General features: G+C 44.8%; 1 protein-coding gene across 3 annotated transcripts; it reads left to right on the plus strand.

Moving 5' to 3' along the window:
- The first annotated feature begins 1,503 nt into the window (after nt 1-1,503).
- Nucleotides 1,504-119,670, plus strand: WTIP (WT1 interacting protein). 3 transcript variants are annotated; one of them, XR_016444117.1, is made up of 8 exons: nt 1,504-2,475; nt 45,401-45,502; nt 90,944-91,011; nt 104,978-105,040; nt 108,344-108,474; nt 109,351-109,469; nt 110,206-110,257; nt 112,038-112,107. XR_016444117.1 is itself a non-coding variant. In XM_090062266.1 (8 exons), the coding sequence occupies exons 1-8, from the start codon at nt 1,629-1,631 to the stop codon at nt 115,360-115,362; spliced, it is 1,485 nt and encodes a 494-aa protein (XP_089918392.1). In that variant the 5' UTR covers nt 1,509-1,628; the 3' UTR covers nt 115,363-119,670. The 3 variants fall into 3 exon arrangements, 2 of the variants coding, with proteins under 2 accessions (XP_089918393.1, XP_089918392.1); XM_090062266.1 differs by lacking the exon at nt 109,351-109,469 and adding an exon at nt 115,210-119,670 and having other exon boundaries at nt 1,509-2,475; nt 112,038-112,106; XM_090062267.1 differs by lacking the exons at nt 104,978-105,040; nt 108,344-108,474; nt 109,351-109,469; nt 110,206-110,257 and adding an exon at nt 115,210-119,670 and having other exon boundaries at nt 112,038-112,106.
- Nucleotides 119,671-144,179: the final 24,509 nt, after the last annotated feature.

A 144,179-nucleotide genomic window follows, 5' to 3' on the forward strand; every position in this document is an offset into this window, starting at 1 on the left:
TGCTATTTACAATATAAATACATTAATGTAGCTAAATTACTCATCTATAATTGATCAAGTACAAAATTCTGGGTTATTTTTGGTGGGTATCAGCCTTGGTTCAGGAACCAGCCCCCCCGCCCCATTTATTACATTGTTCCTATGGGAAAATCAGTTCCAAGTTATGATGTTTGGACTTAAGACGTGGCTGTGCGTGAACGATTGGTGCCCCCTGAGTTGGGGTGGGGGGGCACTTGCCTCCTCCCAGCGGCCAGTCAGCAAGCAAGGGGGTCTCCCTGCGGTTGGTTGCACTGACTCGGGGGGGGGGGGGTTCCCCTGCAGCTGATCACACCAACCAGGAAGTGCCAGTGGTGCACTGCTGCCACTTCCAGGTGGGCATGATCTGCCGCGGGGGAACACCCCCACCCCGCCAGATGGTGTGATCGGCTGCAGGGGGACAGCTTCTCCTGGAGCCCCGACTTCCCACCAGCGCTCTCGCCTGCCCGTCACCTAAGGGGAACACGGTCGAGAGCAAGTGTCAGGGGGTGCACCAGCGCTTTCAGGCGGTGTACGTGCACCCCCTACATGTCACCAGGCTGTCAGGAACCCGTTGTGCTGTAAATCTGAGGACTGCCTGTCAACAGAGTTTCTTTGGGGAGGGGGGGACAGACTCATGTTGAGTCAGAAATGGTTTTGGGCCCAAGGTGTCAGGTCTCCAGGTTGTAGCCATACTGGTCTAGAGAAAAAGGCAATCAGGACTCAAAGTAGAGCGGATACCTTTGACGAGACCAACAAGATTTTTGCAAAAAAAATTCTTAGAGAGTATACCATAGGATAACTGTGTATGAGACATCTGTGTTGGTGTAACTTGGTCCATTGTAGTTTTACTGCTGATTTTCTTAGGGTTATGCTATATCAGCTTGTGGGGGGAGTTCAGATGTGGGAGTGTATGTTGTGTGTCGACTTCCTGTTCATATAGATCGAAAGGTGGGTTACATAGGTGTAAATATGTCATGTCTCATGCCTGTGTTTCTGCTATGGTTACCTTTTATGAGTCCAAAAAGATCTTTGCAAAAAAAAAATGTCTCGGAGAGGATACCTTTGATGAGACCAACAAGATCTTTCTTTGCAAAGAAAATTCTTGAGAGAGGATACCTTTGATGAGACTGAGACGTTTTTTGCAAAAATCCTGTTGGTCTCATCAAAGGTATCCTCTTCGAGACATTTATTTTTTGCAAAGATCTTGTTGCAGAGGATACCTTTGATGAGACCAACACGAACTTTTCAAAAAAAAATTCTTTAAGAACTTTTTTTGGGGCAAAACTCTTGTCGGTCTCATGAGAGCTCCCGTCTCCCCCCCGCGTCCCGCCCGCCCGCAGCCCGAGGTGCTGCGTGCCCTCCCCCGCGGAGGCGGAAAGGCGCGGCGCCGGCGGGCGCAAGGTGCGAGCCGGGCGGGCGGGGCGGGCGCACGAGCGCATTCCGCGGGGCCGCAGCGCCGCGTGTCCTTCCTCGCATTCCTGCCCCGCGCGAAGGAGTCCGGCGGCGGACTCCTTTGGAGGGGAGCGCGGGGCGGCGGATTCCTCCGCGCGGCGCGGCGCCATGGAGTGATTTAAGGGCGGGCATGGCGCGGCGGCGGCGCTGAGGGGAGCATGGAGCGGGCCGAGGAGGAGGAGGAGGAGCTGGCGCTGCGCGCCCGGCGCCGCATGCAGGATCTGTCCCTGCACGAGGCGGGCGGTGAGGAGCCGCGGCGGGGCCGGCGGGGCGAGGAGCCCGGCGCCCGCTCCGAGGTGGCGCTGCCCTGCTACGGCGGCAAGCGCTACGAGCCCGCCAAGTACCGCAGCCCGCGGGCCAGCCTGGCCGACAAGCGCGGCAGCCCCCGCGCCAGCCTGGCGGCGCCGGGGCCCGAGCGCTACCCGAGCCCGCGGGCCAGCCTGGGCCCGCTCGACCTCAGCCCGCGCTCCAGCTACGCCAGCACGGCGGGCGACGCCAGCAAGCACTCCAGCCCGCGCGCCAGCCTGGCCGGCTCCGACGGCAGCAAGCCCAGCAGCAACCGCACGAGCGGCATCAGCCTGGGCTACGACCAGCGCCGCGCCAGCACGGCCAGCCAGCACTCGGGCTGCTCCGACTGCCGGCCCGGCGCCGCCGACCTGCCCGCCGCCGCGCTGGGCAGCCCGCGCTCCAGCATCTCCAGCCACAGCTCGCGCGGCTCCCTGGGCGCCTACCCCGAGCTGCAGCTGCCCTCGCCGCGCGCCTCGCTGCTGGGCCCCGACGAGGCGGGCGAGCCGCCGCCGCCGCCGGGGCTGCTGCTGCCCTCCTACGCCTGCAGCCCCGGTAAGGGCTCCGCCGCCGCCGCCGCCGCCGCGCCCCGCTTCAAGCTGCCCTTCCAGGTCACGCCGTCCCGGGAGAGCGGCCCCAGCCAGGCCGAGCGGCGGCTGGAGGCGCTGACGCTGGAGCTGGAGAAGGAGCTGGAGATGCACATGAAGAAGGAGTACTTCGGTGAGTGGAGCCCGGCCCGGCCCGGCCCCAGGGGTTACGGGGGGTCGCGTGTGGCTGGACGAGCTCCTACCTGAAGCTGGCCTTGCTGGGAGGCTTTGACCCTCGCTGACTTCCTGCCCTTTGACATCCTGACTTGATGGTTCTTCCCTTCCAGTCCTAATGTCTGTGAAATCTATCAGACGTACAAACAAACACAAAAACTAGAACTTGTGGTTCCGAAAATGATACCTTTTATGAGACCGACTGGGAAATGAAATTTAGGAAACTTTCAGGGGCCCCTGGAGTCGGGAGGCACCGGTCGCCCATGCCTGAGAGCTCCCTCCCCCTTCTGCCAGGGCTCCTTGCTGCCACCTCTCTGGCTTCTGGTGGCACTTCCCCCTCTGCTTAATGATGCTAGGTCTGAAAAATGTCACCTCTTTCCCCCCTTATTGTTCTGCCGTGATCCTCATCTGGGTTTGACTTGTGGTTTTGTTTTTTTTTTCTTTGGGGGGGGTCCCTCTCCTCTCCTTTCCTCTCCTCTGTTTGTCCCTTCTTCAGCAGTTTGTCATTTTGCCTTGGGTTTTGGCTGGCTGCTGTGCTCGGCATTGCAGAGGCACCTGTTTGTCCTTCGGTGGCTGTTTAATTGCCTTCCTTAGGTCTGTCAGAGTTTCCATTGTAAACTTTACGTTTCAGGGCATCCGAACTTATCAGTGTGCTTTGCTTTGGAGCTTCCCGCACAAGTTATCAGGTCAGCCGCAGGGATTTTATTCCCTGCAGATAGGGGCCAAACTGGTAAAGCTGTTCTTAGGTGCTGGGTTCAATACCATCTTTGTCCTGCTTCAACAGGAGAGGCTTCTCACACAAGCGTGGGGCATGATTGTTTCTGGCCTGCAAGGCCTGGCTTGGCTTTGCACAGCAGGCAAGTCTGACAGTTTTGATTTGTCCCTGGAAAGTGAGAAGTGATGATTGTGGGTGATGTGATGAGAGGAGCCATTCCTGCCATTGCAGAAGCCAAAGTGAGCTTGCTTTGCATATCTTCTCTTTTCCTTGCTCTCTTTGTTTCTATTTTATAGAACAATTAGGGCTCCTTGAAACAAATGAATGAATCTTCCAGTTACTCTGCAGCATAGATTAAGCCCATTTGGTATTTTTTTTAAATGAATGGAAATTGCCAAGACATTTGCATTTGAAAGGCAGCCACAGTGTGTGCAAATACTGCCCCATTCTCCACAGGTGCTGGGGCTCTGGCGCAGCCAGGCTGGTGCTGGGAGGAGAAGGGGGAGTTTGGGAACCCTTGTTGGCAACATGCATCCCTGCATCTACTGCTGATCTAAGTTCTGCTGTGAGGGCTCCCTGCTTACTTGGAAAGGAGGTAGGACAGGCAAGTGAATGCACTGATCTGCCTACTGGCCATTGTTCTCGGGGAACAGAGAAGCTTTGGAGGAAGGAGTTTCCCCTCTCCATGCCCAGGCTGGATGCTGTGGAGAGGGAGGCTTTATCTCTTAGTTCGGCACATTCTTTTAGCTGTTCTACATGTCCTGGAGAGTGGGGATCCATAATCTGTATTGCCTTAGAGGATTTAAAAAGACAAGACCCTGCATGCTTTGGGTAGTGTATTGACACACTCTAAAGCAGAGGAGTTGTTAGGAGTTGTTCATTCCTGCCCACAGAGGTGCCATTGCCCTGTGCAGTGGCACAGAGAGACAGGCTGCAGGGGGTGGGAGAGCATCCCAGAGCAGAAGCGAGGACCTAGGAAAGAAGCAGCAAGGACCTGGCTTGTGGAGCTGTTTTACCTGTTTGTAAATCGAATGCTTTTTTGAACTGAAGTGGGAAGTCGCGCGTGGGGGAAACAAGTCAGTGAGCAGCCTGAGCACTAAGAAGAACATGTGGAAGGCAGAGCTGGTTGAAAGAGCAGAGCGCTGTCCCCTGGATCCTCTACACTGTCCCCATAGCACATGGCCAGAGGTGGTGAGGGGCTACCACAGTCTAAATAAATAATAATTCTTAATCCTTGAAAATCCCTAGAAGCTGAATGATGCTATTAGTGAATGGGCTAGGTTGGGTAACATTTGTCTTAAATCTCAGTTGATTTCAGTGAAGTCTGAATGTTAAGATACAGTTGGAACAGAGGAACACAAAGGTGCCTTTTAAAAGAGGAGCCTTATGAGCCGTGGCCTGGGAGCGATTTGGAGAAGATGGGTGCTCCAGAGGGAGACCATAGTGGGGCAGGGGGAGAGGAGTGTGTGCTGATGAATGTATAGAATTGTGCTTATTGCAAGGGTCCCTAGGACCAGGTAGATCCAATGGCAACATGTTGAAACATGCCCTAACCATTAGAAGACCAGGCTTTGTCAAAGCAGCGGGAGAGTGTGCTGCTTCCGTTGCTTAGACAGGCAGGCGTAGAGCAAGTCCACAACAGTACTGCAGCAGTCCTTTGCTATTGCAATGCCACCCAGATGCCGCCGGTAACAAGGACAAACACCCTAAGGCTGAATCTGTTGTGGACAATACCAGCGTTCTGCCTGCTGCTTTTTTGGTTTTCAGTAAGTTGTACTGCTTTTAAGAGGGATTTCTGTGCTTGAGCCTGATGTTCGGAGTTGAACTCTACACGAGGTGAATAGTGGATTTTCCTGAGCAAGGATTTCTGGCTTGGGACCAGTGTGAGTGAAAAACAATAGAAGTAGGAGCTGCACATGGTTCAGAATGATGGGGTCAGAGCTGTTTGTTGCTAGATACAGAGACCACTTATGTAGGTACTTTTTAGATAGCCTTTGGAAGCCTTGGACAGCAGTTCCTGAAGCAATAAAAAGGCACTTCTGAAGTTGGGTAATAGCAAGGCCTGGCATATTTCCCTGTAACAAACTCGGTCCTGGCTGTCCACTCCCTTCCTACCTTAACCCTGTAAGGAGCCCTCTTAGCAGGTATCAGATGAATAGAGAGGCCTTCAAACACCTGTAATACTAGGCATGTGTTAACTTTTACAATTAGAAAAGGAAAGTAGACTAATCCTTATAGTCTTACCAAGTGCAGTGAACAGGGTAACTAGTTTAATGCTCCTTATCTGGATGGCCTAAGTATGAAGTACTTAATGTGTACCTTGGGATAAACGTACTAGTTCTCTCAACTGCAGTTCAAATTCAGTGCTTCTATACAGGGTGACATTTCATCAGAATAGCTGCAGTTATTTTTCCTTACAGGACCTTGCATCTACACACAACACCCCCCTCCCTTTTTTACTGCATTACTTGATATCTTAAGCCATAGTGAATCATCCTCCTTGGAAATGTGTGAATGCATCTCTGTTATGCTAGCAGTCCTTTCTCTGAGACCCTACAGTACATGGCATCTCACGTGGATCCATCTCTGTCTGTATACTCGTGTGCTCTCCACTGCACTGGATGCTGCCTCTGAAAGGACCACTCTGGAAGGCAGTATCAGATTAGTCCAGAGGCCTTTAAATGCCTGCTGTGCTTAAACATTTTCTAATTGCACAAGTACAGAATGAAAGTTGTCATCCTGATAGTACAGTAATAACCTTGACAGTAGAAACTGTTTCAATGCCAAGTTCATACCAGATGTTCCTCTTCACAGTCAGTGGGCACATCCCCATAAGTGTGCCCGTGCTTTCCCCAGGGATGGCTAGCAGCAGCACATAGTTGTGTCACTGCTAGCTGTCCCTAGGGAATGTACCTGCACACGCACTCTGGGTGGGGTAGGAGAGGCTGGGCCCAGCAGCCTTTCCCAGGGGCCTTCTCGGGCTGCAGCAGTGGTGAACCAGGCATGTGGAGCCTGACCAGGCTCCGGTTTCAAGTGGTGCATGGGTATCTAATTTTGCCTCTGAGCTGCAACTGTGCTGTGCAGAGAGCCTGTTCACATGCACCATGTGTATTTTGTGGCACCTCAAAAGCCTTTGCAATGTTGCAGAGTACATGTTCCTACTCATAGGGATGTATCCAGTCCATTTTCCCTTGGCATTCCTCACCTGCTCAACAACCTCCATAGATGTCACTTCCACTCCATGCCTCCACCCGTCAAAAAATATTCCATCTCCGGTCATTTTGGAGGAGACCCCTGTGAAGGAAACAATGTAAAATTGTTTTACCATCTTGAAGAGATGATGCTAGCTCCATGCTAAATTGGGAGTGGGGCAGGGAATATGGGAAAGCAACACTTATTGTTTGCTTGAAGCTTCAGAGTGGGACAGGTAGAACTTGTACTTTTGCTGATTCCCCTTGGCACTTGTAACACCAAGGTCCGTGCATACAAGGGCCTTATTGTCTACTGGCAACCTCAAAAGATAAGATAAACAAAAAAATAAAAGAAGCAAGAAAATGATCAAAGAATTAGTGACTGAATAGCAGCAAAAATCTCACAGGGGGAGGAGTATGGAGGAATGGTTTTCTGGAGTAGTCTCAAAGTCTTGACATGGAGAGCTAGGCCTCGGAAAGGGAGCATATGTCCTTGAAAGTGGTGCAAGGCAAATGCGACTATGGTAAATGACTGATGGAGCCCCTTGTGCTACCAGGATCAAACACAGGATACTTCCCTACCCTTCCACTCAAACTTCAGGGTCTCACCCTTCCACTATAGCATTTGACTGTGGTCTATCAATTAACTGAATTTCGGTCCATTCGCCAGCAACATAACCATGCTGGAGAACAACAACTTCCAGTGTTTTGCCTCTAGTACTTGGTGGATACTTGGTTCTCCAAGCGTGTCACAGTCCTGCAGGATTTGCAGGATATCCTGGTTTGTTTTGTTTGTTTGTTTGTTTAATTCAGCAGTGCTATTTGTTAATTATGTACCAAAAGTGCTGTTGACTTTACTGATAACAACTCCCTGAAAAGCATTATTAAGGGACCACTAACAAAATGGTTACTAAGAGAATAAGCAGACACGTTTCAGTCCTCTTCCGTGACTATACAACCACCCTCAGTCATCACCCTGCACCAACCTAACCTTGTGTTCTTGACTCTTTTTAGGACATTCTTCCCAGGCACCATTTTGGCTGCCGTAATGCATGACCACAGAAAATGTGTGCCATCCCTCATCATCTCTTCCCTTCCCTCCCCACTTCCACATAAACTGTAGGGTCTCTCCCTTGCTTTAGGCAAGCTGTCCAGATAGAGCGAACAGTTATTGCACCAAAGTGGCTCACGTGGAAATATGTCCAGTGTTTCCTCGAGGCCCCCTCACCTCCACTTCAGTCTTCTACCATGCATGCTCCACTATTATTCTACAGCTACTTGGTTAACTTCCTCCTTTCTCTTATTGAGATGTACAGTGAAGGGTTTCATATGCAGAAGATAAGTTGGGTCTCTCAATGACTCAAGAAGTCCTGATTCCATTAGGAATTCAATTTAATGTCTGTTGTGGCCCATGTAACAAAATTCCACTGCTTATTCTTGCAATCGGGCATGAATACTCTGGCATCAGGAACCTTTCTGCACTACCCCTAATAAATCAGGAGAACCTTCCATTTTGATCAGCCATATCCTAGAACACCAGGGTGAAATACTGCTTTCTGTTGATAAAGCCTTTGGCTTAAGCTCTAGGGATTCAGTTCTACTAGTAAGGTGACCATACATCCCAGATTAGCTGGAACAGTACTGGATTGCGGAAGCCTGTCCCAGCTGGCCATTGAGAAAATGAGTATCCCGGAAATGTGGGCGCATAATCTAGAGGGGAGGTGGAGCAGCTTGATGTGCCAGGCAGGCACTGCTGCCCGCTTACCCAGTGTACCATGCCACCCTGCCCTTGCCTTTGCTTCCAGCAGTGCTGCTTACTGCCCCCCCCTCCCCCCCAAGTGTACTGGATTTCTTCTTTGTGGTTGGCATATCCATTTGTCCCTGCACATTTTGGGACCCTGTCTCTACAAAGCCATGTACCTCTTAAGCATTGTCAAGCCTAGTGACAGGATTTTAGTGTCGTCATAATAGGATCACAGACCTCCATGACAACAGCCCCAAGAGTTGATCTGCTAGTACCAAACTGGCTAGTGCTTGTTGACTAGCACTGATTAAGCATGGTGAACTTCTTGTGGGTAGCAGTCACACTTCTCCGTGCTGAAGTGAACTCCTGTGTAGGTGGCGTTCTCCTGCAGCTTTGGACTCGGGCTCAGCGCACGTCTCCAAGAAGCTGCCTTCTGCATGGTGAGGGTCTACAGTCCCTGTGAGTGTTCCTAGTTCTACATCACCATCCTGCCCCATGGGTCATTGCTCATTAACCAAGGTCAGAACTAGGGTGAAGTTACTCCACATCATGCTCCTTGTCCTCCCTCACCTGTAACCATAATGCTGACAAATTAGCTCTCTCCAGCAGCATGACTGTCCGTGCATATGCATCTTCTGGTTTGTACTGTTTACCTTCACTATTGTGTACAGGGGAGCGTCCTTTATGCAGCCTGACAGCAGGTCAAAATGGCACTGCCAAAATGTGGATAAGTTGTCAGACACCAAATGAGGAATCATAGGAGTTTGTTAGTTTGATTCTGGCTCCCAGAACTCTTGCAGGTTTTGGCAGGCATCCCACAATACCCCATAAGAAAAATCCTTGAACATAGAGCTGAGCAGTGGAACCTCATACCGTGGGCTCTCTGCCCAGAATACCGTGCAAGTCATTCAAACAAGCAGGGAGCTGTGTGGATGCAGTGATAAACAAGGAAAGTACCTTAAGCCGGCATAACAAAGCAGTGTGTGCGCGTTTCAGTTTGACATAGTTAATTCACAGCGTTTACAGCAGGCATACTAATCTGATATAATGTCCCCGTCTAGACAAGTCCTAACACTTTTGCGTTCTTTTATTGTCCGTGTAGCGGAAACCTGTACACCAGTGCCATCTAATATATTGTGATGTCTTATAATAACAGGTATGTGTTACAGCAGTAAGTTTTAACAAACATCTATCTTCTTCCACCAATGGACTAGATGGAGCCTGTCAGCTAGTCTACAGTATCATTAAGGAGTTTATGTGATAATATAGAAAGAGCCAGGGAAAATCTATGAAGCTGTCAAATGCACTAGATTTCATAGACGTTAGGGCTGGAAGGGACCTCGAAGATCATCGAGTCCAGCCCCCTACCCCAGGGGCAGGAAGTCAGCTAGGGTCAAATGACCCCAGCAAGATAAGCATCCAAGTGTTTCTTGAATGGGTCCAGAGTAGGTGCCTGTACTACATCTGGAGGGAGTCTGTTCCAGGTCCTGGAGTCTCAGACAGTAAAGACATTTTTTCTTATGTCCAGCCTAAAATGGTCTTGTAGGCGTTTATGATGTTGATCCTTGTTTTTCCTTGGGGTGCTCTGGTGAACAGATGTTCTCCCAGATCCTGATGTACAGCCCTTGTGTACTTGTAGGCAGCCACCAAGTCCCCCCTGAGCCTGCACTTTTCCAGACTGAAGAGTGCCATGGCTCTCAGCCTCTCTTCGTAAGGCCTTTCTCTTGCCCTCTGATCATGCGTGTGGCTCTTCTCTGGACTCTGTCAAACTTCTCGACATCCTTCTTGAATTGCAGAGACCAGAACTGGATGTAGTACTCCAGCTGCGGCCTTACCAAGGCCGAGTACAATGAGAGGATGGCATCCTGAGACTTACTTGAGAAGCATCCATAGATGCAAGCCAGGGTTTTGTTTGCTTTACCAGCTGCAACATCACATTGGTGGCTCATGTTCATCACGTGGTCAGTCATGACCCCAAAGTCTCTTTCAGCAGTGGTGCTAGCAAGCACTGCTGAGCCTATAAGTATGTTGCGGGGGGGTTTTCCCCCATGGTGGAGTACCTTGCATTTATCTGTATTGAACATCATCAGCTGTGTGTCGGCCCACTTACTAAACTTATCTAAGTCAGCCTGGATCACTAGCCTGTCCTCAGGTATGGATGCTATGTCCCAAGGTTTAGCGTCATTAATGAACTTGGCCAGTGGGATTCTGACACCAGTGACCACATAGTTGATAAAGAAGTTGAAGAGGATCTGATCCAAGGACAGAGCCTTGGGGGATGCTACTAGTCACGGAGCGCCATAATAACTCGCTGCTATTGACCCCACTACTCTTTGGGTCCAACCTCAAAGCCAGTTTCCCAGCCATCAGACTGTGTGGTGTAGCCAAGGCCACAGTTGTCCAATTTTTTTCATGAGGAGGTCATGGGACACCAGATCAAAGGCTTTTTTTTAAAGTCCAGGTATATGACTTCAATCTCTTCTCCCTTGTCCAGGTGATATGTCAGCTGGTCATAGAAGGAGATGAGATTGATCAGGCAAGACCTACCTAAGACCAACCCGTGCTGGTTATTCCTCAGGATGTTGCTCTCAGCCAGCTTATCCAGAAGGGTCTCCTTGATAATTTTCTTGAGAATCTTACCAGGGATTGAGGTCAAGCTGATTGGCCTGTAATTCCCGGGATCTACTTTCCGCCCTTTCTTGAAGGCGGGTACCACATTGGCCTTTTCCCAGTCTTCAGGTACTTCACATGAGCACCACAAATTTTTGAATATTTTTGTCAATGGTTGGGCAATGACATCTGCCAGCTCCTTGAGTACCCTAGGGTGTAATTTGTCAGGACCAGCTGACTTGAAGGTGTCCAGCCTCTCAAGGTGATTCTTTACTAAATCAATACCGATGCTGAGTATAAATACACCCTCACCCTGGCAGTCCTGTGTCTTGCTAGGCAGGGCGGTCCCATTTGACTGAAAGACTCTATGATATTTACTTTGTATGTTCTGATAGATTTTAAATGGAATATACATGATAGATTTTAGTATTGGAATGCATTTGAAACTTAAATGATACCAATTTTATTTTTATATTTTTTAGGGCCTGGGGCAATACTTGTATGTGCAGAGTTTTGTGCTTGCAGTCAGAAACTGTATGGACCCAAGATGGGGTCAGGTTGAGACCATAGTGATAATCAGGGTCCAGATGTTGTTACCTGTTTCTTTCGGATGCTGTTTCAGTAAAACTTGGGAAATAAGCCTGCCGGTGGGTGAAGTGGGGGCAATGCTCTTGGTGCCTGAGGCAGTTTTTCCTTGTGCTAGAATGTTGCTCTGCAGGCTTTGATTTCCTGAAGCTTTATCCATAAAATATTATACCTCTCCTGTTCCCATCAACAAAGGAGGATAACACTTGCTACATTTTAATTGCCTTTTAGAGATGAGCCATTCTGTATATTCTGGGATTATTCCTTAATTAATCTGTCCAGGGCATGAAAAATTCATTCATCCTTGATGGGTAGGTTTCTGGGTGAGTTCTGTTAGCTTCTACAGCATCTACGCATTGCTTTTAAAAAGGGTTTCCAGCCCTCACACTTAATAAAGAATCTTTTAAGTAGATATACCTGTGGAGAGTTGCAGTGCCAGTGGATTCCTCATGGATTTGCAACAGGCTGAATTCTTCTTGCTGCTCCTGTTGGTATGCCTGTGCTGTCACTGAAAGGGACTAGAATCTGGTCCGTTGTACAAATCTATGGGTTAGGAAAGCTTCCAGCAGCACCCTCTGAGACCCTGAAGCTGTTTGTGGAAGGCCCCAAAGGGAGCATGGTAGAAGGAGAGAGCCTGGGATGGGAATGACTGAAGGGCTGCCTTAGAAGAGAAAGGGGGTAAATGAAGGGAGCGAGAAATAGGACAGAAGTAAACTGATGAAAAGAAGCAGAGCAATGTAATGCGGGGAAAAAGAGAGGAAGGGCTAAGGGGGAGAGAAGCTGAAGAGAATGGATGTTGAAAACAACACAGAAGAGAAAGGAGGTAAAACGGAGTCAGCTGTGGGATGTTGCTGCAGAAGAGCAGACCTTATTCTGGGCCAGCTGGAGGACTGTTTCCAGTTTTGACATCCTGCTCTAATAAAGATGTAGGCAAAGTGGAAAGTTGCCACAGAAGAGCAAGAAAGTAAGAGGCTTAGGAAATATAACCTAGATCAAAGGCATTGGGTTTATGTTTTAAAAAAAAAAAAAAAAAAAATGGAATGAGGGAGATTATGATACCTGTCTTCCAGTATGTAAAAGATGGTTCTTGCGTTGAAGGTGTATCAGTTGTTTTCCATGTTGTAGTGGGGAAAGACAGGCATAACTCAGGTTAATGTATGGCAGGCTGTCCAACAGTGCAGGGAGGGAGGGCGGGCATATCTCATGCCACAGACCTCCAGGTTGCAAACTCCATGAGTGCCCCCACCCAGGGTCCTTCCCTGCAGCCCCACTCTCCATCCAGCACCCTCCTGCTGCCTGGCACCAGGAGCAAGGATAGGAAGCAGAAGTGAGAGGAGTGGGTAGGGAGAGCCTGGAGATCCCAGCCACCTTCCCTGGTGGTGCAGAGTGCAGCCAGCTAGGAGCATTTAACCCTTTGTGGACTGATGTGGCCTATGAGCATTGAAATTTTGGTTGGGCACTAGGGAAACCTTTCTAAGTCTTGGGAAAGAATTACTAAACCAAGCTCCTTATGGAGGTGGTGGATTCTCCTTTGTCGGAGGTTTTTAAGAACATGTTGGACAAACATTGGCAGGGACACTGGATATGCTTGATCTTGTTTCTGAGTAGGGGAAGCCGTGGCTCTCAGCCTTGCTAGACTCTAGCCATCCCTTGTTAGACTAAAGGCATCATTTGGATAATGCCAGTTCTTAGCTTACCCCTTTTTTGATTAAAGAAACTTAATAGAGCAGTTTTTTCCTATTACAGGAAACTCAGAAAGATCACAACAGGGCAGAATGTTTTTAACACTGGACTCCTATTTGAAGTCTCTGGGTTTGTCTTGTAAATCACGTTTGCACACCTAACAGTGATGGCATTGTATTGCACCCTGCTGTGGCACCATGGTTGAGAAACATTGGGATTTAAGAGTATTATCATCAATGAAGGATGTTCTTTTAATTGCAGGGAGCTTAGCGCTGTCAGGGAATAGAAGGCCACATGACAAGTATTTTTCGTCCAGCAAAGTGGGTGTTGGGTGAATCTTTCAGCCCCTGGTATATTTCTATGAACTTACTTGGTAGTGACTAAATCCCAGCAAGGTGTTACTGAGACGAGATGGTCCTGTGGGAAGCGCTGAAGCAAGATGCTGGAGACTTGTGCCATCTCTTGAACCCTGCTACTGCCTTTCTGTGTGATCTTGGGAAAGTCATTTCTGTTGCCATAATTCCCTATCTACTTTCCAAGACCATGGGGGCACTCGCTATGCTGGTGTTTATGAAACACTCTGAGACTGCAGGGATAAACACCCTAGAAAAGCTATACAAAAAGTGTTTTGTTTTCTTTAAGCCATGTGCATACTGGTGTGAAAGCATAACTGGTTTGGGAATGGACTCAGTGCCTGCACACCCTGCTCCATGACACCAGCCAGATTCAATCTGTTGGTCAGTAAGTCATTAAAATCATGCTAGAGTCAGAACTCTGTTTGAGCTCAGTGCTTTTATTCCACTCCCCCGAGGTCTCCTTTTACTAACTTCCAGTCTATTTCTCTATACTTGGAGTATGCATTGTGCAGATACTGAGAGTGACAATCACTTCTGTACCAGTTGTGCATTTTACCAGTGCTCATGTGGATACGGTTCTGATCTTGTGATTGGCTCAGTATGATGGACTGGGACTAGCATTTTATGAACATGCAGGCTACCATGCTGCAGTCAGTCTTGGTTTAGTTCTTGGAACTTACAGCCACCCTCCACTATGACCTGACAATTACTGTGGTTTCAAAAATTTACCAGCATACATGCCTCTATGAACATTAAAGCTGATTATTCTTATTATTTTTTATTTATTTTTTAAGCCACAGGCTGATGCAGGCCATATGGCAACGGAGTGAGAAGATGAGCTATATCATTCTGTATATCTGAAATAGAGACTGTCCTCTGCTTGTTGGACTGCCCAGGCTTACAGATGTTGAAGAACAGTCCATGCTTCAGAGTGCTGTGGTCTGAAGCATGTTAAGCTTTCGGTCATTGGTAATCCTTGAGCCACAAGGTCTTTTCTGTCAAACACCGAGCAGTTTGAGGCTGGTTTATTCCTAGGATGCAATCTCAAGTTTGAAACTAGGTTATATTATATTCCTACAGACAAAGCCAGTGAAATTCCCAGCAGTCATTTCAGACTCCTTAAAAGCCAGCAGAAATTCCCCTCTCAAAGGCTCAAGAAAACATCCCCCAGTGTGACTCAGAGGGAAGAATTATGTTCCATGTGACTTGAGCTCCTATTGCATAGCCTGAGGCCTGGCCCTCATAGATTCATAGGGGTGCATTGCCCACTATGGTGTTACATCACCCATGAGAGATCATGCTGAAGTAAGTAATTTTTGGACTATTTTGTCAGGACTAGGTAGGACTAGCCCTCAGCCAGAGTGTCGCCATCATATATGGGCTGTTTCATGAGACCAAATCTAATGCCGAATGATGGGAAATCTTTAAATGGTACGTTTCAGAAACAAAAGCTAATGCTTATAAATGCTCCACCTTAAAAATACAGTTTGCCCCCTCATTGGTTCCATGAGAGCAGGTAACATACAGGCCCTACATCCAATCTGTGCTTCTATCATTAATGCCAGGCAGATAAATCCTAGGAAACAAACAGCCATATTGATTTCAAATGCCATTTAAAAAAATCAAGGTAGCCAAATAATACAGGTTTGGCTGGGAAAGATGTATTCATGTTCAAGTTTCTAGCAGGGTTGTGCAAAACAATGGAAAGAAAATAAAATTGTGATAGCAATGAGCCAAAATATAGGGGGGGGTTTTATGAGTAAAGAGTGTGCTCTATGCTTGGTATAGTGCATTGTATATTCCAAAAGGCACGAAAGGGCAGAACTTGACAAGGTTGTTTTGTTTGGTGTTGTTTTTTTTTTTTAGCTGCATCAAAGGTACTACCTTATTTTTCTTCCCCCTTCCTTGCCTTCCCTGGAAGAATGCAACCAGGGTGCGTCCTTCACGAAGCACTGCAGCATGGTGTATAAGTTGTGTTCATTTCCTAGGAAATGTATACTGTTGTTTCTGTACTGGGGCAAGGTTCTGGCTGTTTTAGAGGGTCACCCTTGCCTGTGAATTCATGCTGTTTCACAGAATAGTGGGCTGCTTTACCATGCACTTTGTATTCCCAGGCTGCCTGCTCTTTTCTTCCAGAGAAAGTTGTTAGCATTCCTTTAGCTCATGTTCTCGCATTCCACGTCTGAGGAGAATGCAGGATGGCTCTACCAGAGAAGATTTTTTTTTTTTTTTAAATAAACTGTAGTTATATTCTTTCAGAGCACATATGTTTTGTTTTATAGCGTTTAATGATGCAACAATTCTGCCTTCTGAATTAGATGGGTCCAATACAGTTTCTTAATTTGTGGCCTAAGAAAAAAGATGCTCTTTAAACTGATATGGTGCTGTGTTTGACTCATCCCGGATGTGGAGAAAACACGTATGTACCTTTATGATGAGAATGGATAATAAATTATACAGTGCAAAATTGAAACAACATAAAAGAAAGAGTTGCCAAACATTTTGGTGGATTTAAGGTTTATGAGCCACTTAAAAAGATGCTTGCTGTTCATTTAAGAGCAATGCACTTAACTGCCTGAAATGTTCAAGTTCTGACAGGAAATTGATACCTAAGACCTGTGTGATGTGGCATGTCTTGAAAGTATTCCAAGGGCGTGATCAGCTCCTGTTAAGTAGGTAGCAAAAATCCTGTTAACTTCACTGGGAGTAGGATCTTGAATGTGGCAAACAGACCTCTGTGAGGATTAGGCTTTTAAAGGGATTTGCATAGTGCCCATCTCATCAAATGTGTGAGCAACCCAAACGTTATACAAAGCAAATTTCGTATTTTGGCCAGAAGAGGTTGTACAGTCACCCCGTCTGGGAGACGGAAACAATACCGTGCCGTTTGCCTTACTATTGGAAATAAACAGCACAGTTCAGAATCAGAATTTTCAGGATCATTTAAGAGCAGGAAAATATGGAAAGATGTTTCATTGTAGTCTAACAATGAATATATCTGAGAAGTCTGCAATCCATTTGTAGTCTATTCATTAAGAGAGTAAGAAGCTTAAAATTAAATATAATACTAGCTGTGAATTATACATTCACCTATATTAGTAATGTATATTTTCTCCAAAATCCCCTGGACACATTTTCTTATGGCTGTTTTTATCCTTTATTTCTAGCCATGGCTATTTTGTTGTGTTGTCTACCTATTTGTCTTCTAAATCTTTGTTTTTCTCTTATAAGAAAAAATCCGTCTTTCTGTTTGATTTTTGCAGTGGAATCATGCAGCCAGATTTTCATTTTGAGCTCTAGAATAAAAGTACATTTTTGTGTTCATACCTTTGCACCCAGGATGGACATTGGATATAAAAAAATATTAGGCGTTGTTTGGAAATAATAATTGCAGCATGGGTGGAGAAGAGTTCTGGGGTGAACACCCACTCTCTTTTAATATTAAATTCTCTTGGTGTCTGTTTATACCCATCAGCAGATGTTCTTACTGCAGCACACATTGTCCTTTTCTGTTAACCTGAGCCTAGTTTGTTTTTAAGTCTGATCGACACAACTTGGCAGTGTCTTGCTGATCAGAGGGACTGTGGGACACCCACATAATAGAGCATTCATTGCTGTAATGATTTGCAGAAGAGCAAGTACTGCATCTCTTCCTACTAGAAAATTTTACTTCTGCTGAAACCCAATCCCATACTTCTTTGGAATGATTCTGTCAAATCACTAATGTCACAAGTTATGTGCTCCAGCAACTTTTAGAAAAGGCCTCTATGACTCATCAGAAAAAAAATCCATCAGTGTGGTTTCAGTTAGCATTCAACCGAGAACTACTGTATTTATTTTTATTCTTAAAGACCCTCAACTTGATAAATCTCTCTTGGGTATCTGAAACATTTTCTGTAATGAATTATGGATGCGGGTAGAAGCAAGTTATCTCATTAGTTTTTGTCAGCCTTGAGCACCAAACCAGTGGCTACAAACACATGAACAAGTACCATTTCTTTGATTGCTGTGATCAGTGATATTTTTTTATCCATAGAGTTGGAGCAAAATTATGAAACGGGGTCTAGGTCTGGGGAGGACTTAGGATCACGACATCCTAGAAAAGGGCTAGAAGGGACCTCATGATGGCATTGGCGTCGGTGAGAACCCCTGATCAAGGCAAGATCATCCCTGAATAGACCATCCCAGCCAAGTCTATCCAACCTGCTCTTGAAAATTTCCAAGGATGAAGATTCTATAATTTATTTAGGGAGCCTGGTCCAGTACTTGATCACCCTCCGTCAGAAAGTTCCTCCTCATCTCCAACCTATATTTCCCCTAGTTATACCACTGTCTACATTTGGTTGGTGAATTTTTCATATTGAACACCACAAAAATTCTCCTTTAATACGCTTAGTAGAAAAAAGACAGCAAAATAAAGAAAGCAAAAATATTCATTTTTTGGAAGGCTTTACAGTGATTTGATTCATAAGGATCATGTTTCTTGTAGTCTGAAGACCCAGTGATCTCTCCAAACCCGAGGATTACCTACCCAGCCTTTCAATCTAGAGCTGTTGTTTGAACCTTTTCCTTTGTGACAAAGCACAGCACTCTGACACCACTAGTAAAGGAAGGCTTGTGGGCTAAGGGTTTGACTGCGAAGGTACTGCAGTGTACTCTTCCCCATCATTATTGCATGACCTGTGAGACAATGTACTTGGGCTTTGGAATTGGGAAACATTTTGACATTTATCTTGCTGGGATCCTTTGACCCTAGCTGACTTCCTGCCCCGTGGGCAGGTTGCTAGACCCAATGATCTTAGGAGGTCCCTTCCAGCCCTAATGTCTATGAAATCACTGTACCTGTTGTGGATTTTGGTCTCCAGTACCAAAAGGAGCAGCAGTAAGTAGCAAGGGGAGGCCTGAACTCTGAGTAGCCATAACACTGTGCCAGACAACTTTTGGGTTGGATTTTAGTACAAGAGCAATTACGTCTGTGAATGCTCAGTAATTTGAGACCTACTGGCATATAAAGAAAATCTGTGCATGCACGTACACTGCATTTCTGTATGCAAAGCTAGTCCTCCCATATACAGAACCTCAGTTTCAAGCATGCACCTGGGGTTTCCACATGCAGATGGAAGGGAAGGTAGATGGAGTGTTTGCATATAGTGCTGTCTCATCTGCAAATTTGGGTCAAAGTGTTTATTCTTGAAGGCTTCCAGGACATGCAGTGATATTGTTTTTTGCCAACTGAAGTGTATTTTGCAGCCTTGTCAGTGTTTTGGAAATAGGGACCTTTGAGGAGAAAAATAGGGCCTATGGGTAAAATTCTACACTTATTTTATACCGGTGAAGTCAATGTAGTTACATTTATGTAGCTAAGAGCAAAATTAGACCCAGCACCTCTTAAGTCACGTTTAGATCGAGGTCTCTGTAAAGAAGGTATTTCAGGAAAACACTAAGTAAAAAAAACAAAACAAAACATGGATTGTCCCTGCTGAACTGGGGCAGTAGGGATTTATGCTGGTATCTTGGACCTTTGCACAGGAAAGTTGGTAGAAACCTTGCCCTTGACTTCAGTGGTATGTATTTTTGCTCCTGTTGTGGAATTCCTACTGCAATCCCTTTACATAGTAGTAAATTTCCTCCCTGTATATGTAATTAGAAAAGAGCAAACACGACAAACTGATTTAGAGGAGCTGAGTAATATGTTGTAGACTCTCTTATTGTCTTTGGATCCTGCTCAGAGAAACGCCACTTGCTTCTCTTGACCATTTGCTCATTAGTTGCTGCTTACTAGCTTTGCCATTGACTTTGACAGGACTAGGGTTAGACCCCCTGTTTATACCACACCTGTCTGATCTGATCTGATTCTTGTTTTTTTTTTCCCCCCCCTGCCAAAGTGAATACCAGTTTTTAACAAATGGATTCAAATGTAAAGAAGCAAAAGCATGTGCAAATCTACCGAGCTGCATACAACTGCTGCTTTATTCCAGCAGGCAGTCAGGAAGAGCCACACTTGACTGAATATTGATAAATCTGCTGCTTTCAGAAAATGTTTATCCTTGAGCTGTTGCAGTTGACATGTTGTTAACCTTTTGCGGGTTGTGCAATCCTCAGGTGTAGCGTGGGGAAGTAGCTAATTGCTGGGACGCTAAGGAGGAGTTTTAATGACTGTTAAACACTCCTGTAACTTTTTTGCCAGGCAGTTATATGAAAATTCACTGTAATTGGTGTGCTGCCTGGTCGTTAATCAGAGCCATGCTTTCCAGATTTAAACACTTGATAGAAAACAGTGCTATACAACAGTCAAGTGTATTTATGTTCCAAATTTGGAACTGGTCTGAGGAAAAAAAATGCTCATTTCTACAGTATGTGCAAGTACACATTGGTTAATATTCTTAGAAGGTGAAGTGTGTTTGTTGTATCTAGTCTTAATAGAAAATAACGAAGTTCTCAGTTTCAGCGCTGTAAATCAGGAAAAACTTTCAGGTAAATCAGTGGACTTACTAGTGTATCGCCAGTAAAACTAGTATAAGATGAGGATCAGGTATAATATATTTGACTTTAGTGGCCTGTCTGGGGAAAAAAACTCCTGAAAAGTTTGATTTTTTTTTTTAGTGACTTTGAATTGTGGTACAGCAGACTTCGTGCTGCATTGTACTGGGTCAAGAACAGGGGTTGGCAACCCCTGGCACATGTGCCAAGCATGGCACGCAAGGCCATTTTGCTTGGCATGCCACGGCTCTGAGAAGCTGCTGCCAGCGACGGAGCCTGGGCTGCTCCCAGTAGGGCTTGTAGTGTCCCAGCTGCCTGCTGGGAGCAGCCTGGGCTCCCGGCTGGCAGCAGCTACCCAGAGCAGGGGCTGGCTGCAGCCCCTGGGGGGGTTCAAACAGCTGTGTTGGGCTCCGAAGCCCTGGCATCAGCTCTGTACCAGTGCATGCACCCGTGTGTCAGAGCAGGCAGTGAGGAAGGGGCCTGAGGCAGTGCAGCCCCGCTATCTCCCCTGCTCCCAGCACAGAGCTGGTGACTGGGCTCCAGAGCCCACCACAGCTGTTTGTAGCCAGCCTGGGCTCTGGGCAGCTGCTGCAGGCAGGCTGCAAACAGCTGTGCTGGGCTCCACAGCTCTGGCATCAGCTCCATGCTGGCGGCGACTGCACGCACACCTCGAGGCTGGGCTGCTCCCAGCAGGCAGCTGGGATGCTGCAAGCCCTGCTGGGAGCATCCTGGGCTCCAACAGCTACCCATAGCTGGGGTAGCTGCTGACAGCAACAGAGCCTGGGCTGGGGGGCAGGGGTTTTGGGTGGGGGGCAAGGAGCAGCAGGGCTGGGGGAAGGGGCTTTGGGTGGGGGGCTAGGGGCACAAGCAGGGCATCCTGCCATGTACCCCCTACCCTCATTTTTTTTTTTTCTGGCATGCCAGCACTCCTGCATCTTCCAAGGTAGGTATTGCAGTGTTTTTCAGCACTTCAGCCAAAAAACATTGCCTACCCCTGCTCTAGAATACACTCAGTATAGCAGAGGACTGTTCATAATTCTTAATGAAAAGTGTCACAAGATATCAAACATAATATAATTATTTTAAGTAGATAATCAGTTGTCTTCTATGATTTTACACAAAGCAGGTAAGGATCACTGTCAAAATGAACAGGCCCAGAACTCAAACTAATCTAAAAGAATATTGAAATAATCCTGATGGAGGTGCAGTCAGTAAAAAATGCCGGATACTTCATTGGATCTGTGATGTGCAAGCTGGTTTCTTTGCAGTCACAGTCAGTATACCCATCCATACCAAAAGTAGTGTCACCCAGCCAGCTTGCTTCACGATGAGCAGGGAGTTTTACTGGGATGTGTTAGGAACTTGCAAGTAGTTAATACATTTTTAAAATGTATTGGTTAATATGCTTAAAAAGTTTTTAAGAGAAAGGGAGGAGAGTGTCTGTTTCACAGCCCAGAAGCATGACAAGCCTCAGTTTTGTTCTTGTTTTAATGGCCAGATAATATTTCATATTGGCATGTCCATGTGCTCCTCAGGACTGTTCAGAAATAACGGGGAACATGTGATAGACTAGACATTTTTCATGCTCTGTATGCTTCTCCATTCCTCCTCTGCAGGAACTAGCTGTGTGTGGGAGAGAATCCATCCTTGTTTATAGTCATTGGCCTCTCGGCTGCGATGGCCAACATGCGCATTGTGGTGATGTGAACGTCAGAGGTTACAAATTAACGTTACACAATTCAGTCACCAACCAGTAACAGCTTGGAGGAATGAGCCTGCATTCTGCTTGTACCCCCAAATCGCAGTGATGATACTTCAGAAGAAGTGTTGGGTGAGCAAGAAATGCGGAATTGGGACTAGGCATTTCAACCAAGGGTTTAAACCGTGAGGAAAAGTTATTGAGAACCATCCCATCTTCTATCGTATAGAAGTTAAGTTACGTTACTCTGCTGGGAAGAAAGTAACATTTTCCTCTCGGTCAGGGCAGCTTCCCTTTAACGGGTGGAGCATCGAGCAGTATATTTTCATCTGGGCACATTTTTATTTTGCCCAGTCATCTCAGAAACATTTTTCTATAATCCGAACACCGCCTCTGTATTTTACTGGATGATATATGATGTGTTTTTGCAGCAGCACTTCAGGAAATTGTAGTTTTACTGTGGACATTTTGAAGTGCTGGATACAAATTTCGTGTAAGTGAAGCTAAAAATAAGGTCCCAGATCAGAGATTAAGATTTTGAAAAAGGAGAGAAATCAACAATTAAGCAATTATGATATGTTTAATGGCAACACAGATGTTCATATTAATCATATTTAGGAAGGTTCCCACTTTGCTCTATGGTCTGTTTAACAGGCTAGATCCTATTCTGTTAGAAAATAAAATCTATATGTAATGCCAACTAAAAAAACCCTTGGTTTGAAAATATTTGATATGTTAAAACTGCTCCTCCCGATTCTTCAGAGTCACTTTCTTAGGCCATTGATGCTAGTTTGAGAGATTTCTGGATTAATCTGGGATAATTTTTTCTTACTTTTTATTAAACAGCAAGAAATCGGGGACTTAAGTAAAGCGTCCTCCAGATTCTTTCATCTTCTATTCTGCCTTACCTGTATACTGTTTTGGTGTCTGGTACATACCTTCCTACATGTATCCACTATGGATCAGTTGTATAAAGGTTCAGGTACCAAGCTCCAGGTATAAAGTCTGAAATGGTTCAAATATAAAGTCTCTGTGCGTCAAGTAAAAGCATTGCAAAGATCTGTCTAAGAAATTGGTATCTTGGCAGATAAACATATTAATTTCCTAAATGTTACTGCATAAATAACAAAGAACAGATTGATATACTATAAACAAGAATTCAAATGCATTAATAAGTTCTTCTGACTTCTCTGCTGATGCGGAGCTGGCTTTCAGTGTTCAGTTTCCCACTCATTCCTCTTTCACCGGAGATCAGTCTATAGATGGGGCATTTGAATCCTAAGAAGATTCTCCATTCAGAAATCCAGTATCCCCCTGATTCACGGGTGCTCCCTTTTTAGTGGATTTTCATGTAGTGCAGACTGAGTCCTTTGCCAGTGTAAATTAGCATGCTACAGCTCCATGGTGATTTAAGTTGCAGAAGAGACGTGCAAACACCTGCTTTTCCCTCATGTCCTCCCTGGGGTCTTTTTGGTCACTAACTTTTCACTAAAGATGTGGCGGTGGGGGCAGGGGTCACATACATACTTTCTAGCTTGTCAGCTGAGCTTATTGCACCCATCAGGAACTCTGCACATTCCCCGCTGGATCGGGATTCCCTGGAGTCCCAGCCCTTGCTAAATCCGAGGGCTTTACCATGCCAAATGCATAGGGGCTCACTTTGCTTGGCCAGCAGACAGAATTGCTGAAGGCACTGTTTGTTTCTGAAGTGTTAGGAGAGAATGATGAATATGAACAGTCAGGGAATGCTGCAGTGTGAGGAATATATTGACCAGACTGAAAAAACTCAACAGGGTGGTTTGGCACCACCCACTGAAACCTCTAAACATGTCATTGCCTGATTCAGAAAGAAAAAATCCAGAACTTGGCATATCAAGTGCTGTTTGGGGCTCTTGGATTTGCTGGCATCACTGGGCAGGGCAGGGTAAGCCCGGGTCATTCCTTGCTGCTGCCTTTTTTCTTTTTTTTTTTTGTTAACCATCCACTCAAGCTTTTATGGAAGAGGTGCAGGCCTGGTGGGGGGTGGCCTTGGTGGTCAGGGGAGTTAGTGCAGCTCTGAGGTTTCAGAGGCCACATTCCCTTCCCACTCCTGCCATGTGTGGGGGGAGCAATCTGTCCTGCCAGACCACAACTGCATCAGACAATTTGGTCGGTTAGGCGTGGGGTGGGAACAGGGGGTTACCACGCTCTCCTTTAAAAGAGCCCTTTCAGAATATGCCAACCATGTTATATTTTGAGAAAAATCCTAAAGCCAAGCCCTAAGACTTTTCCCAACCTCAGCTGCATTCCTTAAGGGACCTCAGTTGGTGAGGAACTGGGTTAGAAAGAGGTGATCTCCAGAGACTAATTTACATTTGTTCACAAAGAAAATACTTTGAAGATGCCCTGAATCACAGGTTAGTCCCTCTGCCAGCCATGCATGTGCACAGCTTCCCTTCCCTGTAGTCTCTCCTTAACATGCTGCAGAGTCGTCACTTTGCTTCCTCATTGGGGCCGTGATGGGAATGAAGCAAGCAGGGGGAGGCAGGGAGGGTAATGACATTACAACAATCTGTCTGTACCAATGGCTCCAAACTCAGGCCCGATCAACTTTTCCTAGGGTCACCCCAGCCTGGGCTGTTTCCATCTAGTTTATTGCTATGGCTTATGGGGAAAAAAATGGATTCTGCATTTGAAACCCTTAAGGCCAAATCCTGAAGTCCTTACTTAGGCAGAATTTCCATTGAACTGACTAGGAATCTTGCCCAATTAAAGACTGATTTGGCCTGTGTACCAATACATTGGGGAAGGGGGTTAGACCTGATGATCTGTTTAGGTCCCTTCCAACCCTAAGCACTATGATACATCAATACTGCATCAGAGAAGCGGGGGATTTTAGCATTAAACAGGAAAGAGAGCTTGTTCTGTGTCCTGACAGAGTGCTGCACTAATTAAAAGTACTTCACCTAGAGCCTTTTCATCTCCTAGCTTGGTAGATGAACATAACAGACCCGTGGGTAAGTGAGTGAATGTCCCGATTATGTGGCTGTGGAGGAACTGAAAGCCTCCAGTCAGCCCCAGAACAGAAGAGGAGTTAAAAGACTCTTCTGCTCAGCCCTGCGGGTTTCACTTTTCTCTCACTAATTTCTTCTTGTGCCCCTGTATCAGTGACCCTGGCAAAAACTGAGCCAAATCCTGTCCCGAGGCACCTGAATCAATGGGAGCAGCACTACTGCAACTGACCACAGCATCTGGCGCAGGGCCGGGAATGAGCAGGGTGCATCAAAACTAGATTGGACCTGGATCCACAAATATGTCGGGAGTGGGTGGCCAAAACCATTGAGGCACACTCTGCAGATTCTTGACTGCCTCCCCCTGTCTACATCACATGGGTTCTTCACTCTGCACAAACAGAGATGTTCTGTGCTCCCTCCCACGCATTCTTGCCTTCCTAGCCTCTCTCTTCTCCAGCTCCCTCAGGCAGGTCAGGATCCTCAGCTGGTATAAACTGGCATAGTTCCATCCAAGTCCATCGAGTGATTTTACTTCCCACCAGCTGAAGATGGGAACAGTAATTCTTTAAGCATTCTCTCCTGCACCGGATGAGGATTGCTTTTTTGAATATTTCCAGGTAGGTATTTTTCTTTATCATCACTTGTTCCACTTTTGTCTTGTGCTTTCCACTCAGGCAACTGTAGTGCAGGTTTCCATATTCACTGATCTACAGAAACCCTCCTAGGACATATGTCCCCCCTTATGCAAATTAGGTAGGTGCACTGTTTCCTAAGGTTGCACCTAATTTTCTTGCAACTCATTTAATGCTAGGCAAGGCAAAGCCCACAACAGTATAGTGAACAATTCTTCAGAAACCTTTGCGTAGGCACATTTCCAAGAATATCTAAGTTATGTGTCCACCTCTGACTGGGTTGGCTCTCAAGGGTGTGAGACGTGTTTAGGGTATTTTTAACTTAGTCTTCTGGATCAATCTGTGAAATTAAAAGTTGATCAGAATCAGACTCAAGCTGAGCAAAGAGATCTGAGCAGGGTCTAAAGGATCTGAGGAGGAAGCAGCCTTCACAGTAGCATATAAATATTGTCTTGGCATCACTTGTTTGTGTAGATCTTGTCATGTCAGGAGATCTATAGCTGGTACAAGGCCCACCGAAAACACATGTGGACAGAATGAAGCATCAGATTATCTGAAATTGACTGAGCCAGACCTACAGTATTATTTGGTGGGTGAATACTTCAAAGTACTCCTCATCCCTGTTACTCAGCCTCACCTGTTTGTATTTGTGGCAATTTTCCTTCACCATCTCCAGTCCACTAACACAGGAGTGTCAAGCTCACCTGGGCCCTTTGGCTGAGTCCAGACTGCAGAGCACCTTCCAGGCCACATCCAACTTGTGGAGCATGAGTGCTGCTGCACTGACCACCACAGCAGCAGTGTGGGGTTCAGAGGCAGTGGATGCTCAGGATCCAGCTGGATCAGGGGATGTGCAGGGTCCCGTGGCAATGGGAGCATGGGCAGTGCAGGATTCGGCAGGGATGGGACATTGCTTGGTCCTATGATGGTGGACGCACAGGTAATATGGGGTCCAGTGGAGGCGGTACGAGGTGCAGTGGTAGGACCGCAGAGTCTACTGTGGACACGGGGCTTAACAGGGGTGAGGATGTACAGGGTCCAGTGGGGGCGGAGGTGGCAGGATTGTGGGATCCAGCCATACCCAATGGGGCTAAAGTGACCAACTTTTGGTGCCCTCTGGTAGCATGCTGGCTCAGATAGAGAGGCTGCATAGGCTGAATCTAGCCCACTGAACCATAAGTGTCCCCACTGCACTAAGAACTTCATAGCTGAGGTTTTTGTTCTGGTTTTCCTATAACAATCTGCTGCTTTTGCCTTTGGGGACCATCATGGTACAAGTGCTGCATCCAGCCCCTTTCAGAAACTTTTTTGGTGGGCGGGGAACTGCATGCTACCTTGTTCTCAGTTTGAAGTTTGTCAACAATACTCAGTTAAAGGTGCAGCTTAAACAATTGCTGTCATGTAGTTTAGGCTCCACACTCTCTTTTACCGGTGTATATTTAAAAAAAGGGGTTGTGCAGTCTAATCCAAATTCCAGTGAAGCCAAGAATAGTCTTTCCTCCAGCCTAAATGGGCTTTGGATCAGGTCCAGGTCTTGACGATTACAGCACCAGGAGTCTGAGAACCAGGAATCCTGGCTCTTATTTCTTTTCTGTGCCATTATTCTGTGACTGGGGTTGGTCACTTGCAGTTCCCCATCAATGAAGTGAAGATTATGATAGAAGCTAGAAACATAGGTGCTCTGACAGCAAGTGCTGTAGAAACACCTCTAATATAAACTGTATCTACCCAAGTTGATATATTAGAGCCCCCCACCCCCCTAAGGAAGGTTCTAGTGAGCGTAAAGTCCTGGTTAATGACTACTAACAGCTCCATAGTGGAATAACCTAAGCTCATCTTGGTTACAGAATGAGTTTTCTGACCTATCACTTCATCCAGTAACATTGCTTCTATGGAACAAACAAAAATAAAATAATGGCCATCTCCTGACAGTGTTTAATGAACCCACAAACAGATTGTTTATTGCATTTTTCAGGACATGCAGTTTGAAACTCCACTAAGGATTTGGGTTGGGAGAACAGTAGAAGCATTGTCTCCAGATCTAAATTGGAATATATCATCTCCAAGGTCAGAAGTAACAGCTTTTGTCATAAATGACCTCATGTACACTTTCATGCCATGGCTCAGGGCTGGGACATTCATGCTGAGATTACAAAAAAGAAAAAAAAGTGAGGTTTAGATTCTGCTTCAGATCTGAATTGGCAGTGTAAGTATATGCTGGGTTCTGCACTGTGCGGGTGATCCTAAACAGAAATTAAGCTACTTTGTATTTAGGGCGTATCTTTTTCTCCAGGAGATCCCAAAATGCGTTCTGTGCTTGTCAGCACAGGCCCTCTGGAAGTCTTTACATGCACTCTGGAGGTGGGGTGGGGGGAAGGTGCTTTAATTAAAGCTGCTCATGGGAACTGCTCTTATTAAAGTGCCTGCAGTGTCTCACATATTCAGTATCCTGCATTTCAAAATGGTAGCAGGAGTGCTATAACTAAAGCTTGTTTGACAAGACACCCAGGCTGCTGCAACACGCTGTTTAGTAATTGCAGCAGGCATCCAAGGACAATGGATAGAGCTTAATGTGGACTGTGGGGAAGGAGAAACTTCAACAAAGGACCTACCCCAGCTCTTCTGAAGCATGTCCTGGGATTTGAAATGTCCTCCAGGAATCTCTGTTCAGGGCCTAAGCTGAAGGACTTTTCTCACTCTTAGTGCATGGATCTCAATCAATATGATGTAGCAGGTATAGGACCAAATTGTCTATGCCAGGATTTGAACCTGCTGTTGAAGAACCCAACTGTTTCATAGGTGTGACTCAAACTACCTAGCTACACTTGATAGAGATAGGCAGTACACCTTTTTATTTGAGTTTGTACCTGGAGAAGTTGGGGCATGGGATGCATTCAGCAGGAAGTAGTCAGCAATACGGTGCTGACTAGTCATCAGCCAGACCAGCAACAACTACTTCTCGACTGTTGCTTGGATGGTGAAAGTTTGGTGTTCTACTAGACACCAGCAAACTGGGATCTACCCTTTCTGCTGATCAATTAGGTTTTTTTTTATCCTGCCTGAAGAGATCTCTCTCTGTCTCCATGTAGGATCCTAGACAATCGGAGATGACTGCGTGCTTGGTACTAGACTGAAATAGCCTCTAAGTTAATGGGAATCAAACAATGATCTGCTGTGTAAAATGGACAAACAGCTTCTTCCCAGAAAGGGCAGTATCTTCAATATCACACACCCTAAAGGAGAAAAGAAGGGAGGACGTGTAGGCACAGATTCAGTAAACTCTCTGTATGTTACTTTTAACTGGTACAGAAACAAGACAGCACTGTTTTCTTTATCGACTCAGCAAAAGCTTCCTTTATTTCCATTGATATCATTATGGAAGAGACAAGTCACATAGAGGCAACTGCTCTCATAATTACCGTAACAAAATCACCAAGTCTTCCAAAAGGCTTAAGCAGAGCACTCTCTGTTAGAAAGGAAAGAAGGGGCATTTGCACATGTATGTCAGAGCAGAGCAAATGAGTGTAAAGTGTCAAAAATGACATTATTTGAAATTGATGGAAATATCATATGTAGTTTGGGCTGTAGTGACTTACATGATTAGGACCAAAATCCTAACTGAGTGCTATATGTGATGATTGTGATTATTTAGATTAACTTTTTACTTTGGTGAATTTCTTCTGGTTTAAGGTTTCAGGTCTTCCGTTTACCACGAAATAAGTGTAGTTTAGGCTAACATCCCACCCTCTGCCCACTTGGAGTCCATATCTGGGGAGTGAGAGGATCCAATGTCCATCTCCATTTCCAGGTGGTCCTTGGCCTGCCTCTGCTGACTGTGCTCACAGGGGTTCCAGAAGTTGTTGGCTGTGGTCATTTGGTTATTTCACTACTAAGAAATGAGCTGATAGCACTGATCTGACCTCCCAGAGGAGTTTGAGAGGAATGGAGGTCAACATCACCACCAAACAAGTTCTTCATCACAAATCCTACAGTCTTCCCACCTACCACACCATCAGTGGGCCTTGCTGAATAGGTTCCAGACAGGGCAAGGTCCGTGCACAGTCAGCCTCCACCACGGGGGTCTTTGCAACAACCCATACCGTAGCCATGGCAAAACGCACACCATGGAGCACATTGTTGCTGACTAAGTTCAGTGGTTGCAGGAACTGAACCTGGCCACTGAGGATGCTATCACATAGCTTGGTGATTTACACACGCGCTGATGTGACTGCTACCCTGAGATGGATATGAATCAGTGACTTAATAATTGCATTGTCCACTTAAACTTCACCTTTCATATACAACTTTCAACTGGTTCTATACAGGTGGCTGAATACTATAACTTCTCTTTTGAATGTAGAGACACTGAGGTGGAAGGGGTTCTCTCTCCTTATCAGTCCTCTGTATTCCTTTATTTTAATTTTTTTTTAAAAAGCAGAGAAACAGTTTTCATACTGTTCCCTCTTTTTCAAGGATTTTGCCTGCTGTTGAGAATTGCACTGAAATGCAAAGTTCAAAGGGTGATGTAAAATGGAATGAATTCTCCTTTTAGCTGCTATGAACAGTGACCCTTCATATTGATGAAGTGTTGACTCTGTAATGGTAGTAGGATTATGCATTTGTGTTATTTTTTTTCCCCAAGCCCTCTAAGTCGTAAGTTAACTAACATTTCACTACTCTGCGTAACTTTTCAAAACAGCAAAGGGTAATTTTAGCAAAAAATGAATGAAATCACATCCGTTTGGAGGAGCTATTCACTAGAACCAGCCAAATGGAAGGCTATCTTTCTAGTTACTCTTTTCTGGTCCTCTCACTCTTTCCCTAGTTTTGCAATTTTGAGTTTGCTTTTTGTTGTTTCCAGAAATGGCTTAAATAAATAACAGTTTCCTCCACTCTGTATAAACAGTATTTTTGAAAAAGCCCTGCTACAGTTTTAGCTCCTTTGCTTTCCTTTCCACTGCAGTGGGTGGGTCTGAGGAATTAGTCACCAAAGTGGACAACCTCTGGTCTGGCTACTTGATGGTTCATCTCTAGGTTACCAGTGTGGAGTCTAAGTCCCAGAATTCAGCTGGACAGTAGGCTTCTTTATCCCTTGTCAGTAAGAGCAGAGCAACCAAGAACAGAGGGTCAGTGGAGACGCAGCCCACTGACTTCTAGATTTGATCCTTGAAGATCACTGGGAAGGTGCATTGGCAACTGTGCTACAAGACAGCTGATGTGCTGTTTGTATGTTTGATGTCTGCTTTGTGGAGAAAGAACATCAGTCCTTTTGTGGCTTGCTAGTCCAGCATAAGTCCTACATTCAATTAAAAGACTGTTTATTTCTAAAGAGAAATCCTTTCTCCCCTATAGCAGATAGGCATCAGTGTTAGCTGTGAAATCCACAGCTAACACTTTTTTCTTTCACTGTTTCTCTCCCTGTGCCAAACTGTTTGTTCATGACACATTCTTTAATAGGAACAACTTAGCACTTGTGATGAAGGCTTGAAGGTTGCAGAAGTTACTGGCCAAGGTTTTGGCTACAGACACAACTGGTCATTTTCAAAGCTGGACCCAGATGCATTACATGCAGTGTCTCCTCATTCACAAGTCTCCCGCACATAATCCAGTGGCCCATGTATGTTGGCTCCCCATCCAACTCTGATCCAGGAAGGGTACAGGTCTTTACAGCTTGATCTAGTGTGCCTATACAGTTGTCTCTTCATGCTAATTTGAGATTTTGGTGGCACAGTAGGCAGTGGTGCATTCTTTGCACACAACTTTGTGTCTGGGGATTTGCCAGCATTTTGCACACACTTTGCTCTCACTGTGCCCTGGTGTAAGTCGCAACACTGTGTGGAAGGCAAGAGAAAATCAAGGTACCAAACCCTTGATCATGGGAGTTTTTGTTGAAAGCAAGGAGACTCAGCCTTCCCTTGGAGGCTGACCAGTGCTTCCAGCCAGAGCTGACTCAGCAAGCAAGAAAGAACCAAAGCAGAATCTGTCTCCCTCCACAGCAATGCAGAACATCAGGCTGTCCCCCTAGTGAGACTTTTATCATGAGCACCAGGCTGATATAAAGAAACAACAAATGCAGCTTATCTTTCTTGGGTCTCACTTAAACAACCACAGCAGCAACAGTGAAACACATGGGAATCAGCCTGAGTTTATGGAAGCCGTTTCCATTCTTCGGAAACTCGCTGTGTATGGTTTTTTGTAGAGCTGGACCCGTAGGAAGGAAATGATCCAGTGCGTATAGCAATTTATGTTATTGTTTCTCAAGAGAAAAAAGAAAAATTAGTATATCCTGTTTACTTATTGCTAGTGCTATATTTGACTAATATCCCATGGGCTTTCCTCTTGCTAGATCAGGGTAGGGTTTTTTATGGTCTGATCCAAAAAATGTCTTCAATTCTACTTAAGCCAATGGGATAGAAAGAGACTCAGCACCCAAGTAGTGCTGGGCATCTTGCAGGATTGGGCCATAAAACTTCAGAAAAGATGGTTTCATTTACAGTAAGGAGTCCCGAAGTTCAGGGGGGAAATGGGGTTTTTATCAGGGCATTTCTTTTAGAAGGAAAATTTTTTGGGAGCTGTACTTGGCAGGACTCAGTATTGACAAAGTGACTCCCTGAAATTGTGCTGCAAGAAGAAATTCAGTATTTCTTGTGTTCATCCTCACAGCCTTTACACATCAGCCAGAGCCCGTTAGGTTCTTTGAAGTTCCTTGGTACTTCATGCATTGTTTTTTCTTGTCTATCATACATATGTACAAACTTTATATAAACTTACCCTATTTACATTTCTGTAAATTTTAAAAAAGCCCACACATAAAACTGCAGAGTATTGGCAAGCCACTGAGTCTAGCACCTTTGCAGTGTAGGTGTCAGAATTACATGCCAGCTGTAGATATGTAACTCTCGAGTAGTAGTTAGGGAACGAGCTGTTTAATTTATAACCAAAAATGGTTACGTAAGACATGCCTTTTTCAGAATGTCATGCTCATTCTGGAAATAGACCATTATCTAAGAAAATAGAAAAGTGCACCTGGAAACTTTTAGGCTAGCCTCCTGGTTTAATCATGAACCCATTTAAAAATATGTCAAGTAAGGCAGCTGTAATAGATGACCTTTTCTGCCACATATTAAAATGATGACTCATGCACAAAATGACATAGGAGCATAATGAAACATCTCCTCAGCTTGAAGACTGTGAGGTTGATATTCTTGGATCTCTGACTTGCCTTGTAGTTCAAAACCCCTGACACTGTATCAGTTGATTTTTAGTACTTGTGTATCTTTTTCCTATCTGTTGTTTCACAGATTTCCTACACTGTGAAAAGTGAATGCATCTTTCTTTACCTTTTACCCCTGAAAGGTTTAGCTGGCTGTTCTTTGGCGAGTCTGTGCTCCATTTTCCAACAACCCCTTTTGAGAGGAAAATCGAGCACTTTGTGCTTGAAAGCTTGTCTAAAATCTCTCATAACCATGCAGTTGTCCCATAAAAGATCACCACCCAAAAATATCCTAGCCTTTTGCAGTTAATATTTAGTCATTAGTAATTGAGCTCAGCAGCTACAAAGAACCTGACAAACAGAAGTTGCTTAGTACTCACCCCAGCACCAGCGGGGCAGGGATCAGGATTCCAGTTTTCTGTTTGGCGACCTCGTGGCACAAAGAAGTTAAGTTTGCTTGCGATTACCAGGGGAATCAGTGTCAGGAAGAGGACTGGAATGTGGTACCTAGCTCAGCCCTGTGGCGCGACTGCTGCACCGCTCATATGGACTTAATCTGTGCTGCCTTCCTTGCATGTACTCTTACAAGGGAGTAGTTACAGTAAGAAAACTGGGCCACATTTTCAGCAAACTTCCTTAAATTTGCTTATATAGCAAAGGTTTTCTGCCTGCAAAATAGATAGGCTTACAAAATTGGCAGGAATATTGTAAAACTCTGCACTCCTAGAAGGGTCTAAAACACATGTTGAGTCAAGAAATTCAGAATGAATGCTTTTAATCTCCTCTGTATTTCTCACTGTTCACCTTGCTTAGTGAAGCAGAAAGCAGGATCATAAACTGCCTCAGCCAGAGACAGCCATGTAAGTTAGATGTAGAAAGGACAAATTCTGCCCTCAGTCTTGCCTCTATACCTCTGTATGTCTGCAGGATCCTAAGTAAGGAGTAGCCTTGGATCCTAAATGAGGAGTAGTCTTAACTCTCAGCTCCTGTTACTGCAAATCGCCACAGGTTGTGCAGATTGAAAACCCTGGAAGGCATTATGGTGTCTGTATTAATTAAAACATTATTAGGCAAGCTTGGTTTTACTCTTTTGTTTATCTGTTGGTGCCTTTAGAGTCTGAAACTTTGGGAAAGCCCTCTCCATGGAGATCAGCACATTCTCATTTCTTTTGCTGCATTGTTTGTATTTGAATTTGGAGAATGGGCAAAAAGAAGCTGCCATCCCCAAAATGTTGTGTGGTCACAGCTGGGCCATCTGCCCGCTCCTCCCCTCATGCATCTACTTTGCACATCTGCTCAGGACAGAACTGTGCAGTGAAGTCATGCAGGCATATATTGTCATTATCACCTGTGCTATTGTGGCATGACATGGCACTGATGTAAGGGTAACTCCAAGTCTTTCTGTGGTAAGGCTTGCAGCACAAAGATGCTTAAGGAATAATAAAGAGGAGAGCGGATTCTCTCTAAAGCATGACTCTCCTTCCTTCAAACCAGCATGAGTCTTCATGCTTTTATTATTCTCACCCAAAGGCCTTTTTCATTCACAGCATCGCAAGAGTCACTGCTGCAGCAGTCCAAATGCCTGCTGACTGTGGGAGTGAGCTCTAACCCCAAACTCTGATCTATGCAAGGCAACTCAAAGGACTGCAGATCAAGGACTGGACCCCCAAAAGAAATTACTTTCTCCAGGTGCTGTGCCACTTCATGAGTCATATCAGAGCTGCCTTACCAGGACCAAGAAGTGAAAAACTGAATGAATGTTTATCAGTATTAAACTGTGGGGCCATATCAGAAGAGGGTTAGAAGTTCTGAGGTCACTTCTAAGTTGGATAACTTTTTCAGATTCTCAGACATCATCTTTACCAGATCTAGACTTGAAATCACGTGTCCTGAAGAAGCACTGAGTGGTATAAAACAAGTTGGTCAGGCTTCAAGTGCAGGTGAGATAGGTGTCCATCAACTCTAGCAACAAGTTAGGGAGGGCAAAAGAAGCCCCAAATTTCATAGATTGTAAGTCCAGAAGGGACCTTGGAAGATCCTCGGGTCCAGCCCCCTGCACCAAGCAGGAAGCATAGCTGGGGGTCAGGTGACCCCAGCAAGGTGACTGTCTAGTCTCCTCTTGAAGATTTCCAGGGTAGGTGATTTGCACCACCTCTGGAGGGAGCTTATTCCACAGTCTGGACACCCTGATTGTGAAGAAGTTTTTCCTAATGTTGAGCCTGAATCAGTCTTCCACAAGTTTGTGGCTGAAGAGTCCCAGATCCCTCAGCCTTTCCTCATATGGCTTGCCATGTAAGGCTCCGATCGTACGGGTGGCTCTTCTTTGGACTCTCTCAAGCTTGTCCATGTCCTTGTTGAAGTGCGGTGCCCAGAACTGGACGCAGTATTCCAGCTGCAGACTCGCCAGTGCTAAGTAAAGCTGAAGAATCACCTCCTTGGTTTTGCTGGAGATGCATTGATTGGTACATGCCAGAGTATTATTTGCCCTGCTGGCTACAGCATTGCACTGCTGGTTCATATTCATACTGTGGTCTATTATTACCCCAGGTCCATTTCATTCATGGTGCCAATCAATTTTCAAATGACATATTTACAGTTTGTCATCAATAAATTGTTTGCTGTTCAACTTAGCGGTGCTGATGCTGTCAGCCAATGGCAGATGATACTTTTTTTGGATGAGCCAGTTCAAACTTGCTGTTTAGAAGTTTCTAGATTAGCTTGAATTCATGTATGTGTGTAATTAACTAGTGGTATAATAGTGTAAATCATTATGGCTGGAACTGAAAGTGATAGAGACCTCCTTTCATCAAAGTCTCTTTAGGGAGCTCAATATCATACAAGCAAAGCTGAAAAAAACCAGTGATGCAAAACAGTCAGTGACTAAGATTTCTGAAATTTAACTGGTTCACTTCCAGCTAGTCCATCGGAATCTGCTAGTTTTGAATGTTCACACCAACTAAGTGTCAATAGTCCTACTTTTGAAAATAATTTTGGCAATAAAAGTTTACTTTCGTCTCATAGTTCTGATGGGTCTTACAGAAAAGACCATGTGTAGTTGTGACTGTGCCTTCAGGCAGTAATTTGATGCAAATGTGTCAAGTTATTCATGGAATATAGAGAAATTTGAGGAGGAAACTGACCATGAATTGATGCAAGCACATTTGTAAGGCTTTTTCTTTGGATTACAGTGGAAGAAATTTTTAGCTTTCCATTTTTCACACCAGCCTTCAGACAAAAATGTGTAAATCAAGATTGTTTTTTCTACTCCTGTTCAGTGGTTGAAAAAATTATACTAATTACCCTAGCGAGAAATAAGAAATTGGCAGATCATCTGAGCACCTATCATATGTGGAGAAATTAAACTGAAGCAAGGTTGTACAATTGATAAAGAAAACTAGCACTAAATTAATTATCTGATAGAACATTGGCAAGCTCTTTGAGAAGGTCCTTTTGATCTAATCAGCCTCTGTGGGATAGAAAGCATTCCTTTACAGGGATCAGCAGACAAGCTCTATTCATCCTGCAATGGGAAATGTTTTAAATTCATGGTGTTTCTTGGGAAATCTGACCGTGTGATGAAAGAACATCTCTGACGTATTACCACAATGAAAATTCATGACTGCTTGCTACCTGGGCAAAAATATTCAGAAATGAAAATGGTTCAAGATCTTGGGCATGTGGTCAAGAATGGAATTATCTTTGCTATGAAAGTTGCCAAGTATTATTCTGTTATCCTGAACTTCACCAAAGACAGTTAGTAGGCAAGTGGAGATGACAATGATTTGTTAGATTTGTTTCTTCAGAAGAAGCAAGAGAAGGCAGCATTAAAATCAAAGAACATTTTGTTGGATTTTGGAATGTGACAGATTCCAGTGACGCTGGAGTGACCGGAGAGCTCCTTGAACAGCTATGAGAAATTAATCTCACTCAGTGATTTGAACAATGGGTCAAATATAAAAGGCAAAAAAAGGCAGAGTTAAGAAAATCATTTGGGAATTTAGCCCAGGACTGATTTTTGTCCCCTGTATTACATTTTTTTTTTTTAATCTCAGGCTCATTGTTTTTGTACATTGAAGCTGTGATCTTACATGATTCTGTGCATTTATATCAGTGGTGTCCAACCTTTTGGCCCCATAGGCCAGATGACTGGTGCTGGGCAGTCCATGGGCTGGATCCAGTCTGGGCCCAATCCGGTGCACTGAGGTGGCCCAATGTATAGCCCCAGCTCTATGCACCAGATCAGGCACTGGCCTCCCACCCCAATTTGGGCCCCAGCCCTGCGTGCCTGATGGTGCCCTGCCCCCAGATCATACCCAAACCCTGGCCCCACCTGCAGATCCATGTTGTCTGGTCTGCAGGGCTTGGAAATGTGATGAGGGAGTGGTAGCAGTGATGGGGAAGAGCCCCTTGGGTTGGATGACATGGGCCAGATTTGGTTGACACAGGTTGAGCACCACCAGTTGATACCCTTTTGCAGCCTTACCAGAGTGCTGAGAAGCAGTGCAGCAATATATGGCCAACTGTTTCCAAAACCCTGTACTGAAACAGGAGAGGAGAGCTGCATCGATGTGATCTGTGTACTTCTACCAAGGTTCCAGGCGGAGGCATTTATTTCAGCTGCTAGTGATTCAAACCTAAAGGGACCAAAAGCAACCCAAAGTTAAAGTGATGCTGAGTTGCTGTCTACCAAAGTCTGCAGTTATAAAATCTTGTGTGAGACTTTAGCTTGATTATACTTTATGCAGTCAGCATTGCAAGCAAATTGCTTCCAGAAGCTGAAGTGGGTATCAAACAGTATGTATCCTTTGCATAAGGTAAAAAGCTTTGAGGGATTTCTTTGTAAACTACTGCTCTGATAAAGGATCCAGTATCCTGACTGGTGATGCTAAGGAACTGTCTGATCTGCTGCAAATCAAGGCTAGTTTCCCATAAGAAAAATAGCTTGGAATACAAACCAAAAAGAGAATATCTGATTACAAGAACAGAGAGGAACCAGTCACTAACCCTGAAAAGAAGTCACTTTTTTAGTTATGGCTTAGATACTGCTTTATAGACAGGTAAATATTTGTACAGAGCAGCACAATAAATAGCTTGAGCTAGATGATGGACAGCTTGATAAAGACACATCTCTAGTGCCAGAGGATGAGGTGGTTTGGAATTGTGGCTGGAGCAGGATTTCAGGCAGGCAGGATCTGGGAACACAGCAGAAGTGGAATTCAGGACTCAGGGCAGAGGCAGAGCTCGCGCTCAGTGCTTGCTGGAATGATTCTGAGAGGGCTGCAGACCCATGAAGGCAGTTTCCTTGGAGAGTAGCCTAACCTAGTTATCTCACGCTGAAAGTACACGTACGCAGATATACTGGTTCCTTGACGCTAGTTGCTCTCTGACATCAAAGCCCCATATCTGTACAATACACATAATATCTTGGCGGGCAGCCAAAACCTGGAATATGCCCAAAAGCTGCACTGGAGCATATGTGCAAAACTGAACTTTTGTCCTTGCTACCAAGCATATCTATTGGACTCAGGATCTCTTAACCCAGGGGTTTTCAACAGTGGGTACTTTGAAAGATCCCAGGGGGTACATGGCAGCAGCGCGTAGAAGCCACTGGCACTTCCGGTTTTGCCAGTGGCATTTCCAGTTTCACTGCCGTGTGCCGCCAAGGGACCCCCTCCCCAATCAGTAGGTCGCTGGGGGTACCCCCAAAAAGATTGAAAACCCCTGTCTTCACTGCTCCTATACCCACTGCAGCTGCAAAGCAAGTGAAATCCACTAAATGTGCCACTTAAGACTTGATAGGAGCAGGTGGATTTTGAAGTTCTTCACTGTGTCCAAATTGCCTTGTCATCAGTAAATGAGAGTGCTGGATTTAGTTCTTTTTAGGTGATACTGGGGTATTAGGAGGTTAACAGGGAAGGCAGCAAAGAGTATGATGAAGCCACAAAGTAATAACGAAACTTGTGCTCCGCCTCTCTACCCTGATTCTGCATGGAGTAAAAAGCTTCAGGTTCTCTGTCCTGATTCATAAAACTATCCATGGAAATAGCTCTGTTTTATCCCTCCTTAGCCACAGTCTCCCACAAGAGGTCCACGCTACTGGACCAGCGAAATTGTGTTAAGAAGTAGGCAAAGGTTCATGATCGAAGGAAACGTGGGGAGAGTTAGTTCTGGACCGTAGATCTTGCTCCAGAAGTAGGAAGGAAATGACTGGGAGGTCTTGCTGCATTCAGAATCGAATGGATAACTCATCTCTTACTGTGACTGACTTTACCTTACAGATGTGCAGACACGCACGCACACACAGATATGCACACAGACGCACTCCAAAACCTATAAACTAATCACTTAGTTTTTTCATACAAAGGGTGATGGTGATGATAAGTAAACTGAAGGTGAATTAGATAAATATCTTGAGGCTCTGACCATTTTGTTGGCAATATCTTTATCCTGTTTCAACAAGGAAAAAAAACAAGCTTAGTGACAAGAGATAAAGGCTTAATAAACCCTCCTCAGTTCCTTGTGTGGCCTGATTTCAGTTTTGACTTTATTTAAGCAGTAGTTTTCAGTCTGTATAGATGTGGCTTACTCAGCATTTCATGTCTCATTGTACTCGGCTGTAGTATCCTAGGTGGTATGTGAGCTGTTGTTTCCTTAACCTCTCTAGTCACTGTACTAACAGTAAGTTATTGCTTCATAAATTATCATGCAAAGCCAGTTTCCGTTCTTTAAATGGAATTGGGCCATTATCAGGCTAAGTGGAGTCAAGATTCCTGGCATGAGCAGTCTGTGATTTTAAATAGGGATTTAAAATGTTTACCTGAAAGCATTCTCTATTCTTCCCAGCCTGTGTCACTAACAGGAATGGTTACGTTGTCAAGTATAATTCACATCTGTGTTCACCAATGACCTTCCCTCCTATTAGGGAGGGACATGCCATATAATCTTAGAAGGTTCCTACATCATCTTCCCTGTGATGAAAGGACATGTACTGTGCCTTTACGCAGGCATGTTTCTGTCACGATGTATCCAGTTGGCTATGTTTCTGCCAAACATGTCCGGATTTGGATTTTCACCGTTAAAAATCCAACAGATTTCAAGATAGACTGATATTCAGGGCTCAGAAAGATTTGGCATTTAGCAATGGAAGGATTACGCCCTTCTAGTAAGGTTTTAATAGCGTGGAAAAGGGTCCTTAATTGTGGGAGTTCCAGAAGCCCAGCCCAGCCCCCTCTCTCTCACTGCCATGCCCAGCTGACAAAGGGCATTCCTGCTCTGTATTCCCAGAGGGGCTTGTCCTTCTACCTGCTCCTGCTGGGCAGGTGCGTTGCATGTTTGTTAGGAGGAAGAAGGTGTTTTCTCCCTTCTAGGTTCTGTGGTCTGCGGGTACATCTACATATGGACGTGTCTGCATGCACGGGAACCAGAGCTAGCTTTAGACTACCTTGCAGTGGTCCTGCTAGCCACTTCAGTAGTGGGTGAAGCACCTGAGTTTTCCATGCTTCTCAAGTGACTTTTACAGCCACCCGGAGCTGTGCTGCGGCAACTGGCAGTAATCAAGCTAACTAGTTTAAACCTAGCTCAGGGGCATCTGCAGAAGCTGTATAGCTCTGTTGTAGACGTACCCGTGGCTTGGCTCCCCACCAGCTGGAAATTGCAGCTGTGGAGCAAAGGGCAGGGAGAAGCCCTGTATTGGGCGTACAGCCGCCAGCTGCCTGGCTCCAGCTCAGTTCCTCACTGCTTAGCAGAGTCAAAGCCCTCCGGCTCCATGGGCCAGATCCAGCTTGTGGGCATATGTTGTTGACCACTGCTACTATAAGCATTCACTTCACACCTTCCCTAGTCCTCTGTGTACTGCTTGGCCACTGAGCACATGTTCTTGTTTCTCTGCCATTTCCCCTGAGACACATTCAGGTAGATTTCTGCACACTGATTTAAGATATTTGATTGCCCCTTTTTTTGTTACCTGTTTCTCACAGAGACCATAGCCCTCTATATAGAAAAGTCCCTGATTCATTGCTGAACCCCTGTTCAGAGGGAAGAGGAAGAAGGTTATCACAATAAGTCCAGGTTATGTGCCCCCAACCTTTCTTCCATTGTTTGTGAATGGAGCTGTGCAGCCAGAGATTTATTTGTGCCATGTGTTACTCATTAATTCTAACTTTGTCATAATTCATGATGACAGGCCATGGTTATTTCCTACTGTAGACAGTATGTAGCATTTATCTCAGCAAGATACAGTGTGTGTGGGGGGAAATAAACCTGTAGCTCAACTCTGATGCATGGCATGCTGTCAAATTAACGAGAGTGAGCATCAGATTCTACCCTCTTAAATTCACAAAGGCACCTCCCACTGAAGTCAACAGGCCAAATTTCACTCCAGTTCTGGTGTTTATGCTATTCCACTGATTTTGATAGGGGTGCATATGATGACAGAATTTGACCCATGTGGAGTTACAAACCTGTGTGTGAGGACTAAGCTTGGCCTAAAGGTGTTCATACATCTACACATACTTGAACTGGAAGCAGTACATCAATTCTGCAGTGACTTTGCATAATCTTGGCTCATTGTTTTCTCTAACTTTATGGAACCTGGGAAAATTGGTATTATGTATAGAGCTGTGATCCAGATAGCAGAGTGGGTCACATCAGAAGCAGAACTGAGCTAAAGATCTCATGTTGAGAACCAGAACTGAATCTTCCCCAAGTCCAGGGATGGTTTGATTTCATGCTCCAGTATGGAACTCTCTGGGCATAGGGCAGAATTACCCGGTCTACATGGGCTCTGTCAGTCTGGGGCTGGTACTTTTTCACATTACATGCATCTTTTTACCTTTTCACTTTGGACTAAAGAATCATTGGAGGTAACTAAAAACATTGCCTGGGATAGTGCTAATTTGAGCTCGTCTTTACTGATTCTTCATTCAGCAACTTTCCTTTTCCAAATTACACTGATACATGTCACCGTTTTGAGTGTTTAAAAAGCAACTACTGACCATGTCCTACAGTTACTTGCCTGAGTCACATTCAGATCATTGCTTTCTCAGTAAGACAGCTCTGAGAAAGCATGTGTAATTAAACATGATGAATTGGATTAGTTTCCTAGTATCTGGAGAGCAGTGAGAAGTTTGCTTTGCTAATTTCAGTCGAAAGTTTCTGTTTCCTATCTTTCAGCATTAATTGTTTCAGTGGGGTTTTTCGGGGTTTTTTTTGGTTTTTGCTGGGGTCCATTGTGCATATAGGTTTGTTTATTCCCTGCTTTAATTTTATGCTAATCTTCAGTCAAATATCTTAGTCTGAGTTCAAGAATATGTAACCGCCCATTAGGCACACAACTCCGCCATCCCATGCCAGCAAAACCTTTATGCTAATGCAGTAACACTTCTACACAGCACCAGCCAAGGTTCTTCTTAGATAAAGATATATACCAAATTACTAGGGCTTCTGAGATCCTCCTACAGCTTGTCTGTATTTCTTGTGTGTGCAACTGGAATGGTTTTCATGTTAATGAACTGTTATCTTTCCTTACTGTTGGCTTCTCAGATTACCAAAGAAGGAGCTGGTTACTGACAGCTTCAGTTTGGGAACTAATGGCCTTGTAGCAGCTTGCTAGTGCAAAACAACTCCTAATCCAGATCTGGATAATGGAAGATGCCCTCTGCATGAGCAATGAAGAGTCAGTGTAGTGTCTCCTATGCCTCCCCTTGTTTTTTGGCCAGCCCGGAAGGTTGAGGGGCGGAAGAGAGATGGGAATTTGGGGGTGGGCTGAGAGAAGAAGTATGGCAGCTGGCATAAGTTAGAGCAATCCTGAAGCTGCTCGAACGTATACTGGGGTGGACCTTGTATGAGGACAGAGAGCATAAAGGCACTTTTTGTCCTCTCGCTTCATTCCACCATGAGCTGCACTAAAAGTTCCATGGCTACCAATGAAGATTATACCTAATATCTTGACTAATAGCATTGCTGAGAAGGATGTATAGGAAAAGCATATGAATTATATGAAGGCTTGAAAAAACAGATTCAAACAATAACATAAAAGAAAATTATAGGAAAGAGAGATGCTTGTTCTGTAATACTACACTTTTTTTTTAAAAAGGCATAGGAAATAAACTTGAAACATAAGTGATGTTGCTGTTACCTATGGCCTCTTACCAAGACAACAGCATATAGCCTGGATTCCAATTAATGGAAAAACTGATCATAAATGGCCATGAAATTAGTGATTTTTCCAGAACATTATGAGATCACACCACAGCTGCATGTATGTTTGCTGCATACATATTTTTCAAAATATATTATTGGAATTATACAGGCAGTCTTTTTAGAATTCCAGTCATCTCTGTGGTCATTCAGTCCTGCAATTAACAACCAATCTTTTAGAGAAAACAAACTAACAAACAGACAGCTGCTCATAATGAATCATTTGGTAGGGAGGGCAGAATAAGCAATGCATTCATAACTCTATAATTCACGTGCTTCTCCTGGTCCAGACAAATGAGGCGATTAGTTTTTATAGGCCCAAATGGTTCCTGGCTTTAGTAGGTCTGGCGTTGACTAGAATTTGTGTGCAAGATTTCTGACACATATTTCAGGAAAACGCAGAATGTGGATTTTTGCAATTTCTGGGGTAAAAATAATCGGAGAAAAAAAAGAAAGGCATCCTAATACATGGATAGTCTGCCTCCATATGAAATGTCAGTGGCAATCATTCAAAGGTGCGCAGATGTCATGAAAGGGTGGACAAAATGGGTGCATATTGTGGGCAGTAGTGTCAGACTCTGAAAGGGTTGTTCTTGCCTGGGTCTTTTACCAAAAAAAGCAATTGAAAGACCTTAAGCTAAAATAACAGCCTGTCCATTTCAAAAATGCTCTGTGTTGTATGTGTAACCCCTGCAGCCCCAGGATGCCTTGATGGAATTGCAAGGACACAAAGGACCATGTTTGTTCTAGAGTTCATAGTATCTGTTTGGGCAGATGAGGTTTCACTGGTTAACTTGATGCCCTGACAGTGCCTCTGTCATACAGTTGTTACTATGTAAGGTAAAATGCTGCACTTTTGGATCAAAATGTTCAACAGTGATCAATAACGAACTTTCATCAGCCAATGAATCATTAACTGGTAGTAAATAAGAGTGTTCCTACTCTTCAGAACCTTTGGTTAGGGAGTTTTGACAAGATAACAAATAAGTTAAAAGTTCTCATTCACTGTATTAAATTAAACTTCATACTTAAAATATTTTCTTACATGTACAGTTTGGTAGACCTGTATGCAGGCAGTTTAAAGACAGTCTATATGGATTTTGTACCGTACATGTAACTTCTGGCATTGACATTTGGTGGTATTTAAAGAACCTAGTCTAGTACAGTATTGAGATCCAAAACTTAGGCTGCCTATACATGTGCTTGCTTACGTTTTAACTAGAACGTGTCGGAGCAGACTCGATTAATCAAGTCTGCTCTGTGTTCTAAATAGAATGCTCCAGCATCACCTCACTGTCACATGTATTAAGCCCCCCACATGTTTTTAAATGGCCATGGGGGCATTTTATCTAAACCCCATCAAATGAAGTGTCTTGTGGCCATTTTAAAACACTTTGGGGTTTAATACACATGACAGTGAGCTATTTTAATTAGACCGACTGTTCGGGAACCACTAATTAAAATGCCCTCTCCCCACCCCAAAGCACATGTATAGGCAGCCCTGGGATCTGTAAAAGGTTTTACAAAATGTTTTCAATAGGGAAGCTTCTATTATTACTCTTTTGTATTATTTCATTAAAACTAAGTTGTTATTGTTTAAATATTCCCCTGCAATGTTTATAATCCAAAACTCAAAGCCTAGGGCTCCTGTAATAACATCAAATAACAAAGATGAACGCGACCAGTTTGTTTTCATGATCTTAGATGGGTGAAGTCAGTGATAATGAGTGTAAAGGCTGAAAAACAAATGCAGTTTATAAAACACTTTCCATTTTGGTGTGCCAGTCTATAACCCAGGCAGGAGAACTTGGTGGGGAGGGGTTGCTTTCACAATATCTGTTTTGTTTGTTTTGTTTTACCTTTCACTGTCCCTTTAAATTTAATCAAACTGTACTGTCTGTCTAGAGGAACAACTGAGGATGCCTCAGGATGTCTACAGTCACTCCATTCCTATTAGAAAGAGCTTGCCTTTTCATTATCCTAAAAGCCATGTGGCGAATAATGGCTACATATGGCTAATAATGGAAAAAAAGAAATGTTATTAAACCATTCATATGTTAGTTACTTAATGGAGAGAGAAAAATCCCAACATATTTTTTTTTGCTCCTGTGCTGAGTCAAATCTACACTATTCTGTGGCTTCCTTCCACTGTTCATCTTGTGTTAATCTAGCAGTATCTTTCTTTGATGTGATTGACCAACTAGATAATTTTATTAGTAATACTGAATGTAACATTTTGGGTTAAGGTCACTTGCAGTGTACTGAAGATCTCACCAACTCATTTATTTGCACGTCAGTACTTTCGTGAGGACATTTGGATATCTTGTTCCCTTTTACTTTCACCTACTGTCCTGGGATTTTTTTTTTTTTATTTTTTTTTTGCTTCGCTTAGCCAGCACAATTCTCTGAGCTGTGTTTCACCACCACCTGCACTGAGGATTTTTTGCTTTCTTCATGTCTTACTTTTCATGTGCTTGTTTCACTCGAGGTGCCTGCCTCAGACTTTGGTGCCTGGGTTCTGTTCAAGACGACTGGGTCACTGTTTTGGGGCCCAGTGAGAGCCCAGGGAGTGTTTCTAAATCATACAGAAGGCAGGATAGGTTTGCACTAACTAAATCGGGTTTTGTAAGCAGTGGCTTCACTTCATCAGACATGAAGGGACTGCAGGGGAGACGGTGATTAGAATACAAAAGGCAGGGAATAGGGAGTCAGCTGCCTTTATAAATCAGTCGGCTTTTGGGAACTTCTGAGGATCCTAATGCTTGTTGTCTTTTTTTTCTCTGTAGGTATTTGTATAAAATGTGGAAAAGGTGTGTATGGAGCAAGCCAGGCGTGCCAAGCAATGGGTAACCTCTATCATACCAACTGCTTCACGTGCTGCTCTTGTGGTAAGTCAAATGTATATTATTCTTTAGCTTCCTCCACTGTTTATCTTTTGTTAATATCTAGCAATCAACCTGGGTGGTTTTCTTGCATTCCTTACTGTGGCAGAATTCCCATTCTCACCAAAGGCTGCTGATTAAGGAAACTGCTGAACTATAAGCATCCAATTGTGCTTTCTTGGACAGGAGGACTTGGAACTAGAATTCCATTGACTTTATGGGTTATAGTTTCAAAGGGGCTTCAGCAAGGCCTCCTTAATACTTCCCATATTTAAATTGGTAGTATATTTGGAGCTGCATATGTGCTACCAGATCTACATATAAACGTTAGAATGTATCCAGGAAAAATCAATTTTTTATTTAATTTGTGCATGTGCCAACTTTTGTCATTTACATGTACAAATGATAATGTCCCAAAATTGCATATCGTATTTGAATGTGCAGGATCAAATGAATACTGTGTGTATAAAAACTAGCTCTAAAATTACTGCAGTATTTACTTTTTAAAGTTTCTGGAGAAACAGTGCAGTTAGCTCATTGCCTTGTCCAGAATTTTTCTTGCAATTCACACTATATTTTATAATTCCTTTTTGAATGTACATGCATATAAAAGGGATAGATTTTTCTTTGTGATTTTTAGTTAAAGACCTAGCTTTGCTTGGGAGAAAATGTATTTTCAGTTTCCTCTCACTTATATTGATGTATTTCAACAAGGAGCATATTTTAACTTTATCTGAGAAATTCATAAGTTTTAGAGCACTAAGGCCAGAACTTTCAGAAGTGGGTGCCTGAAGTTAAGCAATGAGATCCTTATTTAGTGCTAGCTTTAAGAACTGCGAAGCATTTGCAAAGTGTGGATGATTCCAAGAGGAGCTGTCCATGCTCAGCACCTCTGCAAGATAGGTCATTTTTATCGAGGTACCTAAATATGGATTTAGATTCCTATTATATGATGGTATTGGACTAAATGTAGAAGATCTTCTTGTGATGCGTATACACAGACAAAAGACTTGGCCTCAGCAGAATATGCTGAGTGTAAATTGTTTATAAAAAGGATTAATTAAGGATTAGAAAAAGAGTAAAAGATTATTGGCACAAAGCCAAATAACTTTCTAATGAAAGGACCATTGTAAAGTTCACTTATGAAAGAATTTGCAGCTTTCCCTCTCATGTTTTGTATAGATAGATAAATATGTGTTTAAAAAAAACTGAATATAGAATGTAATTAACCTCATACATCCCTTTGGACCCTTATAAATGTATGGAATAAATTTGTTATAAAACTTAAAGCTCACTGGTTTTCATGAAACAATCCCAGCATAATGCTGGATGAGAAGCTGTTTTGTTGGCTCCCAAAACATTTGAAGTACTTGGGCATCCTGCTAAATGGAGGATTACAAAATACGATATCAGATAGTATCTGTGCATCCTTGCCAAAATTAATTTACCCGAATTACATGGGGCAAATTACAGCTCTCTGGAAGAAGGAATCGGTGAAAAGGCAGTCTAGACATTCACTCACTTCCACAAGGATTTGTTTGTAAGTCATGCTATTCTCAAACAAACAGAAGAAAAGATTTTTGGAGGTAAAGGAAACCATTTTATTATCAAAATATAATTCAAAGTTAGTTGTTCAAGTATTGCAGTAACGGTTCAAATTGGCCTCCCAGTGTTTGTGCATCCAGTGACCGTGGAACAGGATGTATCTTAGGACATGTTCCCGCAGAACTTAAACGTGGCAAGCTCCCCAGGAGTGCTAGTGGAGCTCCATGATTCACACGGCTGATATGAGACACTGCACCACACAATGCACCATGTAGGAAACAATGCACGGTGTTGTCTCTTGAGCTTATCGTTACATTCATGCTAATGCAGTGGAGCCAAGCCCTGGAAAGAACATTCTGTCTGCAAGCTCGATTTCTGCTGGATTAACCTTAAAACAGAATTTATGAGTGACCCAGTCCTTAAAACAAAATTTACGAGTGACCCAGTAAATTTACTTGTTTATTTTTTGGCACTGTGTGCTGGAATGGTAGCTGTACTATTGATATTGCAGCACAGGTGAAATGCATTTAATCCAAACATACATTCAGCTACTTATAGTGAGCCCAAATCCCAAACCCATAACCCTGGACTTTGCAAGAGACCTGAAAAGGTTTTTACACAAACAAAACCATTTCTCAGCTTCACACTTGATTTGGGACAATAGGATTCCTGGAATGGCTTAAAAGAAATCTTCAAACAAGGCAGACCAGTACTGGAGGCAAGATTAGTGGATTGTAAGAACAAGGAACAGTGCCTCTACCTCCAGAATGAGTAACTGAAAAGCGTAACATGAATCAGTGGCTGGAAGCTGAAGCTAATTTAATTCAAATTAGAATTTAGGCACAGACTTTTAAAAACAAGGGTGATGATTAACCGTTGGAACAAACTAAGGAAGGAGAAAGTAGATTTTCCATCTCTTGGTGTTTTCCAGAAAACACTGAGTCTTCATTTGAAGACGCACAGTATGCAAACATAAGTTCTGGGTTCAGTTAAAGGGTTAACTGAGTGAAATTGAATGGCCTGTGATACAGAGGAGGTCAGACTAGATTAATTCTTCATGAGATCATAGGAAAGTAGAGCTCGGAAGAGACCTCAAGAAAACATTTAGTCCAGCCTCCTGCTCAAGGCAAGATCATCCCAGAACAGTGTTCCCCAGTCGGTGTGCCACGGCACACTGGTGTGCCATCAGCTATGTCCAGGTGTGCCACAATCTTGGGGAGGCGTAGCTACAGCCACTGTCTCCATGGCGCCCCAGTTGGCTCTGCACCAATACCCTTGCCTCCCTTCCCCCACTTGGCATTTGGCTGCTCACCACCCCTCTTTCTTCTCTTCCCCCCTCCCCCGACCTTGTGTTCAGCCAGTGTGCCGTGGGACAGAAAAGGCCAGGTAAGTGTGCCGTGGGACGGAAAAGGTTGAGAAACACTGTTCCAGAAGGCAGGTCAGATTTGCCACCTTATACATCTCCTGAATTTAGTAAGTTTATATCTATATACAAGTTTTTATATATAGGAACTCACTTCATCAGATGCTATGAAGGGATATCCACAGAGCAGTATATTGAACAGAAAGTGATCCCAGTAAAGTGTCTGTCGGACTTGCTATTGAAAATTTCCAGGGATGGAGGTTCCACAAATTTGCTAGGCAGCCTGTTCCAATGCTCGACCACCCTCGTAGTCAGAAAGTTCTTCCTAATCTCCAATCTAAATTTCCTCTGCAGCAGTTTGAACCCATTTCTCCTAGTCCTGTCCCATACAACCACAGAGAAAAGGCTATCTCCATCTTCCTTGTAACTGTCCTTCAGATGTTTGAAGACTCCCTCAATCTTCTCATCTTCAGACTAAATAATCCTAGTTATTTAGCCTCTCTTAAGTCATGTTTCCCAAGCCTCTCATAATTTTGTTGCTCTCTGCTGGACTCTTTCCATTCTGGTCTCTTCTTGCCTTAAACTCCATGAATCTTTGAGAAACTGCTGTGCATGCTTACAGTTACAGCATTAGTAACTCAGTGTGATAAAGATCTAAAACAGTTCCCACACAACAGTTACACATAACCTTATAACAAACCTGGGGTATCATAAGTTTAAGTGTCAGTCTTCATTGTCCTTCTTGGCAGTTTTTAACTCATGATCCAAACTTCCCTCCAGGAGTTTACAGTCTTGTTAACAACAAAATAGGTATATAGAATATACAGTAGTTACCTAAAGGAGAGAAAACTATTGGATACAGAGACACTGCAGAACTCATTTAGTTTAGATAAGGGCCCAATACTTAGCTATCTGCAATTCCAAAGCTGTATTTCAAACCCTCAGGAAATATTGTTTAGAAACAATTTGTAGAGATTGAACAAAGGCTGATACTGAGCAATGGAGTATCCAGTGGCCTCATTCCAGAGGTGGACAGGGAATGTTTTAACCTTGACAAGGAAGACAAATGTAATTGCATGAATAAATGGGGGAAAAAAATGCAGATAAAATCTAATGCTTCCTTATTTGGCATAGGGCAGTCTCTATTTCCCTGAATCTAACTTGTTTTACTGGCAACAGACATACTGTTGCCTCAGGAAAAATCTGCAAAGATGCATCTAAAGAGAGCCTGCTTCCTGAAAGACACCTGTATTTGTAAATGGTAGGAAATCTCCAGAATATTAATGAAGGATTTCTCATAGACTAGGATCTAGGGCAGGGGAGGGCAATTATTTGAGCCTACGGGCCACATAGGCAGTTTTGGGGAGCTGTTGCAAGCCAGTCAGCACCCCCTCACTCCCCCGCAGCAGCCTGGAGCCCACATACCCTGTAGCTCTTCACTGCTACCAGTACCCAGCAGCAGCAAAGCTCACAGCCCTGTGTGAAGGGCCTCAGCTCCATGGTGATCGGTGGGGACTCCCATGCACAACCCCAGCCCACCACCTGTGACAGACTTGCCTCAGCCAACACGGACCAGCTCCAGACCAGCTGGGACCCGTATGCACAGCCCTGACTGCAGCCTGCCCTGTGCCTGCTCCGAACCAGCCCACCTATGATGAGCAGCAGCGACAGCTGGGCAGAAGCTGCTGCTAGGCATGGGAGAAAAGCGGCTTCCTCCCGCTTGCTGCTGCTGGGCCCTTTTTGCTGCAGCTACCTGGACCCATGTCCAGGCTGCCTTGTAGCTTCTCTCCACTACCACTGCTGCCCTGCTGGGCAGTCTGGAGGCGGTGCTGGTGGTGGTGGTGGTGAAGGCCGTAGAGAGGAGCTGCGGGGCAGCCCCGATGCAGGCTCCAGGCAGCCAAAACAAGAAGGTCCCCATGGTGATGGCAGGACTGCCGCTTTTCCCCCACGCCCGGCAGCAGCTTCTGCTTGGCTGTCACTCCCACTCATCTTGGGCAAGCTGGTCCAGGGCAGGCCAGGGTCCGGGCTGCGCGCATGGGTCCCAGCTAGTTCAGAGCTGGACTACTGTGCTCTGGGTGGGTCCAGAAAGGCGTGGGGCAGCCTGGGCCAGGGCCAGGTCTGTGCATGCAGGTCCCCACCAGTCCCCATGAGGCAGAGGCTAGAGTTCAGCTGCAGACCTGCCCCAGCCCTGCTGTGCATCTGTGGGTAGTGGGACATGGCCACAGGTCAGTTGGCACCTGGGCCAGGTGGGACCAACAGACCTACTCAAGGCTGGACAAAGTCCCTCCATGGGCCATATTCAGTCCACGAGCTGGATTTTGCCCATCCCTGATCTAAGGCCAAATTTTCAAAAGAGTTAATTGCTTAGCATGCTTTTTCTGAAAATGTGGCCTCATAAGACCGGGGTGTGAAATGTCTTTAGAGGCAGAAATCAATTAACAAAAATGAAATGAAATGATATTATTTTTAATTGAAATAATAAATATAAATACATGACATTCTACCATATAATGGATATAACACCTACGATATCTTTAAATATATTAATATAATTTTATAAAATACACAATATTTGCTTCTTTACTTGGAATCAGTGGCTTTAGTGAATATTAAATGTTTGTTCCTGAAATCAGTGGCAGTTGAGCACACTGATAATCTCTCAGGGGCCAGGCCCTTGCTCCTTTGGGCAGTTTATCTTTCCTGTGTATGCTTCTCTCTGTTAATGAAGCAAACTGTTCTCTCCTGTAACGGGACACGCAGAGTTATGGTCAGCTTTATATAGATCAAATAACTCACTTCTTGCAATGTGGAAGCCAAAGCTCCGGTTTCCATGGTGTGTGAGGGCACAACATAGTTCTTCATATGCAGTCTCTCAGAGAAAACAACTGAAGCTTGGAAAGATATATTAAAAAAATTGCTGGGTCAAAGTCTTCTCTCAGGTATGACACTTGGTAAAACTTTTTTCAGGCCTTGATTCAGCCAACTGTTAAGAATATGGTCTCATCTGGCTCAGGGGTTTGTGTGCTGAGCTCCTGGTAGGAAGGTTGTGAGCCCAACTTTGGGTGTGGACCCAGAGTCTCAGCCAGAAAGTGGGTCCCCGGTAGGCACAAGGAAACTTATTTTGACAGAACAAGGAGCAACTGTCTCAAGTTGCAGGAAGGGAACTTTAGGTTGGATATTAGGCATAATTTTCTCACTAGGAGGGTAGTAAACACTGGAACAGGTACCCAGAGAGGTGGTGGAACCTCCATCCTTAGAGGTTTTCAAGACCTGGCTAGACAAAGCTTTTGGCTAGGATGATCTAGCTGGGGATGGTCCTGCTTTGAGGAGGGGGGTGGACTAGATGACCTCCAGAGGTCCCTTCCAACCCTAATTTTCTATGATTCTGTGATATGCTTAGGGTTACTGTTATGCTTAGGTGCTTTTCTGAGTGAGGGTCTTAAACAGCAGAGAGAACAGTTGTGTCAAGGCCATATGCTGTCCTTCCTGTTAATTGTAAAACATAACTATTCCGGGGAATCTTATAAGCACCACTTAAAAAAACAAGAGACGTATTTCTACCATGTGTTAGCATTTCAGCATGAAATTTCATGTCATAGTAATTTCAGCAGCCTCTTGGAAAGCATAATTACCACTATGGAATTGCAGTGGTGTACTCGAAGCACATGTGATTGGATGCAGATATTTACTCTATCTATATTTGGTAGTGCTACACATTACAGAAAATAATGGTACCTTCTGTTACTGTTCAGGGTCATCAATCAATCCTATCCAAGTTTCAGAAAACGAGTCACTGTACAACCCTGGCATCCTGTTTTCAGGCTGAAATGTTAAGTTGCGTTAATGATGTTTTAATCTAGGGGTAATTAAAACAATTTTATTGTCAGCCATTGGAAAAATGTTTATAATGAGGGATATCAGCATTATGCTTACATTAATTCCAGGATGATGGTAGATTTAGAGAAACTGAGCTATGAGGAACTAGCACTGTTTTAACCCCTTCCGTCTGTCCTAAATACTTAGCTGCGTTTCACTGTGAAAACCAGTGACACATTCTTCTTGTTTATTTAAAGGCAAATGTTTGAACATTCCATTTGCCTTTAATCTCCACTTCAGCCAGTGATTTTAAGGAACAGGAAATCATAGTGAGATCAATCAGGGAGCCTACAGCAAACTGTATAATCCGAAAGTATGCAGTGCATTCCTTACCTAGCTATTATTGATCATGCTGCAGCATTTACTTGGGCTTTTGTATAGCAATTTACTGTAAGTGACAGCTTGCGAGATATCACAGTCTCAGCTGATGACCTCATGATGGTACTGGTGTTGCTTCAGCAAGGACTGTTTCCAGATTTCAGCAAGCTCGCTGCTGGAATTGCATGTAAGCACACAGGGGTACCTTGCGGGAGGGCGGAAGCCCACCATCTTGGCAGCAGCTCAAGAGGATTGTTGTGGGCCCACCCACAGCAGTGGTCACTGTTACCCCCCAGGGCACCACATGCATTCCTGAACCAGCCTGTGTACTTGAGTGGTAAAACAAGAGAGTGGGGTCATGACTTTAGACTAGAGATTGTTTAGGGAGAAAACCTGTGTTTTGGTACCCAGCCTAGCATAAGAAAGCCCCAATCCGGACTGAAACCTTTGGGTGCTGCTATGGTATAAACATCTATTAATAATAATCATGGCTGTACCTGTGCAAGAGACCCTTTTGCAAACTGGTATCACTGAAAAAGCACCTTTGAACATTAGGTGACTGGGATTGAATTGTTTATTTTTGGTAGTAGCAGCGCAACCGTAACATCTGCAAGGACCTGTCCCTTCATAGCATGTATGTCAGAGTGTGTTTGCGTGTCAGCAGCATGCTTAATTTTCAGTTGGTCTCTCCTCACAGCTTGGATCATACTGCCGACAGACTGTGCGTCTTTTCCAACAACAGTGTCAAACCAGAGCTGACCAAAACTCCGAGCTATTCAGTCGGATATCCTGAGGCATTGGTTAATATCTGATGCTTGGGGGAACAGGCGCTGGCTGATGATTCAGTTTTTGTGTATGTGGGAACATTCCTTCCTGACCTCCATGGTTTGAAGCATGAGATCTGGATGCCCGTAAATCGGATGCCCGTAATCGTATAGCCACACAATTGGTTCATCTAATATTCCCATGTTCAGATTTTACCCGTGGCCACCTAGTTGCATATATATGTCAATATATTTGCACTGCCAATATATTTTGCCACATCCTAGAAAGGTGGCATGAGAGGCAGCTTCTTGAGGCAGGACTTAGTGGAAAGCTAAGTACTTGGGTAGGGAGTGCAGGGTTAGCTAAGAAGGACTGAAATGATGCCTGTACTACAGTTATTACAGTTGGCTGGTGGTTTTTCTTTTGTCATCTTGTTATCCTGTTATTAATTGTTTTCTGCTAGAAATTGGTATAGCATTAGATGTCTGGCTTTTGATGATTATTTTAATAGATGGAGATTGCTCAGCAGCTAATGATAGAAACTTTTCTCTCAGCACATTGACTAACCCATATAAGTATCTTTCTCTTGGTATTTTGGTACTTGTAACATGGTGCCAACTGCCTCAAGGCCCTATGAAACTTCCAGGGTTTGGAAAACACATAAAGGAAAAACTAGCATGCTGTGATTAACAGGAATTCCATCTCTGTGTTTTTATTTTCAAGGATTATGGTAAATGCCATGAAGAATTTAATAATTTCCTTAAATAATTTGTTTGAATTGTCACCTCTTGTAAGTAGTCCAGCAAGCTCTGTGAAAACTTTGTTGCCTTTTCAACATCTTCTAATCTCAGCCCTTTTCTCCTACCTCTCTTATGGCTCTTCCTTTTTGTCCAACTTTATTTTAAATATTTTTCTGGGAACTCGAGTTTTTTCTTTGAGAGGACTTTTCAGCACGGAGAGCCTATATTTCAGATATCAATAGGTTAATTGTCATGTTTATCTGTAGTGACCTGTTCAACCCATCTTCACCTCTCTCAGCTGTATCCCTGTCCCCTAACCATTTTATTCAATTGCCTTTCTATTTAGAACCCCTGCTTTCTGCCCAGCCATTCATAGCATCTATTGGACAACGTCACCTCTGAAAGCTTATGCCTCTCTAAATGAGTTACTCTGGTGTGCTGCCTTACCCTGTCTTCTCCCTGATTTTTGACTAACACGCCTAACTACCTTTCTCTGCATCTCAGAGAGGAAGAGATGTGGGTAATTCATAGCAGAATTGATGCAGCACACTTTGCATTATCAGTAGACATTCATATTCTTTTTTTTTTCATGTATTGTAAGTTTAACTAGTGATGCATATAGCTAAGGTTATCTAATACTTTCCATTATCAGCCCCAGCTTTCAGTGACTTATAACTTACCCTGAGTTATCTTAACTTAGGAGACATTTTAATTCACATGCACAGAAAAGTGAATATGAATTACATAGGCACCCTTATTTCTGGCAGATCCTTACTTTTGAGTGTTTGATCTTGGAATCTTAACATTTTTTAGTAAAAGTTATTTTGGATGAAATGCAGAAGAAATTAAAACAAGATTCTAAGAATAGCTATTAAAAGGTATAAAACAAAAGGAAAGACAGACTGAGTCAAGCAGAGGCACTGCTAAAGTATAAGAAGGGATCAGCCTCAGGAGGCTGCTTTTTCTTCATGTGATTTTTATTGATCTAAATTTATGCTATTTGTTGGCCCTACATGTTCTGAAAAGTGCCTTGGGCAAGGCTTTACAAATGTCCTTGACCTCTTACTCATCTGAGGACAAAGTGTATTGCCTGGGAATAAAGAACCTGTGTGGCCTTAACTTTGCCAAGTCATGGTTCTCTGAAGCTACCCTACTTACCTTACATCAATCACTCCCTCGCCAGTAAATCAATTCAGTGCTGTCACCTATCAGTGAAATAAAGTTTGTTCTTTCAAACAAAATTAAATCAATTCTTCCTCCTCACACCAATTAATCATTTCTCTTTCATGTCCATCCTGATGATAAACTCACTTCTTACACACACGTGCACACCCCTTAGTACAGTTTGAGCTGTTCTTTGTATGTATGAATGTTGGGTATGCTTCTTCTCTCCCACCCAATTCATCCTGGGCTTTCCTTTTTTGGACATATAGGCTTCATGTCATCATTTCTGCTCTGCAGTGCCCCAGACTTTTCTCCTTGGGCCCCTTCTTTTCTTCCATTGCTACTGCTTTGGAGTGTTAAACATCAGTTTCCGCCTTAAACATGACTTCCATAAAGAGAATACCAGTTTAACACATCTTTTGATTTCCCTCTCTGGTTTGCTTTCCTTCTCTATCTGTATATTGTAACTTGGGCAGTTTCCTGTTCCACTGCTGAATAATTCAAAGAATTAGGTCCTATTTCTAGGTAGAAATCCTGTTGTTCCTTGTTTCAAATGTATATAGAACTTTCCTTAATTTAGCTTCCTTGTCCATAAATCTACTTACTGGTTTCTCTGGAAAATTGCCAGGATTTGTTCTCCTCTTGACCCTGGCATTGTTTCCATCTTTAATGTGCCCTAATCGTTCCCACTATGACTATTGTTATTGCATGTTCTGTGGTTTCCTTGAATCCTTGGGTTCCCAGGGTTAAGAGTCCCAGAAAGCTGGAGCTGACTTATCCCCTGGAAACAAGACCATAGTATCACCCAACTCTGGTACTATCCGCATGCTCTTACCCATTAGCCAAGCTTACCTCCTTGCTTTCCAGATTTTCCATGGATTTGTTCAACTATTTTCTGCTCTTTTCCCATAAACTGTCTCCTGGCCTCTGTACACTGTAGTCTGGGCTTCCTCTCTGCTCCTTCTCACAACTTTTCATAATGGAGCTGGTCTTTCACTAGTTCTGTCTTCTTCATGGTATCTGCTTGTCTTGACTTATCTTACCCCATGAACCTGACCTCTCTTCCACGCTCTAAGGCCAACCAACCTCATGACCAGCTCTCTCTGTAAAATTTGTTAGGTAGCAGTGCTCAAGGATAAAAATTATGTAAAATATAAAAACTATTTAAAATTAAACTTGATCATTCTATTCTCTTCTTTCTGATAGTCTGTGACGTAAGAATTTTGTATTGTTCTGTCCATCCTCATCAATGAGTCCTGCTCAGGCCAACTCGAATTACTTGTATTACTAGATGTCCAGTCTGCTCCAACACTGCCAAATACTGATCCATACTATTTCTTCTTTACAAGGAGTGGGGCAGAAAGAGCCTTTTGGAGATGAAAGTTTGCTAATGCCCTCCTCTTGAAAGTAGGTATAGCTTTACTACATAGGTTTATAACTGTAAAAATTTTTACAGGCAAAAAGTCACTCATTTTCCATTGTTCCTTTATATGGTAACATTTTCTTTAAAAGCATTTTTAGTTCTCACTTTTGTGTTAGTAGTATTTTTTCATGGAGAATGATGCCTGGTAAAAGATGGTAGCAGTTGAGTGATCTTTGGTTTGTGATTTGTAAAATTAATAAATAATTCTAGGACTTCATTTGTCTCTGAAAAAATGAAAAAAGTTTGTTCAGTATTTTGTTGTACAGTGCTACTTTCTAGTAGGGTTGGAAAGTATTTGCAAATTCTCAGGATTTCTTAGCTGAAAAAAATAATGGATTTGTGGTTAGGAAGGGTTAAAACACAGCATGAGTCAGAAGATCAGGGTTTTCTTTCAAGCTCTGCTATAGACTTCCTGTGTAGTCTTGGACAAATCACTTAAACACTAAGCCTCATCTTGCTTATACGGTAATAATCATTCTTTTTTACCGCACATGGTTGATGTTAGGTTGATCTTCTTGTTATTTGTAGTGCTTGGAGATTATGGGATGGAAGCCCTAAAGTAGTACACGTTTTTGTAATCATTAGTAATATTATTAAATTATAAATAGACGTATCGTAGCATTATCTTGAGGGCACATTCATAGTCTCTCTGTCAGCCAAACCCTGCAGACACAACAGTACGCTACTGAAAAGAATTCCTTGCGCAAATAATGCATATTTACAGTTTATAAAGGACCATCTTGAGAATTCTGTCGTTAACAGAGAAGAATAAAGTTTGTGAAAGACCATTTTCCCAGCGCCACTCCCCAGAGGTCCTAGCGCCTGAGCCACATGAATAACTTTCTCAGTCTTGTGTCCAAGCTGAAGGTTGTGTTTTTAATTTATTTTAAGTATCCAAGGAATGCAGTCTCCAGTATTCATAGAGCTCTAAATCGGATGTGAGACACGAATGCACCAGAGCAGCTTATCAGAGAAACAGGCTTGGCGTGAGGCCTACGTAAACAAGCATAAATTCTTTCTCATTTAAATGAAAGGACTCTGGAGGATTGGCCAATTATAGTTGCAGTGGGCTGTCCTTGGGCACCAATGAAAGTGCTTCAGTTGACCCCTGGTATTTGACATGAGTTGAATGTTTTGTTTACTTTTAAACATACTGTTATAAAACAGCCCAGGGGCAACGTGATTTTGGGAAAGTCAACTTCTGTAGGTTACTGTCCAGAGTTACTTACCAGCAGGCGAAACTGTTGTGCATGTTTCCATTCTTAGCATTTTAGCCAGGTTGTTGCCTAGGTAAGAAAGAATTCATCTCTGCCCACTACAACACGCACACGCTCCTGGAAATCGCAGCACAAGAAGGTGGCCAGTAAATTTGATTTTGGCCAGAATGCATTTTTTTCCTTCAAGTCAATATCTCATTTTCTGAAAGCCCTGCTTCTGCTGAGGCTTTTTAAAGTTTTCATCACTCAAGGCCAACTCTTCTTTCAGTTGCAGTCAGTGGCAGAACAACTCTCGACTTACAGATTCATAGATATCATTGACTTCATAGGGAATAAGGTCGAGTACCAAGCCCCTCATTTGCTCAGCTGGGGCCCAGCCTTACTGCCACTGACATATATGGGGCAGTAGCAAACCATGAGAGAACGTGGCCAGAATTGAAGTTTTATGGCAGGTTTCTTTCTAGACAGACCTCTTCCATTTAGTAATGGAGGAGAGGGGTTGTTCTGAGGTAAATCTGCACTTGCAATAGTGTGAAATTATTTTATGGTATAACTGAGGAAGTAACTCCTGGGGGGTTTTCTTGGATGAATCCTGCCGATGGATGCGGCACGCCAGAACGGCGAGCATTAGAGCTCCAAACTTACCAACACAATTCCATTATGATCAGGTAAGTACATAAAGTACATAGTCCGAACAAACCTACAGCAAAGTTCCCAATTTTATCTTGGCCTCTGAGAGACTCCTCCATGACTGAGCTGAGTCCTTACCACTCAGCCTGTATGTTTATTGAATGCATTTGGCAGGCAACAGAACCTGATATCTGATTTAACTCAGCCAACGTGTTTTGGCAGCCAAAGGAGATAATATGATACACACTGCATTATCTAGGCATGTGTAAAAATTAGCATTTTTATGTGCGGTGAAAGCGTTCTGACAAGCTGCAGCTTATACCTTGTACATGGATGTTACATGCCACATCCTCAAACCGCCATCTGGCCATTGTAATCTCATGCTTGGTGCCATTAGCCTGGGTAGCATTTTTCTTGTTTAACATTTAGGTAAATTAAAGTAAAGTAAATTATTATTTTTATGTATATAAGGAAAAGGTGATGAACAGTCCGGGACATAATGCTGAATTCCTTTCATATTTCCTTTCATATCCCAAATTTTCATGCGTTTCAAGAAGAGCTTTGAGGTCACAAGGAGTGCAGGAGGGACTTCCTCAGTCTGCAGCATTAGCCCAATCAGAATTTCAGCCAAATTCATCCAGCAGCTTGTTGACATACAAATCTGTTTTCTTTCTTTATGCATAAATATTTAGTATATTTTGGGCTCAAAGGACTGGTCCCTGTCCAGACCAGCAGTCCTCACTCAGATCAAACTCCCAACAGCTTACCCAGGAGCCATGCATGCATGCCTTAAGGTGTCAGCCATGGAGCCAGTGGCACATTGATGAGATGATTATAGTACTAGCCAGAATGACAAAGGGGATGTGAATGTGCTGCCGCTGCACCTTCCCCCATCACCTGAGGAAGAAGAGAATGGAGCTGTGTTGTCTTATCATGTATTAGAGCTCAAGTCTGCAAAGGGCTAAGCACCTTGTGAGAGACGGGAAGAGCACTCAGCTCAGGGGCTCAGTGACAGAATCAGCCAGCATTTGAATTCTCAGTCAATAATTCCTGCTGCTTCTCCACCTTGAAGTCTCCCATTAATTTAAAAACCTTGAAGTTACAATACAGGTCTTGATACAGAACCCTCTGAAGGCAATGGGAGCCTTGCCATGGATTTCTCTGGGGTTTTGATCAGCCTGAGGAACTCAGATAACAGGATGATTTTAATAGGCCCTTTAAAAGCTTCTTTTCCTCAAAAGAAAAACTGTGCTGTGATTTAAAGTGACATCTCACAGGATGTTGTAAATGTATGAACTCTGGGAAAGGCAGAAGTGTCAAGAATACAAGGCAGCAGGAGGCTTTGAAGATGTACACAGAGATAATAAAGGAGTTGTGGCAGTTTACAGCAGCTGAAGATCTGGTCCATTGTGCCCACTTGTCACTAGGTTTTAATTTTTAATGCGGAATATGCCATGGTCTGGACTGAGAAGATGTGCAAACATCTGTGTGGTGCAGAAAGTGGCTCTTAGTGGTGTGTGCTGTGTTTCCCTGAGTGACTTTACTAACCCTCTTATTGCCAAACAGAATTGAGAATCAGTGATTTTCGTAGCTGGAAACAAAATATGGGCATAAACCAGAAGAGAGCTGAGCAAGAATTGAAGACCAGCCACAAATTCCATTTTTTGTGGTTGCTGAAGTTTTGCTGAATCATCCATTAGGGGCCCTGTGGAAAAATCCTCTAGGATTCTGCTCTAACTTCAAGGCTCTACAGTGAGGGAAGTATTATATTGTCATGACCAGATCTAAAGTTTCACTGACATTGCACTGGAAACCAGTGAAAAAAAATCCTGTTTATGGACAGCTGGGCTTACATGGTATGTGTTTCCTTGACTTACCTTCTCTGTTTTGTGTTATTACTGGCAAATGCATGAAAACAGGCTCTTAGCTTCATAAGTCTTCTGTTGAATATGCTTATTCATCACCTGAAGTCATGGTGATCTTGTGGCTCCAGAGGTGGTGGTGATTACTTCAAACGTTATTTCCTCTCCCCTCATTCAAACTATGCCACTCCCACTCTTCCAGCCCTTCATAAGACCTCTCTGTCTTTGCCCATCAAATTCCAAATCTTTGTTCTCAACTCTAGTACTGCGCACAGCCTTGAACTCTCCTGGTAGATCCTTCACCATAGTCTCACCTTCCTATTTTCATACACTCTTTACTTTGTGCCTTCAGTCCAGCTGCCTTCCAGAGCTGGGAACAGTCCCCCACTTTCTGGTTTCTAAGCCTCCTTCCTTATTTCTTCAAACTCGTTTCTGCTTGGGACTGTTTCCTCTCTTTGTTTTTCTCCACAGCATATTTTCCTCACTTTGCCTTCCTGGAACTATAGTGCCACATCTTGTCTTGTATTTTGCTTACATATCTTAGATTGTAAACTCTTAAGGACAGCTTAGCCTGTCAAGCATTATGGAAACTTAAGGTAAAATATTCTTGTAATAACAATATCACATGCTTCTGATGTCGGTAGTAAGATTATGAATTCAAGTGGGGGAAAAACAGCAAGAACAGATGAAAGGGAACAAGGAACCGGTTTGCAAATGTCTCCTGTAGGCAAAAATAAATACCTGCTAAGAACATAGCCAACTCAACAAACTAAACTTAAAACCTTTCATAGATTTCATAGACATTAGGGCTGGAAGGGACCTCGGGAGATCATCGAGTCCAGCCCCCTGCCCAAAGGGCAGGAAGTCAGCTGGGGTCATAGGATCCCAGCAAGATAAGCATCCAATTTACTCTTGAAGGTGTACAATGTAGGTGCTTGAACCACCTCCAATGGCAGACTGTTCCAGACCTTGGGGGCTCGGACAGGAAAGAAATTCTTCCTTATGCCCAGCCTGAAACGGTCTTGCAGGAGTTTGTGACTGTTCGACCTCGTCATCCCTTGGGGCGCTCTGGTGAACAGATGTTCCCCCAGATCCTGGTGGTCACCCCTGATAAACTTATAGGTGGCCATCAGATCACCCCTGAGCCTGCGCTTTTCCAGGCTAAAGAGTCCCGTGGCTCTCAGCCTGTCATCGTAAGATCTGTTTTCCTGACCTCTGATCACATGCGTGGCTCTCCTCTGGACGCTGTCAAGCTTCTCCACATCCTTTTTGAATTGTGGAGCCCAAAACTGGACGCAGTACTCCAGCTGCGGCCTCACCAAGGCCGAGTACAAGGGGAGAATGACGTCCCGGGATTTGCTCGAGAAGCATCTATGGATGCACGCCAGCATTTTGGTCGCTTTACTAGCCGCAGCATCGCATTGGAGGCTCATGTTCATCTTGTGGTCAATGATGACCCCCAAGTCTCTTTCTTCTGTAGTGCTAACCAACGTAGCACTGCCGAGCCTATAAGGGTGCTGCAGGTTTTTCCTCCCAAGGTGGAGAACCTTGCATTTTTCGGTGTTAAACACCATCAGGTTCTCATCTGCCCATTTGCTGAGCTTGTCCAGGTCAGCCTGGATCACCCGCCTATCTTCTGGCGTGGATGCTTTGCCCCAAAGTTTGGTGTCATCGGCGAACTTGGCCAGTCCACTCCTAACTCCAATGTCCACATCATTAATGAAGATGTTGAACAGTATGGGTCCCAGGACAGAGCCTTGAGGGACCCCACTGGTCACAGGGCACCACGATGAGTGACTGCCATCAATCGCAACCCTCTGGGTCCGACCACGGAGCCAATTTCCCAGCCAGCGGATCGTGGTGGAGCCAAGGCCACAACTGGGCAGTTTGGCCAAGAGGAGATCATGGGATACCAGATCAAAAGCTTTTTTGAAGTCAAGATATATGACATCAATCTCTTCTCCCTTGTCCAGGTGATAGGTCACCTGGTCATAGAAGGAAATGAGATTGGTCAAACAAGACCTACCCGCAACAAACCCGTGCTGGCTGTCCCTTAGGATGTTAGCCTGGGCCAGTCCCTCAAGGATGGCCTCCTTAATAAACTTTTCTAAGATCTTCCCCAGGATAGAAGTCAGGCTAATGGGCCTGTAGTTAGCCAGATCCACTCTCCTCCCTTTCTTGAAGATCGGCACCACATTGGCCTTCTTCCAGTCTTCGGGCACTACACCAGAGCGCCAGGAGTTTTCAAAGATCCGTGCCAGGGGCTGGGCTATGACGCTCTCCAGCTCCTTGAGTACCCTGGGGTGCAGGTTGTCAGGGCCAGCTGACTTGAAGGTATCCAGCTTCTCAAGGTGTTCCTTCACGAGGTCAGCATTGATGGAGGGTAGGGGATCCCCCTCACCCAGATTTCCCTGTCCCATAGCAGGCATGGGCATCCCGTGTGACTGATGAAAGACTGACGCAAAGTACCTATTTAATAGGTTGGCTTTTTCCTGGGCGTCAGTTGTCAGTTGCCCCATCTGGTTTAGCAGGGGTCCAACATTGCCCTTGCTTTTCCTCCGGCTCCCCACATACCTGAAAAAGGACTTTTTGTTGTCCTTGATGCCTGAAGCTAGTTGGAGTTCAGTTGCAGCCTTGGCTTTCCTGGTTTGGTCCCTGCAGGACCGGACCAGCGCGGAGTAATCCTCCTTGGAGGTGAATCCCGTCCTCCATCCTTTGTAGGCTTTCCTTTTTAGCCACAGTAGGTCCGCTAGGTATCTGGAGAGCCAGGGCGGCTGCTGTGCCTTCTTGCTGCCTTTCCTCCGTGTTGGAATAGATTTAGCTTGTGCACTGAGGATCGCTTCCTTGAGAAGCAACCACTCTTCTTGAACTCCCATCTCCCTGGGGTCATGGTCCCTGAGGGCCTGACCGACTAGCCTCTTGAGCTTGTCAAAGTCGGCTTTTCTGAAGTCAAGGACTTCTGTGTTGCTGACTGACTTGCCAGCTTTACGGCGGATGGTGAAGGTGATCAGCTCGTGGTCACTGTCACCCAACTTCCCATCGATCACTAGGTCGCCGATTAGGTCATCCCCCATAGCCAGTACCAGGTCAAGCAGCGCTTTTGCCTCTCGTTGGCCCATAGACTTCTTGGGTCAGGTAGAGGTCATCCACGCATGAGAGAAAGCTTTGCGCCTGCTCAGATTTAGCTGAGTGATCTTCCCACGAGATGTCCGGGTAATTGAAGTCACCCATGACAACCAAGGTCCTGGAGCAAGCGGCCTCAGTCAGTTCCCGGGCAAACTCCTGGTCAAGCTCGGGACTTTGAGTGGGAGGTCTGTAGTAGACTCCCACCGTTGTGTCCCCTGTGCCGAATTCCCCACGAATTTTTACTCAGAGGGTCTCTAGCTGTCCATGCCGGTCGCCAACATCAGCTTGCAGGGACATGTAGCTTTCCTTCACACAGAGAGCTACACCCCCGCCCCTTTTAACGTTTTTAAAAATAGAAATAGAAATGGATTTTCAGTACCTCATTATGGTTGTTGATAGCTACCTCCTAAATGATAATTGATGAACTTTGAAATAGTAGTGAGCCTTTTTTTTTTTTTTAGCATCAAATTGGAGATGGTGTTCAGATTTCAATCACTTAATGTAACTTACGGCCTCAGTATTCTATACTGCAGGTCTTCTAGTGAGTTCCCTGAGAAATTTCTGCTTGGATATAACCCAAATAATTTCTTTGACGAAGTTAGTGGGTTACTGACCTTAAGAACTGCAGTAATGTGAAATAAAACCTATGGAAACAATTTGCTGGATCAGTATTAACAGCCTAGCCGTCTTCCGAAAAGAAGAAAAGGAAAGTAGCTTAAAGAATACACAGCCAACTGGGACTTGGTTTGCAATTGGAGTCGGTTATTTAATGAAGGAGAATTAGCACACTCTGGGGGAGGGAGTGAGCTAGTTAAACTCCTAGGAAGGTGGGTAGGTGAGAGCCAGAGATCGTGTTTAATTACTCCTAGATAAATACTACTTGCAAATCATCCTTGGCTCCATGAATATTCTTGTTTCAGGCAGTGTTACGCAGAAAGGGCAGGGTCTGGTGGGGAGATGTGTAAGCAATCAGATTTGATATATAGGCTCTTCTTGTTTCATGGGTTTTTTTAATTAAAGACAATGGTGGTATATTCTAAACAGTGTTTCCCTACTGCTGTGTAAAGAATTAAAATAGAGCAGTATCATCTTAACCTTATGTGCTGTGCTAATTACATATGTACAGAGGTGAAAAAGATACTCTGTACAAGTGGAATTTCTGGAGTTGATTCTCTAAATGTTGAGAAGATTGAGCCCATGGTTTAAAACAAACATTCAATTTAGTGTTTGTGGGCTGTTGTAATTCTGTTAAATCGCTGTGTTTTGCTGTTTTTACATTCAGGCCATGGTTTGGACTAGTGCATAGGGTATGAGAAAATGGAAAACTGGGAAGATCAAAAGGAAGAATGACCAACCTAGAAATAAAGGGCTGAAAGACAACCAGAGGCTCTCAGTGTTTTAGTCACCAGTGAGTGGTTATAGCTAGCAGTGGTTTGATGGCTCATGCTGGGTAGAGAAGAGAGGAAGGAAGTGGATTTAGTGTAAAATTGATTGCATCTAGTTGGGTTCTTTCCAGCTGAATCCTGAGTTAAGTACATTCATCCTGAACTAATCGTTACGGAGAATTGGCTGAAATCTTACATACTTAAAGAAAAGAATAGCATTAAAGAGACAATATGCTTATTGTACCTGAAAGCCAAGAGAAGTGAGTATACTATCAGGGGTCCAACCTGTGCAGGTCTTTATTCTTTGCCTTGAAAGTATTTTGATTCTAACATAACCTCTTCCAGCAAGGTGCAGGGAGGCTCCTTGGTCATTTTTTCCACTCAGTCTCTGCTTTAAATAATCGGGTGCCTCAGAAAACTCGACTCCCTTTTGGTTTCTCTTAAAGTACAGTTTATTAAGAATAGTTTTCTCTCATTACAACTACAGAAAAGCACTTCAAAATACCAATGAAAGTAGATGAAACATCATAGGCCAAGTTTAGCTCTCCTTTACTTAGGATAAACCTTGAGTAAAACCATTGGCTTTGGCAACATAACTTTGAATTTGCATTGTTGTGAATGAGGGAATAATTTGGCCATTGTCTCCAACCAGACAGATTCAAATTAAGTAGTAAATAACTGAATTGTTAGTAAATGATCTAAAGGAAGGAAATGTGTACTTTTGAAAGCTTGCAACATTGTTGTATGTTTTACCATCTATCTTATCCACAAGGGGCAAAAGGGAAAACTTAGGTTGGATATTAAGAATTTTCTAACTGTGAGGCTAGTTATGCCCTGGAACACCTGGAGATCGGTGAAGTTTTTAAGTGCCAGTTGAACAGACATTTGGTTGGGATGGTTTAGACGGATGTTCCTGCCTTGAGGAGAACTAGGTGGACTTCCTGGAGATTCTTTCCATCCCTGCTTCCCTCTAGTTCTGTGATCACGGTAGTGTTTTAAAAGCTTACCAATTTGTTTAAGATCTCCTAAGCTTAAGCAGTTTTAGATTAGAGTGAATGCAGTGTTTTGTTGCTTACTGGTGACTCCAAGGTCCTCACAGGTCTTTCATACACTACTGCTGTGATAACCCTGCTAACTCCATTTAAGTCTCCTTTGTCACTGGGATGTATAGCTGGTACCATGAAAGTGAAGAGAGAGGGAAAGTGACTGGGATACTAATGGGGCAAGGTATGGTATGCAGCTGGCTGACTGCAGCATTAGGGCTTGGTTGTTAAATTAACAAAGAGCATTTGTAAAAGAGGCAAGGAAAATTTGCTTCATCTTTACCATGGCCATCTTTACCTAGGCCAAGGGTCAGTGAGGATCTAGTTAGGGAAATCCTGGAGGGACTGGATGTATTTAAATCAGGTGCTCCAAATGATCACCACCCCAGTGCTGAGGGAATTAGCTGAGGTCATTGCAGGACCCCCGGCACGGCTTTATGAGCACTCGTGGTGCTCTGGTGTGGTGCCGGGGGACTGGAAGAGGGCCAACATGGTTCCCATCTTCAAAAAAGGGAGGGAGGAGGACCCAGGGAACTATAGGCCAGTTAGTCTTACCTTGATCCTGGGTAAGCTTTTTGAGAGAATTATCCTGGCACGTGTCCACGAGGGGCCAGCAGGGGAGATTATGCTTATAGGCAACCAACATGAGTTCATTAGAGGCAAGTCCTGTCAGATGAACCTGGTGGCCTTCTATGACCAGGTCACCAAATCCTTAGATGCAGGGGTAGCAGTGGACGTAGTCTTCCTGGACTTTTGGAAGGCCTTTGACACTGTCTCTCACCCTGTTCTCATTAAGAAACAGGGGGACTGTGGTGTCGACACCTACACAGTCAAATGGGTCCCCAACTGACTGGAGGGCCGCACCCAGAGAGCGGTGGTGGACAGGTCATTTTCAGCCTGGAGGGATGTAGGCAGTGGGGTCCCGCAGGGCTCGGTCCTTGGGCCTGCACTGTTGAACATCTTCATCAGTGACTTGAACACGGTGCTTTTTACCCCCTTGTCCAAATTTGCTGGTGACACTATGATGTGGGGAGAAGTAGGCACGCTAGAAGCAAGGAATGGGCTGCAATCGGACCTATACAGGTTACAGGGGTGGGCAGACAAGAATAGGATGGGATTCAACTCTGACAAGTACAGGGTGCTGCACCTGGGGAAGAAGAACCAGCACCATACCTACAAGCTGGGGAACTCCCTTCTTGTCAGTGCAAAGGCGGAAAAGGATCTTGGAGTCATCATTGATGCCAAGATGAACATGGGCCGGCAGTGTGGGGATGCAGTCAAGAAGGCCAACCACACCTTGTCATGCATCCACAGCTGCATCTCAAGCAGGTCCAAGGAGGTGATCCTCCCCCTCTATGCAACATTGGTCAGGCCGCAGCTGGAGTGCTGCGTCCGGTTCTGGGCACTGCACTTCAGGAGGGATGTGGCCAACATGGAGAGGGTCCAGAGGAGGTCAGGGGGCAGCAGGGCAGGCCCTATGAGGAGAGGCTACGGGACCTGAACCTGTTCAGCCTCCACAAGAGAAGGCTGAGAGGGGATCCAATGGCCTGTTACAAACTAGTCAGGGGGGACCAACAGGCATTGATCCCTGTTCCCCTGAGCACTACCAGGTGTGACTAGAAATAATGGTCACAAGTTGGCAGAGGGTAGATTCAGACTAGACATCAGGAGGCGCTACTTCACAGTCAGGGTGGCTAGGATCTGGAACCAACTTCCAAGGGAAGTGGTGCTGACTCCTACCCTGGGGGTCTTGAAGACAAGGCTCGACAGTCACCTTGCTGGGGTCGTTTGACCCCAGTACTCTTTCCTGCCCTGGCAGGGGGTCAGACTTGATGATCTGCTGAGGTCCTTTCCGACCATACTAACGATGAAACTATGGCAGTCAAGGAAACTGTCCAGAGCTGTAAAGTACCCAGTGACCCTAGGATGCCTCTGCTGAAAATAAGAGATGAGTTTTTCATATAAGCAAGAACTTTCAGTCTGTTTAGCAATGAAAAATGCTGTTTGGTTTTGGATTACCATCCCTCATAGTGACAGCTTTCCCCATGAGAGTGGAGAAATGCCATCTTTAGGCATTTTTAAGAATCCCTTGTGACAACAACCAGGAGTTAGACCTATGTCCTACCTGGCTGGCAGTGTCCTGCAGGGGTTCATAGTTTCATAGTGCGTAGGGTCTGAAAGGACCTAAACAGATCGTGAAGTCCGACCCCCTGCCCCAGGCAAAAACAGGTGTTGGGATCATAACACCCAAGCCAAATTATCTGTTCAGCCTCCTCTTAAAGACCCCCAAGGTAGGAGAGAGCACCACCTCCATTGGGAGGCCTTTTCAGAGCCTGGCAGCCCCAACTGTAAAGTAGTGTCTCCTGATGTCCAGCTTGAACCTTCCCTGTAACAATTTGTGGCCATTATTCCTCGTAACCCTGGGGGAAGAGAGCCTCCCCCAATTCCCGCTGGTCCCCCCAGGTGAGTTTGTAAACAGCCACCAGATACCCTCTCAGCCTTCTCTTGTGGAGGCTGACTAGATTCAGGCCCTTAAGCCTCTCTTTGTAGGGCCTGGCCCACTGCCCCTTAACTATGCGAGTGGCCCTCCTCTGGAACCTCTCCATACTGTTGACGTCCCTCTTGAAGTGCGGCGCCCAGAGCTGGATGCAATACTCCAACTGCAGCCTGACCAATGCCGCATAGTGGGGAAGGATCACCTCCCTGGACCTGCTTGTGATGCATCTGTAGATGCACGACAAGGTGCGGTTAACCTTAATAACTGCTTCCTCGCATTGGTGGCTCATGTTGATCCTGGAGTCAACAATGACTCCAAGATCCCTTTCTGCCACTGTGTTGACAAGAAGGGTGTTCCCCAGCCCATAGGTGTGTTGCTGGTTCCTTCTCCCTAGACACAGCACCTTGTACTTGTCTGTGTTGAATTGCATCCTATTTTCATCCGCCCACCTCTGTAACCTGTCTGGATCTAGCTGGATGCTGTCCCTCCCCTCCAGCATGCCCACCTCACCCCACAACTTGGTGTCGTCAGTGTGCTTTCCACCCCCACATCCAGATCTCTGATAAAGATGTTGACCTGTACAGGCCCCAAGACTGAGGCCTGGGGGACTCCACTGCCCACATCCCTCCTGGTCGAAAATGACCCATCCACCACCACCCTCTGGGTGCAACCATCCAGACAGTTTGCCACTCATCTGGCTGTGTGGGCATCGATGCTGCAGTCACCAGTTGTTTTTTTTTTTAAGAGAATGTGGTGGGAAACAGTGTCACAAGCCTTCTTAAAGTCCAGGAGGATGACATCCACCTCAGCGCCCTTGTCCAGGGACTTTGTGACCTGATCATAAAAGGAAAGCAGGTTAATCAGGCAGGACCTTCTTTCAGTGACCCCATGTTGGTTGACCTGAGCATTACATCCCCTGCTGGGCCCTTGCAGATGTGCTCCTTGATAATTTTCTCAAAGGTCTTCTCAAGGACCAAGGTCAGACTGACTGGCCTATAATTGCCGGGGTCCTCTTTTCTCTCCTTGCAAATGGGGACCATGTTGGCCCTTTTCTAATCTTGTGGTACATGGCCAGAGCCCCATGAATGCTCATAAAGCTGTGTCAGTGGCCCTGCTATGACTCCTGCCAATTCCCGCAGCACCCTTGGGTGAACAGCACCTGGAACTACTGATTTAAACACGTCCAGCCCCTCCAACAATTACCTAATTAAGTCATCCCTGACTCCAGGCATGGCAGTGCCTCCTCTGGCTCCATCCATAATCCTAGTGGGGGAACTGTCCCAATCCCTGTTCAAGAATATGGAGGCAAAGAATTAGTTAAAGAGGTCAGCGTTTTCGTTTGCCACAATCACCAGATTGCCAAGCCTATCCTGTAGGGGTCCCACATTACCCAGTTCTGCCTTCTTACTTCCTATGCATTTGAAAGAGGACTATTTATTATTCTTAACTTTGATCGCTAGCCCTAGCTCCATCTGTGCCTTGGCCTTCCTAACAGCCTTCCTGCAGTACCGAGCAACAGAGGTGTAATCCTTCTTGATGATAGCCCCGTGCTTCCACTGTCTGTACACCTCCTTTTTTGCCCTCAGGCATCCCTGGATGCCTTTGCCGAGCCATGGGGGCTTTTTAGCACTCCTGCCCCCCTTGGTACTCATTGGGACTGACTCCCTTTGAGCTTGGAGGATCATCTCCTTGAGGAACAACCACCCGTCTTGGACTCCCATCTCATTGAAGCTCCAAGATCCCAATGTCTCCCCTACTAACCTTCTTAGCTTACAGAAGTTGGCCCTCCTGAAGTTGAGGACCTCTGCCTTGCTGCTTGCTTTCACCACCCTGCACTGGATAGTAGATTCCAGCAGGCGATGATCACTGTTGGCCAGGTGGCCGAGTACCCGCAGACCCCTCACCAGATCATCGCCTGCGGCAAGGACCAAGTGTAGCAAGGCTTTTCCCCTGGTGGGACTATGCACCTCCTGGGTTAGGTGGAGGTTCTGTATCCTGGCTAGGAGCCTACGTGAGCGATCGGACCTGGCTGACTGCAGATGTCTGGGTAGTTTAGGTCATCCCATGACAGCCACATCCCTTGACTTTACAGCCTCCGTGAGCTGACCTGAGATTTCCAGGTCCAGCTTGTCCCCCGGTGAGGCGGTCTGTAGTAGACGCCCACTATGAAGTCCCTTCTCCACACCTCTTGCATTCTTACCCAGAGCGCCTCATTTTGCCCCTCTTCTGACCCCATCCTGATCATTGAGGACATGTATTGCTCTTTGACGTATAGCGCTACACCCCCTCCCCTTTTCTCCCTGCTCTGTCCCGCCTGTACAGCATGTAGCCCTTGATGTCCACTGCCCAATTGTGGGCAGAATCCCACCAGGTTTCTGTGAGCCCCACTAGGTCTGGGTTTTTGCTAGCTAGCAGGAGTGCAAGTTCCTCCCATGCTTCAAGCGTTTGCGTAGAGGCATTTGAGGCCTCCTGTAGGTGCACGTGCCACCCCCTTGTTCCTAAGCCTGCCCTGGCCCCTGTCACTTATCTGGGTTCTACTTCTGTGTGTCACCTGTCTTGACAGCGAAGTGTCCTCATGTTCCTCTGCATCCCCATCCCCCGGCGACCCTAGTTTAAAGTTCACCATACGAGATCAGCCAGCCTGGAAGGAAAAAAAACATGTTTACCTTTCAGGGGTAGATGAAGCCCGCCCTGCCCGAGCATGTCCTCTGTGCAGAAATGTGGGTCATGGTCCAAGTACCCGAGGCCCACCTGGTAACACCAGCTCCAAAGCCTCCAGTTGACCTCACCGGTGCATGCCTTGTGGTGCCATTCATGTCTGCTCACTGGAAGAATAGAAGAGAAAACCACTTGTGCCCCCGTCTCCTTGAGCTTGGCCCCCAGAGCCTTGTAGTCTCTCATGACGTGGTCTGCGCTGCCCCTGCCCACATCATTCGTTCCCATGTGGATGAGGACCATGGAGTATTGATCAGAGGGTTGAATGAGGTTCATTAGGTCTGTTGACTGCAGAGACTATAGACCTCTGCTTGTGGGGTGCCATGATTGTTTGGGAAAAAAATGGTTAGGCTACTGCTCTAAAAACTATTTCTGGATGCTGTGAAGCCCAGCTGTCAGTGCTGGTTGCTAGTGTTTGTTTTATAGGGAGTGGCAGCTACATTTTGAGATGGCAGATAACTCTAGCAAAACTTAGACTGTGCAGCTGTCTTCAATCTCTTCTACTTCAGTTTTACATACGTGGGATGAAGACTCTGCTGATGGTGCTGGCTGGTAATGTCTTTTTGGCTATGACTCAAATCAGTCATCCTTGCTGTGTCGTTTAGGTTTGTCAGCAACAGCTTTGGATGCCATTCCCTGTGAGGTGTTGACACATGTAAGGCCACTGGCAGGAAGAAAGTGAGCTGTTCAGGCACAGATCTGCTCTTCCCTTTCTGAGAAGATTCAGAGGATGGTTTTAGATCATTGCTCATCTGCCTCAAGGTTTGCATCTTCCATGCTGCAACAAGATTTGGTTTTGACCATCCCACCTCATTCAGCATTATATATAAAGCACTGGTGGCGAGAGTAAGGTGGAGTTGGCTGCAGTTCACAGATGCCGTTCAGCTCCTTATCTTTATTTTATTTGATCCAGCTGTTGCTAGTGATCATCTTCCTTATTATCTAGTCAAGACTCCAGCTGGGCTGAGAAACTAGTTAGTTAAGACCCAGGCTAAGGAAGAAAAGAGATAAAATGGGTACTCGGTGTTGAGTCTATAAAAGCAAAAAAACAGCAGCTGCCATAGTGGGAACTACCTAGCGGGCAGGCATGTCCTATCTCCTACCAGCTTTTTGGTACTGGAAAGGTCTTTCGTGGCTGTTACCATGTGTTCCATGTTGCTTTGTCCTTGTTATTAAAAAATCTTCTTTGTGAGAATAAAGCTAGTCCACAGAAAACAGAACTGAACTTGTATTTCAGGATTTATTTTACCTTTCCTAGTTGACGTATCTTCCCATGGAATTACAGAGGACTATATAGTTTAATACCATTAGTCAGTATGAAATCAACTCAGGCTGTTGCTTCTCTGTTTTTAAATACATGTTTGACTTAAACATTACAAACTTCTTTTCAATAAGTTTTTCCCTTGGAGAACCATAGAAATATTTTTGCTGTCCTTTGGAACTGATGCACAAAAGAGAACAAGTACTTATATGAGGAAGAGAGAGAAACCTGCCAGCTTTTCAGTTTACTAATTTTTATGAAAGATGGAAAACATCTATTGGGTTTATAATATTGGACATTCAGCATTGTCTCAGCTGCAGCTAGGGACCAAAATACTCTTTTTATTCTGGCAGGAGTAAGTTGGTTTGGCTTAATAACCTGATGGAAGAGTAAAAAGGAGAGAGAAAAAGGAAGAATTCATTCTCTCCACATTAAAGTCAACAATGATAGAGGCTGCATCTGTACTGCCAATTTTTTATTTTTATTTTTAAAGGGGGAGGCAGCTAACATGCATTAGGTATCTTGCTTCATAATCCTGGTGGAGATAAGGAGCTTCTAATCACAGTGTACCTAGGCCAGGTCAAGGTTATATTCCCCACACGTCCCCCCAGCCTGGCCTACCTACATCATAGGAAAATTTGCAGAGCCCTACTATAGTTACTTTGCTGTGTATTGTACCTCTTTTGGTAGTGAGGACATAATTGTAGGCTATGTCTACGCTAGGTGGAAGCTAATGTGGTAAGAAAAGCCTGACACATGGTAATCATCAGGAAGCAAAATCTTAGTGACACAAAGGCAGTCTGTCATGTTAATATGATAACAGGTTGGGGTAAACACTGGAGAGGAACCAAGAGTTTACCTTGACCTGCTGATGTGCTAAAACAATGAACTACCTTGTCTGGAGTAGGATTTTACCATACCTTAGTCACCACACAGTAAGAACACACCTAATGAAGGGGTGCTCCATCTGCAGGTCTGACCCCTTGCTTACGACACTGTTTATGCCAGTGCAAAGGCAGTGTGGGATACCATTTTTTAGATTTGACAGCAATGTGCACTTGCTTTACTGGCGTGGAAGGAAGGACGGTGCCCCGATGCATCCAGCCAGCCTTGCATGCAGTGAATTTTGCTCTGAAGAATGTAATCATTTTGTTAGCACTCAGGAGCATAGCCATGGGCAGACTCTTAGCAGTCAGGCAGAAAGCAAGTATTTGACCCTCTGAAGCAGAACAACTTGAGAGATAAAACAGATAAAATAAATCCTGATTTTTTTTTTTTTTTAAAATATTTCTATTACTAAAAATCACACTGAATTTGCCAGTTAGAGTTCTGTGATTTAAGGATGGATGTTTAAAATAATAATGCTATTTGTAGATGGCAACCTCAAAATATGGATTCATTAAATTCAAGATGGGGGTGGGGCAAGAAAAACCGAAAGGCTTTTGTTCCGATTTCCCCCACATAAAAATCTCTACAATCATCCTGCTCCGAAAACGCCTTTGTTAATATCCCACTTTCTATCTACCTGATAACGATATTTGATTACAATTTGTCCACAGACTCTGAATGATCTTTCCCGAAAGAATCCATGTAAAGAGAGAAAACAATACACATCCTGTACTCCACCTTCATAGGCCTCCAGCATACGATGCCACCTTTTGTTTGCAAGAGTTTAAATTTCAAATAAAATCCCAGCATTCTTTTGAAAAAAAAGGAACGGCCTCTCCCCTGCTTAGACTGTCAAATCCCAGACTAGGCCGAAATTGAATAGGGCAAGTCAGTGACCTCAGGCAGAAAGAATGTTGCTTATTTACGTAGGGCTTCTGCTATTTTAGCAGCAAACCTTTTATTCTGAAAGGACAATGTATACTGTTTTGTGTTTATGGCCAAGTAAAAAGCTTGCACATTTGAGATTTGCATTGTAATAGCCTAGTAACTTCATATACAGCATCCTCCAAAATAGCATTGCAAGACTTTGTTTTATCTTAGTCTATTCTACCCAATATTTTTTTTAAAGGCTTTTACCAAAGGCTCTGTCTATCCTTGGGATGTAGTGGCTCATATGTGCAGTTTTGCTTTTTTAAGTAGCAAAGTTGCATTTAGTTCTTTCTTAGACATCAGCACCAGACTCTGGAATATTTTGATGCTTCTTGATGTTTGAAGCAGTGGGATTCCTTCAGCTTGCAGACAGAAAAAACATGGGAATGGGAATGTGTGTGCATATAATTCACACACCAGGCATTTTTCCTGAAATAATGAAAGATCTTTACAACTGTTCTGGCCTGGCGGATGAGCCTGCAATTCCAAATGGTTTTTAAAGTGTGCCTTACTCAATAGATTGTAACCATGAGGGGCTATTGTGTAAGTAAAGCACACATTTAGGATCCGATCCTGCATTCCTTGAAGTCAATGCGAGTCTGGGCGTGAAAGGAATATAGGATTGGGTCCTAAAACAGGAGTAAAATTCTGTGCCAAATGTCTTTGAAAAGAAGAATACAGCACATCCACAGTAGCCACTTTTCAGTGTTTCAGATTTCAAACAGCCAAAGTCTGTGAAAACTGGCTTCTGCCAACAAGCAGTATCTTCTTTTCAAAGGAATTTGGCACTGATTTATTTTTTTTCTGTCTAAAGAAAAAGAAATCAAAGGACCTAAAAATTCCCCCTTCCTTGCACAAAGCCTAAGCAGTTGAGCTTTGGGGGGGGGGGGGACAAGCAAGGGGCTGGAGGCATGGAATTTGTGTCAGAACTAGCCACAGGGTCACTATGATTGCAGTGCGCTTCCTCTGCAGCTAATTTTCTAGCCAAAGAGCTGACATGGTGCTTGTTTCTGCCTTTCTGCACCCCAGCACAGCTTTTTTGTCCCACTGGGTTCATGGAATTTCCCCATATTCCTGAGGAGAGGGTTAATGCAATGCTCTCACATCGTTAGCAAGCTGTAAGGCACTGAAGTGGTCCCCCCATTGTTAGTGCCTATAATGCAAGTGCACCAGGGCCAAAGACAGCCTTTGGGGGAAACAGCAGTGACCTCATACTGAGAAAATCTCCATGGAAGATTTCTAGTGCTAAACCCAGAGGAAGGAGTGGAAGAGTGGGGAGGTGGGGGGGAAGCACCCAGGGCATCTCATGTGTCGGCATCCCCGTACTTAAAAATGGAGCTTATCAAATGAGTTTTAGTTAAAGTGCCCCCACCACCATTTTTTAAGGTACAGGGTTGCTGATACACAAGACACTGGAGCGTGGTAATTACCACAAGTCTGCTCCAACACGCTGTAATTACAGTGCGTCAGAGAGCTTCTCTGCTCATGTGTAGGCACCCTTTTTGTTTTCTTTTGGCCTTTCTGCAATTTAAGAGCAGGGGGAAAAAATGGTCCTGATTTTAATGCAGTAAAAGAGAATCTGTCTCTGGCAGGTCTGTCTACTGAGTTTTATCTTGAGATATTTTTATAGAGATGAATATGTTGGTGGATCTGGCCCATTCTTGGTGTTTTCTTAGGGCTCAAGCTCCAGGAGTCATGTAGGATTTGAGAATATTAGTTTCCATTTGTTTTTCCCCCCCTAAACAATTGCATGTTTCTCACTTTGAGGACCACAAAAGAAATATTAAAAGTGTGTCCTGAAAAGCTGAAAGCCCAAAGGCAAATACAGATACCCAGCATTTCTTATTTCTTAAATTGCATCATTTTTAAGCCAACCATTTGCCAAACTAACTCATGATTGGTTGGGTTTTTTGGGGATTTTTTTAATGCTAAGGGCTGGCATGACACTATTTTTACATAGCACCATAGGACTGCATGGTGCCTTACACCTCAAATACAAATAAACCCTCTGTACCAAAGCGTTTACAATCCATGTCCCCAATTCTGTCCCTAATCTAATCCCACATGCTGTTCTGTCATCATGTCTGGACCCTAGAGGAAGCTCAGTGGGAAAGAATTCCTCCTGTACAGGCGCAGCAGCATATTGCCCTGCGAGGGAAGGATGCATGTTTGTAGTGCTCAGTGCTTCAGAGCAACAAGATAGCCTATAGGGAGGGCAAGGTTACCAGGTCAGCTCCACACTAATGCCCAGGGCTGTTTTGGGCTACATATGGGGAAAAAGATGATCCTGGAGGGCTTAGGCTCTTGGGATAGGCTGCGAGTTTATAATGGAAATACTAATTGAAATTTAAATTGGCCCAAGCAAGCCTACTACTATTAAGTGCCATCTTATATCATTGTACTTTGCTCTAGAGCAATACTCCAGAGCTTTGCTTCCCTCTGTAGGGCTTGTTTCCGTAAGTGCCGCTCTCTGTTGCAGCAAATTCACTCGCTGTGTACGATTATACATGAGGTTAGAGCACATGCTTTCAGATGTGATCACTTCAGAAAGCAGCACGAGGCCACGGTTGAAGCTGTCATAGCAGTGTTTGAGCAATTGTGCCCAATATTTAGCAGTATTCAATAAAAAAAACAATTTTAAAAGTATGCACGATTCATTAATCAGTCACTGGGAATTGCTGTGCGTGTAGAAAGCTTTAAGAATCACAATTCAGAATTCCACATAGAGTAGAAATTGCCCATCCACTGTCTCATAAGAAGTGAAAATTATAAATAAAATGAATAGGGCAAGGAAGCCTACTGAAAAGAGTATCGCTGTACACCTTGCTTTTTAGAGGCAGCAGTTAAAAACAGGATACCTTGGTTATATTCATGTTTCCAGCATAAGGCTAGCAGGGAACTCATTCACAGGTACTGTTTTGCGAAGTGCCGTGTTGGCATAACCCTGATCCCTCTGACTTTAGCAGGCCAGTGCTGAGTGTTTCTGTAAATCCTGCTTTATTTCTGAAGTCATTAGCTGCAGCAGGTGGAGGTGCTGCTGGCTGCTCTGAAAGGGGAGCTACAGCTGTCCCCCGTGCTTCTGTTTGTTACTTCACTTGGTATTGCTGATGCTGAAGGAGCTTTCTGGGTGATGCGCAGAATGCAGGAAGCCCCCTTCTGGAGAACTGATGTTAGCACTTCAGTTTGGGGAGTTTTCTGGTAGCTGTGTGCTCAGACCCAAGCCTGGGAGTCTCCTGGTGTGTCCTCAGAGACCGCAGTACCCCAAAATTATTTTTCAGACTGATAACCTGAACAAACCAGATTTGTTTTAATAAGGAATCTAGCTGCATTTCAAGAAATGGTGCACTCATATCTGACCTTTCTGACTGCATTTCACACCAGGAGGTATTAATAAACATTTCTGAGCAAAATAAATGACATGATTCTGTAATAAATTCTGAGAAATAAATTACATGATTAATCACTTTCCACAATACCTCCTCTGAATAACGTTGGCACTTTCCTGTATGGCACTTTAACATCAAGTCCTGGGAGGAAAGGCACATATGTCTAAAATGTCCTGGAAGTGTTTGCTGTTGCTTGTGGAGTGTGTCTGTGCACTGTATTCGCCTGAATGTGCAGCTAGTCTTGGCGGTGGTGCATGTTGTCAAGGGAGCTAAAGTTTCAATGCATGACATCCCCACTCTTTGGAAAGGGTACTCTGTTTTTCCTTAACTGCCATCAGTCAGGCTATGTTGGAGTGATTTTTGTAGCCATGCTGGTCCAGGAATTATGTGAGAGACTAGGATTTTTGTGGGTGATATCTTTTATCGGACCAACCGCACGGTTGGGATCGACTTCGACAAGGTTTTGAACGTGAAGCATTCTTCAGCAAGTCTGAAACAAGAAACAGGCAGGGTGATGATTAGAAACAGTAACAGTCAGGCAAGCAATTCAGACCTCTCACATGATCCTGCTCATCATACAGTTCTAGTAAATAATATTACCCAACACTTGTGTTTTTAGTTATCAAAGCACTTTGCAAACATTATAATATAACGCTTTGTGCTTTTTAACTTCAAAGCAGTCTGCAAACAGTAATTAGGCCTAATTACAGCCTTGTGACAGCGTGAGACATTACTACCCTGTTATACAGGAGAAGACTGCTGGGATGGATTCTGCTTCCAGTTACTCCTTATCCAGCATTTACCTTATGGTGGGGTTCTGACTTGATAAAGGCAACTTGCTTGCCCTGTCTGCATTGGACAGATACCCCATTGTTGATGGGGGTAGTCAGCAACAGGTTTTTTCTTCCTTAAAAGCATTAATACTGCTTGAGGTGCTACTGGTGAGGGCAGTTTTCAGCCCAGTGGATGGAGTGCTTCAGTAAGGCTGGACCCAGAAGCACGTCTGGGGTCTGAATCCCATATTATTCTGCTACATCCAGTTCATTTTTCTGTACCAGCATTGAAAACAGTTTTGTCCCATTTTTACATAAATGTTTGGCTGTTTTCAGTACAGGAAGCCTGGAAGAAATGGGAGGGAGTGACTGCTGACAGCCAGTGTTGACAAAGGATATTTTTCCTAGTGCAACCAGACTTACTGAGGTGGTGTCCGAATTCTGGTGCTCAGTGCCTCTCCCTTTGCTCATCTTACACTGCTCTCCATTAGACAGAATTGGTGCCATTTCCTTGGACCTTACCACCATGGATCAGGTGTGAGGCGAGCACCTAATTCTACTTCCCTATCTTGCATTTGTAGTGTAAATGGAGCCCTAGTTCTTTGGCTGTTCGAGAAACAAGATTCAGCTTATGTATGGGCCTTTCACAACAGCAGGTTTACTTAAAAAATATTTACTTTAAGTTTGTCTTAGATGTACAATTTAGACATAAAGTCTGGAAGAAGTAGAAGAAGCTGTGCTCGAGCTTCTCTCACAGTCGAACACAGCTGCTGATTCACAGCATGGCATTTTCAGGCAGACCTGTTGTTACTCTGGTCCTGGGCAGGTGTGAAACAGTCATTTCCTCTGTGCTGTTGAAAACTAGTCAGACAAGGTAGACGTGCCAGGGTCTGTGTGAAGCTAAAACTAGAGAAGGACAGAAACACTGTGTTTATGAAATACGCCTGTCATGATGGTATGGAAAGCCCTATAAGCAGCTAAGATCTCTAGGCCAGAACATTTGTTAGAGCTGATTTAATGACCTGTCTGTAGATTGCTTCTGGTTTTGTTAGAGCGTCTGACTCCAAGAATGCTGCTACAATGCACTGTGAAAGAGGAGAGCCGCCTGTGGTGAGAGACACCCAGACAGTCATTAAGAGGAAAACTGAGTAGCAATTTTTTTGGACCATGTGATGGTGTTATACACGTTCTGGCTGGTTAAGCAGTTAGTATTGCATTTTATCTTAGTGCCTTAAACACAGTAATGTGGTACATCTGCCTTGCATGAAGCAGTACTGTGGAAAGATACCTGAACTTGCCTCTATGCTAGCTCAGAAGCAGTGTTAGTCCTCCTTCCACAGGCAGCTTTGCACACAGCTGGTTTGGGTCATGGCACTGCATTGGGCAGTGTAGACAAGCTCATGGATGTTGGCGCTTCACTGGATTCAGTTCACTAATTTAGCGAATAGCTCAGAGTAGTACCTGGAATGCATGTCACAGCTCACATTTCTAAAACATGATGCTGTAGCAGTTTGTGGTATTTGTGTGGTAACTTGTTGTTTCTTGTTCATAATTATATTATAGCTGACTAACCTTCCTCCAAGGTAATAGGCTTGCCAGGCTTACTAATTATCATTAATAATGGTAATTACCACATGAGTAAGTACTCTCCAGCTATGCTGCTGACCTGCTCTGTGACCTTAGGTGAGTCACCTCACTGTTCTGTGGCACCATTGCCTCACCTGTGAAATGGGGATAATAGCATTGAAGGATTTTGTGATTGGTCTGAATGCAGAGCAGTATCTAGAAGTCTAACCAGGTTAAAGTCATGTGGAATAATGAACTTTTTCTTGTCAGCTGCTCAAAAAAGGAAGTCTACTTTGCCACCTTTGTTGTGGGTATGTGGAACAATCTTTTTGAAGGGTGGTGTCTGATCAGAGTGCAGAGATCTGCAGGCTGTGCAGTGCAAGTTGGCAATGCTACCATTTTCCTGTGCTCTGAGGGGATAAGGCTGTTTTGTTTCACAGGGTGATCAGCTGCCAAAAAAGAGATCGGTAACTCGGTTGCATTTGAGGTTACTCCACAACAATTCTTACTCTATCTGCCTTGAGCTACAGAAAGAGCATTAGGGCTGTGCAAAGTTTCAGTAACCAATTTGATTTGGAGATTTGGCAGCCGAATCTCCTAATCCAGACCGAATCAGGAGACTCATTAAAAGCTCCAGATCGAATCGGAAGCCTCTGAATCCATTCAAACAGATTTGGTGCCGATTCAGAGATTCAGCCATAGACTAAACAGGCAGCAGTACGCCTGACCACTCTGGACACAGTTGCCTCCTGCTGGTAAATCTGTTGTGGTGGGCAGCAGGGGGAGGGAGGGGCATGGCAGGGACAGATCAATGCCCCCATAGCGAGGGAGGGATTGGGTCTGGGATAAGCCGCCTGCCAGGGTGGGAGGGTGCAGGACTGGGGGAGCAGGGCTCCTGCCACTGTGCGCTGCCGCTGCCACGTGCTGCTAATCCAGGAGCAGGCATGTGCCCCCAGATCTGTGTGGGGCAGGCTGGGCCGGGCTGTGCTCTGGGAGGCTAGCCACATCCACCTGCTGCCAGAACTGCTCTCTGCAGGGTGAGTGGAGCCAGGGCTGCAATCTGGGCAGCTAGCTGGAGGACGGCCCTGGCTCCGTCCGCCCTGCAGAGCACAGTGGAGAGGGTGTTACGGGGTGGCTGCAGCCACCCTAAAATTCCCCATAGCTCCTGCTGCTGGCCCTGCCCTGATCTGTGCGCACGTACCCGCCCCCATACCCTGCCACTGCTCACCCAGCCAAGGCACGGCGGGGAGAAGCCACAGTATCGTAGTACTTGGGGTCAGAAGGGACCTTCAGATTACCAGGTCCTGATGATCCAGGTCCAGAGTGCTGAGGGAATTGGCAGATGTCGTTGCAGCACCCCTGGCACGGCTTTATGAGCACTCATAGTGCTCTGGCGAGGTGCCGGAGGACTGGAAAAGGGCCAATGTGGTCCCCATTTTCAAAAAAGGGAGGAAGGAGGACCTAGGAAACTACAAGCCCGTTAGTCTTACCTTGGTCCTGGGGAAGCTCTTTGAGAAAATTATCAAGGAACATACCTTCGAGGGACCAGCAGGGAAGATCATGCTTAGGGGCAACCAACACGGGTTCATTCGAGGCAGGTCCTGTCAGACCAACCTGGTGGCTTTCTACGACCAGGTCACTAAATCCTTGGACACAAGTGTCGTCCTGGACTTTAGGAAGGCCTTCGACACTGTCTCTCACTCCATTCTCATTAAAAAATTAGGTGACTGTGGCGTCGATGCCTACACAGTAAGTTGGGTCACAAATTGGCTGGAGGACCGCACCCAGAGAGCGATGGTGGACGGGTCTTTTTCACCCTGGAGGGATGTGGGCAGTGCGGTCCCCCAGGGCTCGGTCCTCGGGCCTGCACTGTTCAACATCTTCATCAGTGACTTGGACGATGGGGTGAAAAATACCTTGTTCAAATTTGTGGATAACACTAAGATGTGAGGAGAAGTGGGCACACTGGAGGAGAGGGACAGGCTGCAACTAGATCTGGAAAGGTTACAGGGGTGGGCGGATGAGAACAGGATGTGTTTCAATACTGACTAGTGCAAGGTGCTGCACCTGGGGAGGAAGAACCAGCAGCATACCTACAGGCTGGGGAACTCCCTTCCCGTCAGTGCAGAGGCAGAAAAGGATTTTGGCATCATCATTGATGCCAAGATGAACATGGGCCAGCAGTGTGGGGATGCAGTCAGGAAGGCCAACCGCACCTTGTCATGCATCCACAGATGCATCATGAGCAGGTCCAAGGAGGTGATCCTCCCGCTCTATACGACACTAGTCAGGCCACAGCTGGAGTACTGCGTCCAGTTCTTGGCACCACACTTCAGGAGGGATGTGGCCAACATGGAGAGGGTCCAGAGGAGGCCACTCGCATGATCAGGGAGCAGCAAGACAGGCCCTATGAGGAGAGGCTACGGGACCTGAACCTGTTCAGCCTTCACACAAGAAGGCTGAGAGGGGATCTGGTGGCCATCTACAAACTGGCCAAGGGGGACCAGCAGGCTATGGGAGAGTCCCTGTTCTCCTCTGAGCGCTACGAAGAGTAACGCGGAATAACAGCCATAAGTTGACCAAGAGTAGATTCAGGCTAGATATTAGGAGGCACTACTTCAATGTCAGGTTGGCTAGGATCTGGAACCAACTTCCAAGGGAAGTGGTGCTCACTCCTGCCCTGGGGGTCTTAAAAGGAGGCTAGATAATCACCTAGATGCGGTCGTTTGACCCAGCATCCTTTCCTGCCCATGGCAGGGGGTCAGACTTGGTGATCTGCTGGGGTCTCTTCGGATCCCACCAACTATGACACTATAAACAGATCATCGTGTCCGACCCCCTCCCCCGGGCAGGAATGAGTACAGGGTCATATTACCCAAGCCAAATATCTGTCCAGCCTCCTCTTGAAAACCCCCAAGGTAGGAGAGAGCACCACCTCCCTTGGGAGGCCTTTCCAGAGCCTGGCAACCCTAACTAGTGTCTCCTGATGTCCAGCCTGAACCTTCCCTGTAATGATTTGTGGCTGTTATTCCTAGTAACTCCAGGTGGAGCCCGGGGGAACAGAGCCTCCCCCAATTCCCACTGGTCCCCCCTAATGGGTTTGTAAACACCAGATCCCCTCTCAGCCTTCTCTTGTGGAGGCTGACTAGATTCAGGCCCTTAAGCCTCTCTTTGTAGGGCCTGACTTGCTGCCCCTTGACCATGCAAGTGACCCTCCTCTGGACCCTCAATGCTAGCCGCATCCCTCTTGAGGTGCGGAGCCCAGAACTGGATGCAATACTCCAACTGCGGCCTGACCAATGCTGCATAGTGGGGAAGGATCACCTCCTTGGACCTGCTTGTGATGCACCTGTAGGTGCACGACAAGATGCGGCTAGCCTTACTGATCGCTTCCTCGCATTGGCGGCTCATAGATTTCATAGACATTAGGGCTGGAAGGGACCTTGGGAGATCAACAATGACCGAAGGTCCCTTTCTGCCACCGTGTTGACAAGAATAGTGTTCCCCAGCCCATAGGTGTGTTGCTGGTTCCCTCTCCCTAGACGCAGCACCTTACACTTGTCTGTGATGAATTGCATCTTATTCTCATCCGCCCACTTCCGTAACGTGTCTGGATCTAGCTGGATGCTGTCCCTCCCCTCCAGCATGCCCATCTCACCCCACAACTTGGTGTCGTCAGGAATTTGGACAGTGTGCTTTCCGCCCCCGCATCCTGGTACCTGGCCAGGGCTCCACAAGCACTCATAGAGCTGTGTCAGTGGCCCCGCTATGACCCTCATGAATTCCGTCAGCACCCTTGGGTGAAGAGCATCTGGGTCTACTGATTTTAAACACATCCAGCTCCTCCAACAATTCCCTAACTAGGTCATCCCTAGACATGGCGGTGCCTCCCCTGGCTCCATCCATAATCCTGGTGGGGGAACTGTCCCAGTCCCTGTTCAGGAATTAGTTAAAGAGGTCAGCTTTTCCATTAGCAGCAATCACCAGATTGCCACGCCTGTCCTGTAGGGGCCCCACGTTACCTGGTGCCGCCTTCTTACTCCCTTTGTATTTGAAAAAGGGCTTTTTGTTATCCCTAATTCTGGTTGCTAACCCTAACTCCATCTCTGCCTTGGCCTTCCTAACAGCATCCCTGCAGTCCTGAGCAACAGAGGTGTAATCCTTGATGATAGCCCCATGCTTCCACTGTCTGTACGCCTCCTTTTTTGCCCTCAGGCATCCCTGAATGCCTTTGCTGAGCCATGGGGCTTTTTAGCACTCCTGTCCCCCTTGGTGAGCATTGGGACTGACTCCCTTTGAGCTTGGAGGATTGTCTCTTTGAGGAACAACCACCCATCATGGACTCCCATCTCATTGAAGCTCCAAGATCCCAATGTCTCCCCTACTAACCTTCTTAGCTTACAGAAGTTGGCCCTCCTGAAGTTGAGGACCTCTGCCTTGCTGCTTGCTTTCACCACCCTGCACTGGATAGTAAATTCCAGCAGGCGATGATCACTGTTGGCCAGGTGGCCGAGTACCCGCAGACCCTTCACCAGGTCATCGCCTGCGGCAAGGACCAAGTGTAGCAAGGCTTTTCCCCTGGTGGGACTATGCACCTCCTGGGTTAGGTGGAGGTCCTGTATCCTGGCTAGGAGCCTACGTGAGCCATCAGACCTGGCTGACTGCAGATGTCTGGGTAGTTTAGGTCATCCCATGACAGCCACATCCCTTGACTTTACAGCCTCCGTGAGCTGACCTGAGACTTCCAGGTCCAGCTCGTCCCCCTGGTGAGGCGGTCTGTAGTAGACGCCCACTATGAAGTCCCTTCCCCACACCTCTTGCATTCTTACCCAGAGCGCCTCATTTTGCCCCTCTTCTGACCCCATCCTGATCATTGAGGGCGTGTGTTGCTCTTTGGTGTATAGCGCTACACCCCCTCCCCTTTTCCCTGTGCTGTTTCACCAGTACAGCATGTAGCCCTCAATGTCCACTGCCCAGTCAGGAGCAGAATCCCACCAGGTTTCCATGAGCCCCACTAGGTCTGGGTTTTTGCTAGCTAGCGGAGGGTGAGTTCCTTCTGCTTATTCCCCATGCTTTGAACATTTGCGTAGAGGCATTTGAGGCCTCCTGTAGGTGCCTGTGCCACCCCCTTGTTCCCAAGCCACCACTTGTCCAAAAGGCATGGGGAGGTTGTAGCGGACCCCTGATCCCAGTCCTGCCATGTCCACATCCCACAACCCCCCATCCCAGCTGGACAAGCAGCAGCAGGGAGAGCCCTCACCCCCCCGCGCCTTCCGCACAAAGCGAGCCATGCCTGCATCGCATCCCCCCCCCACACACACACGCGCATACCCCCCCCCCCCCCCCACACACACACACACCCTGGCTGGGCAAGTGGCAGCAGGGTATAGCCCATGCTCCCAGCACTGCCATATCTGCATCCTGCGCACCCCTGTCCTGGCTGGGCAAGCGTTGGCAGGGCAGAGCCCCCGTGCAGCTTGGCTCGGCCCACCTTGCGCAGATCTGGGGACACGCCTGCTCGCATGCCCTCCCAGTCTAGTTGCATGCAGTAGCAGGAGCCCCCCGCCCCAAGTCCTCTGCCCCCCTGCCCCTGCTGGTAAGCTTGTTCCAGCCCCCAGCCCCCCCACTCATTTCCTCGCTGTGAGGGGCATTGATCTGCCCCCCACACGCATCTTGTCTCCCTGCTCCGCCCACCACAACAGACTTGGCAGCTGTGTCCTGCGTGGTCAAGGACTGCTGCCTGTTTAGTCTATGGCCGAATCTCTGAATCAGTGCCAAATCTTTGGATCCGAATCGGTCAAATCCCTCTGAATCAGCTGAATCCAGATCGAATTCTTGCCACTTCATACAAGCCTAAAGAGCATTCCTCTCCTTCCTAGCCTGGAGATCTCTGACCAGTGCTTGCAGATTGCTTCAGGAAGAGTAGGGGTGGCATTCAGGTTGTCTCCGTGGAGCTTGGCAGATCCACAGGCTGTTCCTGTTGTGCACCAGGGGGTTGCAGAGGCTGTCCTGGTTCAGGAGGAGCAACCTTACCCCTGCAGCTGGTGGCAGTGATGGGACAGTGCAAGACTGAATGACAGAATTATCCTTTGTCATGTCTGCACTGACCAGCAAGTTGGCGATGCTTGGGGGTGTAGAAGCATTAGTGAGGGGCATGCACAAGCTCCTGAGTCTGGGGTGACTAGTCTGTCTCTACTATCTGAAAGAAAATGAATGGCTGTTACCTCTCCGTGACAGCTCTGAATCGCAGACATCCTGAAGGAGCTGCCCACTGCCCTTTTTTTCTCCCATTGGATCTGAACTGAGAAAACTAGTCTGGGAGAGTGTAACTTTTTGTTTTGGTTTGGTTTTTTTTCCTCCTTTCCATAGAGCCTTCATATCCAGGCCAGCCTTTACACCCCCTCTGCCCAGTAACTGTAGATTGGCACATGCTTCCTGCCTCAAGCTACTGAGCCTGCATGGGGTATGACTTGTTAAAATGCTGGCACAAGCCACAAGTATTTAGGGGCATGGGAGAGGATTGAAGGGCAGGGGTGGGACCCTTTCAGACTGAGCTACAGTGACTCTTTAGGAGACCTGTGGAAACAAGGCTTTGATATTGCCCAGATCTCCCTGTGGCTTGTACGATTAAGGACGAATACTGACAGCAGAGTACAGTAGATGAGACAACAAAGGGCTTTTAGTAGGTGATTAAATATGGAAGCAAAGCTGAGGCTTTCATGTTACCACAGAAATCATCATTTTTGGCATGCTTGGTGTGGTTTCAAAAGCATGCTGGGGGAAGGAGGGAGGGCTGCCTTATTCACTGACGATGCACTGAGGTCAGGGCTCAGGTGAGTAATTGCTGCAGCAGGCGATGGGCTTCAACTCCTTAGCTGCTGGGAAGGGAGCAAAGTGGCTACTTGCATCATGTTATGTAGGGTCAGCATGCATTTATGCACGGCTTATGAGGGGATAATGATGCGCCACTAGTCAGATGCACCTGGGCCTGCAGCGTTTGTCATCCAGGCTATCAGTGTAGGGGAGCCTGCACGTAGGGTGAATCGGATGGTTTCACCTTTTCATCCCTGATATTTCAGGATGGCTGAGGCAATGGCCAACATGGATACTTTCCTGAGGGGAAAGGGAGGCCAGTGCCAGGTGGAGGGAAGACAGCTAGAGGGTGTGGATAGGGCAAAAAATGCTGGATCCTGGAAGAGAGGGAGCCATGACATGAAGGCTGTGGAAGGGAGGATGGAGATAAGTGGGGAGGCACAAGGATGCAGCTTGCAAAAAATGGCGGTGTCAGGATGTTCAGGAAAGGGGCAACTGAGAGGCAGCTCTGCAGGCAGGGGGGAGAGGAAGGCTGGAATAATGACTGCTATGAATGGTTGAAGAGAAGGTGATTAGGAGACCTGAAGAGCCTTGCAGGGAACTGAGTGCGACCTAGACAAACGTTTGCTCGTGCCAGTGGGCCATATTTGCGGCTGGCCTCATATGCAGGCACTAAGGCTAAGTACTGATAGTCAAAAAGCCCAAGGCTGAATTGATTCAGTCTTTTCAGGTTAGTCTAAACTGCAGAGATTAAATTGAAACAGAAGTCCACAAACATTAACTTTTGATTCAGGAAATGCATCCACATGTCTCCAAGTGTCTCAGGTCAGAAGCTGGTGATGCTAGAGCATGGCTCTCTGGCATGTAACCAGCATGGGCTGTGTGATCACTTTCTTTTCCTGCTGCCCCCAAGATGTCTGAGATTTGCAGCCCATAATCATATCAGCAGGACTCTTCAGGGTGGCTTATCGCTTCCTCTTTCTGCTTCCATGTGCCTCTGGGATTTGTAGTCCACAGTCTCAGCCAGTAGTAAGTCTGAGCAGGGGAAGGGATGTTTAACCCCACTCCCTGGCGTCAGAACCCACCCGGGATTTGCATGGGGGGGCCCCTGCAGACTGGGCTGCATCCCCAGCCAGGCTTCCCCTCCCTCACCACCCACTTGTCAGCCAGTCCTCACTGCTCCAACTAGGGAGCAGAGGGGCAGGGCCAGCCCTGCTCCCTGGAGCATACAGCACAGCCCTGCCCAGGGCTGCAAAACATTCTGGGATGCTGGAGGACTGTATTTTAACTTGAACCAGGAAGGGGTCTGGGACAGGGGTCTCATACAGTAGCTTGACCCAGATCAGTTAAGTCTGATACTACATTCAGCCAGGTTTCAGCCATTTTGAAACCAGTTTATGTGCACTGACCTTCTGTTCTGTTATAGGTTTCTGATCACTTAAACTGGTTTATGTGCAACTTTTGTCCCTAGCCCAAAGGGTTAAATGTCAGGTGAGAACATTCTGCAGAGTTCATTCCTTAAATTGAGAATAAAGGGCTGTGTCTTCATCCCAGTAGTCTCCCAAAGGACTGCCAACCTTCACAGAGCACCATGTTGTGCCTCCTGCCAGTTGCCCTAAGTGCATTTTCATAGGAGCTGGTTATATTCTGGACCAGATCTTCAGAGGTCACTGGAAGGCATGTGTGAGTGCAGAACAGGCAGCTACATTTGGTTTGTGCCTCTGTTCAAAGCCTGGAGGTTTATGGAACAGTCAGTTCAGGGGAGTGACTTGTTCACCAAATCCACTGGGGGAAGGACAAGAGGAAATCAGCTTAATGTGCAGCAAAGAAGATTTAGGTTTAGTATCAAGAAAAAGTTTTTACTAGGAGCGGGGTATTTAAGCTCTGGAACAGGCACCCCTGAAATATTGTGAAATTTCTTTCCTTGGAAGCTTTTTAAGGGCTGGTTGGATAAATATCCAGTGGGCCTGGCCCAGGTATACCTGATCTGGACTCCGTGTTGGTCCAGGGAACAAGTGACACTCAAGCTTAGTCCCAACCCAGTGTTTTCTGTCATCATCCCATGATTCTGTTTGCCTGCATGGACCCATTTTACAGAAGGGACTTCAAACAAGTGTCAGGAGTCTTACCACCTTTACCTAAGAAGGTCCTGATGCAAAGCTAGGGCGCAATACAACAGATGCATATAAAAAAAGCATAACTGAGTCCACCTTCCAGTAGCCCTGAGACAAAGCAGCCTGGGAAATCTACAGCTCAGCAGTCTGCATTTCAAGGAAACATTTCCCTCTACTAACCAGTCAACCACCAGACAACCACATACAGCATGGGATTTCCCAAAAGGTCATCCCAGAGCCCAATTTGTGTGTGCCACACACAGTTTCCCAGGATCACGGTACAAGTGGCAATGTGTAAAGGAAACTTTTAACCATTTTAAATAAATCCTATTCTTTTATTGTTGTTTGTGGGGACTTTGGAGAACTCTGCTCACTGCTCAGCAGCTCACAGTCAGTAGCCCTAAGATTTAAACTCCCAGTAGCTGCAGGCTCAGTAGATTCAGCAAGTTCTCACCCCCAAAGTTTGTTCCATCCTTGAGCCTGTGACAGTCTGTTATTATACACATGCATATGTAGTACGCCTAAATATGGCCTTTACAGAGAGAATTTGTAAATCTGTAGCGCGATATAGTTATCTATGTTGTACCATATTACTATAGGGTTTATTCTATATTTTAAGTTGGCATTTACACAGATGCTTTCCAGGAGGGACCATCTATAGCTGGGTAGGCATAGGGTGTGTTGCATTGTTAATAGGTCTGTGGTTTCAATGAAGTTATTTGGTAGCAAGCATTTAGCCACTGAATCTGCATGGCTATGACTTGTGCACTGCAATTGGCTTTGTGTATGCAGTTCTTAATGGGTGAGGTGCCATCTGTTTACCCAGACTGCCACCTGTTAATAGCTTTATTGGTAAATTGGCCCAAACAAATCCCTAGGGATATAAATGAAATTCACTGGAGATGAGCAAGTTGTGTCAGAATGAGTTTGGCTGTCAAGATCTATTTCTCTCACTTATGCTGGTTTTACATTAGTATAATTCATGGGCTTCAGAAGTTACTCTGGATTTACATCAGTCTAAGTCCGAGACCTAGACCAGTTGCATCTAAACAACTGGCTGAAGTAGTTTTTTTCTGAATTCCTTTGATTTATTGTATATTTTGAGACTGATTGATTATCTGGAGTCTGATTTATGTGTGGATGTATATATATTAAATCTAGAACTAGAAATGCACCCTCAGCTTATATGGTGAGCACATATGTTATAGGTATAGTTAAATACTACTAACATAGTAAATTCTCTGAATTTGAAACTGAAGTCTGTCCTTTTCAAACACCCCGCCCCTGGCCATCACACATACTGATGTATTTTATGGCTGTAGGTTGCTGGTGCAAGTTGGTATGTCATTCTTTTTTTTTTTTTTTAAATACAGATATACTTTGAAAAATGACTACTATGTTTATTTTCCTTCTGGACCAAATACATTCCTGGTGTAACTTCTAACCACACTGGTGTTGGATCAGGTGTGACTTTGCTTTGCAGTGGCTTCCAAATCAAATGTACTTAATTTATCAGTAAAAAAAAAAATGGAAGAAGAAAAATATAAAGTGTGTGCTTCTCATTTATAATGCTATAACTTTGTACTGAAATAATCTCAGCCTCCAGAACCACTGACCACAAGTAGGTATCTGCACTAGCGTTGCAGAGAGAACAGGAGCAAGCAGGAACCTGGGATATTAGCAAAGGCAGAGGTGTGAGGAGTTGTGTAAAAATATTCTATAAATAACCATTCAAGTAAGATGGTTTTTCCATGTGCACAGTGCCTAGCCCAGCAGGCCTCCAACCCTGACTGAAGGCTTTGGGTATTATTTGCAGATAAACATTGACTGCTAATAACAATTAGAAAAGAGAGATGGGGTAGATACAAGATTTTCCATGTTAGACTGTCATTCTCAAAAGCTCATTATTATGTCTTCTCAAACGCTCTAATGCACCCAGCCATAAAATGACAACGTTTCTGTACTTGTACTTTGCCTATTGGATGGTGCTCAGTGTGGAAATGGAGTGTGAGGTACTAATGAGAAACTTTTTTTTTTTTTTAAACAGGAAGAAGACTTCGAGGAAAAGCCTTCTACAACGTCAATGGTAAAGTGTACTGTGAAGAAGACTTCCTAGTAAGTAAGGTTTCAAGCACTGTTGCCGTTTGTTTATGAACTGAATGTGTTTCTCTTATGCTGGCTGATAAGGTTGATTCACCTTGGGGCCAGTTTCTGGTCCTACTGAAATCAGTGGGAGTTCTGCCTTGGTTTCAGTGGGACATGATTGGCCCCTTACTCTGAAGTGGTATCCATGAAAGCAAGCATCTAACAGCTTGTGAGCAGTCTCAAGTGTTCCTTCTGAGAATAAACACTGGAGCTGTTCAGATTTTGAGTTCGAATTGCAGCTACAAACTTGCCAAGCCTGAATACAAACTCAAACATCTGGAGAATACCAATCATAACTAGAAGGGAGACTTGTTTGACTGCAGCATGTCACGGCTGCATAGAATGTTGCATAGTTTTAATCATAACTGCTACAAACAGTGTGGAGCTGCATTGCGATTAGCTGAAAGCCGAGGAGCTAATTCTCTCTCATTTTTACAAGCATCGTACAGCATTAGTGGCTGAGCCACAAAAAATGGAGCACGCTGCTGAGCTGTTTTTCCAAAATGAAAATGTTCTTGCTGTTAAAAGAGAGAATTCTAGTACTAATTCACACACAAAGGGAATGAACTGATAGTGACAAGCTACATGTAATCGCAGTTATAACAGGACAGCATGTTTTGGAACTAAAATTGGAGAGGACTGCAAAATGTTAGACTATGGGATGACAAGTTAAGGAATCAGGATGTTGGATTGGCAATATCTGGTACCTGATTTATTGAAATAGCATCCTTTTGCAGGCTCAAGGGCTGAAGATACGTGTGTAATGAGTAGATTGAATGTATTAGTATCTTTTCAACAAAAACCTGCACCAAAAGCTTTTTAACAAGTAGTTTAGGCTGGTTAGATTTATTTCTCGTCACGATAATGCACTGAAGTTTAAAAAATCTCTACGATAGTTGTATCAGGCCTCTACATGTATCAGTGAACTCCCACACTTCCATCCTACATCACCACAAGTAAAGCCAGTCAGCAAGAAACAGGTATAATTAAAAAAGATCAGAAATGTGTTCATTTGAAATTCATTACATTTCGGTTTTGTTTGTTTGTTTGTTTGTTTTATTTTGGTGGGGGGAAATTCTATTCCTTCTTCCTGTCATTTCCACCATTTTCCGAAAGAGGAATTTTCCCCAACACAAGGAGACAAAACATTTCAGTACCTTTTACAAAAATTCTAAAGTGGTACCAAATATGTTTTTGTTTTGAATAAGAAAGTTTTTGAGGAACTGAGTTACTTTTTGCAAAACACTGAAATTCAATCAAATTGCTACTTTTCATTCACTTTTCTGTTCTGGGCTGAGAATGTTAGCCAGCTACAGTCTCAGCCCCCAATTCCACCCAGATTCTCTTCTCCTATAGTCCAAACATTTACTTATCCAGACTCAGACACATACTTTATTCTGACTTTGGTAATAATAAAAAATGTGCCATGTTAAAAAAGAAAATTACAATCAGGCCAAACCTGAAATTTTTTAGTATAAAAAAAACAAAAAGAAAAAACCCTTTTCATTTGAAAAACTTGACGTTTCCAGCAGGCAGTAGTTACTTCTAGTCTTGTTTTTTTTCCCAGCAAATTGCAATTTTCCAGTAAAAAAAAGTTGGCTTAGCTGTACTGAGCTCTGCCCGTTCCATCAACCATTTGCCCCCCACCATGTCCCAAGAATCAATTCAAAGAGGGGTAAGCTTGGTAGGAGATGGGTTGGGGATCAACTTCCTGCAACCATCAAGCTGAAGCCTACTCAAGGCTACTAAGTTGTCAGCTCTGCTGACCCTTAATGGTTTTGTAGGAGTCTCAGGAGAGAAAGGGGAGGCAGATTAAGAGCCTTGCCAAAGAGCTCGGGAGGCAGCAGAAGGAATGGCACTCTGAACCTGTCACTGCCTGTGCTGTAAACCTGTTGCTTCAGAGAGTGTGCGTCCTCCCTCAGCTTCCCTTGGCACAAATCACAACAGGAATGCAAGGAATTGCCCTACTTTCTCTGTGAAAAGGCCTAACCTCGTTGTGTGGTTTAGTCTAAAGTTGCCTAGGTCTGAAGCTATGTGTTACAGCACAGACATTAGCCAGAGGCAGGCAAAGGAAAGGGGAGCCTTCAAGTCTGTTTGCAAAAAGGGTCATTTTAACTGCTGCAGTCTCTTAAACCATTGAACAGATTTACTCCTAACTGCTTTGAAAACTCAGTCTTTTCTCTAAGAATATGAGCCCTGAGTCTGACACTGATACACAGTGCTTTTATACTTAACTCAGAGATGTAGTCTCCACAGTAAATGTCAGTCTCATAGCAGCCTTAACTATGAGTTCCTTCCTCCTACCTCCACAAGAGTGATTTTAGAGCACTTAGGGAAAGGGCAAACCCTGCGTGGTGAGGTGATCTGCTCCACTTCCCTCCCAGCGTGCAATTCTTTGGCCCAGTATGGGTGTTGATGGGCCAGGGGAGGGGCCTCCCATCATCCTGCTGAAATCGGCTGTCAAATCTGGAATAACCAACTAATTGGGAGCCATTTTGAGGTTTACGGCTAAAATATTTTAGATTTCAGGGGCACCCTTTGCCCTGTTCAGCATGGGAAATCCAGCCTAGAGGCAGGTGGTGTAGCCCCAGAGGTTGTGTTGACTAATGGCTGCCCTGCAGCAACTGCGTGCAGGCTGCCGCAGCCCAGCATCCTGGCCCTGCCTTAAGCTTTCTGCATAGGGGTTTTCTCCCTTAAATACTGTGAGACCCAGAGCTGCAGATCTAGCCAAAGTCTGTCCCCACTCCTGTGTTATAAATAGATGTTTAAAAGGAGATTATTTTAGGTTGCTTGAGACAGGGCAAGCAAACAAAGAGCCTATATTACAATTCTAACCAAGGCAGCCAAATGTTGTCTGCCACGATCATCCTCGCTCAACCCCGCTTTTGTTTGCAGCCTGAACAGCACCACAGGATGATGCAGTACAAGGCAGTCCTCTTGCAGCTTCCTCCAGCTGCCACCTTGCAGTTCTGTAATCACGTTGTCCTGATGCACTACAAACTGAACGTATCCTAGGGCACAGGTACCGCAGCTGCAGCAATCGAGGGGTGGTGTCTGAAGAGCGCCCGCCACTCTGGGGCCCGGTAAAATTCACATAGTAATAGATGAACCTGGCATCGTGCAGCCTGCACATGGACAGCAGTGTAGTATTGCCATTGTCTCCCAGAGACAGATGCGGCACGTCAATATTTCATTGCCCGCAGTCCCTCAGAAGTAGCAGTGGTATAAATGACCCTTTCCTTTGGCCTCTCAGCAAGAGACACAATGATGGGAAGCAGCTGACTTACAAATATAATGCAAATTAGGGTCAAGGGTTGAAGTGATTTAAGCCTCATTGCCACCTGGAGAAGAACCCATCCCAGTTCTATCCTGAGCATGGGGGGAGGGCAGGGGAGCAGAGGGGGCTGTAATTCCTGTGCAGCTTTGCCTGTCTCTTGTCATCTCCTCCACACGCCCCTTTCAGCCGCTGCAGATGCCTCCTCTTCTTTTTGTCCCATACTATGGAGATCTTTTGAGGCAATAGACCCTGAGTAAGAGGTTATTAAGAAACAGTGCCCCTCTTGGTAGCCACAGCAAATAGTAAATGAAAAATGAGATTTCAAGGTGTTGGAACAGTTCTTAGGGCAATCCTCCCAAGTCAGACACCCTCTGGGAGAGGTTGGTTGTAGCCTGCTATTTTTGTAATAATCTTTAGAAAATTAAAGTAACTGGAATAGTGTGGATGCTGCCATGGTGCTGTTCACCTCATGTACTTGGCTTTGTGTTTTTTAAGTAGAGCAGCATCTCTGGAAGCAGAGAGTTCTTAGAATCTGTGGCTTGCACAAACCGGCCACTTGAACATGTTCAGTTCCTTATCCCTCCTTCAGCAGAGACAGCTGAGCCTTTTGGTTCTCCAAAGCTGATAAATAGAGTTTATTGCAACTTTGTGGATTATGAAGATGAGACCATAAATACTGACGTTCTCTCTGATCCATGTGAGCACTGGGAACTTCTCATCAGGGCGGGGCAAGCAGCTTCTGCATTCCCAGTCTGGCATTTCCAGTGCTGTTGTGCAGCTGCACTTCAGGGCTGCTGTGATCCTTGGGCCTGTTCTCAGAGGAGTTTGGCACCTATGGAAGAAGCAAATAAATGGCCAGGTTTTCAGAAGAGTTCGGCATGGTGGGTGCTAAGCTTCTCTGAACGTCTGTCCAAGAAGCATTGCAGTGGGAGTGGCTCATAGTTGAACGTTTGAAAATCTGGCCCTGAGCTGTTCTGAAAAGCCAGCTAATAGTGTGCAAAGCATGCTGTAGAAATGTAGACATTAATTATTAGAGCCATTTTGAGCAGACTCTGTTGCACAGCCAAACAGAAGCTAGGGCATAGGTACACCCAGCTTAAAATTTAGCAAAGCACATTCTTCTAATAAATAGTTTCTCCACATGTTTGGTCAGAGCAAAGTCCTGGATTATCTTTTTCTGAATTGGAAATTGATATTTTGCTCATTCCTTCCATTGAAGAAGTGCGAGAAGCCACCATTGCCTACAGGGAGTGGACTTGCTGATTGGGCAGAGAGGAGGTGGGGGGTTAAATAGAACATGGATGAATGATATGGGGAATAATAATGTTAGAGCAGGTAATGTGTCCTGTGCCAAGCCTAGGACTGGCAAACCCTACCAAATGCCTCATTCAGCTTCTGAGCGCAGCATCCTGATTGCAGCCCTTCACTGCAAACCTGCATCACGCTGCCTTGGTGAAAGCTTAAGCCTGTATCATCTTGGTTAAATTCAGTAAATGAATTGGATGAAAAATGTATATGCTTCTACTTCCTCAGAAGGTGTTCTAGAGATGAACTAATCTCCAGTTTCCAGTGGAACCACTATAATATAAATGCAAGGTGCATTTTACTGTAAATTCACAGTTTTTTAAACTTTCTTTCATATTGATTTTCCTTTGCTTCCAGGGAAGATGCAGTTCCTACTTTCTTCTTCCTTTGTGGTAGCAAGCTGAGCCGTTTCCAATCTTGCCTCTCTCCTCTTACGATAGTTACTCCATGAAAGGAAACAAAACAAATGACCATTTAATCCCCTCCTGAAAGCTGTTGGGGCACAGGTGGCTAACAAGGCAGATCAGGGACACTGTTCTGGGTGAAGTGAGTGAAAAATCAATGCCTCCCTCTATAATAAATAATTTGAGTCAGATGGCCTTGGTCTATTTTGTTGATAAATTGCTATATAATTAGAGATGAAGGAAAATAGTTCAATAATTTAATCACGACCATTTTTTCTTTCCCTTTCAGTGTTTAAATAACACACAGAGAAATTTTAGATGAACAATTGTTGTTCTTGGCAAAAAGAGTTGAAAAATGTCACCAGTGCATTCAGAATCTGAAATGGATTATGTCCTCTTGCCTTCCTTCAGATAGTGCTCCCCTCTCTCTCCTGAGGTAGCCCTGCTTATTTTATTGCATGGAGATCTTGTGGCAGCTAAGAAATGAGAAAATTTCCCTCCTGGGAGATGAGACGGAAAACCACGTGTGACAGATATTAGTTATGTGACTTAATGTACTCCAGGAGGGTACAGACACTATGGCAATGAAAGCAGTAGAAAAGCCGGTTGGAAGCAGCACAGATAACACTGCCCAAGCTTGGGTTGCCTGACATGTCCCATCAGAAGACCATTTTTTCAGTTGCTCATGATGTAGCCAAGCTTAAAGCATTTAAGATGGGTACCTTCATGGCAGGTTTCTGCCTCGAGATGAATTTCTTGAAAAGTTTCAGTTAAAGCAGTTCAGTTATTTCTATGAACAAAATTAGGGCGAAAATATAAATTCTTACCAACATTTCATGGAGAAACATTGGGTGGAGTAAATGCACAAGAGGACCAGTTTCAGTTTGCAAAAGCAGCTACAATTCTGGCACGTCCTAACCTTGGATTGTTTGACTTTGCAACTTCAGGGATGTTTTTTTACTATACAGTAGGGCTTTTTGTGTAATAAAGAACAGAGGACTCTGTCATATGTAGGGTTAGTTAAGACCAAGCATGCTATACATATATTCATAAACAGATAGATGCATGAGGCAGTAACTGAACAGTTTGACGCAAGATGAAGGCTTGTTTCCACAGCAGTCAGTGGAAAAACTCCCACTGGCTTCAAAAGGAGCAGCTTTGGCTGAGCAAGGCCAACATGGGATGGGGAGAAGGAGAATGGAAACTCGCACCCAGGCACAGCCAGACAGCTGTACATGCTTCAGGGCGGTGACTGTGACGTCGTTTGTTTGTACGGTGTCTATCACAATGGGGCTCCAACCCTAATTTAGGCCTCTGGGCACTACTGCAATATCAGGATATAATAAGACACTGTTCTTTGCAGCTTTTGCATATGCTCTTTTCCAAGCCTGGCAGTGTGAGAAAAGGCCCATCCTGCTTGCTGGGGCCCTAGGAAGATAGTTTTTATTTAGTGTAATGGAAGCTAATGTCAGCTGGAGTCAGAGGTTTGATTTTTCCATCGCAGTGAGGCTAAATGTTGTTAGCTGTCCCTTGAGAGGTGAGCTTTTGGATTTGTGCATTAGTCAGAAAGCCCCATCTCTGTTAACTGAGACTCTCCCGCAGCAAACAGACTCCTTTTGAAAAGGTAAATGGTAAAAGCTGAAGCCTGTTAACTTCCCATCTAATGGGAGCAGTGGAATAAACATAGCTCTCGATAAGTTTAAGACTGTCTTACTTGCTTTTAAATGCTGCCTTTCAAAAGGAAATGTGCTGTTAAAATGAACATTCCAAGTATAAAGCAGACAGACACGGGTGTTTATTGATATCTTCAACAGAGTAATGGAAAGAGGGCTTGGAGAGGAGATTTGCTGCAGTGTTCCTGGCATGTAATGGTGGAATCAGTGTAACAGTGGAGGCCGTAAGCATCCTGAAGCCCTGTGGCAATTCCACAGAAGATGCTTACAGGGTCCGGAGCATGATTTGTATGCTACACAAACAATTGCATGTTCAAGGAACTACAAAGAAAAGACAGCACTTGGGTTAAGTATCGTTATAGCACTGAAACAAGGAAAACTGGAGTAGGATACCTTGGTGTTCTCTCTGTAGTAGGGAATGTGGTAAAATAACTTATACTTCCCCCCTCCAAACTGTCCAGGTTTTTTGTTAACAGCTTGCAAGGTGCCAGTGGTCCTTGTTTTATTTTGTGAACTGATTTGAATGCAGTGACGTGAATTATCAGGGTATTTTGAATTTGAAGGCTGTGTCATATCTGGAGATTTGGTCCAAACTGTAGAAGTCTTCAGTGTCTTGGAGTATTTGAAGTGATTATTCTGATTCAGTCCAGGAACTGTGGATTTGTTTCTTCATCCAAAATTCAAGTCTGTGCAGAGCTGGCTTTTGTTTGGGGTCATCATTACTAGTGATCATGTGATATGGTTGCACTGTGGTTTGAAGATGGCACGTTAAGATGTTACAATTCCACTGAAGTCTTTGGCAAAAAGTCCATCAACTTTAAAGAGACCAAGTTTGCATCAAAGGAATACCTACTAGAGGACAGGGGTGGTTGTTGTTTTAAGGGTGCTATATGTAAAAAAAAAAAAAAAACAAAAAAACAAGGGTCCACATCAGAGCGTTGGCCTTGCGACTGGGAGAGGCAGTGGTGGACACTGACAACATTTCACCAGTAGCAAACTGCATGCCTGCTAACTGAAATCCGAGCCTTGAACTCTGAGACCAACTACAGTCCAGCAAAATCTCCTAAATCTGTACAAGAACAGTAACCACAGAGTGCACTGATCTGAATAATATGGTAAATGAGTAGGGATAAATGTCGATAAGAGCTAGAGCTCACCAAGACGAGTTCAGCATTGCCTGAATTAAGATAGTTGTTAAATTGTCCTCAGATTTGATTGCCATCCATCATATCCCATAGTGAGCTTGTCTCATGGTCGTTAAAGTTGTGAATATTTAAAGGGGGATCCCAGGAATGATCCTCTGGGAAAAGGCAGAAAAGACCATCATTATGAAATGGTTCTTATAGCTGTCCTGCACTGGAATACATTTCTGAGACACTGCTGGACAGTGTAAAGTCAAGCTTGTCCTGTGTCTTGTGTCCTTTCACCAACCCTCCCTTGATCTATTCCTGGTCTTAATATTATACCAAACTTTATATTTCACAAGCTGAATTGCAGCACTTCTAATTGTGTTTAGCTCATGCCAGACACTTGTAAGTATATCATTACTCATCATATTTTTCTGTTAGGGAGTCAAAAGAAAGGCTAGCGAGAAAGTAATGGATTGAACCTCTAAAATAAATGCTCATGTTGGCTGCAGTAGGTTTTTAATTGAAATCTCCTGACCCCTGTTTTGAATAAGATCCAGATTGTTTTTAATTGCCCAAATAACATGCGACTAGCAGCTGGGTAGTCAAAGAAAATGAGTCTACAGCTGAAGCCAGAGGTTATTCACTCTTTATGAACACAGGACAATCTGGCTGTCAGAAAATACTCCCGGGTCAAAAGCTTTGGCCCTAATTTTATTTCTACACAGTCGTTATTCAGGCAAAACTGTTATTGGTACCAAGAAGGAAGAAATCTGTTGGTGCACAGAGCTCTTCCGGCCTCCGCTTCGTAAGTGGCCTCACTGCTAAGGCAAAATTCAACCACCCAGGAAATTCCTGATTTTCTGCAAAAGTCCACACACAATTTGAACCAATACTCTTCTGAGCAGCGCTTAGCTTCCCTTCTACCCTAGCCCGCCCCTGCCCTGCCAGTGTCCTTCTGGCAGAAGCCAAAAAAAGGAAAGGGGCCAATGTGAGTGTGGGAGCATGAGCCCCCAACATGAGCCATGGAGATAAGGCACCAGGCACTTTAAAGGACCTCACAGAAGATTCAGGACACTGTTCCAGATGGTTCAGCCTGTATTTAATCTCTGCCACCTGCCACAAACATCTTAAAGCCTGAGAGGTCCTCAGTGCATTCAGCCCAGTTTAATAGCTTTGTTTAGTTGTGTAGAAATAAAGGCCATCTGCATAAAGCAAAATTTTACATTCTTTCCCTCTCCTGACGTGATTCCATGAATTTCTTGCCTTGTTGTGTCCCATGTACTAAGGGTCCCATGCAGAGTGCAAACAATAAAGGAGAGAGAAGACAGATGCTCTGCTAATGGGAAACCAAGGAGAAGAGAGTCTGTGAGGGATTACAGGCAGCCTGGGGTTGGAATACATTATTAGCTTAGCACCCAATTCAGAAATGAGTTTTCAGACTTAAATGCCTGAAGCATCTTGGCAAAATCTCCTGGTTTCTCCTCTCAAAGGCCTTTTAAGCATGAAAGAGGAGGAATCTCAAGTCCAGGCCCAGTGACTCAATGTAAGCAACTTTTACGGTACTGAACCAGAAAGCGCCAGTGATAAAAAGCTCCTGATGTTACTACGAGGCACCCAGAGTATCTGCCGAAACCTAACCCATTGGACCTGTTAGCACAGGCCTTTACCAGGTTTTTAAGATCTCCATTCAAAGAGGAAATAGGTCTGTAAGAGACTGTGAGGGCTTTGTTTTCAGGAGGAAAGCATTTTGGGGTTTTTTTGTCTCAAGTACACAACAGCAGGGAAGCAGTAGCATCCACTCCACAGGCATGGCTAGGCATGTTAAGAAGTAGCAGCAAGTCCTTACCAAGACCTGACAGAGAGGCTAAGGTTGAAAACTGGGTCCTGAAGCTTTTTTCAGATATACACAGTGTCTTTTGAAGCTTGTGCTGAAAGTATCTAAGCTTAAAGGATCCAAAGTAGCTGAGTTAAAGGACTGATTGCAGCAAGGAGACACGTTGTCACAGTACTTGGTGGAATTATCTTTCATGTATAATTATATGCTCAAAATACATTGCTAATTTATTTAGGACGTATTTATTGCACAGTAGGCAAAAGAGTCCTTTAAACTGGAGATCAGCATTTGGGGGCACTAACGGATCTGATTTTTTTTCCCCATCTAAAGAAAAGCAACTGGACAAAAATCATTGGAGATTTCTGCCTGTTTAGGAATCATAGTCTTGGGATGGGCAAACAACAGAGTTCAGCTAGCTAAACCTTTTACTTTTAACCTTGAGCTCTACATCTCCAAGTCTCCCTTTAAAATATCTACATATTTAGGCTCCTAAAATAATCTCTTGACTGTTACAAAGGCTGTTAACATCCTGAAAGCTGACAGTCAGTAAGGAGATAAATATGGGAGAAAAAGCCTGAGACAACCGAGACTGCAGAACAGTCACCTGTTAAATGGCCAAGAGCCATTTGATTTCTTAGTACTTTGGTACCTGGTGTCTTATTTTAAAATCACAAATAAAGGATCATTCCTCAGTCTGGGCTTTATATGGCAAAACTTCTCTCTGGTTGAAAATTATTCAGTATTGCTGGCATTTAAAAAAAAAAAAAAAAAAGTGAAAAGCAAATACACTTCACTGTTTTAAAACCTCTTTCTAGTAAAACTAGGCACATACTGTTTGTAGGCTCCTGGAAGTACATTTCTAGCGCCAAACGATTATGTATATTATTTATTTGTCTAGGGAACAGTAATTAAAAACCTCACTGGCAAGCACAGAAAACCCAAACAAAATAGTTCAGTGGTTTTAAGATGGTAAAAAAGACACTGTTATCATTCACTGGTAAAGAAAATGCAAAGTAAAAACTGCCTCTTTAGGGACGGCCCAGAGATCGGTTGCATCTCAGACGGGCCTAGGCAGTAGGAGGAGCCAGGGACTGGGGTTTGGATCCCTCTCACTATCACCTAGTGATATCAGCCTCAGCACCATCATCCCAGAGTGATTCACCAAACTGAGCCATTGAACCTTCCAGCCTTCATGTGAGACAGGAACTGTCCCCATTTCACAGCTAGGAAAGCAAATGCAGGATAAGGTTTAAAAAAACACTTGGAAATGGTCTAATTGCTCCCTTGGGAACTATTGACTTCAATGAGAGCCAAGATAAGCCAGTCCTGAAATATGCCTTTGGCAGAAGCCACACTGTCTGCATGAAAATGTGAGGCCTCTTAAGCTCCTGGTGTTTTGCGACCATTGCCTGCTATTGCCTATCACGCTGTCTCCTGGTAGTCCCCTATCTGAGTTCCTCGGGTTAGGGACCATGTTTTTGTTCTCTTTCTGCTGTTTTCTACCTCTGTTTTCTCACCTGCACTATATGGGTAATACTACTTCACAGGATGGTTGTGATGCCTAGTCTGTAGCAGGGCGGCTTAACCCCCAGCCCATGTGCTAAATCCAACCTGCGGATCCAGTGCATCCAACCCATAGAGCTCCCCAAGGGTTAGGAAATTTGGTAGTTGGGGGAACAGTGGCAATTAATACTACCACCCCTCCCCTGCTGTCAAATTCTCAAGCCCTGTGCAGCTGGGCCGAGGGGCCAGGCCACAACCCTTTTCCCCCCCCCACGTGGTCGGTTCAGGGCTGCACTGCCTTTTACCCGCCTCCATGCAGCTGGATCTAGTCCAAGGAGAGACCATGCTGCTGCCCATCCAGTCCCCAGGGCAAAAAGATTGAGTACCCCTCGTCTATATAAAGCACTCTGAAGAGAGCAGAGGGTGAGTGCCAGTTCTTATTCATCTCTCAGAGGATTGCTTATTTTTTACTTTATGCTTCTTAAATTCAAAACTTTGTACAACCAAGGCTGGAGTTCTCCAAGTTTAGGAACAAAAGAAACTACACTGCAGGATGGAGTTGAATGGTTGATGCACAAACGCCTGGAGATACCTGTTTATTGTTCAAGGGTATTACAGCCTCCGTTGCGCTGGTATAATGTAGAAAAAGTGCTGTGGGGATCAAAGGACTATCCCTCTGATCCATCCCATCAAGATTCAGAACACCAGGAGAGACTTATCCAAAACCCAACTCTCATTGAACCAAAAGCTCTCAGGCTTTTTTGGATCAATGCTGCAATCAGATAGATGTACAGTATAGCAGCGAAGAAGGGTCGCTTTGCCGAGGCAATAAAATGTTGCATCACTTGGCAGCATTTTCTTAAATCGAGTAATCCAGCTCATGTGTTTTTTCAGCGCACAACTTCTCCCGTTTAAAAATGAACAATGGTTTTAATTTAATGGGTTTAGTCATATAAAGAGTGATTTTTGTATCAACAAAACTCTTCCCTCTGGCGCACAGTGTAATTTATGGCAATCCAGCCTGCAATAAATGACATTAGCCAGACCGCTAAGCTATTTGGCTCTTTGGGAATACTGTTCCTTGTTAATCAATAACTGGGTAAATGCTCCTTTGCATTCCTTATCAAATGACAGCCAGATGGTCCTGGTAGATTCATGCTGACAAGACTGGAGAATTAGCTGGGTTTATGCTATTGTTAATCCTCAGCTGTCTGTTCTGCCAGGACCTCCCCACCTGTTTCCAGAAGCCCCAAGGTCACAACCTTAGGAAACAGTCTGGCCAGATGGTCACTTAGATACAGTGGAAGAAGGGAGCATCCCTGGGTAGCAGGGTCTTGAATGAGAAAAACAAATATTTTGATATTAAAGGAATAAACATGGGGGCGGGGGGATCCTAACCAGTGTGCTCAGTACTCTAGGCAGTTGCACACAACTGCCATTACTCAAGGTAGCAAAACATTGTGCAGAAACATCAGCATAACTCTTGTGCATGTGCTTCTCCATGCATGTTCCTGAATGCCTTGGGGGTTGCTTGTTATTTTTAAAACTTTTAAGTTCTAAAGTGTGTGTGTGTGTGTACACACACGCGCATGCACAGTCAAGATACTATGCTGCATTATCCAGTATATAGGCCAACTTGCCTGTGTTAATATGTCCTGTGAGGATTGAAATAGCTTGCTATTAAATAACATGTTGCATGTCCATTGCAGCATGGGACAGATCTCAGTTTCTAATCATTTCTGATAGGCAGTAGCAATGACCTTCTTACCAGTGTGCTACCTACCTGGAAAAATCAGGGAATAAATGACTAAAAGGGGAAAATGTTTGCTAGATTATTTTGACCCTGTGACCCCTAAATCAGTGGAACTTCCCCACTGACTCCAGTAGGGCCTGTCAGACAAATGACTGGATGCAAGGAGGCATCAGGCTGGCCAAAGTAGCAAACCTGGGCTCTGGCAGAGAAGCTGTGGTTTGGCCTTCTGGTTCAGGCAGCACCTACAGGATACCCACACTTTTCAATCAGTCTTTTTTCATAACCCCAGTAGTTCAAATAATCAAATATCCATCTTGCAACACCATGTAAACAACTGGACACCCAGTCCTGGTGAGGTGGAAAACATGCACGCACAGTGGCCCATTGACATGTGGCTGCAAAGGGCCATGGTAAAGTGCCAGGCTACTGCAAATAATAGCTTAAAAATTACAAAGCTTCAGTCCTTCTGGCACCCTCTGCCCCATTGCCTATAGGACAAATGTTTAACGGGTCAGTTGGCAGGCTCAAGAACTTTGGCGGTCTACTTTACAAATCTGCTTCCCTGTTCCTGTCTTTTTGTTGCCCAAACAACGTAGGATGAAATCCTGGTCCCATTTAAGTCAAGGGGAGTTTGACTATGGGGAGGTGTACAGCTTTACCTGACATCTGTCTTTTTGTAAGTAGATTCCATCATGCCAAAGAGAACACTAAATATATATAATATCTCAAATTTAATGCATGCACTTGTGCCCAGATCCTCCTTATCTTCTGTGTTAACTACATGCTCTGAACAGAAGGCAAAACTAGCTCCAGCTGTTTGAGAACAGAATCTGAGCATGTTCAAAGTTCAGTGTGAAAGCTTTTGAATCAGTCTTCCAAGAGCATTTCACACCAGGCCATAAAAAAGTACTGGAGCCAGCTCAGTGTGGCAAGGTTTGTTTCATCCTAGGTTAGACAGAAAAACAACCTAGCATTTGTGTGACAAGTATAACTTTAGAAAGCAAGAAAGGGCAATTAGCAGTTACTAACAATCCCTTCCTTTATGTCATTTGAACAGTATTCAGGTTTTCAACAAACAGCAGACAAGTGCTTTGTATGTGGACACCTCATAATGGAAATGGTAAGAAAGCTAACTCAATAATTGTGGGATATGTTTCTTTTGATGTATTTTGAGTGTTGCAATGTTGCAACCTCTTTGTTTTTTTTCCCCATAATCAAGCTATACCCTTCTCCCCATCTTGCCAAGGGCATTTTTATCAAGGAAGCATCACAGTTCAAATAACAACGAATTCACAACAGCAATCCCGTTAACCTGCGTGCAGAGAGCAGCTGTTCTGACTGAGAGTTCCACCAAGTCTGGGGGAAATGGGGAAAATGTTGATAGTGAAGCAGCGGGAAACTTTTGTAGGCTTTAATATACTTTTGTAGCCTGTAAAATATAGAACTATTTCACAGAAAAAGCAGTCAAAGAAAATGAAGGTTTGCTTTGTCAGCCAGCAAGGCAGCAGGAGCACTGCCTTGTCAAAGGAAGCATAATCTGTTGGCCATTGCAGGAAGTTCAGGGAACAAGAGCTCTATTCCCAGCTCTGCTGCTGGCATTGTGCCTCAGTTTCCCTACCTGTAAAATGGGATACCACTACTTCCCTCACAGCAGCATGGTGAGGCTGTGTTTACTGTCTGAAAGCACTGGAAAACAACCAGTAGTGATGTAGGTTATTACTTTTGCCAGTTAGAGAGAGAAACTCCCAAAGAGGAAAAATGCTTCTTCAGGCACAGCCCTGACAGTGGCCAAAGAAGATGAATTGTTTTCTGAGGGATGGGAACTGCAATAAGAGTTTCTCCTGCAGACCCTTGAAAGGCTCCTGCTTCCCCGTTGCCTCTGATAAAATAAATTAGTTTCTTATGTAAGCCTCTATTCTGTATACTCACAGACAGGAATGGCACAGTCCATGAAGTCATCTATTGATATGATGTCTTTGTTAATGAGCTTGGCTTAGCAGCTGTGGCTTGTGGGAGGAGACTGGCTAGAAGCTGTTTAAAAAAGAAGTACAAGCCAAACACCCTTGATGCAACTCAGGGTATGAATGAATTTGGCCAATTCTCCTTCAGGAAAAAAGCCCAAAAACAAAAAAGCAAGCGATAATTTGCATGCTAAAGACTTCTGTCAAATAGTATTAATAAGGTTCTGGTGTGTTGGTATTTTCTTCTAGCTTTAAAATATATGTTAGTGTTAGTAGTCCTGAGTAAACAAAAAGCTTTTGCAAACTCGGTTGTTCAGTAGGAGTTGGAATGGAAAGTTAGCTACTGAGGCTTCTGGCTTGCATCCTGGTACCACTAGCTGGACAAGGATATTGTTCAGTTTAGCCCAGGAGCAAATTCCTAGAACTGTCTCATGCTGGGAGGGAGGGGGTAGTCTGATTTGCATGCTAATTGCAGCATCCTAGGCAGGAGTCCATAATATCTAGTTTGGTGGAGTTCATGAGCTGGGAGTTTGACAGATGATCATCAGCCCTTTTCCATGAACAGAGGGAAATATTGCTGCAAGATCTAGGATTTAAGTGGTCTTCACCTGCTGATTTCTTTGTGCCCCTCCCCACTAATGAACAAGCAGACGAACATGCCTGTGCAGTAGTAAGAATCCTGACTGAGGCCACAGGTGAAAGAACAGTCAGGACTGTGATCCCACCCAAATTTGGGACCAGTACTGAAGCAGCTCAGTAGCTGAAGTGCAGCTGACTCGGTTGTAGTCCTGTGTATAAAATATCTTCAGAATAGGTCTAATATGTATGTCATCTAGAGTTGTGATAGAAACTCAGATTAACAGAGAGATTGAGTCATTTCTAACCACACAGGTCAGACTGAATGTGACACCCAGTCACTGGATGGACAGTTTTTCCCGTGTAGTTCATAATTTTTCCTGTGCCCTGCTGTTTGTTTCCTGTGGATCTGAACAGTTCACCCACAGACCTGGAGGAATCTTCATCTTATTAGCAGCTCCAGAATGAGCTAAAATGAATGTGTTGGCAGACGCTATCTGAAGTCACCTTCAGAAGGTGATAGTCACACAAGGAATTTTACCCTGCGTTATGTAACATGAGAGCTAAAGGCATCATGTGTAGACTCCCAGGGCTGTTCCATAATAACTGAGTCTTCCTGCTCAACACACTAGAGCTAGAGTTGAAGCTGCCATATTTTCCTACATATGATATGCCCCAAAATACAGCACACACAAGACCCCAAGAAAGAGAAAAAATATCTTGAGGTAAGGGTGTATCAGAAGTCTGAAATCCCTGGAGTTGGGGGCTCAGGGGCTAGGGTCTGATCCAGCATGCAGTGCTCAATCTGACATACTGGTGTTGGCACCTTACTGCAAAGACTACAGCTGGGGTCCAGCCTGTGCATGCTGGGTCTGGTTGTGGACAAGCCCCATACGCTGTCCCATTCTGGCACACAGCTGAGGATAGGGCTGCCCACAGGTCTGGAAATCTGGTGGCAGGGGGTTAAGGAAAGGGAGGGAGCAGTGGTAGCATCAATTGCCATGGTTCCCAGAACTGTGGCAATTAATGCTGCCACCAATCTGCCCTGCTCCCGACACATGCATGCAACCTCCGAAGTTCCTCGCACGAGGAGCCCTTATCCTTGCATATAATACACACTTCCAATTTTTCCCCAGCTGGTTTGGGGTGGAAAGGTGCAGGTTATCTGTAGGAAAATATGGTATTTATTTGCCAGGACTTGCTTGGGTTACTAAAAACTTTAAAGCCTGATTGACTGTCAGTCTCCCAAGCCTGTAAGAGTCTTTGGTCAACAAAAATCAACACTAAACTTGAACAGCCGGTAAAGAAAAGCAGATAATGTAATTGTTAACCGTTACTAAGGAGTCAAGTTTACTAAATTTGTGTTTGAGTCATTCTTTTTCATAGATTCCTAAGGTTGAAGGCCGGAAGAGACGATTAGATCTAGTCTGACCTCCTGTATATTATAGGGCCCATAATTTCAGTTTCCCTGCTCTTGAGCCCAACAGTTTGTGTTTGGCTGAAATGCATCTTCCAGAAAGGCTCTCAGTCTCCATTTGAATTTGTTACATTGTTTTACTTTATCAGCACATCCATTCTGTTTTTTCCATCCTCAGACTCATCCATCTGTAGCTCAGGTAGAGGCTGCTTTCCTGTTATAAACCCAGTTCTTGCAATCCCCCGCCCCCCACCAAGAACCCCGATACAAAATGCATTGAAAACAAAGAGAACCTTTCCATTAACTTCAAGAGGCTTTGCAGCAGCCCCTTCGCTAGTGGTTCTGCAGAATGAATGTGTCCTCCTGACATGCGTTTCACTGCCTTGGTTGAAAGTCAGGTGATTGCTATGTATGGGGAATGTCATGCTGAACATGCACCAGCTCATTATGCTGTCTGCCTCTCCTTAAGATTTTACAGGCTCTTGGAAAGTCATACCATCCTGGCTGCTTCCGCTGCGTAGTATGTAACGAATGTTTGGATGGAGTCCCGTTTACTGTAGACGTGGAGAACAACATTTACTGTGTCAAAGACTATCACACGTAAGCATAGATCCAGTCCCTGCATTTGGAAAGCGCCTGTGTTGAAACCTCTTTTTAATCAATACAGAAGGTCTGTGGAGGGCCAGTGCAGTTGTGTCCCCAGTCCTCTCACCCCCAGCTCTGATACTTTGTGCAGGTTATGGACTGCATGGACATGTACCTGCTGATGCTTGCACCTGGCCTAGCAGTAGCCTTTGCACTGCTGACAGAAGCTGTTTCTACAGTGGAAACTGCCTCTGGCCATTGCCGATGACATTGGAGCTTATCTATTCATTCTTTGGGAGGAAATTGTGTATTAGATCAGAATGTGGTACATGGTGAGGGTGGTTGTTCAAGAGCCCCTTGTTAGAATTAAACAAAAGCATAGAAAAACATTGTCAGCAATACTGCTGCCCCTCTCCCCACCCTTGCCTTCGTCCCCGGCAGTGTGACTGAATCTTGGCTGGACAGTGTTTTCCTCATTACAGGGTGGCCTTTTTTTCGCCTGCAAGTGCCGTGTTAGTTGTCTGATTTAGCAGCTTTACAAACAAACAGATCCAGAGCCTGGGCCTCAGATAACCTAAAATACATCAGAATTAAAATACATCTCAGAACATGTGAACAGGAAGACTGCTGCAGTCCAGTCTCGCATTTCACAGTGTTTATGTGCACTGCTGTGCTCCACACGTTGAACAGGTCTCACATCTCATAATTTGGGTGTATTTCCTGATTAAATATATTTTTATTTTCCTTCCAAATTTCTAACCCGTGGACCATCTATACTGAATAAGTGATGAGTCTCATGCTGAGCATGCATTTAGGAATAATGTTTTTCAAACATTTGAAAATTATAAATCAGAAAAATCGCCAACTATAAAAATGTCTCTTTTTATCTAGCTTGGCTGATCGGGGAGGAAGTAATGACACAGCTAGGGTTAGAATTACGTTATCAGCATCCTTATGTCAACTCTGAATTCCTCTGAGGGGACTCCCCTCTGCTCCAGGTCAAAGAGAAGGTGAATGCTCTTAGTTGATGTTAAGTTGATAACACAAACCACGGGCCAAATCCTGCATGGGCTCAGCTAGAATAGACCATAGCACCCCTGAATAAATTACATGTTCTCCCCAGGTCAGCTTCATTGATCAGGAGAAGAGTGAATATTAGCATAATGGCTATAACAGTTGTGATCAAGACGAGTTGACCTTTATTGTGAGCAGATGATTTTTGGGGGTGGGAGTATGGTTTGTAACTGTTAGAGCCATAGTTGCTAGGGAAAGTTGTTCCAAGTCCTAAGGTGAAGGAAGGCCAGAATACACGTAGCCCTGCAGTCAGTGTCTTACTGATTCCCACTTGTTCTGTACTAGGAGTCCCATGAAATTCCCTTCTCTGTTTGTTAGACCCTACCCTCCTTCCATGTTAGCAACATGGGAAGGACAAGTCTCATGCTGGTCTGACACCTGGTGGGTCAGAACCTCCAGGTGAAGAGTCACTTCTCTCACGTAGGCTCATGAAGTCCATGTGTACAAACTGCAGGCAGAAGTGGTCACTGGGGAACAATACCTTAGTGTAAGGGACCTGAGACAGAAAGGCCACAAGTATGTTTGAATCAGTCTCCTCTTCAAACGTCCCAAAATGGATCTCTGGATTTTGCGGCCTGAAGCAATATCTCTATAGATGGGCTGTAGTTAAAGTGCTCTTGTGTTCCCAGATTTTTAAATATGATTTGAATGCTTTCTCTTCTTTAATCTTAGGGTTTTTGCACCAAAATGTGCTTCCTGTAATCAGCCGATTCTACCAGCACAGGTATGGACTGCGCATGTACGCTCTGCACAAACAGCTCGTTGGATAACATGGGGGTTTCCATAGGAGCATCTTGTAAAGATTTGCTCAGACAGGATAATTTAGACACCTCAGCTACAGCAGCAGGCTCCATCCCACCTCCAAAATCAGTAATGCTTCAAAAACAAAATTTCCAATAACTTAATTCCCAGATGTTCCCAGAGGTGGAAATAAGCACTGGGCTCATGCAGCATAACACTGTACGTCTGTCTGGTGCTTCACAGGTACTAGCTATTGCTGCTAAAGATCTGATTTAATTCAAGGCCCTGGATGGAGGCCCAAGAACAGGTATTAGTTCTCTTTAGTTCCCATTCATTGAAGACCTTCCCTTATTTGTTGTATCTGTATTTTTGGCATCAGCTGTTGGGGAACCCACACTGTAGAAGGGCTTGGGTACTAGCTAGGGCAGAGCCAGTCAGATGGTTCCTTGATGCCCTCGGGTTCTGCAGGGCATCCCCCACTGCCGTGGAAAAGAGAGGAAACTGGGTGCACTGAGCACGTAGCAAGTTCAGTTTTTTGGAAAGAGTTGGTGTTTCAGTTCCATCCTTTGCAACTATGTAGGGTTGTGTTCTCCCGCCGTAGCCTTACTGAGTAGTGCGTGCCTTGCTATGAGCATGGCCCCACTGATTTCCAGGGAAAGTACCCCAATCTGTGAATGAGGCCAAGTGAGGCCAACAGTGAGCAGCCAGTAACAAGATGGAAGAGAGCAAAGCCAAAGTTGAGACTTTAAATTCTCTCCGACTAAACAGTGGAATATTTTGGAATCTGATATGTTATATGTGTATCTTGGCTGGAAGTTATGCTTAGGCACAATAAGACATCTGTACATTAAGAAGATCTATCGTACACACACCTCCTTGTTCTTGTCTGCACGTGACACGAACGCAGACCCTCCTTCTAGTGACGTGGAAGTGGCAGGATAGCACATCCTGAGTACGTGTCCTCTCCTTTTTCCCTGTGTTTTGCTTATTACTCAGCTGCCCTTCCTTTAAAAGCCTTGGCTGTTCTACCTCTGAGTCAGCTGACAGTTATCAAGAGTTGCAGCAACCTTTCTCTAGGCAGATTACTGGTGCTTTCCCATGGAAGGCATCTGTGTTAGTTCAAGTCTAGCCATGCAGGTGATGGCTTGCCCTGTAGGTCCTTTCAGTACAGCTTGCGTCACATCTGATGTTCAAACCACACCTGGAATTACACAAAAGAGGCAGGTCCAAATGTTTAAGCAAGCTTCATTTAGGAGTGCACATCTGCCCACACAAAGTAGCTGCACAGTTCCTGGCTTAGTGCAAGTGGAAAATTAAGCCAAAGTATCTGTGAAGAACAAGTAGATTAACAGATAGCTAAGTGTCTTATTGGCAGTTATTTTATGTGTTGGATTCCCTTGGAAAAAATGAACCTTTAAAGCCTCCATGTTATGGGCCAAATTCTGATGGCTAGACATAGAGCTGTCTGCCAAGGATTACAGAGGAAGCTGCACATGTGCACTGAAGCCTCTTCTAAATCCTCAAAATAGGGATCTCCCTGGTGCAGTGCATGAAAGAGGTCTGGTATTGTACCAGTAGGGAACATTTAAGGCTTTTAAGTGATCAGAGGCCCTGGCTGTCTTCAAGAAAGAACAAAGCCAAGGAATACAGTCTCACAGCAGTGAAAATAGGGCTTTCTGGGACTGTAGGAAATGTTCCACATAGAAAATGCACAAAATGACCCCTAAAGTCCCATCTCATTTTCCCTCCATTTTCTCAACCAGGGCTCCGAGGAAACCATTCGAGTGGTATCGATGGACAAAGATTATCATGTGGAATGTTATCACTGCGAGGTAAGCCTGCAGCACCTCTGCACTGCCCCCATGCTACAGCTCCATTGGTGTTTTCTTACCTATAGTTGGATTACTTACCTGGACCCAGGCCAAGTTATCCCTTGCTCCTGTGTAACACTGAGGAACACTCACTAAGATGGAGTGCCATGAGTGTTTGGGGTTTAGATTAGCCAGCCACGGAGAGGTGGTGATGGTGGCCCTTCCGCCTGCCAGCACAGAGCAAGGATCTAAACCACCTCTCTCACCACCAGTATACTGAGTCATTCACTCTCTGGCTTAATTCGTATTTAAGTCTGCTGCACAAAGTAGAGTAGCTCTACGAGGACTGACTGAGGGAGTCCCTTAGAAGGGCTCCTATATCCTGCTTGTTAACACAGTCACCCATCTACTGCTTTGTGCAGACTTTGCTCACATGGCAGCTCCATCCCCCTGCTTCTCTGCCTATTGGACTGTATCTGAGAATGTCCTAACAAGGGTTTATTTTCAGTTCTCATGACTGAGCTCCAAATTCCTTCCAATTTGAGGCAAGTCTGCCTCTGCTTCTCCTCAGAACCACAAACAGCAGAGGTAGAGTCAATAGACATCTACCTGATGTATGCACATGCTCCCACAAGCTGGGAACTCAGTTTTACAGGCTGGATTGACAGCCAGTTAAAAAGGGGATGCTAAATTCAAGTCCTTGTAGCCACCAGGCTTTCCACAGGTCACTAATAAGTTTGGATTCCTCTGGTTTTGGTTTCCAGAGTTCAGACCTTAACAAGGTCCCCAATCTCCGGAAAGTGCTGGACAGGCACTTGTAAAACCTTTCACAGGTGTTTCATGTTGGGCACCCAAGCTCACTAGCTGATTTGAAAAGCCTTGGCCCTCCAGCTCAGTGGACAAACATAACGACATGTAAAGGGAATGCAAGAGTGCCTGTACTGCAAACCCAACAGCAGTTGGTAAATCAGTGGGGGCCCTTTTAGAAACTGAAATGAAGTAGGAGGACAGGCTCTGTTACTGCACAGCAAACTGAGGATGGAATGGGTGAGAGGCAAGGCAAGCTGTTAGCATTTGGCATATCTTTAGTTAATCTCAAATTGTTAAAAGTCCTAAGAAAGGCCTGGCTAAACAGGGCTGTTGGCAGGCAGCATGCCTGCTGGCACAACTGCAATTTGATACTGTGTTGGGTTAGCAATTAAGAGGCCTGAGCCCAAACTCTCAGATCCAACTGCTGGTTAATCTCATTCTCAACTCCCTCCGTTTTTATATGCCTACTATCTAGTCTGTCATCATGAGTCTAATGACCAAAAGCTCTTGAGGCTGATGGCTTACGGTGTAGTGCTTACATCCTGTGGGAAATATTGTTAACGTATGGGAGTTCACAAGGTGAAGAAGAGCTGCCATATTCCAGCTATGGAGATTGTCTTACAAGGAAGGAAGCAGATTTCAGAAAGGGCTCCATGGTTGAACCGGCTGGAATTTCCTACCTAATTAAATGGGAAAGAATTTGTGAGATTAATTTGTGAACTGTGACAAAAGCTAATAACTCATCGTAAAATCTCAAGTCCCTTGCTGTATAATCATTGGTTACTTTGCATTTCCTCAATTACTTATCAACTTCTGAAAAAAAACAACATTCCCAACAATGACCCCCCCTTGATCAAATTGTTCTTTTATATTTCTACAATCTCTTAAATGATTGAGCACAAAGTTGAGTAAGAATATAGCTGACTGGTCTAAAATGCCTGATTAGATGGTCCATAAAGCAATTTATGAAGTATTTCTGCTCTGCCTGAAAGCATATTTAATTCATCATTCTCTCCTATAGGAAGCTGAGAATTTCATTTTAAAACTCTGGAAGTTAAGAAATGGATCACACCTCAAATCTGATCAAATTTTGTTTTCTCTTTGATGTTCAAGACACCTAGCTTAGAAGCACTCAACACTGCCTGTTTGCCCAAACTGTTCAACTTGTATTCCATACTAAGCACATGAAACCTCAGTGTCTCCAGCTTCTCTGTCAGGATTTGCCACTGGAAAGAACTTTTAATTATGCCCCACTCTTTCAAAATTCAGGAATCCAAACATAAACTCCTAGCCTCAAATGGCTTGGAGAGTGCAGAGAGTGTTGTGAACTGCGCTGCAGCACACAATATCATCACCAAATGGGATACCTGTTTTGCTTGGGTTGCTTTCTTCTCCCCCCCCACTCCTACTCTGCTGTTGTTCACTACTAAGATATACCATTGCGTGCTGTAATTGTGCACCATTCCACCAAGGTATTTTAGCTCCCTAGTTGGGTATATAAGTAAGTCAGTTTCCTTCCTTACTGCATCCATTCCATGCCAAGACCCTTATAATTTCATCAGGGAAACTTGTCCCCTTTAAAAATTCAGAAAACATATTGATCCAATGCAAGAGTAACCTAATACGTACTGCACATATTAGGCACTTCTACTTGGTGGTAGGCCTGAACTGAAACACTGGACTTGTAGCCCCTTGACCTTTGTGACTTGCACCATCTGATTGAGATGCATCCTACAGAGAGTGCCATGTTTGACCCCCCAGTCTTAGAGGAGGTTCAGTTCTGCCCCAAAGTTCAAACCTTCTGGCTCATTTCTCACCTGAACAATGTTTTCTCTCTACTTAGCTGTTCTCTGATTCTCCATCCATCTCTGCACTTCTGCTAGCTTGCTCTGCCTCTCTCCATGTCCAGCTTGTTTCATTTGATCTCACTAATTCCGCATTTAGCGATGTCAGCCTGTGTTGTGTAGCCCTATGATTAGGGGTGTCCATCCTTGCATCATCCTGGTCATAGCTGGATCAGTGCAGGAGCCAGGATAGCACAGACCAAAGAAAACCAGTACTAGAACCAACCACACATACTGCGATCCCATGTCTAAATTCCATGTTCCTGTAGATTTTGGTGACATCATTCTTTGCTTAACAGATTATAGTCAACATTAATCTACAAAGTACTCACAAGATGATTATAGTCAGCATATCAGAGAGGGAGTGTGTGCGCCAGGGCAACCTCAGAGGCTGGCAAGAAGGAATAGTAAAGCATTAGTAACTAATAGTAAAGATTACTAAATAATCTGTGAAAATATGTTTCTTTTAGGACTGCGGTCTCCAGCTCAATGATGAAGAAGGCCATCGTTGCTATCCTTTAGAGGGCCATCTGCTCTGTCATGGCTGTCATATTAGGCGCCTCAATATTAAAGTACCACCGCATCCTCCTCCAAGTTACCCGATGCATGTTACAGAACTCTGAAAGACATTTTCTTCAGCAGTACAGTAAATCATTAGAGGAGAAGATGGAAAAGCAAAAAATGACTTTCCCATTCCTTTAAAGATGAAATTCCTCTAATAACCAGTTAAACCAGCTAAGTTATTTATTTTTTTAAATTAGAGGTGAGGGGGCCTCTATGATCATGTACATATGTTTTTGCTTACCTAGACATTTTCACTGAGACACCGGCTACTTGAAAGAAATAATGCACCACTAACTGTAAGCAGCAGCATTTCTCAATACGGTGGTACAAAGGGCTCTGTTCTGCACTCCCTATTAGCTTCACTTCAATGGCAGTTTTGCTTGGGTAAGGAGTGTAGAATGAATCCCCCAAAGTTAGCACCTTATCATATCGCGGCAAGCATGATAAGATAAAATGCTAGCAGTCTAGCTAGTCCCGCTACATCCTGGTCTGAGACAGTAAACACTCTCACATTTTTGGAATACTTAGATTCCCAGAAGTAGTTAATAGGAAGCAAAGTCCATTTATTTTTAGTGACAGAAATTTCAAACGTGGGTTAATTGATGGCATTCTGTGAAGAGGCAGAAGCCAGGCTTTCCACACTATTTGATTTTCATAGTGATCCAATAGCATGTCTGGCTTCCTGCAGGAACATGGCAGGTGTCTTCTACAGGAAGCTCATTAGAGAAGAACGTATCTACTTGAAGACTTAAGATTGGTACATGCAGGGTTATGACATGAAGAAAATTATGGTTCCCCAGGGTCACTAGCCACTTAGCTATTTGGTTTTTGTAGAGTTCACAGTGACACGAGAGTAGCCGTGGTTTCAAAGGCAGTTCTCGTATTCTTCTGGTGATTTGGCACTTACGAAGCAATTCATCTTTTAAACCTGTTTTTTGCTAACAGGTTTAGCACCCCTTTTGGGGCTATGCAAAGGGATACTTCTGTGTCTCTGTAATATTTCTTTCATACAAGACATAGAATCATAGAAAAGTAGGGTTGGAAGGGACCTCAGGAGGTCATCATTTGCTACCAACAGCTTTGCATTTTTATGTTATCATGGGATAAAAAGGGTCAGCAGTTTTGTATTATCTTTTTCAGTTAGGTTAAAAAATAAACTGAGAAAAGAACACGTATTACAGTGGTCACCTACATATGAAAACCAAACAAAGTCTAGCAGAAATAAGTTAGAGATTCAGGCATCTGAAACATGGACATTTTATAACAAGTATTAGATGTACATAGAATGTACACACTTTCATATTTTACATAAGCTTTTACAATAACCTCAGAACTCTGGGGCAATATATCTCTTCCATATAGGAAGTTAGATACTTTTTTTTATATATTTTTTCTACTGCATGTTGATGATTTACACACAAATCACATCTCCGTAAATTTAAACAACAGTTCCTTGCATTCTCGTGAGAATTGATCCGCCCTTCCCAAAAAAATTATGGTTTGAAATGTGTCCATCATTCCTTTCCCTGAAAGTATTTTGTATTTTAAGTTAAATTAAATTAAAATTCCTTTGCTGTAAATTGGGTGGCAATGTCAAGCCTGGTTCTTGGGAAGTGTAAATGGACTGCAAAAACACAAGGTCAGTGTACACCAACTGACAATCTGACCCATTGCTTTTAAAATCATCATGTGTTGAGTCCAACAAAATAATGCAATGACTGTTACTTAGCAATACCATTAAAGCATCAAGTGCAGTTTCTAAGGTGCCATTGATTCACTAAAGCGATTCTTGGTGTTGCTGAAAAGCAGAAGAGACAGCCAGTAGACTAATTCCTCAATAGGTGTTCCTAGTTCATGAGATTCTCATTCCTTTAATAGAATTTTTTGATCGCCAAAAGTATCGTTATGGTTTAAAGCACTGCATCCTTTCCTGCTGGGAGGAGACAAATGCAGCAATTCACAAATTTCTGCTGAACTTCAATCCACCTTTTTTTTTTACAATGAATACCTGGCCTAGTTAGTTAACGGGAAGGCTGTATTGTGGAGGACTGCTGATGCTGTCTGTATCCTGTTCCTACAGTGGTTGGACACCAAGAGCCTGATTTTCAGGAAGACGAACACAGAGGCCCATGCATGCTCCATGTGCATATATTTGCACTCTTCCTTTGTGTACACCAGAGCTGTCCACCTTCTAAGAACCCCCTGGCCACATGTCTTGTGAGTCACACTAGAAGAGACCACACCAGTAGGGGGGAAGATGAAGCCAGAGGAAGAGGGAGCCTGGAGACCCTGACTGCAGGGAACAAGGAGGGTAGTGGTGGCTGGGTGGACTGCAGTTTAACCCCTTGCGAGGGAACAGCCCTGGTGTATACAATTACCACAGTTACGTGTGCCAAGGAACCTTGCAAATGTATGCTTGGGTCCTGAGGAGCAAGCTCTGTGACGGCAAAAAAATTATCTTTGTATTTATTTATTTCTTGCATTAATTCAAAGGGCTGGCCTGATACCAGGGAAGATACCAGCTGGAGACTGTCAGCGCATCAGGGTACACTTTTAGCATCAGCCATAGCACAATGCTTCTTCAGGTCACAAAACAGTTTGGGCCATATTTGGCTTCAGAGCATTTCATGGTGTTTAACGTAGGTATAAGAAATACTCGAAGTAAAGAAAACAGTTACTAAACCATACAGAAGATTTGGGTCTGTTCACATGAGCAAGTCAACTCAGAACGGTGCTTTCTACTGAAAAGTGCACAGGTCCAGCAGACGGGGAGCTCGGACTTCCCAGAAACTGAAGACAAGAGACTAAAGGTCAGTCGGGCCTTCCTTCAGCCACCATCCTACACCTAGCGCTTTCCCGATTTCAACGGCAAGCCCCCACATTCGCTGCTGCAGTACTTTTCAGTGGACAGCACAGTATCAAACGTGTACATACACTACTTCTTTGAAAACTATCATACTGTAGAACAGAATAATATTTAATTCCACATTTTAACGTTTCAGTCTTTCTAGTAGCTCTACTCAGTTCCAATACGTGTTAAGTATCGTCATGATAAAATGTTGAACGTTTGTTTCAATGTAGAGGGAGCAGTTTGTTTAAAACCAGAAAGCAGCAGTTGTTGTTCCAGTATTTTCTACATACAGGGTCATTCTGTTACATTACCACAAGGTACCGCTTGCTTTTACACCATTTAGTACAGAACTGGGGCTCGAGTATAATTTACTGGCCGCTGTTAAGGAAAAATACAAGGAAAGCGAAAAGCGAAGTTCAAATAACATGTTGTGCAACTTAGTATTAGTGATACTTCCTGTGCATTTTTACCTCCTCTGTCTGGGGAACTGCCTAAGTGAAATCTCCTTGAAATTGTTTCCTTCGGGAGTATTCTTGCATTGTTCGGTTCAACATAGATGTAAACTTGCCAACATTCGTTTTGATCTGTGATAATCTGTTGGAAGCCTCTGCTGTGTTCTGTACTTCCAGAACTCTGAGATTGCAACAATTTAACAATTTGTCCTCATTTGCATTGCGAGAACTCAGGAATTCACCTTCTACATTTCATTTTGGAGTGGAGTTCTGTAGTGTCCTGACAGGACGTGGCTGGTTTAGGAGATTCACTGGGTCCCTAGTGCACTGGAAGACAAGTTCCAAAGAAGAGACCAAAACAATTATGATTTGGAAAGAAAAAAATCTCAGCTAATTGAGCTTTCAAAAGGGTTTGCTTGGGGTTTGTTTTTCTCCTTTTCTTTCTTTGGTGTATATTTTGTAAGGTGGAGGTTCAAAATTAAAGTATGGATAGAGGAGCTCTTTAAGAAATTCCAGAATAGTTAAGTAAACCAAAGCTCTAAAGGAGGCACACAAAAGCTGCTTTCTTGTGTTTCAAGAAAAGTTTAAAAGTTTGTGATTCATCCTGTAACTAATGCCGTAACTAGAGTATATAATTTGACTTAAATTAAGTTTTCCTTTAAGAAATATTTTCATTTTCTTTAAAAGAATATAGTTTTCTTCCAAGAACTTGGACCAACGTTGATTTTTATTTTGTAGGAAATATATAAATGCCCAGTTTGTATATCATGTAACTAGTTTACATGCTGCAAATATACATTAGTTTAACTATTTTTGTATATATCCTTGTAAAACCTCTAAATGTGCTTCTCTGTCTTTTAGTCCTTAGAATGACTTGTGGTTTTTGTGTTTCAGTGTTTGATTCCCTTGATTGTTGAAGAAAAAAGATTGGGAAATGTAGATTTATTTATCTAAAGAAGAAGCTACTTCCTATCATCTTAAGTTATTTAATATTAAAAGTCAGAAGTATCATTTAACCTTAGATGTTATAATCTGCTTTTTTTCAATAAAGAATTTTGTAGTTATCTTTGATTTTGTAGTGTGTTGCTTGTAAGTAAATAGTTACTTTTATTTAGATTGCCAGTAGACACATTTTAAGAGACCCTTACATTGCCAGTAGAAATGCCAGCTAATGTCGATTGACTGCAGCTGTATTTATGAAAGTTTGGGTTTTCTGGTGCAAGTGTTACTAATTAAGATCTAAAATATGCCCACAGCTAACATTTTGCAGCTCCATTTAGAAAAGAATTTAGCCACTCTGGCAATTTTTAATTAACCCATCCGGCTAGTCCATATATTATATAAAGAATTCAGTTGAGATAAATATTTCCTTCTTAAGAGTTCTGTTGTTTCACAGTTTCCACATTGTAGGATCATGGCCCAGGCTACCAATTTTCTTACAAAAAGGTTTTTGCAGGTTCAAGGCCTTGTATTGTACACTGCAGTACACAGCAATATCAACCAATTGCTTTACTGTCAGAATTTTAACATGTCCTCGCTATTTATGATGATGGGAAGGCCAATTCTCACCATATATATTGTAGGCTGCAGGACCATTTATTCACAGGGTGAGAAGCCATTGTGTGTCCATTCTTCTTCAATCACTGGCAACTACATAGCACAAGTTAAGTCCAGAAGGATCCACAGAACATCTTTACTGCTCCCCCTACATACATCAAACCACAAAATACATAACACCAGTAACAAACTTGAGACCATTAGGGCACATCTAAACATACTAAAGCACAGCCCAGTAACTGTCTGTACTGCGCTGTGTGCATGGCGCACAGTTAGTTTTAGCTGCTACTTCGACATAGTGGAACGGGGGAGCGCACTACTACAGTGATGTAGCTGCCGGTCACATGTAGACTCACATGATCGCTATGTCACCATAGCATGTCATATGGCAACATAGTGCATCGCTACAGCAATGTAGGGTGACATGTAGATGCACCCTTAAAAAACACAGTCCGAACATCTCAAGAACTACAAGGGGCTACAAAAAGAAAGTGTGTCCACCCTTGAAACCAACTTTCGTGTCCTCCCGATGGAAGCATCTCCTGCTGTTTTGTAAAGCTATATGTAAATACATGAATTATCATTTGAAAAGAATTTGGTCATCCTCAGAAGTGTTACAACAGAAAAGCACCACATGGGTGACATCTCACACACCCAATCAAGAAAACCAGGATCAAGACAGCAAACATTTCTGCCTATTCATAGCTAACCTTGTTAAGAACAGAGTACTTCAAACAGCAACCTACCCATGTGGACTTCTTACAGAAACCACATGCAGAAAATTAACACAAATACGTACATTATGGGAAAAGAATGAGTCAGAGGCTAACTCAAACCATAGAAGTGTCATGGTTTTACTTTTAAGAACATTTTACAGTAATGTTTTACCCCTCTGCTGTATTGTCTGATGGGCAGGGCCAGATTGTAATTGTGAAATCCTCATGGCATGGAGGTCAAAGCTAGTCTGCTAATGCACTTCTAGCTTCCTCATTGTTCAAGGGGGGACCTCTCCCTTCAGCTACTACCTGTCCAGTGCCAACTTTTAGGCCTCAGTGCTGACTACAGATGAGAGCTTATGTGAATGGTACTCCTCAAATGCCAGCTAGAAGTAACTGGTTGTGGCTGGAAGGCATACAGAATATTTTCAATAAATGTGAACTAAATGCCAGGCAGCACTGACTGTACTATGAAAAAGGGACTAGTTAATTTTCATTTTCCCTGGTATTGCTGGGCCATCTTGGAGACTGGCACCCACAGGAAAGAGTGCAGGTAGCTGTATTTGGGAGCCAGTCCAGCACAGGAGGGCAGCAGTGTGCCAGGCAATACCGCACGAAGGCAACTTGGACCTCAGTGGTGTTTGGAGTTGCAGCTATCCCTGTCCCCTGTCACTGATTGCAGTATAGCTATTAGCTATTTTCCAATGCACAAATTAGCCCATTCACTTTAGAGAAAAAAGCAACAAGTGGAGAGTGCAAGGTAGCAAGGAACAAGAAAAGGGAGGAAACAAGGCAGTGCTGAAAGCTCAGGAGGTCTGTTTGCTGCTCACCACATGTTTGCTGCTCAGCTGTTCCACCATTGTAACCACCTGTTCAGTGCCAACAGCAACCAGTGGCAAGATCTGTTAGGAAACGTGCTGGTGGCTGCTGGCACCTGCCTAACCTAATCAGCACTGATTCACCAGGGATTTGCTACCCAAACATGCTTACTTGTGCTTCAATCCCAGGAATCAGCAGTATATTGTGGTTACGTGGGTGTCTGGATATATCTCAAGAATGGAGCAAATCCTTACTTAAAGCAGTCATCATTGCTGCCTCCACAACTTTGAGACTACAGGGATTTTTGAGTGGCATGGAGTCTGGGAATATGGCTTTATTAGTCTTTCCACATGACCTATAATATGTCCTTTACTGGTTGCTTTAGTAATTGAACTTTTGACATACAGCACATAAACAAAACCAGAAATCAAGCGCATAATTATAAGGGTGTTGTATACCCAGAAAAAATACCGTTACGTATATACCACGGCCATGTTCCTTTCACTTGGTCAGTTCTCTCCTGCTCTTGGTGCAGGCTTTGCAGGATATAGACTTTCCCAGTTATTTAATGTATTCATACCATTTCCCCATCGATCCCATCCTCTAGCATTCTCTTAAAGTCTCCTTTTTGTGCCATGGCCAGTTCCTTGTCCCCACTGGCCTTTTTTTTTTTTTTTTTTTTTTTATAATTATGCTTGTGGATTCAGAACTTTGGTCTGCATCTTCCCCAAATTTTGTTTAGGGATCATCACTGAATGTCACCGTAGGATTTTTGGGAGGAGGAAAGTACAGTCTTTTTAAAGAGCTGGGGGGGAGAGCACTATAAACACACTCACCCTCCCCAGCCAAAATCTTCAAGCAAGCTAGTCATTCAGAGTTGAGCTATAGTTTACATAGTGTAGGTTCAAATATATCCCACAGGGGAGTTATAAAGCGGGAGGCCAGGAAAGAGAGAACCAGTTTACCATGGAGCGGGCACCCGGTCAACAAGCATAAGACGCTACTTTTCTGGAGTGGAGACTCAAACGAGGCCTGGGAGAAAATATTGTTCACCTGCCACACCAAGACAAGGGCAGCACAGAGGCCCTGAACATTTTTAAAGGCCACTGGGTTCATGTAGTTTTTTGACACCCAAAAAAAAAAATGGACCAGTGTTTGAAGCCAGCACAAGACAGAGGCTATGCAGAAGCCCATTCTCATTTTAAAAATATTGCTTCTTCTACCCTGTTTGTCACCTTTTGTCTTCTGATAGTATTGCTTCAATTGAAAAATGGCTCAGCCTGTCCATCAAGCACTTTCGATAACACATGCCATGCACTGTTGCACTGGTATGTCTTGTGACTGCCGCCGTGTAAGAGAAAGCATATCAGGAGTAACTACAGAACACAAGACTTCACTTTTCCTTCTGCAGTGTAACGCCGTGTGCAGCAGTGTATGCAAACCTTGCAGCATGCACTCGAGGTGGGTAGCGACACTGGCAGTTGTAATACAATAAATTGCAGCTAGCAACACATTTAAGAAAAGAATCTCAAAAGCCTGCATAATGGCTGAAAGCTCTTCAGAAAACCTGACTTGTCTGCACCTGTAAGCACCTTGCAGTACAATTCCCACGTTGGCTAAGGCAGCTCAAGTGGGTACATGCACCAAAGCTACACATGGAGTCTCTTTTCAACACTGCCACTTACCCAAAATAATGGATTGGTTTTCTTTAACTGAAAACATCCAAATGATCCAGCCACGGGAGGCTACAGTGAAATGAAGTGAATTAAGATGCTCCTTTCTAACGATGTGGCAGTCCACAGCAATCGTAAATGGACAGAGCTGCACTGAAGTCGGGTGACCTGCAGCAGTGTAGCGAGGAGGTAAGTCAGTGTCACACCATGGGACTGCTGTGGTGTACATCAGCACAGATTTTACTCCATAAGGAGCAGAGCAACGGTTCCCAATCTGTGCTACAGATACCGCCAGTGGTACTCAGTGGTACACATTAACAGATTTATCATAATTACTTTATACAACAAACATTTGCTGGTGGTACTTAAGGTTGTATCGTTTTAAATTGGAGGCGTGCATGCTGTCAAGAGTTTGGGAACCGCTGGAGCAGACGCAACCAGTTCTCCAAACCAAGCCATTCGCCGTTGTGCTATAGGTACAGCACTGGGCCAGCAGCTGGCAGGGGAGCCAGTTTGCATTGAGGAAATGGCTGTCCTGAGACGAAAGTGAGCAAGTGCCTCACCCCACATATCCTATGGAGTAATGTTGCCACGTGATAATTTTACTAGACCTTTTTCCAGGTGTACGTTCGCTCTGGATTTGAGTACACCCCTGCTCCCCTTTTACCACAACGTCTGTTTACGATGTAGTCCGTGTGTTGTGTGTTGGCACCCTCAGTTAACCGAGCCACAACAGCTCAGTACTTTCTGCCAGCAGGTATGGGGGGGCATCAAGTTTGCACAATTTAGAATCACCGCAAAGAAGGATGAACCAAGGTCAAACACGCCAGCTATCAAGAGGGGAAATAGGGTTGAAGGGCTGCAGTAAACTCTAACATGCAGAGGTCAGTGGCCGGGTGGTTCCCGTCTCACCTAAGCACCTTTGATAGAGGTTGCCAAAGGCACCCGAACACCCGAACGAGCTGGCGGCAGGGCATGGCTAGGAAAGAAAAAGGAAAGATGCAGCTCAGGCGAGGGGGATTAGAAACACACTTAACTTGTCACCCTCTAGAAACACACTTAACTTGTCACCCTCACAGCCAAGACTGGGTTGCTAGAGAGGGTGTGGATCTCTATCCTGGCAGGTTTTTAAGGCCTGGCTGGGATGACATAGTTGGGGCTGGTCCTGCTCTGAGCAGGGGCTGGACTAGATGACCTCCTGAGGTCACTGCCCACCCTCACTTTCTCTGATTCTATAAGCTCCAGCTCCACACTTAGAAACATCTTGAAATTTATTTTCACTAACAGCTGTTGGAGAAATGGCACCTAGACAGGTCTTGGGACTTCCTGCGGGGTCCCCTCCTGAAAGCCAGAGAATTACGCTGTCTTGTTCCATTTCCACATGCCCTCACATGGGGCTACTACACCCCAGGAGGTCTCTGTTTGCCCTTGCTCTTGGGCCCCTTTCTATGGTACACAGAAGAGGGGCTTTTTGCCAGGTTCCTTACCCAGACACAAAACGGCCACTCGGGTACCAGATTAGAGAGTGGAGGGTAGAGGAGTACAAACCCATTATTGGTCAGTTGTTTCTCAGACCTTTCATCCCCTCTGTCACTGCGACAAATCTAGCATCCTCATACACATGGGCTTATATTTCACAGTAATCCAAGGCACAAGCTATTATTAATAGCAAAGGTTTTTTGAAGTTCGTTCCTTTCTTCATGAGTTTCAAAGCTCTATGTTAGGTCATTCAGAAAACAGGATTTTCAGAATTACACCTCAAAAGCAAGAGCACTAATAAGAAATGGATTTGGGCTAGGGATAGAAAAAAAGCCCTATGCTTATTACCATTTAAATATCATTTGGAAATTTCTGTTAAAGTCCTTCTCTTTTCAGCCAGCCCTTTCCATTACTCCCCTTTTTGTGTGAACAGTGCTTCCCAAACCTCCACAGCAAAAGAGCAATGGTAGGCCAACAGAAGGACAGATTTCTATGTAGCTAGCATGTTGGCTGGTGGGGTTGGGACTGTACAGCAATGGCTGAAAGATAATATCTAGGATAAAATACTCCACATAAACCCAAAGTAGGCCTGAGTTTTGATGAAGCATGCTGCATCCAGAAAAAATGCCTTGGTAACTAGGGAGCTGCACTGACTTACAATAAAGAGGCAGATGAGCAATTCAACTCACCAAAGAGTTTCATTTAAGTCTCTTCGCATTTCACTCCATAATCTAAACCAGGGGATCCTGCTAAATCAATGCTCCTAGCAACTGCCAAACGATATTTTGATACAAGATCACATGATCTAATTTAATCTCAGACTTGCTATTTCTTTGCATTAATCATCATATCTTCAAAGCCGGAGGCGTTTTTCACAGGCTGATGAGACAGATGATAGTCTGAAACCCAGCTTCCAGTGTACCACAGCAAATAATTTCCATCAGGTCCTTCCCAAATTATTTAAGGCCACATTCACATCCAAGATTTAAGCTTCAGAAGAATTAGCTCTCTGGCATATTAGCAGGTATAACCCAGGAATTTGAAGCAAAGGAGTCAATTTGCCTTTCTCTATTTCCTTTGGTCCAGACCCTTTCCTCCCGCTCTGGAGGAAGCGTAGATCCCAGTGGTGCTTGTGGGGAGTGGCAAAAGCAGGACAACCTAGATCTACTGGCTGACACCTGCTTGCAGAGGAAAGGCAAAGGAGAGAGCCCTGCAGCTCTCATTTCAACTGCATCCTTCCTGACATCTCATCCATACAGATGGCCTGCGCTGTGGCACTATGTTCCCTGCCTTCGGGAAGCACGGTTCTTGTCGTCCTTGCCTGGTTTCAGCGATCCAAGCTCTCGTCTCTCCCAGGCAACCTGGGCTACGGATTCCAGCCCCCGCCTCGTGGTGCTTTTGTTCATGTGGCAAGACGGTCCTGGTATCTCGGACTCCCTCTCACCCACTCTTCCTCCTCCATAGCGCTCCTGCATTGCCGCTTCTAAGCGGAGCCAATGCTGGCAACAGACTTTGCGCTCGGAAAGTCTGACTTGCGACATCTGACCACTAAGGTAGAGCACGAGGAACAGCACACGCGGCCTGTCTAGGACCCAATGCTTCAGCACTCGTCTCTGGTGTAGGTGGTTATATCAGGACAAGCACTTTGTGGTCTAATCCTGGACAAGCAAAATGGCTCCTAGGAAGCCAGAGGAGCCCTAGGGCTCATCTACTTTATGCCACAGGTGGAGCTGATCTCCAGCTGTCCCAAAACTGGGAGAGCACAAAAGGTAAGACATCCCCTTTGCTTCTTGCTCTCAGGCTCCTGCCTCAGGACAGCCAAGCCAGAGGATCCAGACCAGGGATGGGCAAAATGTGGCCCATGGGCCAGATGCGGCCCGCCAGGCCATTCTATCCATCCAGCCCATGGGGCCCCCCAAAAATTTAGAAAATTAATATTTATCTGCCCCGGCTGCCTGTCATGTGGTCCTCAATGGCTTACCAAAACTCAGTAAGCGGCCCTCCGCCCAAAATAATTGCCCGCCCCTGATCCAGACCCTCACATTCACATGGAAAGGGTGTGTGGATCACAGGTGCAACATGCACAACTACAAGGAAGAGCAAAGCAGCTGAGGGGCAGATCAGTGCAAGGGAGCTCCCAAAGCAGGTGGACCAGCCAGCTACACACGCGATTCTCTGGCAGAGGGCTGCACAGCATATTGACCTATCCCTACATTGCTTTTGACAAAAAATAAAGAACAAATTTAAAACAAAAAAGTGGTGTAGGCATCTTGGGGAGGAAGCTCCCCAAGAAGGTTCATTTACACTGTCTTTTACCAATGGGTCATTGCTTTGCCTACGCCTTGTTTTCAGCACCTGTCTTTCCAAGGACAGAGCAGCAGAGCCCAGAGCGGGCTCACGACCCACTGCAGGGCACCGTCTCCTGCACTGTGGACTGCTAATCAGCAGCCTCTGGTGCTTCCCAGCCCTTCTGCCTCCCCACATCGGCAGTGAAAGACATTTTCTAAGCTGTGTGGCCTTTTGTGACAGGCCCAAGGCCAAACAGGAGGTATGAATTTAATAGGAACAGAAATTATTGCTAATGTGAGGTTAGACTCAAAGATCTCAAGGATTAGCTCTGCCTCCCTCCAGCAATCCTAGACGCAGAGGCAACCCTGGGCATGTCCCACGTGGGCCGGGGAACCTCTCTATGCAGAGGGCAAGTTCCTGTACAAAGCACACACAAGGACGGTTAGAGCGACATAGCAGAATAGCGTCAAATGGAAATACCATGCCCATTTCCCAACAGGTGTTCCCAGGCTAGATTCTGCCTCCTTCACTGCTATTGAGTGCCCTACTCTGTGAATGGTCCCATTAATTTGACTGGCCTACTTGGGAGGTAAGGTATTAAAGATGAAGGAGGGTAGCACAACCTGGCCAACATAAATAGGCCCGTTCTTTTCCCCACCTTCTGTTTTTCAAAATGACTGTGAAGCCAGAGGCTGGCAGGTCTGAAACCCTACGTGCTGTGGAAGACCCACGCTCATGCCATAAAAGGCCTGATGCCACCTGTGCCATATTTCTTTTTGAAAGAGAGCAGTAAATATTGATCTTAAAGACAAGATTGGAATTCCCCCCTTGCTCACACGGCTGTAAGTCCACCTCAACGCCACACAGATTTGAGCTGCGTAACTGGCTCAGTATTTCTATAGTAGAAACTGCTGGAAGTGGCTAAAAATAAACTTGTTTCGGTTTTTAACCTAAGCCAAATATATTTGCGTTGCCTTTGGAGCTGGCGCTTCCCGTTGGCCCCCACACAGCAAACAGATTTTTCAGTCATTAAGAATGTTCTGCACGCACAGAAATATCTCGGATTATTTTTCCCATAATCAAAAGAAAACAAATCCCAGAGCAGGCCTGCCAGGGTGCTTCCGGCCAGCCCCGCTCTGCCCCCAGAGACCCATTCCAGCCCGCCGCTGATTCCAGAGGGCAAATGAGAAATTTCCTTTCGATACCAAATTAGAAATGCAAAACAAACCGAGTTGTTTTGCAAAAGATCAAACTCAAAACAAACAACTTTCCCCCTAAGTTCCTGCCTGTAATAGGCTTCGGAAATGCAATCCTATAATTGCCTGGCTGAGCGAGCCATACGCGTAGGGCTGCCGCTGCTGTGGCATCCGAGTGCCCGGAAGATGCAGAGCAAGATTCCAGCACCCAAGTGGGTTGGGGAAGGGCTATTATCCCTAGTCAGAGGGATGTGGGTGACTTGCCCAAGGTCACACATGAAGCCTGCTATGGAGGAGGGAAAGGAAGGCTCGGGTTAATGGGCTAGCCTCGCATCATCAGAACCGAGTGGTCCATTTGCAGAGATGAAACAGCAAGCAGTGGCCACATCAAATCTAACCATGCCCAGCCTTATTTCTTACTTGTGAGCTTAGTGCTTCAGGCTGCTCCTCAAGGCAGAGCTCCCTGTAAACCTTCCTAAATCCTCCGTAACGCTCTCCTTTGCCTACAGAAAGGTGAATTGTTACACAGTCCCTATGCAGTCACTGCTGCTGACCCAATCTGCCTAACTTGGCTACAGCTACGCAGTGCTCTGGAGAGGTGTCCAGGCATGCTAACAGGTGTCCAGGCATGCTAACAGACACCATCACACAGCAGTATTAATTAAGCTATGTGAAATGCCTCACAGCCATGGCCACACTGCTGGGAACTAGCTCCCTCAGACCAGCACAGCAGGCTTGAGGGCACCGCTCTGTGGCATGGCAACTTGGCTGTGTCACTGTGGTCCTGGCTCTTTTGTTCTCAATGCATCTGCTGCCATCACACATGGTTGCGTGGGCTGTGAAGCCTTCCCTGGTGCTTAGCAAAGCAGGTTGGTGACTAGGACATTTAAGGTACATCTACAATGCAGCAGCAGCCTGTCCCAACCCGACCATCTACTCAGTCCTTTTCACATTCTCCAAATGCAGAAATATGTTGAGGCCACTCTAGAGATGTCCCCAGAGGTGGCTCACAAGCACACTGGAGACAAAAAGCACTTAAGAGTAGTTGAGAGAGACACTGGCCGGTAGCCATGCCAGCATACTTTAGGGCCTGGAGTGGGGGCAGATTGGCAGGGCACGCTCAGAGCACCCCGTAAGGATAGACTGTCACTGCGGTGTAGTCACCCCCTCAGCACTATCCTGCTATAACAATACTGCTACCACCACATTCAACAGTCTCAGGCCTGCAATCCTGGCTCCATTCAACTCAAGAGGGGTTTTGTCATGGGCCTTCCCAGGACTGTGATTTCAAAACACCCCAACTCATTCATACAAACCCCGCTTAAGCTCTTCTAACATCCTAAGTCTTAGCATTCACATACCTGCAGCAGTTCTATATTTTTGGAAGTGCTCAGTCAATGCTATCTAAGTGGAGCTCTACAATAATTAACCTAATTCATTTACATTCCTTTTTCTTCCCCTAGTCCTTAAAGTCACAGTTTTCTCATCTCTCTTAATCCAGAAGTATCAATCAACTCTGCTGAAAAGTTTTGTATCACTGTGATTAAACTCCAGAAGCTCTCTGCAAGTACCCATGACTCAATGCTCTGGGGCTGAGCTATTTTTCAATGGTAAATGGGAAGATATGTAGTGCCAGCGGGTGCTGACGGATGTGCAGGTCCCCGTTCTAACTCATGGCACCTCATAGGAAGCACCATAAGTTACGGTGACCCCCCGCCCAACCCAACAGACATTCACTGTTGGGTTGGGGGAAGGGGGTAGGGGGGAAATCCATTTTGGAGTAGAGGAACCTGCCTGCATCCTCTCTCCCCTCGCTCTGCTCCCCCCACCTCGGCTCTGGTGCTGTCTGCAGGAAGGGAGGGGGGAGAAGGGAGGGGGAGGGAGCTGTGAGGTGGAGTTTGACCAGCTTGAGCTGGAAGGGGGAGCTGGGGGGCTCCAATCCACCCACCCCCTGTCCAACGTAGGCCAGGAAAACCCCGGCCCGCAGCTCCTTCCCCCCACTCCCTTCCTGCAGACAGCAACAGGGGTGAGATGCATCAGCCCCACCCCAAGGATGTGACTGAACACCCCTAGGAAACAGAAGTTCCCTGAGGCACTCCACTTCGAAGCGCCTTCATCTGATCCCTCAATAGATGAGGGTTCATTTGTCATGTGATCGGCAACTTTTTAAAGCACTCTGCAGCCATGCACTTCCGTCACAGCACAGCTGTAGAGCACCATCAGAGGGCCAGTTGCACAAAAAATGTCACTTCTGTCAGCTCCCAGCGTGCCTGCTTCCTGACTGGGTAAGCAGCCAGCACCTGTGGTACAAACAGCCATGCATCTGACTTCTAAATTCACTTCCTGAGGATTTTTGTGCATAGAAAGCAAGCACAAAAGGGAACTATCACTTCACAGCACTTACACATTCCAGCAAAGCAGCCATGGACAATGTTTCAGTGCCTAGCACAATGGGATGGAGCTAAGACTTTTAGCTCCATCCCACTGTGCTAGGCACTGTACAAATGCTGGGTCACAACTGGGGAACTTACATATTACCACCACCTAAATTTCTAGCTCTGTTCATTTATCAGTAACCCATCTTCAGCAGTAATAGTGACTCCCATCACCATGTGATCTCTTAACTTCAACCAGTTCTGTTCCCATCAGCACAGTCATCATCTTAAACTGATGATGCCATCGAGTCCCAGAAGAGATACGTTTTATTCTGTCAATGAAGAATTGTAAGAGCTGAGCTCCAGAGAGCTCCTGAAAAATGGGAAGTTCCAGGAACTTTTAAAATAGTCAGGAGAGGATACTGGAATGCCGAAAAGGATCCAGGTTAGGAGAGGCGCTTTCACTGCAGTTAATGAGCAATAACTGCAAGGCACCATGAATACCGCTGAAGCACCGTCTCATCAGACTTTATGCATATGTAAGTCTTATAACCTATGTACAGAAGGATTTTATATTCTCTTTTATGCTGAAACCCAGTTCTCTCTTATTTTCGGTTGCTAATGAGAGCACCCCAGGGCACTGAACCATACAAAGGCTAGATCAAGGATAACAAAAGGGCAAAAAGCGAAGATGTTAGAGCAACGGGGAAAAGAAAGCTGAGTTTTCTTTTTTTTTTTTATGACAGACAAATCACTAGCAAGAGCTGGACTTCATTAAAAAGGGACTGTGTGGAGGCACACAGAAATCATGCAGGTTTTTATCACTGCTTCATTGGAATACCTGGCCCAAGTCAGAATGTTTTTGTGAAACTGGAGAGGTTACTTCATTCCCACATCTCAAGATTTTCTTGTTTAAATTACATAGTGGTGTTTGGTCAGTTATCTGCCCAGTTCTTAGTACGTGCTGATCACTGGACAAGGGAAGTCTCCTGAGGAAGCACCACACTGCAGGGGATACCAGCTTGCTATCATTGAAGCTCTAATCCAGAAAGGACTTAGCCAGCTCCCTGCCGTGCAGCCTCCAACAGGTTCTGCATGGGCACAGTGGGGCTGCCAGGAAATAGCACAAGCAGTAGATCTGAAAATCCAAACTACCGCCAGAAATACCTTATAAAAAGTTCTGGAAGTTCCCACAGGAGGGCAAACCCCTAGCCACAGCACCACTGTGATTGATGTTGCTCTGGAGGATGCATGTGCACACCACTAGCTTTAAACTGAGTCTATATTCTCAAGTCCTGGTCCATCCTAGCATCCAGCAGATCTCCCACTACAATTCAGATCAGCTGCAGGGCCCCCTGGGCCATTGCAGGCGAGGACTGTACCCTGGGGACACAGCAAGGAGTGACTCTACAGCACTGGTGCTCAACCTTTTTTGTACCAGGACCCATTTGTAAACACTGATGGCCAGTCCCGAGCCAGTACCCTTCACTCCCGACCCACTGCCTCCCACCCCAGGCTGAGATGCAGCCTCTGTCCCTGGATCAGCTCCAAATTGGAGCTAGATTCCCCCACCCTCCCAAGCCAACAGTTCATGTCGGTTGTGTCAAGAGAATCGGTCTAACTCATGGAGCTTTCTGTAAGGTGCCATGAGTTAGACCTGGGAGTTGCACTTCTGTCTGCGCCTCATCTGTCTTTCACCAGTGAAATGCCACAGGACATCACATAGCCACCTGGAGCTCGGAAACTGGACAGCAAAACAGTCAGTCTGAGAATGAAGCAGCCAATGAACTCTGCACACAGGCAAAGCTCTGAAAAATACAAGTCTGGGGGCGCAGAGAACAAAAAGGCATAGTCAGTCACACAGCTACCAATGACTGATAGTCACACGCAGCTCCTCCGTGCCTGCAGGACCAGGCAGCGACTGGATGCACCAACACTTCAGGGGTTTTCCAACAGCCTCCTGCCCCACCCAGCTCATTATCCCCTTGTACTATCCCCTGCCTCCTTCAATGGACTCTCCCTCTCTGAAATCCTCAATACTTCTCCCTCCTTCCCCCCCCCCAGTGGAATTCCCTCTGGATTTATCTCCAATTTTTTGCAATTTCCAGGCCCCTCAGACTGTTGGACTCCGATTCCAGGATGTCACCCTCGGTTCCTACTGATGGCTGATCACAGTCAGGCAATACCTTTTTTAATGTGCCCTGTCTAACTAGACCAGATGCGAAGTCATAGTTAACAATCATATTAGGAAAACTGTTGGCCAGTGCTTTTGCAGGTGACCTACGTTCTGTAGTTTGTGTGGGTGCCTGGTACGCTGCAGGGCTAACGACATTCAGATACCTGTACTCTTCAGCCTATATGATTACATTATTTTATTCTCTTAGCTGTTGAAAATGGCTTACCAATAGATTTCAGCTAACCAGGTTTGAGTTTGTAAGGGCAGCAGGATGATTTTCTTTCTTCCTCTGTTGCTTACAAGGGAAACTTGAAACAAATTAAAATTATTTTGGCCTTTTGCTAAAGGTCAGAGTTGTGGGGAAAGATGACTTGTTTGGAATTCAGTCAGGAAGTTTAACACAAATACTCCAGCTCATAGTTCTGTGAGAACAAGTTCCAGCCAAAAAATGTGCTGATAAAACTGATTTAAGTACCAAGTCTCTCCTATCCATGCATTTTTTCTACCGATAAACCCAGAGGCTTTTAAAGCTGCCATGTGAACTATTATTTAGCTGAGGTGTGAAAGAGATGCTATTCATACCTTCCCAGATAGAGGCAGGCCTTTATCAGGAGACTTAAGCAAGAATGAACAAGAAAAAAAGAAGGTATTGTTGTAAGTTGCCATGAAGATAGAATACATCACGGGGGACATGCTCTGTTACTCATTGTTCTAAACAATTATCTTTAGTCAACATTTTTCAGCCAAACATTCACGCTATAAAACAGGAGACCAATGGATACAGTCCAGCAATTTATTAGCGGGGAAAAAATAATAAACGCATGTTCATTTAAAAAAAACAACCCCACAGATGTGCCAGTTAAATGAAGTATTTATAAAGCAATGTGTTAATTTGTTAGACTTCATAGATAATGGTGGGTGGAGATATTGCTGGGTTAGGGAACAAAGCTTGAAGGAACTGAAGCAATCGGTAAGATCAAGTAATGAAGAAAAAGAAAGACATTCCATTGCCATCCTGTTTCCAACCTCAGCAAAACCCTTGCAATGTTCAGATAGAAATAGGTAAAGACATCTGATTGTTGAGGTATAAAATTAAAAAAAATTAGCAAGTCAATAGCTCATGGGATTGGTACTAGGACATTATACCCTTGAACTCTAGATTCAGATCCTGCAAACATATACCCTTGTACTAAATCCTTCATATGCAGGCAATGAATTCCACTGAAGCCAAAGGCACTAATTACAGGTGTAAAGCTGAGTTCATGCACAAATATTCAGAAAATCAGGACATAAGGATCTTCAGGTAGTTGTTAGTGGTCTGTATTAAAAGAGTGGTAAAACCAGGTAATTAAAATGATCCCAGAATCTGAGGCTCTGACACACACCATTATGCAGCATGCGCAATGTTATAGGGTCTCTCCAAATGACATGAAATAAAGGCCTCTCAGCAAGTCCCAGGCTCTGCTGAAGTCAATGGGAAAAATTCTACAGACTGAAGTGAAGACAGGATTTAACTGTCCAGAGATGCAGAGTTTGTTCATTAATGCTAACTCCCTTAGTCTTAGGTGACTTGGGATTCAAAGCTTGTAGTTGAGACTAATTAAAAAGTATCCACACAAGTGGGTGGTCAAAACATCTTACGCTGCACTCTTTTGAAAATGATTTAAAAGCTTGTAAAATATTTTTCTTGATAAAGAACCTACTTTTACCACCACAGCAATTATAAAAATCAATGCCATTTATAGTTTTAGGTGAAAATGTAACAACACAGCCTGATATCCAATGCAGACAAGAAGGTTGCTACTTCATGCTACAAAAAGACATGAATTTAATCCTTCCAAAGAGTCTGCAGCGTATTATGGCCCTCCTGACAGTCCCAGGAGCGCTCAGCTCTACCTGTTTTTCTCAGGCCGTGACTCACTACTGCCCTCTTTATGTCAGCATCAGCACCAAGAACCTTTCCCCCACCGACTCTGAATCACCAAACACGCTAGTCTCCAGTGGAGGAGTTGTCTTCCCACCCAAGGTGTCTAATTACTATGAACCACGGGGCTGTTTAATGAGGCATCAGCAAACGGGATAATGCATCTATAATCTTGCTCTCCCCTTCCTTCTCTGTGTTTCTGGGAAGCAGGTGCAGTTCCGAATAAAGTTCACAAAATAGATTCATATGTGACCAATTTGTAAATTCCCAAGCAGCTATCTGGGGAGGGCTCGCCACTGCCAAAAATCTGTACTTGGGAACATTGCTAAATGTTTTCGATGTTTACAGTAATAGCTTCGCTTCACGCCATTCCTCTAGATAAAGGATCGGAAGCATTTCAGAGTCATGCTAAACGTTATAGGGCTTGAATGAAAATGCCACTACCAAAGTTCTCATTCAAAATGGGCTAGCGGGGGGGGGGGAAGAGATACCCACCAGTGTTTTCCCACAGGAATTACAGCCTTTTCCTCATTTATTTTCTATGGTTATTTCAGAAAAAGGCCGGTTTCCTAGATACGGTTACATAAGTTCAGCTCCAAACAATCTGGACGTCCCTCTTTTAGAAAGCAGATAAAGCAGTTTTTAAAGCCAACTTTGGGAAGGTTACTCTCCGAACTATGCCTGTGAAATATCTTTATGTTCACAGATGAGAGACCCTCTGCTATCGCTATCTGTATGTTGGAAGACGGGCGCTGCTGTCGTTCTTGCAGGAAGTCTGTCCTCCGCCTTCCTCCCCAAAAGGTCTTATGCAGACAGAATAAACGACAGACACCTCAAGCCTCCAGTTGCCACTGGGCAACCCACTTAGCCTGCTTTTGGTGGGCCCCTCTTTCTTTACAGTCCAGAAGCAACAGGATGACGTCCAGCCCCGGGCCCCGAGACTGAAGCCCAAGCACACTGGTCATTTCATCACTTTTTAGGTCACTGCTTCCAAGATCAGCTGTCCATCAGAAGAGAGAGAAACTGGGTACAAAAGAGACCTGTCCAGCAAAGAGAACGTGAATCCTCTGTGCTATTATTCCTCACCAGAAAGACGACGTAGGAATAGTCAGTTCCCCTCAGTAGTAACTACCGCAAGCCAGTGCTGACTCATGCGATCTAAGCAATGCTTTTTTGTTGCTATATGAGGAACAAATCATCATATGCCTCGTGGCCTAACAGGAAATTTTCATCACGACCCTAAAACTCAAAACAAAATAAATTGGAGGTGCAAATGCAAAGACAGAGCATGCATTGTATTATTTCTGGACCACCGTGTTAGGAAAAACCTTATTTCCAGTATCCTTAACAGTGTTATGATTATGCTTATGGCAAGAGAATATGTTTATCAGCACCAGCGATTCCTCTTGAGGACAGAGACATCATAAGAAGAGGATGAGATTGTCCAATTCAGCATGAAATACCGTCAGCATTCACAGGCAGATTGTAACTTGCGCTTAAAGGCCACTTTCCCTTACGCTTATGTAAATGCGGAGTTCTCCTATGGCTGGACTTACCCCGGTGCAGCGGAGATCAGGGCCTGTATTCTGGTCACAATCATTTGGCTGGGATTCTTTTTCTCCGAATTCAGTATTTTTGCCAGTAAGAGCGGAAAGATGAACTTTGCGACGTATCACAAACAAGGCTACTGGCCAAACAGAATTTTAGAAGAGCGGAGCCATCAAATAATCATAGATATTCTAGGTGATTTCTGGACAATGTCCTCACTAAAGCAGTGTTGTTGACCTGATGAATTTATAGTCTAAGGGCAGTCCTGTGGTCTTATATAAGCAGTCCTGACACAATCAGTAGGACACCTTCGCAGAAAGCAGGGCTGCTCCAACTTGACTCTTTAGTTCAGCTTCCCTGAGAAACATGAACACCTGCCTTTCCCCAGAAATCTATAGTTACACACAGTAGGCTGGCAGCCCAAACAGGTCTTAAATGGCTTCCTGTAGACAGCACTAAGTCGGACTTAAAATGGATGGTCATGGTCTTTTTCTAATGCATTGTGAAAACACTGCTGTTCTGTGATTTTCCATATAAAAATATCAAGGTCAGGCCCGCTACTGCTGCTTTTAGTTAGAGGTTTAACAGGACAGTCAGGCATCTGGGGCTGTGGAGACTTCCAAACGCTGCCACGTCACCACTGGGCTTGCGTGGCTGCAGTGGCAGCTGTTTCTTTCTGCCCCAAAAGTCAGCATCTCTGCCCGGGGTCTCCCCACCACTGTTCCACGACTGCTTTCAGTTAAATGACTTCAGACTAAGGTGAGTAACGCTGATGGCACAGACCTCGCAAGCACCTCACTGCAGGAAGCCAGCCACACACCCCAAGGATGCACTTGACTCGCTGCAGGATTTTGCAGCTACGCCTCAGTCCCTGTGGGGACCTTCATTCACCTCCGGTGTAGCAGTGCTGACAGCCCTGTGCTGATATGCTATTTGCAGAGTATTTTGTGGTAAATTTTTCATTGCCGCAAGGGCTCAGACCACTGCCAAGGGCTCAGCAGTGAGGGATGTGGGTCCTTGACGAGCCAGGGTGTTGAGGAGAAATCGAGCCCTAAGTTTTTCTTGCTGTATTCATGGATTCCTGACTGCTGAAAGGGAAAAGGAAATGATTGAAAGTTATACCTCAAGGACCACTTTTTCCATTTGCACAGGCAAAGAAAATGTGTCTGGTCTGTGCAACAGGGGCAAATGGACATTTTGCAGCAGCGCTTTGACAGGATGTTTGGATATGTTGGCTGTTAAGGAGGTTTCCAGAGCTCCACAAACCTGTGGACAGATGGCCACTTCCTAAGTTTTACTCCTATGTATTTCTTATCTGTTACCACTTCACCATGTGTGCTTGAGCCAAGATGAATAACTTTATACTATCTGCAAACATGCGCAAGTAAGGAAGAGGTGGAACAAGATACACATATGCCTGATGTAGAAAGAAAGCCTGTTTGTGCTTGGCCTGGACATACTTTTCAAGAAGTGTTAATCACTGGAGCTGTGCCCAGGTGAGCAATATGCCAAGTAAGTGTCAGCCAGACAAGTCAGACCAGCAGGAGCTGCAGTAACTTGCACACCTGATTTTTCCAGAAGGTTCATGACTGATGAATTGGAATAATTTGCTTATTTGAATACATTCTTGCCTTAACTCATTGTAGATTTGCATATAATTCCCTCTGCAGATTGCTCCACTGCACACTGTCTCACCAGCTAAGCTGTAACAAACCCTGTTTCCATCACAAGCAGGGGATTTTCGCTCTCCTAAAGCAAGTTATATGCAAATCCTTTCATTAAGATTATGGAAACCTTTCCCAACGTGGGCCCAGAATAATGGATTTGCAATTTCACTCATTTTCCCAACGCTTCCAGTGACTGTTCGTATTTCATAACCAATTGAGTTTTCCCCTCTCTAATTCTTCCTGCAATGAATAAACTTGAAATCCAATTACTAGCTCCCAACATTACTCTGCATTCATGCTACGCAGTCATTTTAGTCTTCCAGTTTTCGAACACTGGAATGAAGTCTAAAAGCTGTACCATTTGCTGAGGCAAGAGTGGGAGAGAAAGACATGAGGTGCCTCACTCCAGCTATTAAGTCAAAAAAAGTTGCAGAACATAATTACAAAGAAAAGCACAAACTTTGCAGTGTTTTTGAAACCCCCTGAAATCCTAGTCAATACTTCCCCTAGGTAAAAAAAAAAAACCAACACACACATTTCCTATTCACCTGATATAAAAATAGGGTTATCCTGGCACTGGGATATTTAATGCTATAGAGCACGTGAAGCCATGAGGGCTTATGACAGCTGAGACATGCTGGACTCTGAAAGATACTGCCAAGAACCAGGCACTAAAAAAAATATATATATCCATTATCCAGGGCATTCAGGCTGCATGACCACAGCCTACCTTGAAGATGTTTAAGGAAAGTATCCTAGTTCCCCCGTCTGCTGGGAGCTAAATCACTGGGTCAGGAGCTCTATGAAGGAGCTGTCTTGATCATATAGACAGGATACGAGCAGCTCCAGAAGTCCTTTCCCCAACCAGTAGCATAACTAGGGTGAAGTGACACAGGCAGCCACCCTGGGGCTAACTTGGGGGGTGGGAAGGGGCAGAAAAAAAAAAAACACACTGCCACTGCAGCCACATGGCTATACCAGCAGCACAGGAGCAGCCAGAAGTTGCTGCTGCCCCAAATGCCTGGCTATGTTGTTATGCCTCTGCCCCATACCCATCGTCTCAGTCTCGTTTCTGGGTGTGCATCAGGGATACGTACTGTACTCTCAGAACAGCTCGTTCCTGTAAGAAGAGTACGCGCCCCACGGGCCCTCGCTCAGTGACGCAAATGATGCGTTGGATCAGAATAGAAGCAAATGCAATTTGTTTCTAACATACTGGGCTATTTGGTCTCAATGCAGTAACAACAGAAACCAGTGGAGCATCTGTCTAGATACTTTTTAAACAAATAATATAAAGCTGAGCACAAAACGCCCTCTCTCTCATCAGTCTGAATTCACTGACATTTTCGGTCATGTTAACAATCAAAACGGAAGCCAAGATCATGACTGGGATAGCAATCGCAGGTACATCGCAAAGGAGTCTCAGCGTGATGAGTATGTTAGCCAAAGATGCACAGAAAAGACTGGTCTACTATCAGCAGTCTACTATCATACACACAAAACCTTTGTCTAGACGTGCAAATTGGTGTTTCCCACTTTCCAAGTATCACTACAGTCAGACCCATACACCCCAAACCTGAACACCTCCGAATGATGATGAACTGGATTTTGAATATAAGCCCATCTCCAATTCTACTCAAAGCAGCTGGAGTTTCTCATGGGAACAGACTTTTAACTATTAGTAAAGGCTGAAAGTACAAGAGGCTTTCTTTCTAGTTATATGTTTCTTGCTAGAGACTTTTACTTTTGGAGTGTGAATTGCAGTTTGACAGAGACCTGGAGTCTATTACCCCGCAGGTCAACTTCACTGGGCGCCTCTGCATACAGGCTGTTACTGCACCATCATTTAGTACTTCCTTCTGGAAGTACCTTTTGGCAATACTAAATGATGGCACAGTGCCATAGGGACACATGTAGATGCACCCAATTACCTTGAGCTCATCCCTTTCCTTCTGAGTGCCTCAATTCTCATCTGTGGAGAAAACACGAACCATCCGGAGAAAACTCAAATATTAATTTGTTGCTGTTTGCAAAGCATGTGGAGACCCTGGTGATAAATCTTTCTATGAAGTTCATATAAATAAGTATGTGAATTGTTACATAAATCACCATTACATAATCCCGTTCAGCATAGCAGAGTCTTTCACAAAGCAGTAAAACCAGCCCAGAAGGAGCTGTATAGATTTTCTATGGAGTTTCTTTGTGGAAAGTGAGAGAGGAATATACTTTCCAAGAAAAAGTCCACTGCAGCAGTTCTGGGAAAACAGAGCTGGGAGATTCTTTGCAATGAGCGCTACGTCCCTGCTAGCAGCATAGATGAGATTAACACATGCGGAGCAGAGACTTCCTCTCCGTGTCAGAAATCACAGTCCACTTCGGTATCTAGAAATAGCTAAACTCATTTAGCTAGGCAAGTCAAGTAGCATCCTCCACAGATGAAAGAAAGGACATACATGTCCATGCCAGAGGGGGAATACTGGGGGAAACTGGTGAGGTCAGGGAATAGATACCAAGCCTTTTGTGAGGTCTAAAGAGAAGGCGTGGGGATGGGGAGAGTGAGAAAGTACAGGAGTTTAGCAGAATAGAGAGGCAGTGGCAGACAGTAGTGGGAAATGGTCTAAGACTGTAAGCTCATTGGGCTATGTTGGGATGATATTTGGTAAAGGCAATGCTGCGATAGAAATGATGCCTAATAATCAGTCACACAAAGGCCATGTCAGTTAAAAGGATTTTTTTTAAAGCTCAAATAGTGATGGAAGAATTTGAAATGTATTTTTCCTTTCCTGGCTGCCAGAGAGAAGGCTGAATGGTTAGAGGAAGGGAGCAGCTCCAGGGGTGTTGGAGCAGACATTACAGCAGCACAGGGAAATGGTAAAAGCAATACAGCTATGAGAATACAGGCACCAACAGCACTCAGGGAAGCTACAAACCTGGTCTCCGCATCAGGGACAGGCGGTGGCACTCACACTCTGTCCCACTGGCCTTCCCTTGCTTGGATTGGGAAGGCTGTGGTTCACAGATGTCGATTGACAACCTCCACCCATTGGCAGCTGGCTCTCACGCACAAGTACAAAGCACTGCTTTCCCATTGAAAAGCATAATCAAGGCTTGAAAGCTGGCCAAGTAACAAAATACTGAGACACGTTTACTGTAATTTCCAAGGCAGTTATAATTTAATGAAGCACTACAAGGGAACCTTCTCACTGAACTGAACAATAAGCAAATACTAAATGAATGCCTGGGGCAACAGCTTCTGACTTCTTTACCTAGGAGTCTCTTCTGCAGCCTATAATTAGCAATACAATAGGCTTGGGTATGTCCTGTTCATCACCCCCATCTCTCCTCCTTCACTTGGGAATGGCAAGGCAACTCAAAAGTGCAAGTTCTTCCTCAAGACCAACTAACTGCTGCCCGGATGCTCTGCCTAGATTCATCATTGCCCCCCTCTCCAGCTAGGTGCTCTTTCTTCACGAGCCTTACGTTGTTCTCCTTTCTCTTTAAAAACCTGGCAAATCCTCCAACAGTCCTGTTCCCCCCGCCTCTCCTTCCACCATTATAACATGACAAGAAGAAGAGGTTCTTCCATGACATCAGAAGAAAGTAGAATTAATCTGAGAAAGGGAGAAAGACAAAGCACCTATTCATTAAATCTGGAACAGAAACAAATGACTGATCAAACCCAGGGTTATTCTCCAAGAACTTCTCACTTGGGGTGGAGGTCTCTGTGATCAAGTGCTGAGGATCCAGCTGTAGACTCCATGATGCATTTAGTGCAGTTATGACTGCAGCTAGCCTGAGGACAAGGAGCTCTTTTGCAGCAACTTTTGAGGTTTCAAAATGTGTGTGCACTCTACATTAGATTGCAATGGAGATCTTTCAGAAGTTTTCTTGGCATCACATTGGAATATCTTTTTTCAGCTGAAAGCCTGAGGTTCTCAATTTAGGAAGAGTTGTCAAAAATAGGTGCATGGTGGTGCGTGGTGGAAGTACTCTCCTGGCACACAAGATCCAGTTCAAGCCTCTGGTTCAGATTGATTCAAATGCTGATTCAGAGTGATCTGGGATGAAAAACTCCTCTGAATCTGCCAAAGCTGAAACTTGAATCTTGGTCTCCCATATTTCAGGGTGTAAAAATGCCAGGTTTTTTTTAAAACCTGTTCATTCCCCCTGAACCCCCAAAAATGAACGGCTGGAAACAGTGTATTAGCTGAGGTGTCATTATTGGAGGAAACGTGTTCTGATTAATTCTAACCTTAACGTTTTTCTTCTCTCCACACTCCCTGGGGCCATAATGCTTTGAATACATTTACTTGAAAGGAAACCAGTTCTTGTGCATGGGTGAACACACAGTGGCATATTTACCGCGCCATGTTCCTTTGACTACAATTACTAGATAAAATACACACACGATAATAGGAAGGGAGGACTAGAATCATAATTCTTAGGCATCAAAGCCACCTTTCTAACCATTTGAGAATAAGGCAAATTTCAGCAAGCCTCAGAAATGTGAGAGTGAAGAATAAGAATTTCAAATAGTTTATTTTAAAAAGTTACTGGAGGCTGACATTGGCTCCAAAGATAAGCAGCTTGCAAACCCTCTGGGTCAAGCTACAGGGGGGCGAGAGAGACCCAACTGTGGGCATTTACTACAGGCCACCGAACCAAAGAGACGAGCTGGATCTGGAGTGCTCTCGAGAACTGGCAGAAGCCACATGTGCAAAGGACTTGGTTGTCATGGGTGACTTCAATTACCCAGACTGGGGTAATTGGAAGGAATACTTGGTCAGGTCAGATCGTTCATGCTGTTTCCTGACTGTGATCGAGGAGCTCTTTCTGACCCAGGAAGCGCAAGGGCCAACCAGAGGTAACGCTGTCCTAGACCTGGTCATGGCCAAGGGAGATCTGGTGTGTGGCTTGAACATTGAGGGTAACCTGGGCGACAGCAGCCATGAAATTATCAGATTCACCATCCACTGCAAGGTCGACAAATCAACCAGCAGGACTGAAGTCCTGGATTTCAAAAATGCTGACTTCGACAGGCTCAGAGCATCAGTAGGGGAGGCAACGCAGGACCAGGAAGGGAAGGCAAATGGGGTGCAAGAAGAGTGGTTGTTACTTAAGGATATGATCCTCAAAGCACAAAAGAAGACCGTTTCTGCAAAGGGGAAAGGTAGGAGGGGGCTGGCAAGCCCTCCTGGCTTAATAGGGACATTGAGGTCCTCTTAAAAGAGAAAAGAGGTATATGCACAGTGGAAGCTAGGTACGGTCCTCAAGGAGGACTATACTTTAGTAGCCAGCACTTGTAGGGAAATGATCAGGAAAGCCAAGGCAGCAACTGAGTTTAGGTTAGTCACGGGAGTCAAGGACAATAAAAAGTCCTTCTTTAGGTATGAAGGCAGTAGAAGTAAAACAAATGTAAGTGTGGGACACCTGCTTAACACCTTGGGACAGCTGGTAACCGACATTCAGGAAAAAACTGAACTCCTGAATACCCACTTTGCTTTGGTATTTCACCAGGCCATGGGGAAAGTCAAGCGACATAAAGTCATAGGGGTCATGCTGGGACTAACAGCCTCCCCACTGTGGATGCTGAGTGGGTGCAATATCAGCTAGAAAAGTTAGACATTTGTAAGCCAGCAGGACTGGATGGACTGCAATCGAGAGTGCTGACAGAGCTGGCTGAGGTCATTGCAGAACCCCTGGCAAAGCTCTTAGAGAATCCGTGGTGTACAGGGGAAATCCCTGAGGATCGGAAGAGGGCCAGTATTGTGTCCCTCTTCAAGAAGGGGAAGACCCAGACAACTATAGACCAATCAGCCTAATCTCCATCCCAGGAAAAATCCTAGAAAACTCATTGAAGAATTTCTGTGCGATACGCTCGCAGAAGGTAATGTTCTGAACGACAGCCAGCATGGCTTTGTCTTACCAATCTCATCTCCTTCTATGACTAGGTCTCTTGCCACGTGGACATGGGAGACGAGGTAGACGTTATATACCTAGACTTCCAAAAGTCTTTTGATATCCCATGATATCCTTGTGGGAAAACTGGAAGATTGTGGGCTCAGCTGCTCATCGGTTCAGCGGGTGAGAAACTGGCTACAGGATAGGACCCAGAGAGTTCCCATGAATGGATCTGTGTTATCGTGGCGCGAGG

Source organism: Crocodylus siamensis, chromosome 9 (assembly GCF_052110815.1).
Source record: "Crocodylus siamensis isolate JL-2025a chromosome 9, ASM5211081v1, whole genome shotgun sequence".
Taxonomy (NCBI): domain Eukaryota; kingdom Metazoa; phylum Chordata; order Crocodylia; family Crocodylidae; genus Crocodylus; species Crocodylus siamensis.

Bases quoted from the DNA above. Each gene is read 5' to 3' on its own strand.
- WTIP (XM_090062266.1), top strand. From the start codon at position 1,629: ATGGAGCGGGCCGAGGAGGAGGAGGAGGAGCTGGCGCTGCGCGCCCGG. The intron at 45,503-90,943 runs GTAAGTCAAATG...TTTTTTAAACAG, and splicing joins CTTCACGTGCTGCTCTTGTG to GAAGAAGACTTCGAGGAAAA. The intron at 112,107-115,209 runs GTAAGCCTGCAG...TGTTTCTTTTAG, and splicing joins TGGAATGTTATCACTGCGAG to GACTGCGGTCTCCAGCTCAA.